We start from the raw sequence: 144,179 nt of genomic DNA, 5'->3' as shown, positions 1-144,179 counted from the left end.
CAACTCCCTACACTGTTGAGCCTGATATCCCAGCAAAACATTGTATTATTTGGTCTTAATTTCCAGACCTGATTCTAGCTCAGCTATGCATTTTTTAAAAAGTATTTATTTAGATATACACCCACTTGACTTAAAGCATCATGAGGCCAAGGACTTTGTCTGTTTTGTTCACTGCCATACCCCAAAGTCTGGATAAGTATCTGGCACAGAGTAGGAGCTCAGTAAATATTTGTCAAAAGAATGAATGAATGAATGAATGAACCTCACCCTCCCATATGTGCGTATGTATGGGGGGGAGGGCATTTCCACACATGTATAGTGGGACACTTTTCAGGTTGTCTAGTCAGCACTAAGGGGACCTACTACCTGTAAAAATGGGGGTGCATTCTACCACATGATCCACTGGATGACATCCAGTAAAACCCTGATCCTATTAGTCCCCCATCCAATTACCCAAACCCAGCTTCCATCCTTTCCCCTTAGTCTCTAGTTTCTAGCCCACTTCCTAGTGATAGCCCCTCCTCCAGCTCTACAACTAACATTCCACCTCCACTTGAAACCTGGCTCTCAAACCCTTCATCCCCAATCTACTGCCCAGCCACAAATCCTGCCCCCTGCTCCCAAACAGAATATGCTACCAAGCACCCACTTAATCTAAGCCTCATGAGGCCAGAGACTTGATTTTGTTCACTGCTACACCCCAAAGCCCAGAGGAGTACCTGGTACTGAGGAGGAGCTTAGTAAATGTGTGTTGAATAAAATAATGAATGAATGAATGAATTTAACCACTACTCACACTGAAATACCATATTGTATGACTACACAGCATGCAATTAAAAGCTATTGCTTTAAAGTAAAACAATAATAGCAGAAATATGCCGGCTAAAGTCTGGCTGTACAATTTTTAAGTGGCTTCTAAAAGTTTTTCAACATGTAATAATGTTTCAAGCTCCCATGCCACTGTTTCCAATATAAAATAAAGTACAGACAAAAACTAAGAAAACTAAAATCTTCTGATATAAAGAAGAATAAAAATAGCAGAGAAAGACTCTGCTGTAAAATTTAAACATGGCTTTAAAAAAATCACGTTGAAATCCCCTGGCCACAGTTTCCAATTAAAAACAAACTATTAAATAATTAAATAAAGTCTAAAAGTAGACAAAAGGTTTCTTTATAGAAATCTTCCACTACATTTCTGGACCTGAAGTAAGAAAAAAAAAATAGAGGGCCTTTTTAGAAACTTAATTTTTTCAAAAGTCCTCTAGCCTCAGTTTCTAAACAAAAAAACCAAAGTTTTCAAATAAAATAAACCACAAAAGTATCTGCCCAAAGCCCCAAGGCAAAACTTTGCTAAATGCTTTTAAAAAAATCTACCAAGCTCAGTTTTCAATTAAAACAAACAATAAGAAGAACATGCAGGGGGCGGTCCCGTGGCATAGCGGTTACGTGCGCGCTAAGCTGCTGGCGGCCCGGGGTTCGGATCCCGGGCGCGCACCAACACACCGCTTGTCGGGCCACACTGTGGTGGCGTCCCACATAAAGTGGAGGAAGATGGGCACCGATGTTAGCCCAGGGCCCGTCTTCCTCAGCAAAAAGAGGAGGATTGGCGTGGATGTTAGCTCAGGGCTGATCTTCCTCACAAAAAACAAGAACATACAAATACACAAACTAATTTTTTCCTTCAAGAGGCTTCGCCTACATTTTCTGAAACCTTCCTTCTAAAAGTTTTTAAAGAGACATTTTTTCAAATGAAAAAAATCCTTTTAAAAAATAAAAACTTACCTTCTACTTCGTTGGAACCCCAATTACAAAGAGCTAAAATTGGATGCACTAAATACGTTTCCCTCTCCTCTGAAATACAGGATCATGTAAGTATTTGGCAGGTCCTACGGTCCTGTCAGAGCTGAGACCTAAAATGGATCCGTGTGCGCATGCTCCTGAGATCTACCTTCCTGGGGGAGATTTTCCAAAGGAAGCTCTCTAGGTGGCAGAGAGTTCCACCCACCCCTCACGTATTGCTTCATTTCATAATCCCTGAAGAACGGAAAGCATCTTGAGAGTGGCAACTGGGATTTGAAGAAAATATTAGAATTTTCAGAATGTCTTCATCATGTTATGTTGTTCAGGCCCCTTCAAAATCATCTTGTGTTTGACTGAAAAATAAGTATAAAAAACATACCCTGTTTAGAACTAATTCTCTGAATACTGTACTGTGGTTTTGAGAACATTCTCATTGGGAGCTGGCTAGGTAAAAATGTTGGGTAACTTTTCATGCGTTTTACTGGAATAGTTTTAAAGTGTCTTTTTACTTGGGGGGGGTGGGGAGGCAAAAATATCTTAGCGGACCTTATAGTAATAAAACAGCAAACACCTAAATAGCTGTAGGATAATAAATACGCTGCTCCTGGAGACTCCATTCTGAAAGCAGCTGCCACCTTGGACCCAACACTCCCCTCTCCCAGGGGTCTCTAGGGTTCTGCAGGGAGCTGCCCTCTCCTGCTGCCCTTATCAGTCATGCATCTCTGACTCCTAGGAAGTCTTCTCTGAAGTCTGACCACCTTCCTTCGTGCTTCAGTTGGGGCTGACTGTGGTCTCTTCTGCCCCAGCTAGAATGGCAGGGGTAATCTGAGCCTTGTTCACATCTTTACCCTCGCTGACCCTTGACCTCTCTCCTCTCCCCTTTCCTTTGTTTTGGGATTCAGGAAACTCCTTGTCAGAGACAGTTTATTTTTTATCAAAAGGACAAAAATTTAAAAAAAAGTCTTGGTATTCTATAATCTTCTCCAGCTAGAAATCCTCCAACAGAAAAGGATTTGAGAAACCCATTCCTGGCTCCCAAAACACACTTATCAGAGGGAGAAAAAAAGATATTTTGATATACTGTGAGTTCAATGTTGTGGAGAAATTAAATTTTCAGAAGACCAGGCATGTGCCTGAGTTTTGTGAGCCTTTCTCAATTCCCTGGAGGCATTCCCTGGAATCCTCTGATGAAATTCCAGAGAGGCTGGGCTACGGAATGGCTAATGGGTTGTTCATCTCAGTAACCCAGTGGTCTCTTGTCCTCAGCTCCCTAGGGCATCTCTTTTAATACCTGAACAGAAACAGGAGATGAATGAAGTCTTGGGTCTTTGTCAGGTAGTAAGTTGGAACCCAGAGGCCTAAATAAAGGGAGAACTTTTTGATCAAAAGACTCCTCCCCTACTGAAAGTAAGGACTAGAAATAAATCCACGCCAGCAGCAGGAGGCAACAAGGAGGCAGGTCTGTCTTGTTCCTTCTGCCACTGGACCAGGACCAGGCATTCCAAGACAACGTGTCCTCCCCTATTCCACGATTAATTGCCTTCTCTTGCCTCTCATGCAGTAAACCAAAACCAAAATACAATATTTTTTATCTGCTATTACTGTTCCATATTCCTCCAATATGTATCTCTGATTATAATCAGAATGACTTCCTTATAGCCAACTAAGCAGACTATTCTTCCTAGACTAGAAAATCTCTGAGATCATGTCACCCAGAGAAGGCCCTAAAACATTTTCCATGTCTGGTGCTTTAAGTTGTGCTTATAGGAAACAAGGGAGAACACTGCCAGATGGCCAAACCACACAGCAGGTCCAAACCAGAGAGGTCCAAGACATCGATGAGGTGCCACTGGCAAAAGGAAATATGTGCAAAAGGTGCCCTGTGCAAGAAGGGAAGATCTGGGCATGCCCCAAATGCCCCCACCCCCAGCGATGATGTGGACCCCTCCCCCTTCACATCCCATAAGAATCCTGCTCACCTTCCCTTCAGGAGGAAGGTATTTTAGAGCGTGAGCTCTGCCTCCTCCATTCGTTGATCAATGAATAAAGTTTCTGCTCCCCTATTCCGAACCCGGTCTAGTTCTATTGGCGTGAGCGGCTCCAGGCAATATGTTCTTTTGAGGCGATCTATATACATTGTCCTGTTTAATTTTTGCAGTAATTTTGCAAGGTAAGTATTATCAACTCATTTTAGAGACAAGAACATTTAAATTCAAAGAACACAGTGCTCAAAGCTAGAAAGCAGCGGAGCGGGATTTAAATTTGGATCCGTCCAGCTTTGAGGCGCTTGATTTTTTTCTACTATGCACTATTGCCTCATATATTCTATGCAGAATATAAAAGCCTTCCCACATCCTCAACCAGTGGTGTACTGGAGCCAGCTTGTAGGAGCCAATTATGAGCATCTCTTCCCAACTCCACATTCAGTAACTTGAAATGAGCCATAGTGGAAGTATTTACACCACAAAAATTAGCAAATACTACAAATCAATGCTTTTGAGAGAGCTGATTGTTAAACAGTTACCAGCACACCACTGTTTTCAAACTATAGTGATCTCTCTTCTTTCTTAGTTCCTGGCTTGTACATCTTAGAATTAATTTTATGGTTTTTAAGATTTTGTATCAATAAATCTTATCCACATAGACCATCTAGCAAAAGAGTTAGCACACACTTAATCTCTTAGGTCCAAGATGCTGTAAAACAGAATTGGATTTCAAGACTGAGAATAAGATGCATCATAAAGAGCTAAATCTACCAGCAGGGGGAGCCTAATTTCCAAACATGCGCTCAATGCCTTCTCTTTTGCAATACATCAGTGATCCAAATGAAAAATATAGAACCTGGCTTGGATAAAATGTGTCAGAAACTCAACCATACATTTGAAATAAATAGAGATAAAGACTCTTCAAATAAAGTTATATGGGCAGAACAAATCTGCATTATCCATGCTGTTGGAAATAAAGGAGAACACTGTACAAAAGAATGTGGTAGGAACACCAAATAAAGAACTCAGAATTTCAAAAGGTCATGACAGTTTTTCCAAAAAGAAAATTGGAAGTGCTATGCATTTTGAATTCTCTTATCTAGGCCTTCTAGAATATATAAACTATGCAATTTTTAGAAAGCTTGTTAAAATATTCAAGGTTCTTAAAATCCCCCCCCCCAAAACTATATAAATGTAATGCAACTACAATCTAAATCTCAAAGGAATTTTTAAAAACTTCACAAGATTATTCTTATTTTTTTTTGCAAGATTTGCCCTGAGCTAGCATCTGTTGTCAATCTTCCTCTTTTTTTTTTTTTTTAACCTCCCCCAAGCCTCAGTGCATGGTTGTATATCCTAGCTGTAAGTCATTGTATTCCTTCTATGTGAGCCACTGCCACAGCATGGTAACTGACAGATGGGTGGTGTGGTTCTGTGACCAGTAAATGAACCTGGGCTGCTGAAGCAGAGAACACCAAACTGTAACCACTAGGCCATCAGGGCTGGCTCATACAAGATTATTCTAAATTCTACCTGAAGGAATAAAACAGCAGAAAGTCATTTAAAATACTGAAAAATGAGAATAACTTTTACAAAAGGGAAATTGAAATCTCAAATTTGCATCGTACTATATCACACAATAATTAACAGTGAGACACATTAAAACATACAGATCGGGGCCGGCCCCGTGGCTTAGCGGTTAAGTGCGCGCACTCCGCTGCTGGCGGCCCGGGTTCAGATCCCGGGCGCGCACCGACGCACCGCTTCTCTGGTCATGCTGAGGCCGCGTCCCACATACAGCAACTAGAAGGATGTGCAGCTATGACATACAACTATCTACTGGGGCTTTGGGGGGAAAATAAATACATAAATAAAATCTTTAAAACATACAGATCAAGAGAACATGATTGTACAGACCTAAGTATTTGGGATTTGATTCAAGTAGCATATCAAATTGGTGGGAAAATTGTGAATTATTCAATAAGTAGTGCTGGGATACTTATTTGGGGACAAAGAGTTATGTACTTCTTGCCATGTTCTAAAATTAAGTACAGATAGACTAAAGATTTAAACACAGTATTATATATATGCAAGGTATTAAATGCAATATAGTAAATGAAATATATATATCCTCCAGTGTTGTATTCTATGCATAGATACGTACATTTCTTGACATAAACAAATGCACATTTTAAGCAAAGGGACCATGTGTGATCAGATTCATTTGTGATCAGCTCTCCAAGTGAATAAATAAAACCCTGCAAAACCACTGTGTGAGTCAAGACCTTCTCTCTCATTCTCCATCCATTGTCTCTATTTCTCCCTGGAGGGTGGTCTCTTCATTTACTACAGATGGGCTTTCTCCAGTTGTGGATAAATGGCTGCCCACAGTCCTGAGCATAGTGATCTAAGAGGAAACAGAACTTCTCTCCTCCAGCCTCAGTAGATGAAATCTCAGGAATTTCTTTCCTTTATTTTATAATTGTGAAAAAAAATTTGAACATTCACAGAAGTAGAGAAAATAGTGTAACAACCCTCAGTGTGCCAATCATCCTGCTTCAACATGGATGATTTTGCTTCATTTACTCATATGCCCTTAAATTATCCTGATTATTTTGATTCAAATATCAGATTTCAAATCATTTCATCCACAAATATTTCTGTATGTACATCTAAAGGATAAAGACAACAGTTCATCACACCTAAAACATTCATTGTAGTTCCCTAATACCATTCAATATTCAGTCAGCATTTGAATTTTCCCAATTATATTATAAATGTTTTGTTACTATTTATTTGAACCCAGACTCAAACAAATTCAAGGATATATTCTCATCAGCTTGGTATTGGTTTTGTGTTCGTACCTCTACTAGTCACAGTGACAAGTGGACATGACACACTAGGATTGGACAAGTGTGGGTCATGTACCCATACACACAGTCAGGTGGAGAAGATTTTTGTTACAGGACAGGTAGGGAGCTGGACAGAGACAAAAAGTAGGCAGTATAAGCAATACAACCAAAACTAGATCGTTGTATAGTGTTTCATTTCCCAACGGACCTCATCAGCCTGCCACTATAACATTGACTTGCACTTCTGGTTTAGTCTCAAATTGACTGATTCGTAGAAATGAGCCACCCTCAAGAATCCCTTCAGCCCTTTCTGAGAGATTTCAGGGGTTCTTCTCCTGTGTGTTCCAGAATGAGCTTCTCTGGCTCTTGTCCGCCTCATCTCAACCCCTTGCTGCTCCCTCTGATGTGGTGCCCTCATGGTATTGTGGCTCTTTAGGGAGCAGTCCTGCGTGGATGACTGCTACTTTTACCCTAACGCCCACACTGGGGACGGGATGCTGCTCTCTGATACATGACCAGGCCCTCCAGTTGCTAGGAGAAGTGGTGTCTCATCTTGGGTCTACTGCTTACTAGTTATAGGTCAGTGTTTCCCCGAAGAATGCCTTACAGCCAACCCACCGAGGGTCTTTAATTAATCCCTACTTATCCCTCAAGTGCTGACATGCATTGAGCTTTCTCTATGTGGGTCTTCTCTCACAGTAATCTCAAGTCCCAGCAGTCTCTTTAGTCTGCCCCGTCTTACCATACGTTTGTCTTTCTCTATGTCTGCTTTCACAAGTGTCTACTCGATGCAGTCTCAACTCCAGATTTGTTTCATTTATGGAATATTTCCTTTAATATTAATATGTGCAATGATTCACCAATTACAGATGAAGTGTTTCCTGAAAATCTGCAGAAGCTAGCAAGCGTAAAACACTGAATTATTTCAGATGGATTGAAAAAGATGCTCAATAGCAAATTTTAGCTTCAGCTATTTAAGAATAGCATAAAGCAGGATCCGATCAGAAGTTCTTGCAAACATGAAATTCCACTTTGATTTTGATCCAGCTGCCTCTGGTAGCTGGTTTATAAAAGTTTGTAAATTTCTTTTACAGGCTAAGCTCCTAACACATTTATCTCTGAAATGAACCTAGTGAGATTTACCACATTCTCGGTATTAGTTTCAATTTAACAGTTTCAGACCAGCTCATCAGCTCTGATTCTCCACAGAGGTATTCTGCATTCTGCATCTTAGTTACTTGGTACAATTGTTCAGCCCAGCTTTGCTGTGAAGGGATAGATTTGTCTCTCGGGCTTCATAACAGATGGCAGGTCAGGTGAGAAGGCAGATTCATTGTTTCATTTGTGAAAAAATTATCAAGAAAATGTGATGTATCTTATGAAAGAACTGAAGGCATGCATTGATAAGGTAAATATATTGTTTATTTTCACTGTTAGTAAGTTTTGGGTGCTGTAGAGGAAGGGCCTGTGGGCTCTAGAGTCAGACACTGGCTCAAAATCCTGCACCACTTCAAGTTGTGTGTTGATGGGAATTAATGTATTCACCTTGCATATAAAATCGGGATCATGATTACCACCTCTGGGGACTGGTTGTTCTATTGAGTTAAGGCATGTCAATTGCATAAAACAGTGCCTGGAATCTAGAAGATGCTCAACAATACGAATTCCCTCCTGTGATCTCCATGGATTCATTAAATCTGCGTTGCCCGAAGTGTCCTCGCTCAACACCAGGATTTCAATAGTTACTACACAAAGAAAGAATTCTGGGATTAAACGTATTTGAGCAAAACTGGGTTTTACAAAGAATAAATGGGTTATAGATTTTCTTTGTGTTTTTGTTTCCTTTTTTAACTGCAGGGTATCTGGGAGACTTTTATGTGGATCTCTAGGGCAGCAGTTCCCAGTCTTATTTGAGTATGGAGTCCTTTTATTATGGAACACTAGCAATCTGCCAGGCACATTTAGGGCAATATTGAGTTACACTCCATCAGAGAAATAAATCCCTCATCCATGACTGCTTTTCTTGTACCCATCCCACAATTATGACGAGACAGATTCGCATATATATATATATTTTTTTGTGTGTGTGTGTGTGTGTGTGTGTGTGTGTGTGAGGAATATCAGCCCTGAGCTAACATCCATGCTAATCCTCCTCTTTTTGCTGAGGAAGACTGGCTCTGAGCTAACATCTATTGCCAATCCTCCTCCTTTTTTTCCCCCGAAAGCCCCAGTAGATAGTTGTATGTCATAGTTGCACATCCTTCTAGTTGCTGTATGTGGGACGCGGCCTCAGCGCGGCCGGAGAAGCGGTGCGTCAGTGCGCGCCTGGGATCCGAACCCAGGCTGCCAGTAGCGGAGCGCGCGCTTAACTGCTAAGCCACGGGGCCAGCCCTGATTCGCACATATTTTTTAAATGAGCTTTTCATTTTTTTCTTATTAATGTTAATATACTTGAAGGAAAAAGACAATGGCTTGCTATAAACAATAGATATGTTTCTCCTATTAAAACAATCAGATCCCAGATTTGGTATATGATAAGTATATGATATACTTACGTATTTTCACAGAGTTCTAGAAATTTAAAAATTGGCATAAGCCCCAAATGCTATTCAGTCTCATCCCTGCCAGGACAGGGCTCCTTTCATTAAAATGTTTTCTGACTCTTTTAGGCTAATAAATTTGTATAGCCAGGACTCAGAAATAGGGTTTGCTTTCATCACCAAATCTGCAAGTGGAAGGAGGCTTTTTCTTTTCTCTAACTTGGAAGATATGAGGACTCGGTAAGACTCTACTACTTGGGGAAGGTTCTCCCTACTTTCACCCTCTTCCAAGTGAGCAGGAGAGAAGAAACATCAGCCTCAATGAAGGAAGGAGGGGTCCAGGAGATGGGGGAGCCCGGCTGCCTTCATGAGCCTGCAACCCGTGCAGTTGTGTGGAAGGGCCATGGTCAGCTTTAATTCTCAGCTGTTGTTGTCTCGAAATTCTTCATAATTTTCAACAAATGGTGCCATATTTTTACTTTGCTCTGAGCCCCTTGAATTATGTAGCCTCTTGTGGGGGAGAAACTTTGAAGAGATGTGACCCTTTCAGTGTTTGACCCGGTGTGTGTCGGCTGACTCGAGCACTGACTGAGGTCGTATTCAGCCAGAGCTCTTGACCCAAATGCCACAGACACAAAAAAATTTCATGGTGCTAAACTGTGTGGCAGCCAAAGAACAAATTGAAGTGATAAATACATATTTTGTGGGTGAGCCTCTCTGAACTAATAAAATATTTGAGTCATTATCCCTCCTCTGAAACTCTGAGTAACTTACAGAACCTGAACGAACAGCCTGGGGGTTATTATGCTCTAAATACAAACCCACAATTTGCTCAGCCATCAATTTCCCTTAAGAAGGGTTGCCATGGTGAGGTCTGTCACAACTGCCAATCACTTGTACACACCATTCATTTCAAGAGTAAGTAGTTGAATTCTACCCTAAAAGGAAATACAAAAGAAAATCATTTTAGCCATCTTGGATGGACCATCCATTGGGATGAAAATGTTCAAAGCATCTTAAGGTCAAAGTCATTATTCCACCACTTTTGACTCATTAAGAATATTTTTGGGCACCGTATATGCGTGATTTAAAGCCTTCTAGGTGCTGTTGTTACAGAGGAAAATTGCAGGACATGAAATATTCATGGAATTTGATTTTTTAAAACTTTGAGTTTTATTTTTGAGTTTTAAATTTGAGTTTAGAGCATGGACCCAAGAGAAAACTATGTGTTTCCCAGTCAGTTTCATAAGAGGAGTAAATAAAAGGGAAGAGCTTTCCTACTGGGCTAAGGTGAAGGACCCTATGGTGGAGATCGAAGCGTTGCCTGTGGGGAAGTAAGAAGCAAATCAAGAGAATGTCTTGTCACAGTAGTCAAAATAGGAGCACATGACAGACAGAGAGGTCAGTGGTCACAAATGTGTCACCCCCAGGAACGTCTGGCAGGGCACCTAGAGAACAGGAGGCTCATTCTGGCCTCTCTGCTTAATTTTTCCATTCTGCCTGAGAAGCAACTTCTCTTAATCAATCCTTCTGGGTCTTGATGTCTCCTGTGATCAAAGACTTTTTTTTAAATTGATGACTTTTCAATAATTGTTAATAGATACTTTGTAAATTCCTTCGTATCTTTAGCTTTGGGGAGAAAATTTCTTAAAGAAGCATTTAGCAGGAAAAGCCAAACGGCCATAATGTTAAGTGATTTCATTACAAAACCCTAGAATAAAAAACACTGCTAAGCTGTTAGTGGATTTTTTTTTCTTTTTAGATATTTTATTTATTCTGATAGCCAAAAATTTACTTTCCATCCACAGTTGTTCATATTTTGACTCCTAAAAATGTCATATATAAGATTACTTTATCTTCAAGTATATTTTTTCAATTTAATCTAATTTAATTTCCTATTCTTGTTTAAAGACATGTTCCATTTGTAGACGTTTATCTTTGAAAACTGCTGTTGACAATCTCTTCCAGATGGGGGTCTTTAATTTGGTTAGCATGCTGGCTTTTCCAGAGGGTTCTATGAAATGAGCCTGCACATCTTTGCCTCTTTTCATATTTTAACCTCTATTCAGCAGCTGATGTTCTGAAGGGACAACAATAGACCTTTCCTGGTTTGGTTGAACTGGGAGGTTTTCATGTGTGGCTGGCAGCCATTCCCAAGTGCTATTTTGACTTTGGCTAACCGCCCAAGTTATAAAGTATTTTGCAGGCTTCTCTTTGCGTGGGCATCCTCCTCCTGTTTAATTACACAGCAGAGAGGAGACAGGAGAGCAGCTCTGGAGAGCAGTGTACAGATGCTGAGAGCTAATGAGTCATTTCTACAACACCATCTTTTCTTCACTCAACATTGTTCTTCAACATGTGATCCCAAGCTGGATTTGATTCCTGTTTTGCTTTTGTTCTTTAACAGAACTGCAAAGGCTTGTCTTTTTCTCTTTTCAGTTGTCTACCTTTCTCAAATGATCTTTTTCAAGTTATACAATCTATGCAGTCATCACTTACTGAAATTATATAAAATGATTGTGTCCTGAATAAAGAACTCAATTCCTATTAGAGCGTCATCATCAGGCCGTCAGATTCTGAGTCTCACTTAAATACTTCTCGAGGATTTGTGAGTCAGAAGTCCCAAGAGATAATTCAGTAGAATCCCCGTATATATGTTTGATTAGAAACATATATGTTTGGCTGCACAGATTCCTCAGCTGCTTTACTATTCCTGGAAAGACAGTTCTATGATAGGAAAATATCTCTCAGAAAATTATGTGTATCAATTACCTTTCAGAGCCATTGGTAAAACCAACTGGAATTGGAGACACTGTCTTTCATGTTCATTTAAAACCGTTTTGGAAACTCACCTCAATTCATTTTTAATTTATGGACCACCATGGAGTTCTTTACCACCCTTGTTAGAACATGGACACTTTTTTGTGTGTGTGTGTGAGGAAGATCATCCCTGAGCTAACATCCATGCTAATCCTCCTCTTTTTGCTGAAGACCAGCTCTGAGCTAACATCTATTGCCACTTCTCCTCCTTTTTTTCCCCAAAGCCCCAGTAGACAGTTTTATGTCATAGTTGCACATTCTTCCAGTAGCTGCACGTGAGACGTGGCCTCAGCATGGCCGGAGAAGTGGTGCATCGGTGCGTGCCCGGGATCCGAACCCAGGCCACCAGCAGCGGAGCACACGCACTCAACCGCTAAGCCACGGGGCAGACCCAGAACATGGAAACTTTAGCTTATTTCTTTAAGTGTGTGTTTTACATACACACTAATGGAATTTAAATAGGCATTTCCTTTTGGAGGATTCATGAGAACTTAAAAGGCAGTTCCATTTAAATTGTGCCCCTTTTGTTCTCAAGTGTGAGAGTACTGGGCTGTGTGGTTACCTGCCCTCATGTGGATGGAAAGAAAGTCTCCCCATGGGAGGCAGTGTTGATGTGAGAGACCATGGGCTTTGGGAGTCAGACAGGCCTTGAACCCTGGCTCTCTCCTGGCTGTGTGACCTTGAGCAGATTGTGTAACCTCTCTAAGAATGTTTCCTCTTGGTCACATTCCTCATATTGAGTGTGAGAACTGGCGAAGTGACTATCTATAAAATTCTGAGCACAGAGTCGGGAGCAGAGGGGCCCTGTGGTCCCAGCCATACTGCATATTAGACATGGTAGAGCTTTTAAAAACAAAACATGCCCAGGCTCTAGGCTCAGAGAATCTAAAACAGTAAGTTTGAGGGATGAACTGGGTCTGAGTAGCTTTTAAAAAATTCCCTTGGTGATTCTGATATATAATTAGGGCTCATGTATTCAGAAGCATTATCATTAGGTCCATACACATTTAGGATTGTTATGTCTTTTTGTTGAGTTGACCCTTTAAGGTTATAAAATATCCTTTTGTAATCCTGGAAATAGTCTTTGTCCTATAGTCTACTTTGTTTGCTATTAATATAGCCATTTCAGCTTTCTTTCTTTTTTTTTTAAGATTGGCCCTGAGCTAACATCTGTTGCCAATCTTCCTCCTTTTTTCCTTTTTTCTCCCCAAAGCCCCAGTAGACAGTTGTATGTCATAGTTGTACATCCTTCTAGTTGCTCTATGTGGTACGCTGCCTCAGCATGGCTTGAGGTCCACGTTCAGGATCCGAACTGGTGAACCCCGGGACGCCGAAGCAGAGCACACGAACTTAACTGCTACACCACCAGGCCGGCCCCCGACTCTAGCTTTCGTATGATTAGTATTCACATGATATCTCTTTTGCCAGGTGGTTACTTATAACCTATCTGAGTCCTTATATATAAAGTGAGTTTCCTGTGGACAGCATAGAGTTGGTTCTGCTTTTATCAACCAGTCTGGCAATCTATGCCTTTTAACTTGGAAATGTCCATTTTACATTTAATGTAATTATCATATTTTCATGGTTTGATACTACCAACAACAATATTTTGTTTTCTATTGGCTCCATCTGTTCTTTGTCTCTTTTTTCCTCTTTCTCTAACTTCTTTTGGATTAAGTGCTTTTAGTATTCAATTTTATTTCCTCTATTACCTTATTTAGTTACACTAAATATATACTCTTTATATTATTTTTAGAGGCTGCTCTAGGATTCATAATATGCATCTTTGACTCATCGTAGTCCATTTTCAAATAATATTCTATCACTTCATACATAATGTAAGAATCTTACAAGAGTATAATTCCATTTTCTTTCTCTTATCTTTATATAATTTTTGTCATACATTTTTTTCTATATCTATTATAAACCACATTGTTATTATTTTACTTTAAACAATTACCTTTTTAAATAATTTTTCTTTTATCCTTTAAATTTTATGTTTTTAAAATGAAAAAAAGTCTTTCATATTAACCCACATATTTAAATTTTTGGCACTCTTAATTCCTTTAAGTTGATTTAAGTTCTTTTCTGTTATGATTTTCCTTCACTACATTGCTTGTAGTGCAGCTCTGCTGGTGATCAGTTCTCTTGCTTTCTGTGTGCTTGTCTGGAAAATATCTTTACTTTGTCTTCATTATTCAAAGATTTTTCACTGAATGTAGAATTTGAGATTGAGAGGTTTTTTGTCTTTTCAGCATTAAAAATGTCATTCTGTTGCCTTCTGATTTTCATCATCAGAGAGAAGTCAGTGATAATTCTAATCTTTGTTATCCTGTGTATACAATTTGTCTCCCCACCCCCTCTGGTGGATTTTAAGAGTCTCTTTTACTGGTTTTCAGAAATTTGATTATGGTGTATCTTGGTGAGATTTTCTTTCTGTTTATCTGGCTTGGGGTTTTCTGAATATCTTGGATCTGGGGGTGATATTTTCCACCACATCTGTAAAATTTGGAGCCACTATTTCTTCCAAATTTGTCTGTACTTCTTCCTTTCTGGGACCCAAGTAGATGTATTTTAGGCTGCTTGATATTGTCCCAGTGGTCACTGATGCTCTGTTCATTTTTTTCAGCCTTTATTTGTCCTGTGCTTCATTTTCTATTGCACTGTCTTCAAGTTTGCTGATGTTTTCTTTTAATTTGTTGTTAAACTCACCCAAGGGATTGTTTGTTTCAAATACGTGTTTTTCAGCTCTACTAGTTCCATTGGTTCTTTTATGTAGTTTTCATTTATCTCCTTAGTATGTTTGTATTTTCCTTTAAATCCTTAAGCAGATTTATAATAGCTCTTTTAAAGTCCTTGTTTACTAATTCTGGATCTATTTCTATTAATTGATTTTTCTGTTGGATATCGATCATATTTTCCTGCTTCTTCAAATAGTTTATTGGATACTGGACATAACGAATTATTCCTTTGAAGAGTATTGAGTATTCTATGGTCAGGCAGATAATTTACTTGTGGATCAACTTCATCTTTTTGAGGCTTATATTTAAGCTTTGTTAGGGTGAATCTAGAATAATCTTAATTCAGGCCACGTTTAGCCTTTCTCCTAACATGTGGCCTTTCTGGGGTCTCTTTTGAATGCTCAGACACTCAACAAAGTATCTCCACTCTGGCTGGTTGGAACTCCAATGTCTCTCAGCCCTGTGCGGCTCTGGTATTGTTCAGCTTTTAACTCCCTTCTTGGTGCTCCTTCCCTGATGGTTGGTTTTAGCCCAGCTTTCTAGAGTTTCACCGTATGTATGTGCAGCTTCATATTCAGCTAAAGTCTCAAGGGGATCCATTTGCAAGTTCCTGGATCCCTTTCTCTGTGTAACTCCCTCTTTTCCAGGTCTCTGCCTGCAAATTCCAGATTCCTTGAACTCTGGTCTCTGTCTCTTCAGCTCGACAAGACAGCCATGCTCTACTTGGATGTTCCCTCCCTGCATCATAATCCCAGAAAGGCCTCCAGCCAGAAAGACGGGCAGTCGTTGTGATCACTTTGTCTCCCTTCCCTCAGCATCATAGTTCTGCACTGCCTATTGTCCAATGTCTGAAAACAGTTAGTTTATGTACTTTGACTAGATTTCTAGTTGTTTGCAGTACTAGCACTAGTTTGGTACCAGTTATTCCATCATGGTTGGAAGCAAAAGTCTTCAGTCAAGTCTCAGAACCATCTGCTTGCTGACCCTTGCATCCTCAGTGATTCACCCAATACCTGGAACATAATAGGCACCCAATAATAATATCTGTGGAATGAATGAACTCATTATGATTCATGCCAACCTAGGCTAACTTTGGAGTGGGCAGAACTTACAATGGGCAGTTTGAATTATCTGGACCACTTCCAAAGTGGCAAGTTGGAGAGAGGGTACTTAGTACAGTTGCGGTCACAATTATCAGTGATAATGACCACTGATACCCTTGTACAAAAATAATAGCAATAATCAAAATGGCTACCATTTATTTCAGACTTACATGTATCAGGCCTTGTGCTTGATACTTGATACATTTTATTTCATCAAATTCTCACAACAGCACATAATAATTCTCATTTTTAATGTGAAGAAACAATGGCTCAGATACGTTAAATAACTTGTCCAAGTTCACTCAACTAATAAGTAGGAGTTGAGTTTAAACCAGCCTTTCAGATTGCAGAGTTTATGCTCCAAAACATTATGATGTACTGTTTGTATCAAACTTCTGTTACACTGAAGAGAGATCCATAGGGAGACAGAGAGCATAACAAAGATAAGTGGCTGACTATGCCAGAAAATTTCATCTCCTGGTGAAGACAAGTGAATTGTGATTTTTTTCCTTGCCTCATGGATATTGGGGTAATGATCATAGAAGGAACTGGAGAAGATTAAAACTGTAAGGATGTGATGATGACAAACCTTACAGGGAGATAGAGGATATGATCCTTCATAACTAATTATAAATCCACCTGAAATTTGCTATTTCCTTATGTTGTCAGGATTGTTAATACATAAACATATCTGAGGATGCTAGGACCAACATTTAAAATGGATGAAAATGAACTGAACTAATAATCAAATAAAAGTACCATTTGATGTAGAGAAATTTCTTTATTGAACTTTTTTCAATGACCTGAATTTAATCAGATAAAATTCTTTTTGAACACAATTCTATTAAAGCTTTCGGAAATGGAAGAGTTATCAATTAATATGAAGTTTGTACATCATTCTAATGGTGGAACACAATGTCTTTAACTTAGTTATTTTTCACAGCCCTTTTAGGTACAACATTTTAATTATATCTTAAAAAATGATTGTAAGAAATTTATTTTGAAGGGAAAGACTCTAAGTAAATACCACTCTAATTCAGATTAATAGGGTAGTCAACTGAATTAGTGAAGATAGAAATAATAAATGCATTTTAATTTTACCATTTTCAATTACAAGAACTAATTAGGAAGTATTTTCCACCTTTATATTGTTTCACCATTAGACAATTTGTTTATGCACATTTTTGCTTTGCAGACTTTTTCTGTACTGTCAGCTTCATCAGGGGCCTCATGACTAGAACACAGCACTTCTTTTCCAAGATCTTAAACCAGATGACTCTTGGCCATGATTCATGAACCTCTGCAGTCTGTGTCCTAGACTTCCAGGAGCAGTCAACTACGAGACTCATGAGATCAAGAAAGGGCTTGGGGCTTGAGGTAGAGATCTGGAGACACTGGAGGCAGATGAAACTGGAGAAGTGGGTGAAATTTTCCAGGGAGAACCTAAAAAGAAGAAAAGAAAAGTTGGACATAAGCCTAGAAAATTTCAGAGTTTAAGGGGGAAAAGAATAATAGGAGTCCATAAATGAAATTAAGAAGAAATAGTCAGAAAGGCAGGAAAAGGTAGGGATCCCGGAAGTCAAGGTTGAAGAAAGCTTTAAAAAAATTTTTAAACCAAATTTGTATTTCTGCTGAGCTGGTGGTCATGACATTTCTGGATAAATACATTGTGAAGACAGGGTAATTTTTAAAGTTTTTACTTAGGGTGATAATTGTGATCCAGGAATATTGATTGATGTTTGCAATATGCCTAAAAGTTGTTTATTTTTGGATGCTATACAGAGTGAAAAAGCAATGGATGTTCTTATATTCCTGCCGGGTAATTTCTTTGAAAAGATGTGAAGGTTTTCTCAAAAGGTCAGCAGCCTATTCGTCTCGTAGTCAACAAAACAGACTACATTTATTAATATATTGTTGGTTCCTGCTAACATTTTGACAAAATCAGAAATAATATATTCCCCCATAAAATTCATATCTATCACTTCCTATCCTGCCCATTAAAAACCACAGTCGTACGTGTTGAGGAGGCTCTGCTATCTGTCAGCGGAAGATCACTTGCATTTGCTAGAGTTAAAATAAAAGAAAATTCAATTACTTGGTTCTCCTAGTGGTATGAGAAGGAAAACACCAGAGAATCAAGTCTTCTTTCCTCCTGCTCTGCTTTCTATCACTCATTCAACAAATATTTAAGAATGTCCCTTGGTGATAGTCACTGAGCTAGAGATTGGGAAATATAAATGGATAAATTGAGATAACTTTCAAGAAGAGACGGATGAAGAGGGAGCACCTCCATTTACTGAGGACCCCGTGTGTGCCAGGCACTCTGCTACACCCTGTATGTATCATACCATCAGGCAGATCCACGATTTTGCAGGTCTAAAATATACAATTTGGGAATCTCTAGCAAAAAAAAAAAAATACACAATTACAAAAACAAAATAAGGTACAGGGCCTGAAAAGAGGCCTGAACAAGATCACATCACTTTCTTACCAATAAACCTATAAAAAAACATCTCTTTCACATTTAGAATAAAATTCAAACTCTACCTTGGCCTTGAAGGTTCTATATCATTTGGTCCCTTGTAGAAGTCCTTTTTTGGAGCCCTACATTAAATAAAAGTAAAAGAGTGTATGTTTCCCTATTTGAAGTATCAACCAAACTGATGTTTGACTGACAGAGACAGGGAAGAAATCAGTAGATCAATTGTTTCCAAATTCAGGTTTCAAAAGACTATATGGAGTATTCTTTTACCACAGGGGATCCCTGGCCCAACACCAGTCACACTGAATCAGGGTCTTTGTGGGTGTGGCCCATGGATACGCATTTTAGCAAGGAGCCCCCCAAGAAAGTCTGATAAAGTTTAAGATCACTGCTCTAAATCTAGATAGGATTTAAATGTGAAGATCATTAACAGCAGAACTTTGGTTTATAATAATTACAAATGGAAAGATGAAACAGTAAACAGTTCTCAACCGTGGGTTGTTCATAAAAATGACTGGGCCCCGAGCCCCTTCCTACTTCTCTCCCAGATTCAGATGTAACTAATCTGGGTGGCCTCTGGATGTTAACGTGCTTCAGATAATGTACAGCATATTTCAAAGAGATATGGTAGGAAATAGGCCTACCATAAGACCAAGATCCTGAGTAATACCTAGAGCATTCTACTGCAGCATCCCACTTGCTCATACAAAATAGCAATTTGAACCAGCAGTGGTATCACTGACTAGGTGCCTTGAGAAACTCAAAGGTGAGTTTGGAAGCAATTAACTGTTTTTCCAAGTTGTTTCTTTTCCTTTTGTATGTTAAGGAGACAAAGCCACCAGCCATCCTGAAACTGACCAAGCAAGGCACTCAAGGGAGATGTACCCACCAGCTGTCCTGAAACTGACCAAGCCTCACCACAAGAGCTATGCCGATGACCTTTGCCTTATTTTTATGCAAAGATCTCTCCAGGAGGAGCTTAGGCCTCATGATGTGGAAGCATGTTCTCCAACTGAGCCTGTGCAAGCAAATACCCGCCTCTCCTTTTTTTGAATATTCATTCCCCAACCAAATAAACGTTCCTGCTTTCGTTTGTTCAGGGATGCCATGACTTTGGAAATGATCCCTCATGGCCTCCTATTTGCTGCAAATACACTTTACTTTGTAAGGCAACTTCCACTGGTGTAGAGTCTTATATAACTTACCAGGAGGCAAGCCCACTTGGTTCGGTAACAGTGGTATTTGTTTTAAAGCTATTATTCTAGAATCTCTCATTAATGAGGCTGGTAAATTTTTGGAGGGAACACATAATGGCCACTGGAAAGGGTTAGGCAAGGAAAATCCTTGCTAGAAAAAAGTAGTGGAAAAGAATTAAGATAGTATTTTGATTTAAGAGGGAGACCCCTGCGTTGTGCCAGCAATGAGACTTCTTTCATTTATTCTTGCTGCCTTTGCCACATTCACTCAAACACATATCACCAAAACCAACCTCCTCTGCAAGGGGACTATTTTTCTCTTGTTAAGAATGGCAAGTTCCACCTCCCCCAAGAAAGATGGCAAACTGGTCTTAAAAAACAATGAAAATATTAGAACAACATTATCAAATGTTAAAAGTAGAGAGTGTGATGAAGGCCACATGCCCTCCCTGGTCAGCACCAGCAACCATCCACCCAGGGAAAAGCCTTTTGCATTCACACGCCCCACTCCCTTCACCTTCAAACCAACATAAATATTGAAAAATACTAAAAATCACCTGACATTTCAGAAAAATCAGTATCATGAAAGAGCAGCACCAAACTGAGAAGAGCTGGCAATGGTGGAAACAAAACTAATAGAGGAAACAGAACAACGACAAACTCAGAGGCTTCCAAGAAAATGTTAACCGCAAGGCAAGAACATCCACTCTGATCAAGAAAAAGTTCAAAATAATGCAAAAGATTTTTAAAAGAAGGGAACTTTTTGAACTTTTAATTGAATAGATGGCTTTTGACTTCACCGACGTGCAAGTAAAGGTGTCTTTCCTTGTGTCTTCTATAACATCCGTAGACATCTTGTGAATCAGAAGGAATATCAGGAGTTGCACACCGAAATAAGAATAGGCCTGGTTAATGGTGAGCCTTATCTTTTCTACCCACACTGGGTACCTGAATCTTGACTGTAATTATCTGTTGAAGCATCAAGGTGTCTGTTGGTAACAATGTCAAGAGTACTGGAATTTTAATGTGAGGTCTTAAAAGACAACACCAGAAGCTAAGACAATAGAAATACAGTTGGTACAGACACATTTTGAAGAAAGTAATTGTAGCAAGACTATAAAGTTTTCACATTAGCCTATATGTCCTCACACAGGGAAGTGATCAGAGACCTTAGGTACTGTTTTTAATAGCTTACTATCCCAGAGCTAGGCTGTACTAGGCCATAAGAAGATCCATACTTTTTCCATACCCACTGGAGAAAGGCCTATCATAAGTGTAATTTTCTTGAACATGTCTCTTTTTTCCCTGTATTCCATCCCTGCATCTCTCAAGATAACACATACATATTTTCTCCCTCTTCCTCTCCCTTTCTCTCTCCTTCCCACTGATTGAGACTTAAAAGTTTTGAAAATTCTAAATTCTTTCCCATTTAATAAAAATGTCGTCCAAGTTTAAACCTACTGAGAAATAATCACGAATAGGAAGTGTGTCTGATACAATGTGAAAAACAAATAAGCATGACCCTTTGGGAAAGAATTAAAAATAAAAATAACTTGGCAGGATTGGCAAGTCTAGCACATTATGCTAGCAATAATGAAGAGTTCTTTTGTTGGATGAATAATACGTAATTTCTTCATCTCAGATTGTTCTCCCCATGTTTCTTCATTTTTCTTTTGTAAATAGACATAAATTAGTTATCAGAATTGTTCTGTTGAGTATGTTGTTCAACAATCAGATGTAAAGGTTCAGAAAAAGTCTAGCAAGAATAAACATAGTGGAGATCCAGTCCTCCCTGGAAACCAGAATGTCCTTGTGAACTGGACGTGAGGAAACTCACCCAGACTCCATTTCAGGTTCATCCTAATTATTGAACTAAACTCCTGGGGATATCTAATTATTTCGAAAATGGCATTATTAAGTTCCTTGCTATTTGAACTTCAGTCCTGCTCCAAGTAGAACGGAATGAGATGTACTTAAGAACAGGAAGGAATAGTCCAACACAGAATGGGTAACTGAAAACCCAACCTTCATTAGGATTTCAAAGCTAAACCAAAGATGACTGAATTCTCTATCTTTGCCACCCAAGTCAGGCTTCCAGAGCTTTCCTACAAATACAAGGCATCTCTCTGATCTGAGACCTTGCAATTGTCTGCCCTAAGCAGTCTCTTATGTCCTTTTTATTGGTGGGCGATCTATTGACATTGAGCCCAGGGGCAGACATGGGTTCTGCAGGACTGAGACTAAAAGAATCTTCCAGATTACTGGCTGCCACTTTGTTGTGTATTGGTTTACTATGATTTCAAATCCACTTGTTTATGACTTAAGTGAAGTTGTTTTTCCTACTTGTTTATGATTTAAGTGAACTTGTTTTGATCTACTTGTTTATGGCTTAAACAACGATGTTCTGATCCAAGAGTGAAGTTGTTTTATTCTGTGAGTGAAGTGAGCTGTGTCAAGATGTCTCTCTTTTACTTCTATGGTTGTTGATAAGCACTCAATAGCTCGGCTGATGATGGGCACTGCTGGGGGCTTATGGTAAGAACATGTGGAGAAGCAACTATGGTTAAGGGACATCTAACCTTTAAATACCAAGAGCTTGTGAGGACTTACCAAGAGCTTTCCATCTGGGCAAGGCAACATTTTGCTGACCTAAAAGCCCTCCAAAGATCTTGAGACACTTGCTCCTGCCATGGCCAAGGCAACTCTTTTGTCGAAAGTGCTGTTAAACTGGGCAGCAAGGTCTCAGGAAGAGAAGGGACATCTGATGGTCCCTGGAGTGACAACCTTCAGAGCAGCCTATCTTGCCCATCAACACCGTTGCTATCATTCCCTAGCAACAAGGGACTTCTATTTTGCACTGGCAGCTCTCTTGGCCAAGCCTCTTCTCCCGAGTACCTACTCATAAAAAGGTACGCCTCAAAATAAATTTAGACTTTATTCCTTTCATCTCCCCTTGCCTGGAACACTAGTATGATTACTCTCTCATTGGTTTGGAGTATATTATGTTATTTCTTTGTTGGCTTATTAAGAGACATTATTCTGTATGCTATTGGCTTGTGAAATTATTATAATTCCCACAGTGAACCTGTGTTAAATAAACTATTGGCAAAGACAGCTTCAGTCTCTGAGCGTAATTTTGCCCCCGAAACAAAACACCTCTCCACTGGTTGCACCAGTGATAAGATATCCACAAAAACATTTTTGGAAAACAGAATAACAGTGAAGAGAACAGTAAAAGAAAATAGAGGAAAAGTGAACCTGGAGAAATGAAGAATCTACTCATCTTTCACTAGTTGTTTTATGGCTCTAAAAAGCCTTCCTAAATCCCTCCCCATCCCACAGGGAAATGACCTTCTTCACCTGAGGCTCACTGCTTCTCATACCCGCTTCTATCAAAGCATACGTAACCCTCTGTTGCACTTATTATTCACGCAAAAACAAAAATTTTCATAAATGAAGCATCAAAAGAAATGAATGAACACAGGAAAAAACACTTAATGTTCTTGCACCGAGATTTTTTCCCAAAATAATCATGGCAAATTGGGAAAGGGCCACACTCAAAAAACACAGAGTCTTAGTATTGTGAATTATCTTAGTCTGGACATTGAAGGATGATCTCTCTGCCCAGTTTTTAAATATGGTTTCAACTATTTCAGTGATTTGTTCTCATTCTTGTAAGGCATATAAATTTAGTGTGTCTCTTTCTTTATTTCTAGTTGCGAATTTGCTGGAGAGAGAAATGTTTTGTATATAATTAGAATACATTCCCATTTATATAGAGAATCCATATAGAAAGACTACTCTGAATTTTTGAGTGTTACTTAATAAAGGCATGCTACTACCCATGACCTTGATGTTTATAAGCTTTTCAGAGACTCAACAATTAGAAATGGTAATTGTGTTTAAGTATGGCTAATTATTTGAAATCTGTTATCTATCTATAAAATTGGATGATAATATGATTAATTAGAATATGAAAATATGAGTATATTCCTTTGTTGGAAATAATGACTCTCCATGTATTTTAGATTTTAATAAATGAATGTGTAATTAACCATTAAAGACAAATTCAACAATAGTTCAGTCATTATAGACCATCTTTATGTTTGTGGACTGTCGCTTTAGAGCAAGTTTCAGAAGCCCTTTCAGTTGTGTTCTTCCCTTGGGACTTCTGTGTGCATCTGTGTGTGTGTGTGTATGTGTGCTTGTTTGTGTGTATGTTGGGATGATGATAAAAAATAGGTCAAGGAGAGAGACTGGTGTTCCAAACTGGGCATAGAAGGGGAGGAAGGATCAGAGTTTTGCTTCAATGCTTTCAAGTGAATTGGTTTTCTCATCTCACACTCTTTTTTCAGAACTTTTTCATGTCATTGAATCTTTGAAACACAGTGGAACATAAATATTTATTAAATGTATACTTATATACATTATATTTATTTACTATAAAATATTTCTCAGTAACTGTTCCTCTAAAGATAAAACTCCTTGCCCATTTGGTTTAAAAATGGAATCCTCCCTTGTTGATATTTTGATGTTGTTTTGGGGGGATCTATCTGTCTATCTAGAGGATTCTATAGCTCTCAAAGTGGGAATCTAAATGTGTATTCATGGGAGTTTGAGGGTTCTCGGAGAAATCTTAAAATTTTTTTCATTTCAGTAGAATTTTTCTCTTGAGGAGGCAAATATTTCTTTAAAAGGACACAGAAGGCACTAACTACAAGAGAAAAGATTGATCAATCTGAACTTCATTGAAGTCAAGAGCTTCTTTTCAACAAAAAAAGACACCATTAAAAGAGTGAACAGGCATGCTGAAGACTGGGAGAAGACATTCACAACGCATATATCTGTCAAAGGACTTACGTTTAGAACAGAAATCCTACAATTCAATGAGAAAAGGACAATTCAACTTGTAAAAAATGGGCAAAAGATTTAAATAGGGTTTTCACAAGAGGATATCCAAATGGCCAATAAGCATATAAAAAGCTTCTCAACATAGTCATCAGGGAAATGAAAATTAAAACCCTGGCTAACATTTAAAAGGTTGAAAATACCAAGCCTCTCATATCCTGCTGATACAGCTTTAAATTGTGGCAGTTTGAAAATTTGTTTAGCGGTGTCCGCTGAAGTTCCACATACATCTATCTTATGACTCAGTAATTCCACTCCTATTTACCCTAGAGTGTATATATCCACCAAAAGACATCTATAAGACTTACTCATAATAGTCTAAAACTAGAAATATGTCATCATATTTCATCATGCAGAAAGAGATAAATAAGTTTTGGTATATTCAAAAATAGAAGTAGAATATAGCAACATATCAATGAAAACTACATGTGACAGGGTTCCGTCTTCGAGACATAATGTTGAGCAAAAGCAGTCAGACCCAAAAAAGTATGTCCTGTACGAGCCCATTTATATAAAGTTCAAGAACAGGCAAAACTAATCTACAGTGATAGAATCAGAACAGCAGTCAGCTCTGCAGGGTTGGGTATTAGTTGGGAGAAGGCATGAGGTAGCCTTTGAAGGTTCTGGAAATGCCTTATATTTTAATCTGAATGGTAATTACATGAATATATACATATGTAAAAATCAATTGAATGATACACTTAAGATTTGTGCAGGTATGTATAACTCAATAAAAATACGTTTTTGGAAGGATAGAAAATAAAAACAGAGTAGGGCCCATCAAGTTTGAGAACCTGTCTTATTGCAAATACACTATATTTATGCATAAGAGAAGAAAAACATTAATATTTAGGAGAAAATTATTTCAAAAAAGAACTAGAAATGCATGATGCTAAATATATATTATCTTAAATAGAAAATCAGTTGGCATTATAAATATTCACTGTTAGAATATATTCAACATATTTAAATAACATTTCCAATTCTCTTATAATTATAAATGCAGTTAGTTTTATTTGCATAACTAGACTTTAGTAAGGAGCTCGATGCTGCCATGTCATTCTAAAATAAATTTAGATCTCTTCCCTGCATCATTTTCACTCCATTAATTAACATCTAATTTATAAGCATCTCAACAGTTGAAGCATTTTTGCAAATAGGACAAACTAAAATAAGTACGCACATATTTAAACATCTTGGCAATACAAATGGCTCTTCCCCGTTCTATTTAATAATTTCAAAATCTCTTCCCCTGTGAAGCCTTCCTGACCTGCTTAATCACAAGTAATCACTCCATCCTTCATGTTCCTGTGACATTTTGTTCTAACCCCTATCATAGCACCTGTCTCTTTATAAATAATATTTGCTAAACTGTGAGTTCTTTGAGGACACAGAACAAGCTTTATTAATCTTTTAACGTCTTTTGGCTTGCACAGTGTGGGAATTCAATAAATGTCTGTTGAATGACTGAATGCATTAATAGACAATTCTCTCTAGAAACTCTGCCTGAGAGTTTTGGGATGCATTTACCAACTTTGAAAATGAAGACTGTGCAACTCCACCATTGGGTCCCTGAATTCCACATCCTTGCTCACAACATTCCCTTCTGCCTGGAATGCCTCGATCCTACACATCCATCCCCACCAACCTTCTCTTGAATCAATTCTCTTCATTCTTCACAACTCAGCGCAGTTGAGAGCCTTGGATCACCCACTTCAGACTGGGTGAGGTGTCACCGGTACGTGCTTCCACGAAAGCAGGGGTGGATCTCCAACCTGGCTCTTATCACACTGAATAGTTTCCTGGTTTATATATCCATTTCCCCGTGTGCTCAGCCAGACCTCAAAACTGCAGTCCAGGTTTGAGGGCCAGCAGAAGTGCAAAGGATATTCAGAGTAAAGGTACAAGTGAGTAACGGATGCTGCTCCCTGGTGGCCCCCTCGTTTTCAGAGAGGTGCACCTGAAGCGATAGACAATGGTCCCTCAGGGCTAAGACACCCTTTGGGTTGGAGAGCTCAGAGCCACAGGCTCAGTCTCTCCTCTCTTATGAGGAAGGAGCCATGCCAGCACTCAACCGTCTACCTTGTACCAGAGAAGACACATTACTGCCACTGCTTCCTCAATCCCTGGCTTTTGTGGGGACCTGAGGGTGAGGTGCTCAGTTCACATTATCACTGGCCACCCACTTCCAGGGGACAACTGCAAGTCCAGCTTTCCTTAGCTCTTGGTCATTTTGCATAGGAGCTTCCCATCCATGTCCCCAAGAAAGAAGGACCCACTCTCTTTAGCCTTGAACCCTTCAGTTCTTCAATTTGATGCAGCCTAGATAACATCACTATGGCCACCCTTTTCCCTGTTGCACTAGCAAAGAACTCAAGCCCCTTTCCAAAGCCAGGGCTCTGTTCATGGCAGACCAGTTCCACCATCTGACCGTGACAGCACCTCCACTGTAATGGAGGCTTCTCAGTAGCCTACTAGCATGTCCTGGGTTACAGTGTAGTGAACAGTTCCCTCCAGTGCTGCCATGGCTGCTCGCCACAAGCCTAGATGTGGTGCTGGTCCTTGGAGAGGGGTGCTACCACTGCTGGGACTCCCCTCCCTAGGAACCTTCCCATGAAACGAATGGGGAGGGACCTCTGGGATTCCAGAGACTGGCTGTGAAAGCACAGCAGCTGGGACAATGTGCAGGAAGGGGCCAGAGTCACTGTCACCACCAGCACCTATTCTTAGGTCTTTGTTCCCGACGAGGCAGCTTGAACCATGTTCTCCTCCACCCAACTTTCTCCAAATTTATCTGTGTTTTAGTTCCATTTGGTGCTGGCCAACAGTGGACTTGGTTGTGACAATAGGTTTTCTACCTCAATCCCCTCCCAAAATGCCATGTGCATTCAGGGCAGGGCCCAGCTGCTCCGGGCCAGAATGCTGTGGGCTAGAAGCAGGCTCCCTGTTGGCCAGGAAAGCTGAACTTTATCCCATTTTTCTCATTCCCTGCTAAAGTTCAGGTTACTCTTGCCGACCCTACCGACTCCAAATGAACTGCACCAGGCAATAAACAGCTGGTCCCAGACCAAAGAGAGGAAAGATGATGATTAGGATTTAAGTTGCTTTCACTTTTGTTTTCCTTCAAATCAATGATGAGGTTATATAACAGATATAGATATGGGCAATCATGGGAGGGGCCTCACCTCCCACTGCCTCACTCAGTCCTCACAGAGGTGCCGCAAGAGGAGTCTTGGGTGGGAAAAGGAAATCATTGATCATAAACTTGGTAGGAAGTTCATGAACTTGCCTTTTAAATGTTAGCCTGGCACTCCAGGCTCTACCTACTACCACATAAGGCAATTCTGTGTCCTGTTCATCAGGCTTACAGAAGGCTTGGCCCTGGTCAGCCACATCCCTCTATCCTTTGAGCTCCTTGAAGGAAAGAAAGTGATGTCTCCTATCTCTATATTCCCAGTGACTGACACAGTACCAGGCCCAGAAGAGGCACCAAGAAAATGTTTGTTGATTAAATGAGTTGACTGATTTGCTTTCATTTCCACACCCGGGTGGATGAATATCTCCCGGAGAAGGTGAACAAAAACCAGAAAGGTTCGTCAGATGGTCATGGGGGGTTTCTCCTTCGCTCTAATATCCCTGGGGCTCAGTTATGTAGAAACGGGAGGCTGAGCTTTCTCATGGTTCCAGCTGGCCTTCAGAGAAGTGAGGAAGGAACCTTGTGTCCTGAGCTGGCTTTCCTCCCAGGGCGTGAGGAGCTTTGCAGCAGAGCCAATTGGCAGGAGAGGGACCAGGATGGAAAGACATGGGGGATGGGTTGCCGAAGCTGCATGCAGGTTATATGAAGAACTTAAAACTACATCAACCTTCATCTTTCTTTTCCCAGGAAGCTGAAATATCCTAAGTCCTGTAACCCACTGCTTGTCAAACATTTTATCCATAGTATTGTTGTGAAATGAAGTCTTCGCAGATTTACAGAAAAATAATAAGAATTATGTTGTGATTGTTTTCATAAAGCTAAATTTATTCCTTTTTGAAAGAATTACTCAATATAGGAATATGTATTTCCTAGGTTCTTGGAGGGGGAGCGGGAGGAGACTATTTTATGACATTATGATGAGAACAGGTAACTTTTTTTTTAACGTCTTCAGTTAATGAAAGTTGGCAAGCTCATACCAGTTTCCCACTTGTCTTTTTGTCATCTCAATTTTACTGGTCTGTGATATCTGCAATTTTGGAAACCACTGATATAATCTTTCTTGTAAATTTTATTTTGAATCCCTCACTTGTATTTGAAGAACTTCTGCAAAATTTCTACACCTTTTTCATCACTGGTTTCAAGAGCAGAGCAGCATATAAAACTGGATCTGGCAAGTGCTGAGTATATTTTACATATATTTCAAGTCCACGCTTCACCTCTTAGCTCCAGACCTGTATATCCAACTATCTTCTTGATGTCCTCATGAGCATCTCAAAATTACCATGTCCCAAACTGAACTCATGATTCCCAATGCCCCATCTCTTTCATGTATCTGCAAATGACAGTATTATCCATCCAGTCGCACAAGCCAGAAACCTTGGACTCTCCGTCATTCTGTACATCCAGCCCATTGCCAAAATATATCTTGAATCCAATCTGTCCGGTGAAGCCAGATGACCTTTTAAAAATGTAAATCAGATCATGTCCCTTATCCTTACTCTCTGAATAAAACATATAAATGATCCACCCTGAGTATCCATATTTCCCCTCTGCATTAGTCAGGGTTCCCCAGAGAAACAGAATCAATAGGAAGTGTATATATATATATCTATCAAAAGAGATTTATTTCAAGGAGTTGGCTCATTATGGAGGCTGGCGATTCCAAAATCTGCAGGGTGGAGTCTGAAGACTCAGGAAAGAGCCAATTTAAGTTCAACTCTGAAGGCTATCTGCTGCAGAATTCATTCTTGCATGGGAGAGGTCAGTCAAGTTGACTGACCTATGTCTTCCCTTCTGGAAAAGATCAGTGTGCCTAGGAACTAAATTGAGAGATGCTGAAAGAATCCACACATACCCTCTAACTCAGAGGGTGGGAGTAAGAGGCAAGGGCAGGCCTAGGGGAATGTTAGGAGATAAACCACTTGGTAGCACTCTTTGTTCTGTGAGTCAACACTTTTGATCAATGGTGCTGCCATATGAACAGTGGAGATGACCCAAATGTAGCCTAAAACTGGCATGGAAGGGGTTTGTCCCTGGCACTAGAAGACCTACCAGGTAGGAAGGGAGGCACTAAGGAAAGCCATGTAGGAATAATTGCAGCTTAATATTGGCATAAGTGGCCACATAAAATATGTAGAAGAAATGGTACAGAACATAAGCTCACTGCTGAGATTGTTCACAGTACTTCCCACTACCTCTCTCTAGGTTGCTGGATCTCCAAACTTGAAATATCTATTGTTGGTAAATATAAATTTTTTTTGTCCTTTCAGTTAGACCAGAAGAATTGGAACAGATTGAAGAGAGGAAAAGAATGATACATTAGATCCCGGGGATACAATCTATGAATAATAAGAAATCCAAAGAGATAACAGAAGGTCAAAGCAGAAACAATTATAAACTTTCTTAAGCTAAATAAATGCCTAAATTAACATATTTCAAAGGATACTAAATACCGATTACTGGGTACAATTCATGAAGACAGAGCCATGGGTGGAAATAGCATGGTGGATTTTAAGTTCAGTAATAAAATTTAAAATGCTACAAATGTTCAGGAAGAAAAAAGAAAGATTACAAATAAAGTAAAAAGTTAGATTGGCTTCACGTCTTCTGTATTAGCAGTAAATACAACAAAGCAATAGAGTTCTGAGGGGAAAACTTATAATACAAAAATGATAAATCAACCTCATGAGAGAAGGCAGTATAAGACACAGGGTCAGGGGCCGGCCCCGTGGCTTAGCGGTTAAGTGTGCATGCTCCACTGCTGGCGGCCCGGGTTCGGATCCTGGGCGCACACCAAGGCACTGCTTCTCTGGCCATGCTGAGGCCGCGTCCCACATACAGCAACTAGAAGGAAGTGCAGCTATGACATACAACTATCTACTGGGGCTTTGGGGGAAAAAATAAATAAAATTAAAAAAAAAAAGACACAGGATCAGGACTAGGATGAGGCATATTTTGCCTCCTGGGAACCTTGCTCTTAAGGAGGTGCTCCCTTCCAGGGGCCTGCAAGTGTAGGGACAGCACCAGAGAGTGAGCCCTCCTTAAATTTTGTGCCCTGGGTGCCTGGTTTACCTTACCCTAGTCCTAACATTCTCTGACACATATGGACGCAAGAAAGCTTACCATCTACATGCAGTTCTTTAAAAAACTATTTAGAGACATACCTGAACAGACTGAGAGAAAAATCAGAGAAAAAGTTAAATAATGGGGGAATTGTAGCAAATAATATGGCCTTAAACATTGAAGCCCGTTAAATATGGAGGTTAAGCTAATGGAAATATCATAAATAGTTCTTGGAAAAGACATACGATGTTTAAAAAAAAATAGAGAGAGGTTAGTGGCTATCAACACGCTTAAGTTTATTAATTAGATATCTATTAAACAATCTAAATATGAATCCTTGTGGTGAATATATTTTAAGGCAGACTAGCAACGCGATGTCTCTCTTTATTGACCTAATCCTGGATTGTCTCCTCTGTGTGATCCCATTGCATGGAGGAGAAATGCATTGCTAAGAGTTGAAATGATAATAAATTCTTTAGTTTTTATCAAGAACTAAAGAGGTTGCCAAATGCAGAGCCTCTATCTTTTTGTTTCTATTATAATAAGTGAAGATGAGCAATTCAATCTAGTCTTTTCATTCTGCCCATCTCTGCCTTTTAATTAGAATATTTACTCCATTTACATTTAATGTAATTAACGATAAGGTAGGATTTACATCTGCCATTTTGATATTTCTTTTCTGTACATCTTATGTCTTTTTGGTCCTCTATTCCTCCATTACCACCTTTTGTGTTAAATAGATATTTTCTCATGTACCATTATAATTCCCTTGTAATTTCTATATTTTTAGCTATTTTCTTACTGGTTGCTCTGGAGATTACAATTAACATCTTAGTTTATAACAATCTAGTTTGGATTAGTACCAACTTTCAATAGCATACAAAATTTTGCTCCTACATAGCTTCACTGCCTCCCTCTTCTTTTGTGCTATTCTGGTCATACAAATTACACTTTTATACATCTTGTAACCATCAATACATATTTATAGTTATTGCTTTATGCAGTTGAATTTTAAATCATATAGGAGAAAAGAAGAGTTACAAACAAAAAATATACACTGTATTTTGTATTTACCCATGTATTTAATTTTACCAGTGCCCTCTATTTCTTCATGTGGATTCGCGTTACTGTCAAGTGACTTTTAATTTCAGCCTGAAAGACTTCCTTTAGTATTTCTTGTAGGGTAACCCAGTTTTTGTTTATCTGGGAATGTCTTAATTTCTTCTTCATTTTTGAAAAATAGTTTTTTTGGATATAAAATACTTGGTTGACAATATTTTCTTTTAGTGCTTTGAATATGGTATCACACTGCCTCTGGCCTTCATGGTTTCTGATGAGAAATTAGAATTACTCTCATTAAGGATCACTTGTACATATAGGTTGCTTTTCTTGTGCTGTCTTCAAGATTCTCTCTTTGTCTTTGTCTTCCAATAGTTTGATTACAATGTGTTTAGGTGTAAATCTCCTTGAGTTTATCTTACGTCTCAACATTCAGCCACACAGTTGACAAATCTGCTTTAACATTTACTTCTTATTTGTGCAGAGCCTCAAGGTCAGCCACAGGTGAGATCTCAGGCCTTTTTTGAGCAAGTGCACTTCCCTAAATATGCACAGGCATTTTAGATTCCCAGGAATATGTTGGGACTTTTCAAAGCCCCTGTGGACATCTCATTCCCCAGCTTTTACTTTTAAACTTTTTGGTTAGCCTGTTATTTGTCTCAACTGTTATCCACTACCTCAGGCAGCCATGAAGTTAAACAATTATCTCTAATTGCTTTCAACAAAAACCCCAGGAACAAAGGCTTTTGCATTGGATAAGCTCTTTATTCCAGGTCAAATAAAGAAGCCTTGCAAGTGGGGCCTTCCACAGAACCTCATGACAGATTAAATAATGAAACAATTCTCTGGGAATGAGGCTTTGAATCTGGCCCAACCTTGTTCTGCTGCCTCTCATGGCTTCCAGGCTGCTGGTTTTCAGTGTGATTGAAGGCCATTGGTTTTCAAGGCTGCTGCAAAGCTGAAAAAGAGGAAATGGCAATAAAGTATGTTAAACTGCCACAAAGCTCACTGTTTTTACCAAGATTCAGACATTTTTCTTGAATAAAAGCTATCTGGATTGGTGCAAATCTTTGTCTAATTTCCAGAGCTTCTCCCAAGCTCCCAGAGCAGGTTAGTGAGTGTCAATGTTAGAAGCCAGGTCTCTGATTCTCAGTCACATCTCTTCTCCAAGCTCTGTATCGCAGTGCAAATTCATTATTTATGTAAGATTATTTGAGGTGGGATGAATGATATCATAAGAGATTCTATAGCCCCTTTTCAAAAATTACTTGCTTTCTTTAATAATATGCTTTCCAAAATTCTGCAACTGACCTCACTTGACATTTCCTACTCATTTCAATATTCTAAGGTTGGAACATGGTTTTGCTACTTCATAACACTTTTGAATTCATAATGTAGCACTGTCTACCCTTACTTCACTGAGCTGGATAAAAACCAGTCCTGATGCCTGTTGGAAAGCTATAAGCAATGTCTATGATTGAGATCCCTGACATTCCACTCTTTCCTATAAAAAAATATTTTTTTGAAGTTTGTAATTAAAAAATTTCTAAGAAATCACCAGAAAAAAATGTTTCAGTACATTTCATTGCTTTCTATGCAGAAATCTTTCTTGCAAATAATCGACATAAAGAGAAGTAAATATACCTAAGTGTATCCGCATGACTAGGTCAACTAATATGATGATTAACTGAATTAAATCAGTAACAATTTATTCAGCAACTAGTATGTACTTGACAGTACAGAGAAAAAGAAATGAAAGGTTGTGTTAGAAAGACAAATAAATGCAAATCCTGCTACTAGCTGGTTATAAACCTTGGGAATGTCTGTCTTTTGGTCCTTAGCTTCTTCATAGTCACCTTCTATGATGTAAAGACTCAACCCCTGCCCTAAATGATATTAACAATAATTAGCAGTAAGAACAAACAAAGGAAAACTCACTTGCTCTTCTGTCTGAAATAATCATCGCAAAGACCCTGCCAGTGTCCATGAGCTCAGAGAAGCCCCTGCTATCTACAGGAGAGAAAGAGTGAATGGAGGCCGTGCCTGGGAGCTGTTCCAGGCCACTGGCTCCTGTGGATCCTGTAGCCCTCTGTGCTGCATGTCGAAAGCTTCTCTGAGCTAAGTGGTTGGGTTGGGAAGTCGGAGCAAAGGGGTTTGGGGGGGCAGCTCAGTTCTCAGGGGTGCAGTAGGCTCTGGGGACAGAAGTAACAAGGAGGCTACTTGTTCCCAACCAGTAGGCAAGAGAAAGTTGTTTTCTGCCTTTCTTCCTCTCTAGCGAACCTGACAGTGGGATCCATCTGCGACCCGTGAGTCAGAAAATCAGGCTCATTATTTCCGCTCTATAAACACTCCTTCTGAATCCTGGTTATTTTAGTCATGCTTTTGTACCGTCAAACGTAAAATGTCTAAAGGGAACTAAACACATACTAATTCTAAATGCTAAGTGGACGCACTTGATGTATAAAAAGGAGCATATTTCCAGGCTGCAGGGCATAATGAGCAGTTCAACACCAACGGTGGAGGATCGGTGATAAAAAAAACCAAATGTGTAAACTAAATTAGCATCATTAGCAAACTTGCCGTATCCTAGGGAGTACTGATATTAGACTACAAACAAGAATAAAATCACAACCTAACCTCCAACCAATGAACAAACAAAACAAAAAAAAACAAGAAAGGATCCAAAAATAATTTTAATTTATTTTTTAGAGCTAATGCACTATAGTTTAATAACATAGTTACAACATGAAGCTATTTGAAAAATAAGATCTCTGCCCATAAAAACTTATTTCTAATACTATGGTTAGAGTTGCAATGGCTAGAAATGCAACAAATCTTAGAGAAAGTAAAGACAAAGGTGTCAACTGCAGGTTAATATACTTTTCTTTTTCTCCTTAAAATTACCATCTGCAGCCTCTTGGTGTTACGAATGCTGAATTCTTTCTCCAGTTGATGGTGTCCTAGGCAGGCCTTACTCAGAGTACCTGATACATAGATCTGATCACGTACAGTTCATTCCTTCATTCCTTATGTTTTAAGGAGAGCCCACTATACACAAGGTGCTGGGGGACCAGAGTCCACTGCCTGGCTTCTGGATCTAGCTCTTCCATAAATCATAATTCTGAACTAGTTACTTCAACTTTCTGAGCTTGAAATCCTTCATTTGTAAAATTAACTGTAAAATTACAGAGTGATATTAGAGCATCTCTAGGTAGTCTTCACACTCTAAAATTACTTAATTTCATCTCACACACAGGTAATACCAACATTCTCTATAATAAGTTGGACACTAGAGAGACTCCATGAACTCTCTCTGGCCGCAAGACAGCTACCAAGTATAATTAGTTGTGCACATGAGACTCAAGTACCGACACTGGATAATAAAAATTATTTTGTTAAGATACAGAAACACAATTATCTACCAAAGTGATAATAATAGCTGTGGCCATAAAGCTTGTGGTACTTTTCATTAACATTAAAACATATAATATGGTGGGTCTGGCCCAGTGGCATAGTGGTTAGGTTTGCCTGCACCTCTTCAGTGGCCCGACCCAGGGTTCGTGGGTTTGGATCCCAGGCACAGACCTACACACCACTCATCAAGCCACTCTGTGGTGGCATCCCAAATGCAAAATAGAGGAAGATTGGCACAGATGTTAGCTCAGGGACAATCTTCCTCAAGCAAAAAGAGGAAGGTTGGCAATAGATGTTGGTGCAGGGCCAACAGATGTTAGGTCAGGGCCAATCTTCCACACCAAAAATAATAATAATAATAATATGGTAGCATTATAGAAATATCAGCAAATTTTGTCTCTAACAAAATATAATGGCCAATGACAGCTGTCAACTTACTCCAAATTAATTTTTCATGATCCTTAGGTTAATGATTAATTTTACTGCTCATTATAAGTATATTACTCTGCTCATTATATAGTAAAAATTCATCAAACTGATTTATGAATAGATCATAAAAATTAATATCTGTGAACTTGTTACTTATCAGGTTCATCAATAGCATGTGTTTGAGAAATTACTTCTGACTGTGTGAAAGTCATTCTCACTTTACCTTAATCTTCTTTAAGATAATAATAAATATTACTTTAATAAATTATGCATTAAAATAATATTTTGCCTTGCAGTGGCTAACTTCCTATTCAGAGAAATTTATCATAGGTATGACAATACTCCATCTAGGAATAATCCCTGGGGAGATCTGCCCATTGAAAGGTTCATGTTCCTTCCAGGAGTAACAGGCCCTTCAGCAAGCTGGATTTCATTTTGCCCTCCAGACAGAAATCTCAACTTGTTTCAAAACAAAAGGACAACACCTGAGGTTTAAGCATATTGAACATATATCTATACTTCTTTATTTTCACATGCACAATAACTTCTGCTGCAGGGATACAAAAGGGTATCCCAGATTCCATCCTGTGACTGTGACTTGTAACTCTTCTTTTCATTAATCACATCCTGCCAATTATTTGCCTAAGACCAAAGGACAAAGAGCTCATCTACACCACCTATGTTTTTAATAAATAAGAAAAAATGTTTATCTGATGCTTACTATGTACCAGATACTTCCTAATTCCTTGCCAGCTGAACTTTTGCTGTCTGAACGTTTGTTATAATATCACACAAAAAGGCCTACCAAATCAAAACAGAAATCTTGCTAAAATGAATTCAGGTGTGCATGTCAGTGAAAACATTGAAATTATGTGCTAGACTTATATGTGCACACACACACGCACAGATATGTGCCTGTTTGAGTGTATACATATACATCTATATCCTAGCTTTGTCTGCTGAGAAAGCCTAGAGTGAATGATACCTTGGTGTCAATAAGTACACTTAGCACCCAGATCATGGTTTCTTAAGAGTGTTGTCTGACTCTCTTTCCTTAAACACCAATGTAAGGCCCTGAAATTTATGACCCTCCTCAGCTTTGCTCCACAGGTAGATCACTAGTAGATGAAAAACTAGAAGCTAAGAAAGGCAACCACGCCAAAGAGCTAGTAAATAGCTGAGCTGAGATTTGAATGCAGCTCTGACTCCAACACCCACTCTCCTAACTACTAAGCCTTGATAACCTTTGACCAGTGCAGCCTCCATCTTGCTTCGGATCAGCTTGGATGAGTTCATGCTGCTAGACTGTTCATTATTTGCTTCACAAGCAGTGATGCCTCCCAATATCTGTGGGCAATCTCATTATGCAAATGATTTAAAAGAATGAAAGGAAGCTGATAGAGCAAAAGCTTGGATTTCAAAGCTGTTTCTATGAGATCTGGCATTTTATTCAACTTTTAAGAGCATGAGGTTTTTGGATAAAATATGAATCACAAGAAAGAAATCATGTACTTAAAAGCAGGCTCTTTTCAGAAATCCAACAAAGTGAGTAGGACTCGAAATCTCCTTTGCTTCTTTTTGAAGCACATCCTAATGCTCACCTAAATCTGAACCCTAACTCCCCTGCTAAATCCTCTTGTGAATTTCATGTGAGCAAGAAATAGACCTCTAGTAAGCCACCGAGATTTGGGGGGTTATGTTTTGTGGCGTTATCCTTCCGTAATTAATACAGAAATTGGAACATTGAAATGGAGCACAGCTTTAACAAAAACCTGAAAGTCTGACTTAGCGTTCAGGGAGTGGGTGGTAAAGATGCTGAGAACAGAGGCTGGCAACCTGGAGATCCATGTTGAGCAGGGGCAAAACATTTCAACGGTTGCCTAGGATAACCTGGAAGGTAGTCTACCAGCTGTCAACTGAAGCAAAGAGGCTGGAAAACAGAATGTTAGCAGGGAGGGTTGGTTGTTACAGGCTGTGATGGCTTCATAGTAGAAGAAAAAAAAGGGGGGGCTCAAGCAAGAATTGGCCAGTTTACAAGCACAAGTGAAAGAGAATAGTCTAGAAATTTTTAAGGCCTTGAAAAGTTGGAAAAGCTGACTGCTTCTAGACCTCAAACAGTGAAAAGTAAAACTGAGAAAGATTTTGAGTGACAAAGGCTCAGTAATGCCCCAACCCAACTGGACTTCAGATTAGTAAAAATAAACTTCTCTTCTGGTAGGCCACTAAGATTCACAAGTTTTCTGCTTTCAGCAATTAATGTAGCCTTAACTGGTACACATTCATTCTCATATTTAATCATTGGAACACCCATTCTTCCTGATGAGGAGCTGTGTATACACACACACACACACACAATTAGTAAACAGGCTCTGTAAGAACTGTATCTTAGCTGAATAAAATCATTTAGACTTTAATAGTATTCCTGGTACTGTGAGCCTTTGTATTAATGACACTCAGTATTTAGTACTAAGATTTCTGTGATCTTTGATTTTAATATCCAACGTCTTCTATTTTCTCAGATGCTAAACCTGCTTGCTTTCTCGTCGATAAATTCAAAAGTTTAGCTGCTTAGCAATGTCACATATTCTGTTTTACTTTAGGGAGTGAGAGAAGAGAGATTTAGGTTGAAAAAAATAAGAATAAGAATCTTCCTATCGCCATCTTTTTAAGCCTTTTAAACTAGATTGGGTAGGCCAGAGGCAAATATATCATAAAAGAAAATGATAAAAGGTACAGAAATGACAACCACCATTTTTCATTTTAATTTTAGTGATCTTGGGGCTCTGGTGTTGTTGGTGAGTTAATATTTTAAGGTAAAAGACTCCTATCACACTCATATTACTCTTTAAATGAATAACAGAAAGGGATTTCCCCCATTCTAAATATTGTGGCTTTTAAATAGTATAAAATGAGAAGAAATTTGGCAAATATATGGTTAATGTGATCACTATAAATAGTCAAACCGATAAAAAATAAACTTTGAAACCTAGATTATTCCAAACAATTTTTTAGGTAAAGACCACATCTTTATATTATACTAGATAGACGATAACTAATTCAGAGGCATGAATACAAAAAGAAAAAATATTTTTAATAATTTCTGAAATAAAACTGATCTTCATTAGGAAGGCTGCATTAGTGGAACAATGTCCATTTTTCTGAAGAGCAAATTCTTGCTAATATCATGTTGTAAATTTTCAGGGGTTATACTTACCTTTGAAGATGAGTTTATTTGGATAGCTATATAGAAGTGATTTACTCTGTCTGGTCTCAATTTATTAGTGTTAGAAACAGCAGGAGAGTATGTCATACCTGAGGCCTGGAGAAATGTGCCTTCACGATACTTCCAGAACCTGAGCACTCTCACCACACTGCTGCTTCTTCCCTGGTCTGAGCCACCTCATCGCTCCCCTGCATTATCGCAATAGCTTCTCAGTTGGTCACCAGGATTTTGTCCTTGCCTTCTCCATGCTACACAGCTGCCAGAGTGATCTTTCAAAAATAGAAGTCAGATCAAGTCCCTCCTCTGCTCAAACTCCTCCAATGGCTCCCAATTTCTCTTGGAGAAAAAGCCAGAGTTCTTACCATGGCCCCAAGGCACTCCCTTGCCTCTCAGGTCTTTTCTCCTTCTGCTCTCTGCACTTGCTGCTGACTTTGCTGGGAACATTCTCCCCCAGGTGTTCAGATGGCTCACTCTCGCCTTGGAGTCTTGGCGCTGGCGTCACCTCTATGGTGCCTTCCTGGACCACTGCATTTAAAATGCAACACAAACTCTCCCCTCCCTCGCCCACCTCCCCCCACTGCCAACCCCTTCCAACGTGTTCTTTTTTCTCTTCTTCCGTAGCATGTTTCAGCTTCCAATACACTCCACAGACTTAATTATTATTGTTCATTGTCTCTGCACCCCCCGCCACTAAAACGTAAGCTCCGTGAGAGCAGGGATTATTTATTTTTTCACTAATGTATTCCCAGTTCCTTAAAGTGCCTGGCCCATGGTAGGCACTCAAATTTATTTGATGAAGGAGTGAATAGCTTGTTATTAATAAACCATTGCAATTTTAAAACTAAAATAATGATTTATCCAGAGTGCCTTATTTATAGAAGGCCCTGGTATATTTTTCTTTTTCTTTCCTTTGTCAGAATGGGAATATCTTTATTATTGCAAATAATTTTCCTGGTATCCTCATTTCTTAAACATCCATCATTGGTGTTTTCTAAACTCAAGGTCAGCAGATATTGGTGTTTTCATATATTTGAGTTAACGCAAATATTCACAGATATCACATTGATAATTTAACCTTTGAATTGATTTTACTGTATCTTCAATTTCTTTCATTGTGTGGTGGGTACGATGTTTACAACAAGATGTTCCTTACGACTTGCAAAGTTGTTTCTGCCATCCTGGTATTATTTTTTAAATAAATGTTCTCATGATAGCACAAAAGGATGCTACAAATAACATTTTTGTTGTTGATGCTGTTGTTTTTGTTTTAGTCTCTTTTTCCCTCTAGTCACTGGTTCTTATGAGATTTTATTTTAGGACTAAAGGCCATTAAAGTATGTAATAATATCCTAGCACTTGGTTTTGCAAGAGGATTTGCTATTTATTTGCATATATTCTTCAGAAGCCAGATTTTATGTCATATTCATGCTTACTGTCACTTAGCTAAGAAACAAAATCATATAACAATTTCTTCTGCAAAACAGTGTTAGGAAATGCAAGGAAGTTATGTTCAATATGGCGTGAAAACACATTTGGCTTCTGTGGGAGGTTTTTGTGGGTTGCAATCTGTCGTAAGAAAGAGCAGATTGGCTGTGGTTTTCTAACTACCTGTAAATATTCCTTAGTGCTAGTCACTCTGTAAATAATCAGAAAAGATTCACCCAAGTGCATTTTAGCCAATAGATTTCCGTTCCTGGTTGTGATTGGCATTGACTCTTTTTCTGAAGGATAAGCGTTTACTGGGCTCACACTGATACTAGGGGAAGTGGTTCCAGAACTAGAAAATTTCCATTTCCGTGGGCTCTAAATTTTAAAGGGCTCCATGCCAGAGTTGAGACTGTGGAAATTAGTAAAAGAAACCTCAACTAAATTGGAGTCAAGAAGGCCTGTAGGGGGAGCTCTCATGCCTATCATACATTGTCAATTACACAAACAAGAAGAGAGGGGCACTTGCATCTTGGACAGGAAGTAAAACCACTTTACTACTGAAGGAAGATTTCTGCCCCCATCCGGTAACAGCCCAACCAATGAGAAGCCATTGTCGCCCTGAACTGTTACTTTCCCCCAATGGACTTTCATTTAGAACAGCCTTTCCCTACTCCCCCTTTTTTTCTATAAAGGCAGTTCCCCTTCTTTCTGTGTTGGATTTGCCTATGGTTTGCCATAGCACACACATCCTGAGTTGCAATTCTTTTGGCTATCCCCAAATAAACTCGTTTTGAGGCTTTTCAAGTTAACAAGAGAAGAAAGCTGCCAGTGATGGCTGGCTGTCTGCATATGCAGTGCAGTTTGCACCAGCTTACCCATCAGGTTGCTAAGAGCCTGGTTGAGACACTTCCTCTGGTGTTCTTTGTGAATCTTTATATTCTAGATTGCATTGACCATAGGTTGTCTTTGATGTTTATTTTAGTCTGATATAACTAGCATAAAATGGCTACATTTGGGGAGGGGAGGTTTTCTATTTTCTCTGAGCATAGAAATGTACTGGGTGGAGAAAAGAGCTTTGGACTAAGAACCAGAAGAACCTGGACTGATGGGTTGACTTGGTCAACATGACCCTTGAAGCTGAGGGTCTGAACCTTGTTTCAGGTGATGTTTCCATTGATCCACAAAATCTAACACTTATCAACCTTTCTCTTTGCCCTCCAGGAGTGGATTAAGCTGGAGACCCTGACTTGGAGCGACCTGTCTCAATGCTTTCTCCATCACCAAGAGGATCCAGTATCACATCTTTCACTTACTGCCCAGAAGTGGGCATGATAACATCTAGTCCCTGCGGGAGGAAGCTTCAGAAGGACTTCAAAATGCACTAAATGCTCTTCTACATAACTCTAAATAGGGTATTATGTTGTAAGCTCATTTGAGTTATGATTCCCAATTCCATTTAAAGATAGTACCCTATTGGCTCAGCATCAACGCAGTATTTCAGTCTATCTATGGTCACCTTATAACCAGTGATTAGGGGGTCACTGCCTTTTATGGACTGAATGTTTATGTACCCCCAAAATTCATATGTTGAAATCCTAACCCCCAATGGGATGGTATTTGGAGGTGGGGCCTTTGGGAGGTAATTAGTGTTAGATTTGCTCATGAAGGCCCCTCATGATGGGATTAATGCCCTTATAAGAAGAAGGGGAGACATAGGACCTCTCTCTACGATCTCCGCACGTGAGGATACAATGAGAAGATGGCTGTCTGCAAACCAGGAAGTGGGTTCTCACCAGACACTGGATCGGCTGGCACTTGATCTTGGACTTCTTAGCCTCCAGAACTATGAGAAATAAATGTCTGTTGTTTAAGCCACCTGTGATAATTTGTTTGTTACAACAGTCCAAGATGACTAACCCCCCGCACTTGCTCAGTTTAAGCAAGGCTTCCACCTTCTACCCAGATTTGACAATACCTCCCCTCTAGATTGGTCTCTCCTTGGTTCTCTGACTGATGTCCCAAGTTTTTACTTTGAACTTGTTCCTAGCATCCTGAGTCTATTTCAAAAACTGATATTTTCTATTTTCTACTAGTCCTCCCTGATAGCAGTTGCCCATCTTCTGGTACTTCTTTGGATTTCCTCATTATCAGATATTGCCCAATCTACTCACCCACCCCTGGGAGTACCCCTACCTCTGGGTCCCTGCCATAACTGGTCTTATCTACATCACTATTAATTAAGCACCAGTTATATGAAATAACTGATAAGCTCAGCTATTCGAATATTTGGCATTAACCATGCCTAATGTTAGCCTTAGATGGATGACCCTTGCACTGCCTAGAATTGGGATTTTATCTAAAATACTTATCTCCCATAAGTCATGATATAAAACACATAGTGCTTTGCATTTTAGTATTTCATGTATTCATATGTTGTATGCCATTTTGAAGATTAAAATTCTCCAAAGTTAAACAATTTATCATGACTGCTGTAATATATCATTAGACTTTCCTAATTACATTAATATAAGGCCCTATTTTAGGAACATAACCTAAGAGTGACTATTTTTAGTGAGCCATTACAGAAAGCTCTGTGTTGTGATTTCTGAAAAAGATTGAGCAAATTCCAATGCTATGAAACAGTTCAGAGTCAGTTTGTTGTTCCATTAACTAAGATAGATCAAAAGGACTATGGTTTTCTACACCCCCGTAAACCAGTACTCCCAAAATCGCTCACATACTGGCGCGCATAGAAAATGATAAAATCATATGGCCAGGTGGAGAAAGTGGAGGAGCCTGCTCACAGCCTGAGAGGAACGACCCCAGGGCCTCTGGCCATCTGAAGTCTCCGCTCATCTTCCTACCCCTTTCCTAAAGCAGGATATGCTCATGGTCTCAGTATTTGTTTTTCATAGGGGTAGATGTGCTGGAAATGAATGGGATATTAGGATATCTCTTGGACTGTATCTTGACTATAGCCAAGCTCCACTCTAAATTGCTTGTTCTATAGAGAAATTAATAGTGGTTGTGTCATTTAAATTCACACGAAGCAAATAAAATATACAACACTGTGATGGTTAATTTTGTGTGTCAACTTGGCAAGAGTATGGTGCCCAGCTGTTTGGTCAAACACTAGTATAGATGTTACTGTAAAGGTATTTTTTAGATGTGATTAACATTTACAACCAGGTTTTTGTTGTTGTTGTTGTTGTTGAGGAAGATTGGCTCTGAGCTAACATCTGTTGCCAATCTTCCTCTTCTTGCTTCAGGAAGATTGTCACTGAGCTAGTGTCTACGCCAATCTTCCTCTATTTTTTTTTTTTTTTGTATGTGGGATGCCACCACAGCATGGCTTGATGAGTGGTGTGTAGGTCCACGCCCAGGAACCGAACCTGCAAACCCTAGGCTGCCAAAGCAGAGTGCACGATCTTAACCACCAGGCAAGCAGATTACCCTCTGAAAGGTGAGTGAGCCTCATCCAATACATTGAAGGCCTTAAGAGCTAAGACTGAGGTTTCCTGGAGAAGAAGGAATTCTGCCTCCAGACTGCAACATAGAAATTCTGCCTGAGTTTCCAGTCTTCAGACTCAAGACCGCAAGTCGACTCTTACCTGAATTTCCAGCCTGCTGGCTGGCCATACAAACGTGAGACTTGTCAGGCCCTCAATTACGTGAGCCAATTCCTTAAAATTGGAATTTAAAACTAATAGGGAGAGAGAGAGATCCTATTGGTTCTGTTCCTCTGGAGAGCCCTAATACAAGCACTTCAGCGTCACCTCCCTACACTGATCTTGGGCACTGCTCTTGGCTATTAAAATAAGGCCACTGCTACCTCACCAATCTCCCCCTGAGGCCACTATATCAGAAGTAAGGACTTAGCCCTCACAGGTTTATTTGCTTTCGACTCATTCGGAGATACCAGGGCTTAAATATTACTGTTCCCTGATTCACTCTGCTTAGCAAGACAAGGTTTAACAATACCAGAACCACAGAACATTGGGGTCATCAGGTCTCAGTGACAGCACAAAATAATGGTACATTTTAAGCCAAAGTATATTCAATAGCTAAATGTATTCAATGTAATGTTAATTTCTTAAAGAAAATAAATTACAACAGCGTTCAGCAGGAAGTAGCTGATGGCTGTTCTCTTTTCATTATCTCCCAAGATGAGATAATAACAAACAGAATTTTTTAAATATCCTGTACACAGCCTGAATCAAATGAATTGGAAATGGCCAGAGTTTTACTTAATCTTATGCCAAGGAGACAGAAGATGTATAAGGCAGACATGTAGCAAAAAGAGCAAGGATCTGTTAGGTGTGGGGTGCAGTGACTCAACCAGCCTCTTCAGGGGGAATGAAACTTCATAAGAGACCAAGAGAAAAATAGGGTTCTTAGAGTTCTTACAAAATTTAATAAAGAAGCTTTTTGTCTGAGATGCTCAGCGTTGTTAGTAGTCAAGAGAAATATAAACTAGAAAAACAACGAAACCATTATCACCTAACAGATTTATAAAAAGTAAAACATTTAATCCAGCTGATCAGGATGTGGTAAAACTTCACACACTGCTGATATCAGTTTAAATTGCTAAAATATTTTGGAAAAGAAATCCATCACTATTGATTATATTTATCCACACTTAAAATGCACTCATTGACCCAACAATACCACAGGGAAATAAAAGCACTGGAGCATGAGGATTTATGTACCAGGATATTTATTAAAGCATGTGTGTAATTATTGAAAAAAAGAAACTGAAAGCCAGCCCTGATGCCCTAGTGGTTAAAGTTTGGCGTGCTCGCTTTGGCGGCATGGGTTCAGTTCCCAGGCGTGGAACCATACTACTCATCTGTCAGTTGCCATGCTGTGGCGGTGGCTCACATAGAAGAACTAAAAGGACTTACAACTAGGATATACAACCATGTACTGGGGCTTTGGGGAGGAGAAAAAAAAAGAGACAGGAAGATTGGCAACAGATGTTAGCTTAGGGTGAATCTTTCCCAGCAAAAAAAGAAAAGAAACTGAAAATAACCTACCTGTCTATAAATAGATTAGAATAGCTATCCTATAAAATATAAAGCATCTGTTGAAAGTAGTGAGTTGTACCTACATGTATTAGTGTGGAGGGCTGATCATGAAATCTAGTCAAGTGAAAACACAGTAGCAGAGAGAGGTATAGAGTGTGAATCTATGTTTATTTTAAAAATCCTACATTTGAGTCAACATGTTTGCTTGCATATGTTTGCATAGGTGTGGAAGAATCCACACCAAGGAGCCAACTTTACCTCTGATGAGACGGACTTGCATAAGGGGTTGGGGGAGGGTATGGGTGAGATTGTTACTATTTCATGTTTATGCTTCTGTATGTTTAACTTGGTATTGTTTATATTTTTAAATTTTCTGTATATTATGATATTTTGACGTCTTAAAAAACCTTTCTGGCTGGGGAAAGACTGCTCCTCCATGGGCTAGCCAATCTCTAGAGACAGCCAAGGGCTAGCCTCAGCTTGCCTTTAATTTGCAAACTGACCCGTGCAGAGCCATGCCTCCTCTATCTGGCCAGCACACCGCAGGAGGCCATATTCCTCTGCCTCAGTCGCCCCAGGGCCAGGTACCAGGCATCTAGGGACCACCCTTACAGCTTAGAGCCCACAGGAATTATTCAAACTAGCGAATCCTAAACTGTTTCCCCTGCCCTGCCTTGCCCTTCCTGGGGAAACCCCAATACGGGCTCTGGCCTTGGTTTTATCTTTGCTCCCGCTGTCTGTCTCCTGACTACCCTGAGGCTTCTCCATGTGGACCTGCATGGCGTGCTGTGCTTCCTGCTTCTAGGACCTGTGAGAAAGGTTGACACAAAATAACCAATGCACATTCTTCAGGTAAGAGAAATAAGGTAAGTTTACTTGAGCCAGAGTGAGGATTCTAACTCGGGAAGGCCTTAGATAGCGTTTGGAGAAGCTTGGCTTTCAGTACAGTCATATCTTTTTAGAAGAAAGAACATACTTTAAACACACCCAGGATACATTTTCATCCAAAGTTTCAAAGGTATTTTGTTGCAAATTAGCAGGTCAACATGACCCTGATGTCAGGAAAGGGACTAATCTGGGCGTTACTGTGGGAGATCAAGATTTGGCCACCCTGAAATCTATCTCTTTACCTTGGTTGTTTTCTCTAGGGACATTTGACCTCCCCCACTAACTGCCTAAAGAATTTGACATGGTAGCTCCTTCCTGGAACAGATCTATCATGATGGCTGTAAAGATAACGTAGGGTAAATGTTACAATAGAAAAGGCACCAACAAGCCCCTCTTATCAGAAGTTCTGTCTCTGGCCACATTCTCTGGATGACCCTGCGAAGAGTTGCCAGACAATCATTTACATTTATAAGGGAAATCTCCATTTGTAAAGGTATCTCCCTCTCTGTTTGGAGAAGAGAGGGGGATGAGCTCATTTCTAGTGACTTGTCAATGTGGAAGGTGAAGCCTTGGGGCTGCATAATAAAACCTTACTCTTGTTTACTGTGCTTTAGTGGTAATCTCCTGTAACTGACTCCCCCCAACCCCCAAAATCCTCCTTTGTCATTGGCTGAACATAGTATTTAAGACGAGAATTTCTGCTATTGTGTGGAGAAACGCAGTGTCCTTCCTTTCTCCCATGTATACATGTTATTAAACTTGGTATTATTTTCTCCTGCTAACCTGTCTTGTTGATTATTTGGCCAGCCAGAAGAACCTTAAGGGAAAGGGCAGAGGGAGATTCTCTCTCTTCCCCCGACATTACCAATGGGGTGTAGGAGGGGAAGTATGCATTCTTAAGAGAGTGCATTCTTTACTTTAATGTTTAAAGCAGATGTACAATGTATGTTTGATAGGCTTAAGTCAGGTTTTTAGTTCAAGCCGAATCAGTTTCGAACCCAAATAGTTAGCCCCATATACCTCAATATGTGAGAATCTCTTGTCAGGATAACAAACTTTGTTTCCCTGAGCCTCTCCTCTGTCCCCTCTTGGGGCTGCACCTGACTGACCATCACACAAAAGAACACAGAACAGACCTGTTAAACAACCATGTAAAATTTCTGTCATTTAAAAACATCTAATATTTAAATAAAATAAACTCAAAAGTAAAAATCTAGTATATAGATTTAATACACAATTAAAAAGGCAGGTAAGGGCCTCGTTCTACGTAAAGAATGAATCTTCGAGTCCTATGTTGTTATGACAAAGGACTAAGTGGGTGGACACCACCACACGGCCTGATGGATTCTCATCCCTCCAGTCTCCCCTCTGTTACAGAGCTATGGCACAGCTCCATCCTGCCTTTTTCCCGACACCCCCACCCCCGCTCCAAATCCCACTGACCTATATTCTGCTGGGAACGGTGAAAAATTACTAGCTAGGGATGTTCAAACTTCATTAGCCCAGTTCACCTCCCTGGGTCTCAGTCTTCTCAACTAAAATGGCAGCTAGATGAGACAACTTCTGTCTTTGTAGCTCTAATACTCTAGGTCTCTGCCTCTCTCACCCCTCCTGGAAGTTTCTTTGGCTCTGGTCCCTGGAATTCCTATCCAGGTCCCCTCTGTTCCTCTTTGGTTTGCCTGATGAATAGTCAATAGTAAAGTTCAGCATCTCCACCTTTTATTCCAAGGCAGTTTTACCAGCTATTGTGCAACTACATTGAAAGCACTATCATTGTTGAGTTCCACAGTTTCCAGGAAACTTCCTTCTCATTCTTTCTAAGCTGTGCTCCCTGATGGACTGTTTCTGAAATAGGTTTCTATGAGGGCTCTATGTTTCAGCTGAGAATTTCTGATCCAGTGAGGACACATGTCCTTCCCAGCTCAGATTACTGGTTTAAACCAGCCCCCCAGATTCTTTCTGAAGACTCATGAAATTACCAATATCATCACTGGTTTGCATAGTCCTCCACTTGGGTCCTTTATGAAGCTCTGAATAATACTAATCCCTGCATTGGCCCTCCATAAACCATTTATTTTTTTTCCCCTGAAGTGGGTGTGTTCACAAAGAACTTCCCATTTCAGAAATAAGAAGACGAAAGTTGGTGAACCTCTAGGGGTAAATAAGAGACCCTCCCGTCACCACTCCTTAAGGAGGAGAAAGGCTAAGTTTGGTCATGTCTAAGGAAATTTTATTGTGCTGGTGGGAGAAGCTTTCACTGGACAGAGTGAACGGGGCACTTGCATGTGGGTGCAGACTTTCAGACTCACCCTCCCCCAGAGCTGCAGTAGTGGGCACGGCTCTCTCTGTCTGTGCACCCCTCTCCAAACCCCCAGCACCTAGCACAGAAGCTGCTGAGAAGAACCTGAGGTAAACACATGACTATCCTCGCTGTTCTATCTCGTCTTGTCAGTGAACGGACTTGCTTCCTGTTGGAACAGTAAGATATGACATTTGGGTTTGGGCTTGGGGTGAAGGAGGTAGGCAAAGGTAGCCTTTTGACATATTTTGGTTCTAAGCAAAAGAAAAAAGGAAATGCCTCAGGTCTAGCCTTTTTCTCTAGAGTGCTACATTGGGGTAAAAATAAAATGTTCCTTTGCTTTGCTTTGTCCATGTGAATATATCGTCCTCATGAAGGGTGAGGAGTGGTGGCTGCTTGAGGGCCAGGCACAGATATTTGGTCATCTATCTATTTACGGATTATCATCCCCTTTTAACATTCTCTAGAATAGTTTTCTAATAGTTACTTATTACAAGCAAAGGGTTTCTGAGTCTATTTTTTAGTAATAACAAAACGTAATAAAAAATAAGGCTTTAATATGTAGCAAGTTTCAATTGTCTTGCTAAGTGCAATTATAGAATATATGGCCTTTAAAAAAAAAACCTTTTATCAACCCACTGTGTTTTTCATAAAGAAAGATAGATCTATAAACAAAAGCCAAATTGAATCCTGGTAGTAATTTTGGATGAAAATTTTTAATGTTACCTTCTTTATGCATTCTGAAATGTAGAGAAAGAAGCAAAACAAAATGAATAACATTAGAGCTGAAACTAAAGATTTATTAGATCCATTTATATCCTTCTGCACAGACGGAGAAAGTCTAGAAAGGAAGATCGCTGTTCCTGACTAGCCACCAGTGACATTTTTACATTTGGGGCATTTTTGAGATTCCATGATGAGAATCAAACCCCTTGGTATGTCAAAGAGGAAGTGTGACTGAAGAGGATGAAACCGCTCCGTGGACCCCTCCTGGGGCGGGTAGTACATATCACCTCATTCCCAATTCCAGGGCAGGACTGTGAAAGGCACGAATCTGACTTGATGATCCTCATATTCTCTATCCCTCTGCCCTCCACCCCTTGCTCCTCCCAGTCTTGTTCCGTCTTCTGTTCCAGCTAACTGTCAAAATGGGTGGCAATTTCCTACCACGTGTAATTCACATGCAGGGATATATGCATTTTAATAGGGGCATTCCAAAATCGAAAGACATTTAACTTTTATGACCAAAGTGATAAACACTGACATTCCAGGCATCAGATAGAGGGAGGCCAGTGGGAGAAGGATCTGTTGACAAAGCACACCAACCCTCTGCGCAGGAGGAGGGACGGAGAAGGATCATAAAATGGGAGCTGCTAAGGAAGCATCCTGAAGGTCTCTCTCAAAGGTGCCCTCCCTACCTAACTGCATCCCTTCCATTAAGCTCTTGATACAAGACTATTTCACTAGAAGTATGGGCGGCTGGTGGAGATATGTAATTTTAGCCTCTCATTCTTTACTTTCAGTATGATTCAGCCTATTTGTCTCGAGCTTTTGGCTTCATGTTAGGAAGCAGATGTTTACCCTCCTGTTCCTTGGGCTAGTAATCTCTATAATTAAGAGTTCTGAAAGAATACTGGAAGGGGTACAACCTAGTTCTTGGATAAAATTAAATATGTGTGTGGGAAATTGATTTCCTTCTGATTACTTTAATTATAAGCTTGAACGTCTATAGCATTTAAATTTTAACGACAAAGCTTCACTTTAAAAAAATTGCAGATTCTTGAATGACTTCTTTCAAATTCATCTTTTATTTTCAGTTACATATTTGCAGCTGGTAAATTTTTATGAAATTTTCTAGTTTTAAATGTTTAACAGACTAAGCTAGGCGATGGCTCCGCTCTGCCACATGACCACCAAACCCTGAAACTTCAGTGGCTTTAATATAACAGCTTCACAGAAAGTGAAGTAGATCAGTCATCTCTCCTCTGTTTTGAAATGTCGCCGTCTGGTTCATGGGTCTCCAAGGTCACGGTGGCAGAGGAAGAGAGGGCGAAAGGAGTGGATAGGGTGTTTTATGGACCAGGACTTACAATGAGTTGCTTCACTTTTCCCCAGATTCTAATAGGCAGACCTTCAGCCCAATGTTGCAGCAGGGAAGCTGCAACATGTAGAAGGGTAGATGGATATTTGTTAATCCAAAGGATTAATGCAAAGGAGGAGCAGAGGACGGAGGTCAAAGAGGGGAGGGATAGCTGTTAAGTGCTATCAGTTTCTACATTGGATAGAAGTGTTTAAAATAACTCCACAAAGTAGAAACACAGAGCAGGTAGAGGACTATTTTAATAGTGTGTGTTTTCTGTTTGTTTAACAGTCATGCGCCTCATAACGACGTTTCGGTCAACGACAGACAGCCTAATCAAAGGTGATCCTATAAGATGAGTACCATATAGCCTAGGTGTGTAGTAGGCTGTACCATCTATGTTTGTGTAAGTACACTCTATGATGTTCACAGCGACGAAATCACCTAACAATTCTCAGAGGGTATCCCCATCCTTAAGCAACGCAGGAGTGTATATTGGAATCCACTAAGGATACCCAGGGTTCTGATTCTTCGTTAGAACACATGAAACACTCATAATTGGGTGGCTATCTGTCGAGCAGGTAGTGAGGACGGGTTCAGTTTAGAATGAAGTGACAGTTATGAGTGGTCCCTATGAAGGGAGAGACCAAGGAAAAATAGGCAGCAGGGTTGGGGAATGAAAAAGAGAATAATATTCAAGGTATTTCTGGAAGGGACAGTAGTAGCTAGATTTTCAGTTTCAGAAACTTTCCTTCACGCATTGAACCTTCTTTCATTCTCATTCCCTAGGATTGCCTCGTATTCCTTTTTCCATTTCTATACTTTCCGTACTCCTTCTAGTTGGTCACAGTAAAAAAAAAATGAAAATTTAATCCAAGAAGAAAAAAAGGTAGAAGATTAGAGACAGGCTAATGTTGCCCCAATTTTTATAAAGGAAACACTAATACATCCAGAGACCTCAAAAAATTAAGCCTGAGGTCCATTTCTGTCACTAAGGATTTCCAGAAGAATAAAATGTAGTCCCTTCCCTCAAATAGCTCACAGTCGGGCAGGAGGAGGTGAACTGTGACTATCGTATAACATGACCTGGGACATAAGCGATCTATATACAAAGTACAATGGGAGTTTAGAGAACAAGCAAGCATATCTGCCTGGGGGTGCAGGGGACTAGTCACAGAAGGGGTATGCGAGTGTCTCAAAAAATGAGACACATTGTAAGTGAGCGTAAGTGAGGCCATCTTATTACAGTAAATGGCCCCAGCCCCTCCTCTGTGTGACTACTCACTGCTCTGCACGTACTCCAAAAAATTCACATACTCTCCTGATTTATAGCCTCCGCTTACATATGTACTACCCAATAGCTTGATAAATTAAAAACTTTGTTCTATGAGTTTCTCTCTAGGAACAGGCTGACCACAGGCGGGAAACACACCTACAAGGTATCCATCACAGCTGACAGAAGAATGGAACAATGTGATTCCTGGAGCCCGTCACACCTGGAGACCATCATCCCTGGACCCCCTCCTTATGGCCCATTTTCCCTATATAACTGCCTCAAGATTCTGTAATCTTTGAGACATTAGTCACCTGTCTTCTGATTTGCTGGCTAATCTAATTAAACTTTGTTTCTCCATCTCTAACTCGTTGTGATTAATTGGCTCAGATTGTGGCGAGCAGAGTGAGCCCATTGCTAGGTATCAACATGCAAAGTCAAAGAAGCCTGAACCAACATGACTTGGCCCACAAGAGTGAGCCAAGTTGGATGTGGGAAAATGACAGGGGACACTGCTGGAAATATAGGCTGGGATCAGAGTGTGCAAGTCCCCAAAAGCCAAATGAAGATATTTGAACGTTGTCCGGCAAATGATAGCAAGGAATCACAGGTTTTAAAGTAAGAAAGTAGAATGATTATATGAGAAGCTTCCCAACCTGGTGTTTGTAGAACAAAGTTCCTCACCAATGTCTGTGGTCAACATGGTTCAGGAAACACATCATAATGTAGCTCCTTCTTAGAGACTCACAAGAATAGTAATGAGCATGATATACACTTGAGAATTCCTGAAATAAAGAAACTTGTGAACTTTGTTTAGCTCAGTATTTCCAAAATATAATTAAATATGTGTATTAGTTTTCTATTGCTGTGTAACAAATTACCACAAGCTTAGCAACTTAAAACAAAACCCATTTATTAACTCACAGTTCTGTAGGTCAGAAGTGCAGCACAGCATGACTGGGTTCTCTACTCAGGTTATTACAGGGTTAAAATCAAGGTGTTGCCCACACTAAGTTCTCATCTGGAGGCTCTGGGGGGAAATCCACCACCAAGCTCATTCCTATTGTTGGCAGAATTCATTTCTTTGCTGTTGCAGAACCGATGTCCGCATTTCCTTGCTGGCTGTCAACCGAGGGTTGGTCTCAGCCCCTAGAGGTTCCTTTCAGATTCCTTCCGCATGCCCCCTCCCCTCACCGACAGTTTATAGTATGAGATTTACTTTCTTCTAGGCTAGCAAGAGTATATCTTTTTGTCTTCCCTTCTCTGACCAGGGGGCTCATGTGATTAGGTCAGGCCCACCAGGATAATCTGCCTATCTTAAGGTCAACTGATTTGGGACTTTAATTACATCTGCAAAATCTCTTCACAGTGGTAAATAAATTAGTGTTTGATTGAATAACCAGGAGCCAGGAATCTTGAGGACCCATCTTAGAATTCTGCCTACCACAATAAACAACTTGTTTTACCATGTTTGGTAAAAACTTGTTTTTACCCAGTTTGGTAAAAACTGGATTGATGTTGTAGACAGAACAATCTGTAGAGAGCCCTGAAAATCAGAGGTATGGAAATGTGGCGATCGGTTAAGAGGCTATTGTGGTTATCAAAACAAGATAAAATGAGCACCTAAATGAAAGTATTTGGAGATAGAATCAATATAACTTGATGAGCAAATAGGTAAACTGGACATTGAAACCTTTCAGGTCTTTAGCCCAAAATATTGTCAGTTGTGATGGTATCAAGCATAGTAAAAATTCAGAACAAGAAACGGGATTGACAAGGAAGAGGTAATGAGTTTGGTTTTTAATATGTTGAGTTTGAGGTCTGCGGTATAGAAGAGAAGAGAAAAGTTTGAAACTTTGCAGAAATATAAGGGCTGATGATATATATTTGGAAGTCATCACAATGGGTAAGATTTCCTGAGTCGGGGGATAGAAGGAGAATGCAATAGGACTGGGGATGAAGTGAACAAACGAGTTCATTAAAATACAAGCCATGTTAAGTTACACTCATAAAATCATTTACTTATTAGAGGAGAAGAAGGCTACAGTCAAATTCGTCTTAATATTAACAAAGTATTCTGTAGACTATCCCATGAGATCTTTGCAGATAGACCAAAGGCACGTAGGGCTTTGAGAGCCACATAAAGATCTGTTTTCAAGCAGTGATGATTCATGATTCTTTGTCAAAGGAATCGGTGGAAAGAGCACTGGTCTTGGAGTCAGGGGATGATCTGTGCTCTTACACTAAAAGTCAGTTCACGAAGATTAAACAACATGCACACACGTTTCCTGAATAAATGAAAAGCTAGTTGTATGTCCTTGAACTATTCAACCCACTTTCCAGGTCTCTGTATCTCATCAATATCAATGCTGCATTAGACATTCTGAAAAATCCTTTTATCTCCAAAATTCTAGGGATTACAAACTACAGAGGGTGAAGTGCCCTCTTGCAAAGCACCACTCAGTTCTTCCCTCTCTTCTGCCATTTAACATTTTTATCTGTGATTTGGATAAGTACATTTTTAGCAATTATGTAGTTGAAACAAATCTGAGAGACACAGCTAAGTGACAGATGGCCAAAATCAATATTAAATTGTCGGCAGGAATCTGGAAACAAAAACACAAATAATTAGCCAATACTTTGGCTAAATAAAGATTGTTGTTGGAGCTTAGAATATACTTCTCAATAAATAGAATATCAAAGATGGTAATATGGTTTTCAGACGAAGCCCTAAAGTCCTATTTGGTCAATTCCTGAGCTGTGGGTTACCCCAGCTCATGCTCTATGGGGCTCCCCTGAGGTGCTGAGTGGGAACATTGCCTCTTCCCTGAGCACAAGCAGTGTTCTCCACCTGCCGCTGCTCTCCACCCTATGGTTTCCATGCTCCAGAATCACTTACTATCTCATTTCTCTACAAGTCCTGCCCCTCAAACCAAAATTTTCTTCTACAAATGATCTACAAGTGATCTCAACTAGGTGCTGTTCTTTATTATTTTTAAAATTTTTAAATGATCATATTAACACAATAGAGTTTCACCTTTCACACTAGGGGTGGGAGGTGGGTTCTAAAGTCAACATGTAAAGATCAAATATCCTTTGGTTAAAATTCTGTAGGAAGATACCACACTGAAGACCAACGTATGGTTATTTTGTTAGTCCAGCACAGCTATTCCTCCATCATCGGAAGATGGAGGAATTAACTGTTTCTTCAGTTAAGCATCGGATACAGTGGTGGGCTTGCATTCAGGGGCCATATTGTCCCAAAAAATAGACTTCTGAAAACACTCGACTCACACTGAACACAGACAGAGGCTCGTTCTGTAGGCCACTTGGTTTTCAATTTCTATCTCATCCTCACTCTTAAGCAGATTTTAATTGAGCAAAATGTGACTGAAAAAGTTTAATCAATATCTATCTATCTATCTATCTATCTATCTATCTATCTATCTATCTATCATCTCTCCATCTCAAATACACCCCTAATGAGATTGCACTGTTCAGGCAAGCGATTAGAGAAAGACAGCAGATCGAGGAACCTAACCTTCTGCTTCTAATTAAATATATATATATATATTTTAATGTGCCAGAAAACAAGATAGTATGCTCTCAATTGAACATAAATTATGAAAAATCCCTGAAAACAAGGGATGGGATTTTTGACTGAAGGATCACAGTCTGAAACACAAGTAACAGAGCATTGCAGTGGAGGGTAGATTTAAATGTACCTCAAGGTGGTCAGTTGGAGAGCTGGAGGGACGCTTGGGGTAAATATCAAGGTAATGGTTGGAGAACAACAAACAAAGCTTCCACGCCAGTCAGCCCCTTCCTGTCTCCCACTTGCACCAAGCAGTGGAGTGCAGGATCATCTGTTCTTTTTTTTGTGAAGAAGATCAGCCCTGAGCTAACATCCGTGCTGATCCTCCTCTTTCTTTTTTGCTGAGGAAGACTGGCTCTGAGCTAACATCTATTGCCAATCCTCCTCCTTTTCCACCCCCCCGCCAAAGCCCCAGCAGATAGTTGCATGTCACAGTTGCACATCCTTCCAGTTGCTGCACATGGGACGCGGCCCCAGCATGGCTGGAGAATCAGTGCGTCGGTGCGCGCCTGGGACCCCAACCCCAGCCGCCAGTAGCAGAGCGCGTGCACTCAACTGCTAAGCCACAGGGTCGGCCCAGGATCCTCTATTCTTGAGTCCAGAAATCCAGCTACTGCATTCAGGACCCAGCAGTACATCCCATCCCTCCTTGACAATCCCTGTGGACAGGCTATGGTTTTTTTAAAAAATACAAAACTCACTAACTAGGAAAAAAAATCAATAAACATCAAACATAAAATATATACCAAATTTAACTTTTTTTGCCCCCAAATTTGGCAATTTTTAAAAATGAGTAATATCATACGTGGATGAGAATGTGGAGAAATAAATTCTTTCTTACAGTATTGATAGGGGTAAAATTATTACAGACATTTTTTTTTGTGGGCCATTTAGCAGGATTTAAAAAAATTTTAAAGATGCATATTCTTTTACTGCAGAAATTCCACTTCTTGACATCTATTAAAGAGAAATTCTCACACATGTGCACAAAGAGAAATTCTTACATCTGTACGCAAAGAACAATGTATACAAAATCTCATTGCAGCATTATTTGGAATAGCCAAAAAAGAAAAAAAGGAAAGAAATGAAGAAAAAAAGAAAGAATGTAAATGTCCATCAACAGGGCAATGGTTAGCTAAATTATGGTACATTGTTACTATGTGTATTAGTTTGCTCAGGCTGCCATAACTAAGTACCACAGACTGGGTTGCTTAAATAACAAAAATTTATTTTCTCATTGTTCTGGAGGCTGGAAGTCCAAGATCAAAGTGTCAGCAGGGTTAATTTCTTCTGAAGCCTCTCTCCTTGGCTTGTAGATGGCTGTCTTCTCCATATGTCTTTCTCTTGTGTCCATCTGTGTTCTAATCTTTTTTTTAAGGACACCAGTCCTATTGGATTAGGACCCACCCTAGTGACCTCCTTTAATTACCTCTATAAAGGCCCTATCTCCAAATACAGTAACATTCTGAGGTACTGAGGGTTAGAACTTCAACATACGAATTTTCGGGGACACAATTCAGCTCATAGCACTACAGAACACTATGCAACAGTTAAAAAGAAAGACGCTAACTGATGACTGGATAAGGAAGATGTGGTATATATATACAGTGCAATACTACTCAGCCATAAAAAGACAAAATCATCCCATTTGCAACAACATGGGTAGACCTGGAGGGTGTTATGTTAAGCAAAATAAGCCAGACAGAAAAAGACAAACACTGCATGATTTTACTCATACGTGGAAGATAAACTAACACATGGACAGAGAGAACAGTTTGGTGGTTACCAGGGGGAAAGGGGTCGGGAAGTGGGCACATGGGGTGAAGGGACATATTTGTACGGTGACTGACAATAATGTACAACTAAAGTTTCACAATGTTATAAACTATTATGACATCAATAAAAAAAGAAGAAAAAGACGCTAATGTGTACATAGTTCTCTAAGATAAAAGTTAAATTTAAAATGCAAATTGATCCCATTTACTATTAAAACAATATTTGTTAATGAGATTTTAGAATCTGCTTCTGGAGTGGAAGCCGAAATAGGAGAGATGATCAAGGAGAACTTGGTTTTATATGTGCTATTTTAATTTTTATGAGGAGAATATATTCCTGAATTATTTGTGAATCCTTCTCTAAAAAATTCCAAAACCAAATCAAGACAAAATAATACATGCTCACTGTAAAATTTAAATCAGAAATATAGACAGTAGAGAAGGTACGTCCTCCCCTCTGCCTTCATCCAATGCACAGTTTGGAGCGGACTCTCACAGACTGCTCTCTGTGTTTATACAGACATAGACACACATAGAGAGGGTCAGGTCACCCCAGAATTTATCATCCAAACTGGGATAATTTCAAAAGTGGGAGGGGGAACTAATAATAATTACACTTGGACAAAGGGCACAAACCAAGACTATTCTGGCAAACCTGGAAGGAAGATCACCCTGCATATATACATGTGCCTTTTTTCCTATGTAAATGAAATCCTGTTATCTATAATGTACTGGAACTATTTTTTTCATCAGCTTCACAACTTGGAATCCTTTCTCATCAGAACAGGTAGGTCTTCCTTCCCTCACCCTTTCCAATGACTGCATAATATTTCATGGTGTAGATGTACTGCAACTTATTTAAACTATTATTGACAAGAGTGACATTTTAAACTAGGTCTTTTGTTTTCATTAAAATGATACCTGAACGTGGTAGAAGAAAAGAAATCAAACCATTTAGAAACTTCTAAAACGGAAAGTTAGAATCTCCTCACCTAGTTCCATTCCTCTGAAGTAGCCACCTTTACTAGCTTCTATTTCATGATGCTTCTGGTGATTAATTTCATAACTTAACATAATTTCATAACTTGATTTCTTGGACTAAATTTTTAGTATCTACATGAAAGATGAGAAATATAATGCATTTATACTACTTTCCACAACCTCTCTCTGCCTCCAATGCCTCATTATATTGAGAAATTAAAAGGATTAGAGTAAGACCCACTGATGTATGAATGAGTATAGACTCCCATAGCTATTTGCATCCCTGTGCAAACTGATTTCAAATTGATGGGAAGATGAAAAAAATCAAATAGAAATTTTGGATAGGAGGATCCCCAATAAGGGGCTCTCCTGCCTGGGGCCACTCCTCATCCCTCCTCATATGGACAGCCTTTCCCTTCTTCCTCCAAACTCATCCCCCTCAAACACAAGGCCATCTTCTCTGAGATGATCCTTCTAGCCTGGATGGGCTGGTCATTTATGTGAAAGTTTTCATTTATCAGCTGGGGACTCTCTTTACCAAGGTATATCTGCTTATCCATTTGCAGAGAGTATGGGAAAAGTGAAGGAAAGACTCCCCCAATGTCCTCCACTATCTCTTTCATTGTTACTGTTTCTGCACACCTGTAGGCAGCCAATCTGCTTTCACTGAGTCTCTTTTACTGAAGTTAAAGCCTGAAAACATTACTGATATTCCCTCATTCCTCAGAGGTGGGTCCTGCCTAGTACAAAACTTCCCTATCAGAGAAGAAGGATGACTCAGGCCCTAGGCTTGTCACTGTAATTAGGTTTAGAAATGAATGATTACATTAAAGGGATTACAAATCTTCTCAATTACCTTAATTTAATCTCTTCTATTAACTTAATAGAAATGTTGGCCAGTGGAATCAACCAGGAATACTATGTCATTTGCTAATGAAGAAAATTGCATCAAAATAACAAGAAGGTTATGATCCCACTGAAGGTACACAACTCCCATCACAGCTTAGTAATACAGTCTCATTTGTTCCTTTCTACAGATTTAGCGAGGAAAGAGGAAAGGAAGGAAAGGAAGGAGGGAGGGAGGGAGGAAGGAAGGACAGAAGGAAGGACAGAAGGAAGGAAGGAAGGAAGGAAGGAAGGAAGGAAGGAAGGAAGGAAGGAAGGAGAAACTCAACTCAATGAAGAGAATTTCCTAACCATCATAACTATTGATTTATGTAGCTGAATTTACACCTTGCTTAATCCATCCCTTTAATGAAAGTGGACTGCAGTGTAATATCCTAGAAGTTTTAGTTTTATGTCCTTTGACTATCCTGATTCTATGGCCTACACATGGATGTATCCTGGTGGGCCTGTTTGTACATGTGGAGTTTGATTGATGGCCTAAGGAGCATGTTGACTGGGCTGAGAGTTTCTTTACTAAGAAAATGCCAACCGACTATGTCCCTTGGTCCAAAACCTGTGGACCCTGAACTCAGAGAGGAGCATTTTAAATTTGCAAAGGTGATGTTTAGGAACTGGGGTATGTAGCCCTGAACGTGGGACCATTTTTTGAATTATTGAGGCAGTCTCAGAGGAAACTCTATTGTCCTGTGAGAAAACAGAAGCTTTTGGAGGAGGGGTGGTCTGAGTATTTTTACATAAAGAGATTCAGTTTGCTTCCTGAGATGTTAAGACCTAAATGTAAGAATCTTATTCCAAGCTTGTAAACAACTTTAGGGGACTCAAATTTTGGATCTCATAAGTATTCAGTTTCTTCTTTGTGCTTAAATATCTGTTGAGTTCTTTCTGCCATGTGTAAGGCACTATGCTGTGCATCCTGGGGGCTAGAAAAATGAATAAGGCAGAGGCTTTCCTCTTCAAGGAGAATGTAGGAGACAAATCTGAAGTGCAAGGAAGGGAACAATATTCGGGATGATTGGTGGTGGGCAGAGATGTGCAGAGTGATGGCAATAGTGATTAATAAGTCAAAAGTTCCAGAATGGAACTCTAATAGGTAGGTGCAGCTTTTAAATATTATCTCAGCATTTGACTGTTAATGGAGTGTTTTCCCAGATCTGGGGGCTACAGAGAAGATTGAATAGAGAGGTTAATTTTAAAATCCATTCCAGTGTCTGGGTTACATGTACTGAGTCCTACCAAGTACTGTGAATATCTTGAATCAACAGTTACCTTCCATCTCTCTTGGCAAGTAAGTGCTTCAAACGTCATAAACTAAAAGCTTGTGATAAGGACTTAAAAGAAGGATCTGACCCTATGGCTGAATCCCTCGACAAACTGTTTCCACTTCAAGGTCTTCACAGATAGATGAGACAAATGCATTTTAATATGTCCTTGCTGGAAATCATCTGACAAAAGCATCTCTGTGAAATTCCTGGAAACTAAGACTAATAGACTTAAAGATTTTACTGCTGTTAGAAGGCTCTCAGAACATTGAATTTAAGCCAGAACATTAAGTTTAAGCTTTTCAGTCTTTTAGCTACTGAGTAGGAACCGATTGATAAGGACAGTGAGATGGAAATGAAAATATACCAAAAGAGCCTTTTAAATTGTCTTTACTATAATTTGATCCATCAGCATATTCCCTGATGCTTGGCTCCCAGGGCAACCAATATAAGTCATCAGAACGCACTTGTGGGTCCTTATTAACCGTGCTGAGAGGGCAAAGAACACCAGGATGAGTAAGACTGCTTATTTGGGAAAGCTTTCCAGTGGCAAATTAGATATTTTCCATGATTGCTCTTTTTTTTTTTTTTGGTGAGAAAGATTGTTGCTGAGCTAACATCTGTGCCAATCTTCCTCTATTTTTGTATGTGGGATGCTGCCACAGCATGGCTTGATGAGTGGTGTGTAGGTCCACACCCGGGATCCAAACCCGCAAATTCCAAGCCACCAAAGCGGAGTGCGTGAACTTAACCACTATGTCTCCAGGCTGGCCCCTCCGTGATTTTTCTTAAAACATAAAAAGAGAAAACCATAAACCACAACAATTGAGATCTGGAAGTTGGGAAAAATAAGAACTGATTTTTACTGATCACGTCCTATGTGTCAGGCACAAAGCTAGACACATCACATTTTCTATCTCATTTAATCCTTCAAACACCCATAAAGGTAGATAGTTTTACTAACTTATTATATGATGTGAGCTAAATGTCTTTGTCCTTTAAAACCTCTCAAGTGTTACTTAGAGAGCATAAATTCTGGTTACCTAAGGGTCCAATGTCTGCTGATCTTGAGATGGGGTGGAAGTATAGTATATATTGGAGATGTTAGAGCAAAACTACTCTGCTTAAGAAAAGCAGAGAAAAATAGAAAGGATAAAAAGAGTAGAAGAAAAGAAGAGAAAGAAGAGGCTGTGTGAGAGACCATCCAAGGATGAAGGGAAGGAAACCAAGAGGCTGGCCATGGAGGACAGATATCAGGAGGGAAAAGAAATGTTTATAGGATTTTAAAAATAGTAATTTACTTGCTAAATATTAGCACTGTAAACCATTTCCACCACCCCCACCCCCCAAAAAACACGTATTTTCATAAAGTAGACGTTGGATTTGCTTTGTGGATAAATGTTAAGTCTTGCTTCAAAGAGGGCATGGACTGGGAACAGAGGTGGCCAAGGCCAGAGGAGTGGGGCACAGCAACTTTTGAACTTCATAGCATTGGGGCAGTTGAGACTCCAAGAGTTTTAGTGACTTCCTCAAGACATCCTAGCTAGGAAATGCAGCCAGGATTTGACACCAGATCTGTATGATCACAGAATCCATTTCTCTTTTGTCAATACCAGTAGTTTACTAATGCAGTTCTTGGACCAGCAGCAGCTGCAGCAGCAGCATCGTGTGGGAACTGGTTAGAAATATAAATTCTCAGCCCGCATCTCAGACCTACTGAGTCAAAACTTAAGATAGGACCCAGAAATCTGTAGTTTAATAAGCCCTCCAGGTGACTCTAATTCATGCTCAAGTTTGAGAACCACTGTTCTATAGTATAGACTCTATACCACACTGTCTCCCCCAGGGATTTAGGAACCATCAAGGTCAACCCCTTCATCATACAAACAGAAAGCTAAGATTCAGAAAAGTGAATTGACTTTTCCAAGGTCAAATAGCTAGTTTTTAAAACACAGCTGAGAGGCCAGCCCTGTAGCCTGGTGGTGAAGTTTCATGCATTCTGCTTCAGCGGCCCGGGTTCAGTTCCTGGGCACAGACCTACACCACTCGTCAGCAACCATGCTGTGGCAGCAACTCACGTACAAAATAGAGGAAGATTGGCAACAGATATCAGCTCAGAGCAAATCTTCCTCAAGAAAAAAAAAGAAAAAACATAGCTGAAACTAGTATTTATATTTTTAAAAGTTTTACTCCAGCTAAATTTCCACATTCTTGTCAAGGTCTCCAAAAACTCAATATTGACAAGTCCAATAGGAACTTCTCAATTCCATCTAACCAAACCTCTTAGCAGTGTTTTAGTATATGTGCTGCCGAAGCGAGCACATCTCTTAGCAGTGTTTTAAAGAATTGATCATTCTTCCCTTCTTGAATCATTTTGATCTCTTGGCTTTGATGAAACCACACTCTCCTGGTTTTCTTTTGAGAAAGAGAAAAGCAGCCCCTGACCTCTGGGAGCCAGCCTGATGCTACCTGTCATGCTCGGGGTTGCTAGGAGCTGGTCCTGCACTCACTGCTGGGCCCTGGTGTTCTCCAGTTGAATGTAAACAATTTCACAGAACATCAACCTCAGACAAGGCCACTCTGTGACCACTAGGCACCAAAACAAAAAAAAACAAGACTGTTTCATAATGCTGTCTTAACACAGTCCTACACAAGAACATTGTCCAGACCTACAAAATTACAAATGTCCCTCTATCCTGGCTAACCTAAGGGATTGCTGCTGCTTTATCGATCACAGCTTTACCTTCACTCTTGTCGTCCCTTCTTCTCCATAGATTTATTCAGAAATCCAATGCTAGAATTGTCCTCTCCTCCTCACAGCATCCAATCCAGACCAACGCCCTGCCTCATTGTCCCCAAAATCACCTAACACAAGCCTAAATTTTATAACAGAGTCATTCTAACACACTTTTATTGAGACACCCGTGGTTCCCCATGGTGTGTGTTCTCCCTTGTTGCAACGAGTAATAAACTCAACTTTGTTCAATTACAGGTGTGTTCTTGGCATCTTTGGCTGGAGAGCTCAACACCGCCTACCTCACTGCTGCTTTTCTCTGTCTCTTTTGCTGAATCATCTTGCTCTTCCAAATGTCTAGAGCTTAGTTTTGCTACATCCTCCCCTCCCCTCCCCTTCCCTCCCTTCCCTTCCTTTCCCTTTCCTTCCCTTCTCTTCTCCCTACACTTCTATGGGCAATCTTATCCATAGCATTTTTATACTGGTGACTCCCAAACATATATATTCCACCTTTGATCTTTCCCATGAACTTTGTTCTCTTGTATTCACATGCCTATATTATATATCCACGTGAATATCTCATAGGCATCTCATACTTGCTAATAATTAAACTCCAGATCTTTTCCTTCAAGCTTAACCCACCTTGAAAGTTTGCCGTCTTAGAAAATTGTACCACCATTACTTCAGTTGCTGAGGTCAAAAAGCCTTGGAATCATCCTTGACAATTCTCAATCTCTCGCACTCAACATCCAATCCATCAAAATCCTGTGGGATCTACCTTTAAAATATATCCTGAATCCAAACACTTCTCACCACCCCCACCTCCCACATCCCACCATCATCTCTCTTGCAAGGTTCTGCAGTAGCCTCCTAATTATTCTCCCAGTCTCCACCTTGGCTCTCTCTATTGGGGCAGAGACCAGAATCTAATCTTGCTAGTTTAGCAGAAAGAAATTTACCAGAAGCCATTTCAATGGCTTCTAGAATCAGTGGAAAGGCTGAAGAAACAAATGCCAGTTTGAGCTCCCAATAAAAAATTGGATGATCCACACTGTAGAACCAAGCCACCAAGAGAGCTACTGCCATTTCTATAACCACTCAACTAGTAAGCTGACATCCAAAACTATACTGCTTTGCCACAAACAGGAAGCCGTCATGATCAGGAGAAGCTACTTCTCCTGGTGATGATACTTGGCTGCAGAAAATAGAAGAACCAGCCGACTCCTGGCCTTGACCTCACTAAATCTCATGTGAGTGCATCCGATTGGTGGAACCTACATCAATCCAGAACCCTAGCTAAATAGGAATCTGGGGGATATGGTGTTTAGCTTTCTGGCGTCTGCAGGATGGGGAGGCACTACAGAAAGAAGTTGGAATGGATATTGAGCACCAAACCCCATGACCCAATACACTTCACTATTTCACCACTCAGCAGCTGGAGTAATTCTATTAAACATAAACCTTGTCATGCCACTGTCTTGCTTGCTCAACACTCTCACAAATGGTGTGCCTTCATGCTTGGAACAAGATTCCATGTCCTTACGAGACTTGATCTGGCAGCAGGCTTTCCTTCCACTCTCTTCCTTGCTCTTCTGCTGTGGCCACTCTGGCCTTCTTATAGTTCTTCAGACATGCTGGAATATGCCTGTTCCTAGACCACTTGCCATTCACTCTGCCCAGAAATGTTTTCTCTCAGATACTCACATTGCTTGCTGCTCTACCTCACTCAGATCTCTGGCCAAAGACCAAGATGGCCTTTGATGACCAGTCTATTGGAATAGCACTGCCCCTCACCCTCGATCCACACCTCTCCCAGCTCATCCCTACCCACTTGATCACACCTCTGTCATTTTCTATGTCTGTACCCTGCTTTATTTTTCCTCATAGATCCTATACTATTTGGGACTATTTATCAGTTTAAATGTTTATAATCTCTCTCACTTCATTAAAATGCAAACTTCACAACTTTGTTTTGCTATACTTGGGACCAAGAACAACAGTGTTTGGCACACGGCAGGTATTCAATATATATTTGTCAAAGAAATCGATTGTTCAGTCCATGAAAATAATCTCCAAAGTGTGAACTAAGAAATGTAAGTATCAGTAATGAAGTCAATGTAGCTCATGTCGACAATTCTTTACCCTCAGTTCTAAACTCCAAAAACTCTATTAACTCAAAGTTTGATTTCTTTTTAATAACTCATCTACTTTTTCATGGAACACCATTTTCACTTGGAAGAACAAATGACAAAAAACTACCATTATTCTGACTTGAATATTTGGTAAACATTTTTTTCAAAGTGGAATGAAGCGGACCTGTAGCTTCAAATAAAACAACTGACATTCTTTGCTGTTAATGATAAAATTTAAGCTTTTAAGTGAATATTGAAACTTTGGAGAATTTATATTCACCATAGTGAGCTCGTCAGCTTTCCAATATTGGACAAGTTTTCTGATGAAATCAGTGGTGATATTAATGAATGGAATTTTAAAATTTTGTATAATGAAATGTGTTAATATCTGGAAGATCAGCATAACTCAGTAAATCAATATTTGTCAAATGACCAATGCATCAAGTTACAAAATGCATGACGAAAAGATCTATCTAAAGTGCAAGACAGACCAATGTATTTTAACAAAAATTTCATTGATAAGATTTCAGATTCCACATTTTCACTAACCTCAGTGAAATGACTACTTATCAGGTTGTGGTATAGTATCAAAAAAAATATCCACACTTATCTGAAAAGGCTATTAATGCATTTCTGTGTGAGGCCGAATTTTTTTTCATATACTTCAATCAAAACAGCATATCACAACAGATTGAATGCAGAAGCAGATATAAGAATCCAATTATCTTTTAGTAAGCCAAACATTGAAGAGATTTGCAAAAATGAAAAATAATGCCACCCTTCTCACTATTTTTTTTATTTTGGACAATACAGTTATTTTTCATAATAAATATGTTATATATATAAAAACATACTGAGTTGTATGGTTATTTTTGATGAATTAATAAATATTTGTAAATTTTATCAGTTTTAATTTCTAACATGGTAAATATTGATAGATATATTCCATATAAACAAAAGCTCTCTGTAGTCCTCTAATTTTTAAGAGTATAAAGCATTCTAGCGACCAAAAAGCTTGAAAACTGCTATTTTAAAGCATTTTATCAAATTAATATATAAATTTAATGCAGATGAAATCATAATAATAATGGGATATTTTTATGCAACTCAACAAATTAAATCTAAAGTTCACTTGGAAAAGAAAATGTGCGTGAATAACCAAGGAAATTTTGAAAAAGTAGATCAATGAAAAGAGACATCCTTACTTATATTAAAGCACAATATGAAACTATAGCAATTATAACTGTATGGTATTGAGTACAGAAGTAGATAAATAGATCAATGGAATAGAAAAGTGCAGAAATTGACCCTTAAAATGTAATTATGGACAGACCTGGGTGAAAAACATAATGTTAGATCCTACTTTGGTTAAAGTTCTTAGTTGTAGACAATAAAACCCACTCATATTGGCTTGAGATAAAAGGAATTTAAAGGCAATGTGGAGCTCACAAAATTGTTGCAGTGAATAAGTGAAGAAAGAGATTCCAGGCTGAATTTCCAAAAATGACTGCCAAAACCACACCGCAGAATTAAGCAGCCAGGGGAACTGACACCTGTATGACAAGAGGAAGCTGCAGAATTAGAAAGCTGCTTCCACAGCTGTTGTTTCAGAACCACATCCCTCTGCCGTCTCTGGAAGCTGCCAAAACAGGAATCCATCTGCCTAATTAGAAGCAGCCACCACTGTTGCTGATTCCAGAACTTGCCAAGATCCAAGACTGCCAAATGAATACCCCATCCCCTTCCTTTCTCTCTGAATAACTCAGTTTAAATACAAGTCTCTTGTAAGTACCTCCTATTGGTAGAACCAGACTCACAACCAAAATCCTAGTTGTATGGAAATCCGGAAGGAGGGTGGAATGGTCATTGAGTGAGGCATTCCATTGTGTTGACTATGATCCTTATCTCTCACCACCACAAGAACAAATTACAAAGGTATTGCAAGAAAATATAGGCAAGTATTTTTACAATCACGGGAAGGAGAAAAATTTCAAAGTACAAACCCCAGAAGCCACTGTACGAAAGATTAATAGGTTTGACTACCTAAAATGTTAAAGCTTTTATATGCCAAAAGATACACAAACAAAATTAAAAAGACCTGTAACTGACTGAGAGATAATATTTGCAACATTTATAGCAAAGAATTATCTAGAATTTATAAAAGTCTCTTACAAATCAGTAAGAAAAAAATATCCAGCCCAATAAAATCAGAGAAAGTGAAATGAATAGGCAACGCACAAAAGAACTATAAACGGCAAAAGTTGTTCCACCTCCCTAGTAATTAGGAAAATTCATATTGAAAGAACAATGAGATTTTTTATCTAGAAAATTGGCAAAGAAAATTACAAAGATTTTTAATATCCAGAATTGACAAGGGAGCACTCTCATAGACTGTAGTGGGGACAATAATTAGGTGGAGTTTTTGTGGAAGGTCACTGAGGAACATCCATCAAATTTTTAAATGTACTATAAATATGTCTTATTGCAGATATTCCACTTTTCTCTTTCTAATCTGAAGGAATACTCCTATATGTGCATAAACAGACATATGCAATAATTTTCATTATAGCAGTTCACAATAATAAATTCAGAAATAATGTAAATCTCTATCAACAGAGAAATGATTAAATGAAATATAGTAAATCTACATGATGGATGTCACAGCAGCAGTTAAAAAGAATGAAGCAAATCTATATGTATGGATTTAAAAGAGTTTTCAGGACATAATTGTTGGTTAAATAAAACAAGCTGTAGAATAATACATGCAGTATGACAACATTTATGTAAGAACTGCTCTCCATCAGACCCATCATATTTGTATAGGCAAATATGTGTTGACAATTGCACAGGAGTCTGGAGGGACAATATACACCCCTAACAGAGGTTACTTCTGGGCAGGAGAGTGAAGCTGGGGTGAGAAGGAGATTATCAAAAGGGCCTTTTGTTTCCTATACATCTTCATTATTGTTTAAATTTTTACCAAAATATACTTGTATATTAATTGTACAGTTAAAATGTAAAAGCTTATTTTACTGTTCTTAATATTTGTTAATAAATATATGTTTTTACATTTCAGGGCATCATTTGGGGCTGTTCAGCTCAATAACAATCACGACAGGCATTGTCAACATTTAGCTACGTTTTCTGAAATCAGATTGTGTTTATATTTTGGATAACGGCCATATTCTTTTTTTTTGTGAGGAAGATTTGCCCCGAGCTAACCTCTGTTGCCAATCCTCCTCTTTTTGCTGAGCAAGATTGGCCCTGAGCTCACATCTGTGCCCATCTTCCTCTATTTTATGTGGGACTCCTGCAACAGCATGGCTTGATAAGTGGTGCGTACATCCGTGCCCGGGATCCAAACCTGCAAATCCCGGGCCACCAAAGCGGAGAGTGAGAACCTAACCATTGCGCCACCGGGCCGGCCCCTAATGGCCATATTCTTAATAATTACTTCCATGTAATTTTTACCACCTTACTTACATGATACATATTTCTTTATTTTATAAATGGAAAATAAATTTTTTATATTTTCTTTTCTATTTATATACTAACTACTGAGGCTTCAGCAATAAAGTCAGCATCACTGATTGCCACCTCCCTAATTTCTCCCCAAATTATTATATCCCTATTTTTCCCATCTCCATACAAGCATGAATTCGTGGCCAATTATGTAAACCACAAGGGAAAAGGAATATATGACAGAGGACTCTAAAAACCCTGTCTTTCCTGAAATAATGCAGCAGTATTGATTTAGAGCAGTTGAATCATTGCCATCGCTTCTGTAAATACATCAACCAGACAAAAATAGCTTATGAGAACTGAACCTCTTCCTGCTCAAAAGTGCTATGATGTAGAGAATCATGGAAGACGAAATTGCAGTAAAAAGAAATTTAGGTCAAATATAATGATAAATTTCCCATCTGTGAAAGTTATTAAATATTTGAAGAATTATAAAACTCTGATGAACACATACTCTAAAAAAAAAATCGCACCTCTCTCCATCATCATCAAGAGCAGTTTAGTCATTCCATAAATATTTTTTGAGCGCCTCCCATGTGCCAAGTTCTGTGTCCATCACTGGGAAATATAAAGATGCATGAGACGTGACCTACACACAAAGAATTTATGAAACCTGTAGGACTGCATTTCATTAAATGCAGTCATGTACCCATTCATACATTCATTCATTTGTTGACAAGTATTATTGAGTACTAATAAATGCCAACCATTAGGCTAAGCACTAGGGATAAATCGTGGCCAATACTCAATTACGCAAATACAATAACGTAATAAAGTTCTGTGACAGTTTAGAGTGGAGCAAGATTCTTCCACCTGTGATATGAAACAAAGCTTCATACAAGGGACATTTGAGCGGAGTCATATGTAGTGTTTTAATGGAAGGAAGCAGGGAATTTCAGGTTGAAGCAACAGTAGGAGCAAAGGGAAGAGAAATGAAGATAGCAGAGGATATACTGGCACAGTGCCTAATGCCTAAATGAAACTCACTACAAGATAAACACAAAGTGATATTAGGTGCTATGGCAAACAACCCCCAAATCTCAATTGCTCACATCACAGTCAAATTTAGCATTCAGTATTCAGCGGGTGAAGATTCACGGACCCATGAATCTAGTAGTTCTGTCTTCCATACGAATTGTTTGTGTGTGTGTGTGTGTCTGTGAGAGAGAGAGAGAGAGAGAGAGAGAGAGAAAGAGATCATATCACAGAGGAGGTTGTAGGGAGTAAGGACCAGGTCTGGAAGGACATACATCACTTCTGCCCACGTTCTATTGTACAGAACTAAGTCACACGGACATGGTTCCACTGAAGCAAAGGAGACTGGGCTATGTAGTCTCCCCGCGTGCGAAGCAGGTAAGTGGACCTGCTTTGTTGATCACTTAGCATTATCTCTGCCACAGAGATAAGATTATCTTAATAATTATCTTAATTCATTTAAAGGACTATTATTTAACATTTAAGTATTTAGTATGTAAGTATTGATACTGCAAGCAAATATTGAGTAACTATTTTGCAAGATGATGTGCTAGATTCTGAAAATGCAAGGAATGATATAACTGAAGAAGTTTACAATTTAGGCAGGGATCAGGACTTACATATAATGAGAGAAATAAGACAGTGTAACATATGGTAAGTGCCAAAATACAGAGAAACACTTTATATGGCTTTATTTTATGATTCACATAATATTACTAATAAAAAAAAACAGATATACTCTGCTCTGGATTTTCTTGCATCATTTTAAGGTAGGCTTACAGTGTTCCCCAAGCACAGAGACAAATGTATAGCCGTTTTAAAACGCAGATGTGTGAAGAAGAAAATGGAAGACCTTGAACAGAGAGTAGTATTTGCTCTCTGAAGGAAGATGCAATTCATACAACAGTCATGGTGATTTATTCAATAAGGTTTCTGAAGGAATTTACTTGATCTCTTGACAATTAAAAAAATTTTTTGTGAGATTTTATTTGTGTCATTTACATTTCTCATGTAGAAGTGATATATCATAATCATTAGGAATACTGGCGTTTGAGTTAGACCCAAGTCATTTCAAGTCACAGCCCCATCATTTATTGGCTTTGGGCAATAACGTCCTTTAACCTCAGTTTCCTCATTAGTAAAAAGAAAGAGGGAGTGAAACCAGTGGCCAGATAGCCATTAATGATTATTCTTAAAAGCCATGTAGATAAACAATATATTATCAGACTACCACCAGGTTCCTTATAGATAGAATCTCTGGCACGTGGGTCACCATGGTAACAGGTGCTTAAGTTGTTTTTCAAGAACTGACAGTCAACTCCTTGTGCAGTTCAGGCCAGTTGAGACCACAGACCCACAAAGGGCCTGAGTGGATAACTGATAGGTGACGCTTTGACATCAAAGAGGTGAAAATTCCACCCTCAGATCACGCTTATGCCACCATTTTGTGAACATACATCCTATGAGGAGCCATGAAGCTTGACTATGCTTGCACAGAACATCAATTACCTCTCTTACCCTTTCCTCCAATCATCTATCCCCACACTTCAGACCACCTTGCCCCTTTATCACATAAATATACGTAATCCCCATTTTCTAGGAGACAGATTTGAGACTTGTTCTCCCATTTCCTCCCTTGGCTGCCTTGTAAATAAACCCTTTCCCTGCTGTCAAACTCATCATCTTGGTGATTGGCATACTGTGTAGCAGGCAAAATGAGCCTGGTTTGGTAACAGGAAGATAATAACAATAATAATAATAATGCTGCCTCAGGCTCTCCTGAGGACTGCATGAGTGAACGCATCATTGTACTTTGTCCTTCTCCTGGTGCATGATAAATATCTTTTAAATGAAATATGATGATGATAAAATCAGTGTTTTTGGAGATTACTTATCAACATGATATGTTGCACAAACATGAAATTTAAAGTAAAAATGGATATAATGTCATCTCAATTTTGATTTTAAAAATATTAGATTGACACAAACAGACAGACAGGAAGGAAATGCACCAAAATGTTAGCAGTGGTGTCTTCAAGTGGTACAATTATGATTTTTTTTTTCTTTTTCACACAATTCTGAATTTTCAGATGTTTTTAGAGTAAACATTTGTTTCTTTCATATGCACTCTATCATCTCAAAAATCCATTACATCTCTTAAACTTTACATGCACATGTATTGCTTTATTAACATGATATGATTCATTTATGTTATTTTCTCATAAAGATAAGAAGACTTCTCCAAGGAGACTCTTTGCTTTACTCTTGTGTTAGAATAATTGGACAGCAAAATTAAAAATTAATCTGCTGAGAAGCAAATTGGTTTTTTTGCTCCTAGACTTTTTCTCCCTCAGTCAATAGTAAAGAATTAAAACATCTTTTTTCTTTTTTTTAGGGGATGAGAGTTCTCAGGGAGCTGTTTATTTATTTATTTATTTTTGGTGAGGAAGATTGGCCCTAAGCTAACATCTATTGCCAATCTTCCTCTTTTTGCTTGAGGACCATTGTTGCTGAGCTAACATCTGGGCCCATCTTCCTCTGTTTTGTATATGGGATGTTGCCACAGCATGGCTTGATAAGTGGTATGTAGGTCTGCACCTGGAATCTGAACCTACGGACCCCGACTCTGTGAACCCCTGGCCGCTGAAGCAGAGCACATGAACTTAACCACTATGCCACTGGGCTGGCCCCTAAAATATCTTTTTGAATCCTTATTTTTCCCCTTCTTTCTCTAACATGTACCTGGATCCTGAGTCAATTCATGTTGAAATAATTCTAAATAATTTCTAATGTAAAATCTCACTACCACTTGAACATGACAGTCAGAGATATAGAACGCTCAAACTCCAAGCCATTTCAGACTTTCTTTAAAGCTGGAGCTAAAATATATTGAATTTATACATACACTGTAGTTTATGAATTTAGGTATGCACTGAAATTTTGAAAAAAAATGTTCATTTTTATTTTCATGTTAGATGGTTTTCTCTTTTGCATGAACATTTCTTGAGTCAAGTTAACGCCTGTGTAAAGAAAATTCTTTTAACATGTATTCAGTTTGGATGTAGGAAAATTGTACTTGACATTTCTCTTAAATTGTTCTCTTCAGGTTATACTGATCTGATTTCAGAGCAGATAGAAGTGAGCTCATGAGGGAAGGCTGCTTATATTATATTATGTTATACTTGCCTGTATGTGTCTGGAATAGTAAGTATAGAAAAGCTTTTGCCTTGGAGAATGAAAGAGCCACTGCCCAAAAAGATGGATGAGTTTTCTCCTGCAATAACAGTAAATGAACAGGCCAAGGACTTTCCCACCTGTCTGCCGCTTGGCAGTGACTTCAACCCCTGTGTCATTTCACCTGCAATATTTTCCTTACAAAGGCATTTTCTCTGTTTTGTTATTTTTGTTGGGTGATGGCTGATTATTTTTGCTTTTAGACCAAACAAAAACAAAACCAAAAAAACACTTATCTGGCCTTTTGTGGTTGTTTTGATTGCTCAGCTGGACTTTTTATGTCTTTAATCACCTTCCTACTGATTATCTTTATTTGCTTATTTTATGTCTTTTTCTTCTTTCCATGTTAAATGGGAAGAAAGAAGTACTAATTCCAGGTCAGCAGGTATGAGCACAGTCTTATGCCAACCCAAGGATGCTGTTCTCCCTGATCATCTGAGCTCAGGTTCTTCATGGTCTCCAAGGCATATTCCCTGCTCTGGTCTCAACTGAATTCCTCCAATAATGGGATGAACCTCATCTTTGCCACCCTTTTCCATGTTAGTTTATATCTTGGCTTGACTCCTACTGCCAAACATAACCAGTTTCTTTCCCATAATACAGAAGATGAAACCATCTGGAGAAGGGTGGAGAAAGAATTGCAGAGGCTCGGTTGTGAAAATACCAGCCTCATTCTTTGTCCAAACACCTGAAGAGACATTGTGTTCTTCCATTTCTCAACACCTCTGTCAACACCACATCAAAGAATCCCAGCTCTGGAAAAGACTTTGAGGTATCTCTGAGGCATGACCTCCTCTCTGATGTATGGATTCCCTCTGCAAACATCAGCAGTAAGTGAGCTGGCCTCTTCGTCTGCCTGTCCAGAGACAAAGAATTGTACATCTTGAAGGAGCTCTGCTTTCAGGCAGTTCAAACTTTAGATATCTCTTCCTCTTGTTGAGTCTAAATACTCTTTCCTGTAACTTGCTTTCGCTGGTCCAAGTCTGCCCTCTGGAGCCTCTCAGAATAAGTCTCCATCCTCTTCCATATGGCAAGTTCTTCCTAAATTCTTCACGTAAATTAAACAGAAGATACTACCAACTATTAACTCCACGTCCAATCCTTTGAAATCCAGCTAGGAAAATAGGACTCTCCTACTCAACCTTTAGATCATGAATGAAAGAGCTAAAGAAGTCACCAAATACTGTCTTTATTTTACAATTTTCTAGATCCAAGCAAAAATGCTTTGTGTTTTAAGAACTGGGAGGGACCTCAGCGATCATCTAACTCAACTCTTTCACTTTTCAGGTAAGTAATCTAAGATCCAGAGATCTTGGTTGAGATCAGGGTCAAAGAACTCTAGTTACCAATAGGATTGTAGTAGACTAGTATTGTCTCTCTTGTTTTCAGAAGATAATAACTGTACTTTGACCATTGCAAATAGTTTTCCAACAAAATTTCCTTATTGCACAGGTTTCTGAAACTATTTTACAGTAAGTTAACTTCTAGTTCGGTATATTAGTACCTAATCTTAAATACTAATTTATTCTAAATTTTTTCAGAAGTTGTACCCCCTAGAAATTCCAAAGATATCATCAGAGAAAACTAAAAACAACCACATCAAAATTCACCCTTCATTTTCCCCAGGATATCAAATCTCTAGGAACTAGCCACGTACACAAACACACTAACACACACATACAGAGTGAATCTACTTCCCTCATTTTTCCTGGACATGACTTTCGTATAAACTCAAGATTACCACTATTGGTAGGTAGAGGCAATCAAGATGCTTGGCCAGAGAGCTGACTTTTGACATTACCTAACAAACAGGATGTAAATACAAGTAATTTGGTTACAATACAAGATGGGGCACATATGGCTGTGTGTTTGACATAGCCATGAAAAGGTTTTTGGTAAGTGAATGCTGCAGCAATTGTGACTTATATATTTAAAACAATTGGAGTTATTTGAACTGCTGCCCTTGAGAATTTAAAATAATATTAAAGGTAAAGAACAAGAAGGCTTTCCATGTGTAGGTACTGCTTCTCACATACTCGATTGGTAACAGCAGGGATGCAGTATCAATAAAATCATCAGGAATGAGCTGTGGTTACAATTAGGGATCTGCTTTGCTCCAAAATTACATATTGTCTCTTCCTCTTTAAAAAATAGATTGAAAAATATAAAGATAAAAATTCCATCACCTAGAGTAAAGCACTATTAACCTTTTGGTATATTTGTCCAGTATTTTTCCCATACATATATGTAAACCTATAATATTTATAAAATAGTGATCACAATTCTTTTTCATTTAACATTATATTGTATTTCTAGGTCATTAAATTGTCTTCAGAATCATAGCTCTGTAATTTTTTTTTTTTTTTTTTTTTTGATGAGGAGGTCAGCCCTGTGCTAACATCCGCCAACCCTCCACTTTTTTTGCTGAGGAAGACTGGCCCTGGGCTAACATCTGTGCCCATCTTCCTCCACTTTACATGGGAGGCCGCCACAGCATGGCTTGGCAAGCGGTGCCTCGGTGCGCGCAGGGATCCGAACTGGCGAACCCGGGCTACCACAGCGGAGTGCACGCACTTAACCGCTTGCGCCACCGGGCCGGCCCCATTCTGTACTTTTCTACATGCTAGATATGCCGTTTTTTTATACAACACACTTTCTGTTGTTAGAATTTATTTTTTACAGTCTTTCCCTACCATGACAAATAAGGTCATCTTTCCCATCCCCTGTCCATTCCAAGCTAAAAGCAAACACCGCAAACAAAAGAATCAGATCTGAGATTCTCTGTCTGAGAGTGCTTCTTGAGGAAGAATTATGTAACAGCACTGTGAACAAAACAGAGATAAAATAAATCAGGAGACATGTCACTCACTGTTCCAGCAAAAAGCTGACTCCAAAAATTACAGGATCACAAATAGAAGAAGATGAAAGTGCAGCACGGCGGAAGCTAGGGAAAAAGGATGCAAGAGCAAGACCCAAACAGCTGCAGAGACGGAAAGGAAGCAGGAAAGTGACACTAAGGACGGCTGGAGGATGACACAGTTTCCCCTGGGGGCAAAAGAAACAATGTTGTTTTACATCTTCAGCAAACATGTTGAACTATAAGGAAGAGGGATAACGGGCTTGTGCTACTGAGAACAGCCAATTATTAGCATGTATAAGAACTTTTGCCATAAATAACGTTCTTGATAATGCTAGTAGGATAACAAGAAATTCCATGTTGTCACGCTGGCAACGAAAACAGGATGGATTTGGAGATAGATGAGCCATGGATTCGTGGTAATGGAAACAAAAGCAAACAGTGTAAGTGGCAGTGTGTTGAGATCAGCATTTGAGGCAATACCTGCTGTGTATTTGACTCAATACTGTGCAATGCAGAAAGTGTCGTGCACTTATATGTCAGAAGTAGATGCACTTGCTCCTTCAACAAAACCTGACTGAACACCTCCGTACTCGTGGCTCTGGACTGGACTTCGAGGACACAGAGATGAATCCTACACCTGTCTTTCCCCTAGGAGAGACAGGACACATGAGATCTCATGACATTCTGTAACTTTCCTTCCAGATACTTGTTTCAGTGTGGAATTGCACATTTTATTTGTGATATACATATGATCATTTGATTAATGTCTGTCATCTCACTAGACCACAAGTTTCATGAGGGTAGGTAATTTATCTGTCTTGCTCACCACTGGCACACAATAAATGTCCAATAAATTCTTGTTAACAATAAATAAAAAAATGCTTTTTATGAAAGTTAGTGAAAAGTTTTATGAGCGGTATATAGATAAAGACTGCCAAATTCTCAGGACAGATTAATTCCAGATAAAAGCTAAAAAGTTTTAAGGAAGAGATGGCTTTGAAAGTCAAGAGAGCAGATTAAACAATTATTATAATCATCCAGGTGAGATGATTATAGGTGAGGACATAAACAACTAAGGTAGAAACAATAAGAAGGGAGAAAGTAGATCAATAAAAGCATTACAAAGATAAAATTGGCACTGTTGCTGCCAACGGAAAATGAAGGGCAAGGAGAAGCAAAGAGTCTAAGGATGTGCCAGCCAACTGGGAGGAAAGGGATTCACAGAAGAATGCAAAGAGCTGCTGGATTAGGTCCATGGAAGGCACAGGACCTCAGAATGAAATGTACTGAGGTCATCTTGAAGGAGACATCAAGCAAGTCACTAGCAATGTGGATTGGGAGGTTTATGTGCAGACCAACTCATAGACACAGAGTTTTGAGACATCTACACAGAGATTCTGCTTGCAGTTATAAAGGTGGAGGAGGCTGTCCAGGGAAAAATTATGGAGACAGAAAAGCAGGGCACCAAGGACTGGTGCTTGAGAAATGTAGAGATTTGGCAGGGCTATTTTTTATGCAGTTCAGGAAGACAGAGAGAAGAGAGTTGTTTCTCTTCTAGGCCCATGAACACTATCAGATAAGAAACCCTCCTGTCCTCCATGCTGGGATATTCACTGTTTACCCCCAGGAGGCCCTCCAGGCTTCACGGGTCCGGTGAACACCGCTTCCTTGGATAAAGGCAGCAGCCCCAGACTCTCTGGCATCAAAGTGGCTGGAGAAGCAAAGGGTTTAGGACTTAAGTGATTGGTGCACTGGACCCCAGCCCATGGGTGCCCCCAAATGCCAAGGACAGCTCTTGGTTAGCGCTCCTGTTTCTAAGAGATGCTGATTTACATTATCAACAGCTGTGAGCTCTTTGATCCCCAGCCCAGTCTGACTGGTTTATTGTGGGGAATCCTTTGAAAGCAAGGAGGTCACAAAGCTTGAGCCTTGTCTATCCTTGATGTCAGACTGTTTATCTCCAGTGTCCCACAGTGATCACTCTGGGGAGACTGGAGCACCTCCCAATGTCCTCCTGTAACCTGTAGCTCACCTCACCTCCGTTTACCACTCCACCTATCGAGAGGTCCCATTGCCTTACGCACCCAAGATATTATTATGCTAAACTACTAGAAAAAAATCACTCAAAAATATGTAGTGACTTGGAAAGGAGGAGAAAAGTGGGTAAAAACAGAGCAATAATTTTTTAAGTCTCCAATATAATAATAATAGATAAGCACCCAAAGTGGTTAATAGCCAGCACTGAGACCAGGGCTTCGTCTGTAGTAGATGGTCAAAGTTGAAATGAATGAAATAGTTACAGAAGCATCGGGCAGGACATTTTGAAGCTTATGGCAATATATGCAAATTAATTAATTCAAATATATGCATTGAGCTTTAACTAAATGCCAAACTGGGACAGGCAATGAGGACAAAATAAATAAGATAATGGTCAAAAGCTCTAGGAAAATAACTTACGTGAATTTCTTACACAAATGTCACAATTTAAGAAGCTAGAAATGTTTACGGCTGCATGAGCTGGAGAAATCTCATGATTTTCCTCGGGCCCAGAGAGATAGGTTGGGGCCAGGCTGTGAGGAACACTGTGTCCTATTCCATAGGATTTGTGGTATTTAATAAGCAATGGAGAGCTGGTAATAGACTTCAAGCAGAGGGACATGAAATAATTTGATTTTGGCATTTATTGGTTATATTTTTCTTCCATATTTCCATTAATAAATGGTTAAAAATAATAGCTGCTAAATTCTGGATATAATTTTCATAATGGTTCAGAGGAAGAAAATGTTGTTTTTTTGTGGAAAAATATTTATTTTACTAAAAAAAGTCAGTTGGAAAATGTGATTTGATTTGTATAAATTTGTTTTCAGATATCTGTTCTGTTTTTATGAGGAGGAAAGAAGACCACAAACAGGATAGAGCCATGGACAGGCCAGTTATAGCTCTCCTTCCTGTCATGGCAGTGTGACAGGCACTCAATATGCTGTCGTACGGTTGTGCTCATTCAGGCTGTAAAGAAGAGAAACAGATTATCTCATCCACATTACTTTATTATGAAGCTACAGGACAAAGTAATGAAGAACAAGCAATACTCTCCACAGGCATAAGCAACTCGGAAGGTCCTGGAAGGTCAACAAGGAGGCACAGCAGCCCCAGCTAGTACAGGAGGGTGAGCTCCTCAGTGGTGAAGGCATCCATGGCTCTTTAGCAGGTGGCTCAGTTTAACTTTGTCTTTGCTTCTCCTGAGGCAGTGATAGACTGGTTGAGAACACAGGCCCTGGAGCACTTCCTGCCTGGGTTCAAATCCAGGTCTTCCCTCTAAGACACTTGGGAAAAGACCTGATTGGGTATTATCATCTCTACAAAATACAGCACATCCCCTCCGGCGTTGTTCTTCCAGCTGCTGCCTTGTAGGCCACGGGGCAAACCAGACAGCTCCTTCAGGTGGGCGCGAATCCTTCGCTGAGTTAGTCATGTGATGGAAAGTATGGTACCCGTTGTGTAAGGAAACACTGTCACCGCCTTTCTCAAAGAGGGCAGGGCAGGCACTCAGAAAACCACAGCCTGCGATCTGCTCCTCAAGAGGTGCATGCCAGACTCCAAGAGTTACCTAATAAAGAAACTGAGTTAACTAAGCAATATGATAATAATAACACAATATAATATATATGGACTATATACAGAATTCTATATATAGAATCTTATAGAATATAATATATTATATATCATATGTTATATATGTATATCATGTTATATATATCATGTTATATATGTAATATTGATATAGTAATATATTATATAATACTCTATTATATAGTATTATAGAATTCTACATTATAAATTATTATTATATTACAATGTATTATATAATACATATGATAGTATATATAATATATAAATACATTATATATAATAAGAATAATGGAACTTAGTTAACTAAGCCATATAAAATGAAGTTAAGTGCAAGTTTAGAAAAAAACAGAACACTTGTTCAATGTTCCACAGTGGTCTAATTTCTGTTGAGACCATCACCAACACACTTCATAAATCACTATAACAGAAAATCTACTGTTTCTACATAGACTCTAGTTACTAATAACAATCTGATGTGTGGCATCATTGGCAAACTTATATTGTTTCCTTTTATCTTTTTTTTTTTATATACAAAATTTCCATTGTAACAAGCCAGGTTAAGAAATGTCATAGGATTGGTTATATCTACCTGAGTAAAAATTCATTAATTTTTTTTTTAATGAAAAATGTCCGACATCACAAGTAAGGAGATAATAATACAATAAGCCCACGCACCCGCTCAGCATCAGCATCTGCAGTGCCTGACAGTGATGTTTTATCTATGCCTTCCTCTCATTTGCTGAGAGATAAAGTGAAATTCTCATGTACAAAAAGAACATAAATGTTAAAAGGTCCCTGTCCAAAGAGGGAGGGTTAGGCTTCTCTGGTGCACACATTTTCTTTACAGCACTTTTCTCTCCATTTCCTCAGCCATTACTCAAATTCTGCTGGTGACCATGGAGATGCCTCTTATGATGGCCTCAAATAGAACAATCTCTCTTTATTTTGCTCCCTGCCTCCAAACAGGGAGATGGTAACTCAAGTCCACATACCTCTAGGGATTCCACAGATCTGTGAATCTGAATTCAGCCAGTCTGTGAAATCCCAGAAAATGAATGCAGATATTTTTCCATTTGTTATTATATCGGGGACTTCCAAAGCTTCTATCAGATTCTCACAAAGGCCTATTACCTACAAAAGGTTAAGATCCTCTGCCGCTGCCATATCTTGAAAGTATGTATAGCAAACATACTTCTTCACTTCCATTCCCTAATCAATTCTCCATATCAAAATCCTGCACCTGTCACCACCTCCAAGATGCCTTCCCTCATCATCTCACCCCTAACTGATTTCCCTCATGTTTTCCTGCAGAATTTAAACCAGGCCACTTTATTTATCACATTCTGTTGAATTCCCCTTCACTCCACAAGTATTTATTAGCCACCTACCATGCGCCAGTCACTGTCCTATACTTATTTAGATGTGCTTTGTCTTCTACTGCACTGATAGAAGAAGGCAGAGAACATCACAGTATCCAACAAGCATGCTGCATCCAAGGACAGGTTATGGTTGTAGCTCCACTGAATGGAAATAAAAATGAGCATTTGGCATTCAGCTCAAGAAAAACATGGAAAATCAGGCTCACGATTTTTTTTCTCTTTTAAATGAAAAAAAGGAGACATTTACAGAAAAAGGAACTAATTTGAGTACCGCAGGCATGGTGTTCAAGATGCCCAAGCAAAGGTTCCCTCCCCTACCCCAATATACTGTGGCACTAGAGAACTATTCCAGAATCACGAACTATATATGCTGACCTCTGCTGACCCTCTTAGCAGCACCTTAAACACAGGGTCTCTGTGAGATGACAGTTGTGTCTCCACAAAAAACACGTCTGGAAATACATCTCAGCGTGCAGTTTCTCCCCATGGAGTCAGGAGCGTCAACCTCATGCACAAACGCAGCAGTTACTAAACATGCTAAATTTTCAATATTGGGCACGCGCATTTTTTAAAGAACATAGGCCCCCGATGATTACTTAATTGTTTAATAATAGAGGTTAAAGATTATCACACTAAAGACCTGGCAGCAAGCAGTTAACTCTATCGTTACAGAAGCAAGGAGGGCGGAGGGATCGGTGTCCAATTTTACGTAGAACCTTCTAACCTAAGTTCCAGTCCTCCTTCTGATAGATGCTACTTTGACGGGCTAGTTGTGCAAAACTCTTAACGGATTAAGCGCCCTCTTTTAGTGAAAAGATCTGGAGTCTAAGCAGTGGCACCTGGATTTAACCCCTTTGATATTCGGTTATCCCACATACAACGGGCACACTTCCGTTGAAGCGGGTGGTTGCAAGAATCAAATGAGAAAAACGCGCCGAAGCGTCAGGTTGTTCACTCCAGGTCCCGCGTTGCAGCTCTCTGGGCGGGCCAGGTGTACTCGCCTGGGCGTCGTCTCCCACGGCGGGAGGGACAGACGAGAAGAGCGCGGGGAGGAGGCAAGGAGGGCACTCTCATCCCCCGGCCGGGCGGGCGCGCCAGAGCCTCACCTCCCGGGCACGTTCGGGCGGGCGTGTCCAGGGGACTGGGCAGGGAGGCCACGCTCCCCCAGCTCCGCTCCGCGCCGCTCCCAGGCCGTCCGCCCTCCCGGCCCGGAGGCGCCGCGGGCCTCGGTCCCCGGCCTGCCTGAGCCGGAGCGCCGCCTCCGCAGAGGTGAGGGCGGGTCGGGGAGGCGGGGATGCGATCCGGGCAAGGAACCGCGCTCCCCGGTCGCGGGCGGTCATCCCCCTGCTGTCGCGGCGGCCGCCCAAAAGCCCCCGAGCCTCGGGCGCGGCGCTTCCCCTGCGGGGCGCGTCCGGAGAAGGGCGCGCAAAGCCAGGACGCGGGCCGCGGCGGGAGGAGGAGCCTGCGGAGGGGCCAGCCCCCAGCCCTGCCCGCCGAGCCGCGGCCCCGGGGACCTCGCTGTAACTTCTCTGTGGAAGCCCCAACGCGCGCCCGGCGCGCACGCGCGCTCCCACTCGGGCCCGCGCGCCCCTGGCGCCCCGCTCCTCTGCGAGCCCGCGCGCCCTCAGTCTATTTTTTCCTATTGCATTTTATCCTCACACTCTAAAATAGGTCAGGGGGTAGAAGTTACACCTGGTGCAGCCCCCGGCTCTGATGCAAAAGCAGCTTTTCCTCCCCGGCTTCGGGAGAGCATTGCAACTACTCGGATCGGTAGGGCTTCCAGCCCCCATACTGTGCAGGAAGCGCTGGCGACCGTGGCGCTGACAATGGTCTGCAGAGGGGAGCGGCAGGAAGGCTCTTTTCCACCCTAGTTCGGCCGGCTCTGCGCCTGCCCTCCCTCCGGGGACAGGAAGAAGGGGGCGCGACAGGTCGCCGCGCGCGCGCTCGGGCGCCCGCTCCCGGGGTCTGGCTGCCTAGGTGAGTTCCTGTTCTTCCTCTGTCATTCCAGTCGCCGAGGGTGACCTGTTTACCTTGAAAACTTAGACGTGATCAAAACAGGCGAGCTTGGCATGCAGTAAGGGATTGCGGAATGTCCTTCAGATATTAGACCGGATAAATCAGAACTCAGAGCTGCAGGGGACATGTCAAGTGTCTTAAAGGTGAAAATGAATTTGTATTTTCATGGAGCGCACGTGTATCTTTCCCTTTAGAAGCTATCACTTGGGAATTGATTTTTAACTAGCAGGAGGCAGTGAACTAAGATAACTTGAAGCCAGAAAGTTTGTCAGAATATTTTTTAGTAGATCTGAAAGTGTATTGAAATATTCAAAGCTGACGACAAAAATACAGTTTAAGAAAGAATATCAAAATGGGATGGTAGGTTTGTATAATATTTGCTATATGTTTGCTTTTTGGTATTACCTGGGTTCTTTGTAAAAATGTTGTAAGCAGACAATGCTTATGTAGAAGGAGCTTAAGGCTGTAAATATCTATGTGCAAAGCTTTATATCGGTTGGTGCATGAATTTAATAAATGTATATGGAACATTTCGTGCCTGCAAAGAGCTGGAATATATCTATATCGCTTTAAGGTTAAGGTTATTAGCAATATCATAGGTAACGATTGGCATTTAACCCCCACGTTTCAGCTGCTAAAAGTACTATTATTCATGTGACTTATTAGCATGTCGACTCTGACGTTACTGGCTAAGAAATGGTTAATTTGTCTTGAAGTTTAGTGAAGGGAGAATTGTAGGTTTTTCTGTCCTTGATGCGTGGCTGAAAATGCGGTGTAAAAGACTCTCTAGTGTTGGTGAGGGATGCTTTAGAGAAGCTCAGAGGGGAGGGTCATTTGAGAAGAAGGAAGCGACTCCCTGATGGCCTTTGATTGCACAGAACTTCTTTTAAAGGAGACCTTGACGAGCTGGAAAGTATCTCTTCACTAAGGAAACTGCCCCAGAGAACTTTGTTAATGCATTTGGTCAGATGTGAGAAGGGAGCTCTCTACAGACTCTTCTCTTAATTCAAAAGAGACTCTTCTCTTAATTCAAATCCTATTTCTAGAAAGATTCAATTACTGTAATGATGTTCTTTGGAAATAATTTGTCCTTTTGTGTGTTTGTCTTAATATAGCTAAAGCACCAAGGTAGTTCAAAGGTTTTCATAAAATTTTACTTATCGGAGGGATGTGAAATTGAAAATGCTATGTCTGCATGGTTAACTCTGCCTTAAAATGGAGGGGCAGGAGGGCTTTCCCAGTAAATCTTACATCTCTGTTTATGTGGATCTTCTAAAACCAGATTAAGAGGACTGTAAAGAAGGCATTAATGCTCAGAGTATTGCTGACAGGTGGATATGTGAATACTTACATGCATGTCACCTGTAAATAATTCATATGCACCATTAGAAAACTGGTGTCCAAAATTTGAAATGCATTATGATGAGGGCTCTATCATTGCTTTGAAGAAGGCACAAAGGACCAAACAAGCTTGGCAATATACAGGATCTTAATGTTGAGAAAACAATGCAACCAAATCCTTGTGTTTACTGCACGTTGATGTTCTGATTTGTATTTTAAATAGCAGTGGGGTCAAGCTCTCATTGTAATTTAGCCCTTGGTATAATGCATTGTTGAGATTAGGCGGTCAGCACCAGTCTGTGCAACCTTATGTTTTTACTGGTAGATAACTTAGGAAGTGTTCTGAGAAGAATGGCATGAAAGTATTAAGATACTAGGGATTTATTGAAGGACAGACTGAAGGAATTAAATATCGAGCCTGATCCTGGCATAGTTTGGTCTCTGGTAGGACTGAAAGTAGAGTGGTGCTAAATGGCCAGTTGATGTCCTTCAGCTTTGTGCTTCTCTTCTCTTGACGTCCTAAGAGTACATAGCGTGGACCTTTAGCTAAGAGGTATCCAAAAGGAGTTGACGTCATTGACTTTGGGTACTTACTTTCCATCCAGAGAAACTTCTAACCACCCAAGAGAAGGAATTTAGAGTTTGAACTCCATCGCTGGAGTGACTCCCAGCTCTGAGCCATTTCCTCCTCCGTGAAATGGGGATAATGATACTTCCTAAGGTGGTGGTGAGGAGCAAATGGAATAATTGGTGTAAAATGGCGGTGCACTGTCAGCACATTGTGAGCAGTCTTACAAGAAGGTGAAGATTGTTGACATAAATATCATCTCCTGGGGGCTGCAGAGGGGTTGCAGCATAATTGAGGGTAGAATGGAATATTTGGGTAAATGAGTCAATTCCCTGTCCTGGTATACTTAGTATACTCTTATAGTATATACTATAGTGTAGACTAGACTCAGTAATCAGTGTCCTTTGAGAGGCTCACAATGTCAAACTTGGATCTCCTCTACCTTAGATAGGCCTTTGGCTTACCCAGGTTAAAGAAGTTACCTGTGGTTGTTGTTGGAGATAATGATGAGATAGTGGGGGAGGGAAGAGATGGCCACTTGAAATTCTAAAATCAAATTTAAACATTTAATTAACTAGTTTCTGTTAATGCCATTAGAAGTATGACCCTCAAGGGGCCGGCCGGGTGGCATAGTGGTTGAGTTCAGGTGCTCTGCTTCAGCAGCCGGGGGTTGGCAGGCTCGGATCCCAGGCACGGACCTACCCACCGCTTGTCAAGCCATGCTGTGGCAGGCGTCCCACATATAAAGTAGAGGAAGATGGGTGCCGATGTTAGCTCAGGGCCAATCTTCCTCAGCAAAAAGAGGAGGATTGGCAACAGGTGTTACCTCAGGGCTAGTCTTCCTCACACACACAAGAAAGTATGACCCTCATAAAATGATAATAATTCCTGGTTTCCCCTGGACAGTTAGAAATGTAGAGAACATCAGTCATTATTTAGAAATGTAGTATTTGGACTTCGGGGATGAAGCAGCACTAACGTTCATTCAGGTTTTCAATTGTTCGACATTTCCAAGGCACCTAAGGCACCACGCCAAGCCTTCAGGATGCAACAGCAAGAAAAACAGACCTGACCCCTCATGGAACGCAGGTCTGTGGGGAATACACTGGTAAACCTGTAAATTATAACTGTGCTAAGTGCTGTGCAGGAAAAATGTCAAGGTCGGAAAGGGGGAATTTGACCTGTGAGGGAAAGAAGTCAGGAATGCTTGTTTAAGGAAGTGATATTGGGGTTGTGAAGGAAAGTCCTTGGGGAAGGAAGAGCTTTTAATGCCCAGTGAACAGCCCTGCAGGGTCTCTGCACACGTGCACTGTGGGGGAGGATGTTGGAGAGAATAGGTATCCTTGAAGAAGGGGGAGATGTGTGAATGAGGCTGGAACACTAGGCCTGGGCTATGAGACACATTTTTTTTCTTTTATGTTAAGGATTACAGTCTCAGTAGAACTCTTAATTGTTTTATGTAAACATCTAACCTTAGGAGTTTTTTCAGACTATGCTATTGAATTATAAAAAGGATATTTACAATCATTTTTTTAGCTAATCAAAACCTAAACCAATATTTACCGTAATTGACTAGTTTGTCAACTCTTTGCATTATTAATTATCTGACTGAAAACATTTGGATTAATTTTCTTTTTTTAATTGAAAAGATTTTTGTTTAAAATACATATTTTGTATATTTCCAGCTAGCAAGAATAAAATATGTATTTTAATTATATAATAATATAAATAAAATATATAACATATTTATATAATATAAGTAAAATATGTATTTTAAACAAAAATATGTGTATTTATCCAGTTTGAAGCTATGTATCTATTCAAGAGCTGTAGGGACTGATTCACTTGTACTTCTCCTGTGGGAAGGCTTCCTGAGTCTGTGTTTGAGAATACAGACTCTGCGAAGCTGTGACGTAGGCCTGCAGGGCTGCAGCAGGAATCCCTTGGTGGATTGCTTTCCCCCACCATCCTGGCAAGGTCATGCGTCAAGGTCACGTGAGAATTTGGCATATGAGCCTCTTCACCATATGCATGGTTTCATTCTTTGTGTTTTTTCCTATTCCCTTCTGTCTTCTCTTTCCTTCCTCTTTCCCCTCTTTGTCATTTTTTCTTTAATGTTTTTTCTCTTTCTCTCCAGAGGTCCCCATGATTATTTCTCAGCCTTTATGATTATGCTTTGGCCTCAACCTCGGGCCCTAAAGAATGTTGGCCCTGAGGGGGTAGCTCTGGATGGTATGGCCTGTGACCTTCTTCCTGTTTCTTAACGCATAACTGTATATGTCAGATGGGCACAACCTTTTCCTTTTTGTGGTTCTCTCGACATTGCCTGCTGTCTTGTGCACTGAATGCTCCCATCTCTCCCTTCTCTTTTTTTTTTTAATGTCAGGTTGCAGATAACAGAAACTATCCTAGCTACTTGAAGCAGAAAGGATTTAATATGGGAATTAGGTGCTCACAAGTAGGTTGCAAGGGAAGGCTGCAACTTAAAGGAGAGGAGAGGATCCAGGCTGAGCTTGGGGGATGATTCCAAGAGAGCACGGCTGAACCGGCCCCCAGGGTTGCTGCCATCATTGCCACAGCCTGGAACCTGGGAATCAGAGCCACCAAGGGAGCTGCTGGCATCCAGAGCACACTGTTTGAGCTGTGTTCCAGTGATCAGAGGAGCTGCTGCAAAGTGTCACTTCACCCAGGAAGCTAGTGACTGGACATGGCTACCAAAAACAAAAACAAGCTAGCAAACATCTTCCTTAGATGCCCTCCACTTCTCTTCTCATCCATCACATCTCACTGGCAGAACCTAATCTGTGCCCAGAGCCCTAGCTGCAAGGGACTCTGGGAAATGTAGTTTATAGCTTTCCAGCCTCAGAGATAGAGGAATGCACACTTGAAGGAGACTGGAATGAATGCTGAGTGACACTCCATCAGGTCTAACACTTATCAAAAACGTATTTCATCAGAGGCTTAGCTAGACTATTTCATTCAAAGCAGGTAGATGATATATTGTAAGAATCAAAAAAGATCTAGTTGCTAACCAATTTCCATTTTAAACAGATGGACGTGATAGTCATTACAGTTGAAATTGCTGGAAAAGGCATAAGCAAATAAATAACTAAAAATTACCAAGCGCGTGCCTCTGCACATGGCCCTATTTGAATGTGAAATAATATTCCTTTGTTTTGGTTTAGTAATCAAAGTAAAATATCAGGAAAATGGTTTTAAAAAGGTCTTCTCCACCCAAGTCCCAGATAGCCCACCGGTTTAGTGAACAGCAATACAAAGGAAAAATGTAGTGTCTGAGCAGAGAAATAATAGCTCCTGGCAGGCTGGTTCTTTCATTAGATGAATCATCGGTGTATCTGTGTTTCCACTGAATCTTTCTTTGCTCTGCGACTTTAATGGTGCTTTTTTAAGGCTTACAAAGATAGAAATGACCTGTTAATTGGAGATTAAAATAAGACTATGCTTGAATTCACTCTAATCACTTATTTTGTACCATGGTGCTTGTCACATTCCTTTTTTGCAAACTATTAAAATAGATATGATTGGATTTCTACTATTGCTAAGTAATAAATTATCATTTATTTGCACTCAGAAATTACATTAGCACATCTAGGAATTAGTCTTGATTATTGAATGAACTCATTTTATATTTGCCTCTGATATTTGGAGCTAGGAAATGAGAGAAGAGTAGCTGAGACAAATGGAGTTACTTAGTGAATTTGTCAGTCATATATTTTTTTTAATCGATTTTTTACGTCTCAAAAGAAGACTCCACTCAGATATCTTCTCTGGTAGGTGATGAAAGCATTTAACTGTAGAATTACAAATGTTGCTTGGGGTAAGCCACACTAAAATATGAGTATGTTCTTTTGAGTCCAGTGGTGACAGCAAGAGTCCAGCCACTCCACCCCAAGCCACCAGAAATAAACACATCAGGGGGCCGGCCTTGTGGCCTAGTGGTTAGGTTTGACACGCTCCACTTCGGCGGCCTGGGTTCGGTTCCTGGGTACGGACCTACACCACTTGTCCACAGCCATGCTATAACAGTGGCCCGCATACAAAATAGAGGAAGACTGGAACAGATGTTAGCTCAGGGCGAATCTTCCTCAAGCAAAAAGAGGAAGATTGGCAACAGATGTTAGCTCAGGGCAAATTTTCCTCAGCAAATAAATAAATAAATAAATAAATGACGCATCAAAATAAAAACAGTGCTCTTGCTCTCTGAATGCAGCTTTAAAACAAATCCACTGTCTTCCATACTGAGCCCCCACTTAAATCTCACTTATAGTGTATTCTCAGGAGGGAACTGTTTGAATCTAACGTTATATTATTATTTGATTAATTGTAAGGGAGAGTAAGTAGTATTCATCTTTCTCTGTTATAATAACACATTAATGACTTCTCTAATTCCAGCTTCTCCCTCCCCCCAATTTTTGTCTTTCCTTCATATTTGAGTAAACATTCAAGAGAAAAACCAGGATTTTTCTCCCTCTGGGTTACGAGGGGGATGAGTTCTTGTCTTCAGCTATATGGAGCTTTGTTGAAGATTAAGTTGTAGGACATGACTCCTTTCATGGATTGAAAATCAAAATGATCTTTTGATTTGCCAAGTGTATTATACATTAGAAGAATGTCCAAATCTGAAGTCACTCTCATTGATCATTGGTGGGCCAAACTGAAGCAGGGAGGTGGGGAGAGAGTGCATGGGTTTTTTTGTATATTTTTAAAACAAAATATGAGTATGAGGAGAACCAAGCAAGACTAGCATTTGAATATCATTGAATGATTTGTTTATTCACTGACTCAAGAGGTGGATATTAAGAACCTCTTTTGTACCGAGATTGGTGCTAGATGCTAAAGATATATGGCTCTGCCCTTGAGAGGCTGATGGTCTGAGGGAGACAGCAGTAAAGGTTTATGGTAATATGGGACTCTTATCATGAGGATGGAGAACAGTGGCTTTCCTAAAGAGAAAGTGATATATTCTCTCATGGTGAGGGGGAAGGTGGAGTTAATTGAAACGTAAACATATTTCTGACTTCAAAGACTATCTGCTGATATATATATATTTTTTAATTAATTAATTTATTTATTTATTTTTCTCCCCCAAAGTTCCAGTAGATAGTTGTATGTCATAGCTGCACGTCCTTCTAGTTGCTGTATGTGGGACGTGGCCTCAGCATGGCCAGAGAAGCGATGTGTCAGTGTGCGCCCGGGATCCGAACCCCGGGGCGCCAGCAGCGGAGCGCGCGCACTTAACCACTAAGCCATGGGGCGGCCCTGCTGATATATTTTTGTGTGTGTGACGAAGATCGGCCCTGAGCTAACATCCGCCAATCCTCCTCTTTTTGCTGAGGAAGACTGGCCCTGGGCTAACATCCATGCCCATCTTCCTCTACTTTATATGGGACGCTGCCACAGCATGGCTTGACAAGCGGTGCGTCCGTGCCGCCCTGGATCCCAGCCCTGGGCCACCGCAGCGGAGCATGCGCACTTAACCACTTGCGCCACCAGGCCGGCCCCTCTGCTGATATTTTTAACAATAACAAAACAACAAAAAGGCAGCCAGGAGAGGCAAGAAATGGCAACTGTCTAGGGCCATGTCTTTTATCTGCTCCCTTTAACCCACAGCAATTGAAGTAAGTGAGCTTGTCAAAAGTTAGAGGTTTTTAAGTGTTTAAAGAAATAATGAGTTTGTAAGAAAAGAGGATTACATTTGGTACTTTAGTCAACGCTCAGCAAGTAATCAGTAATCTTTAAAAAATGTTAAAGGTGGCAGCAAGGAAAAGTGACCTCAGTCCCATCAGAACTTCAGTCCCACAAGCACAAGAAATTGAATGCAATTCCAAGAATGGGCTTGGAAGCAGATTTCCCCCCAAAGCTTCTAGATGGGAGCTCAGCCTGGCCAATATCTTGGTTTCAGCCCTGTCGTATCCTGAGCAGAAAACTCAGCCATGTTGTGCCAAACTGCTGACCTACAGAATTGTGAGCTAATAAATGAGTGTTGTTTTAAGTCAAAAGAAAAAAAAAGATCAGAGCCCATAACATTCTACAGGACATCAAGTTTATAATTGTAGTAATTTGAGAAAATGCAGTCACATTCTGAATGTTGAGACATTTGCCAATGAAGATGGCAATGCAATGATTTATGCAATTATGAAATAGATCTAAGGTGACCATGTGACTTATTATTCAATCTGGGACACTTCTGAGAGTGAAGGAGGCATTATTAATGATTGCCCTGAGAAAAGAAGCGCAGCGCAAACAGGGGCTGCCCCAGCAAACCAGGATTTATGGTCACCCAAGATTAAAGTGCTAGTTGTGTAGCATTATTGCATTAACTGCAATATTGATTTTTTAAAAATTGTCATAAAATATACATAACATAAAACTTACCATTTAACCATTTTTAAGTGTATAGGTTACTGGCATTTAAGTGTACAGTTTCACATTGTTGTGCAACCATCTTCATCATTCATCTCCAGAACTTTTATCATCTTGCAAAGCTGAAACTATCCCTATGAAACAGGAACTCTCCATTCACCTTTCCCCCCAGCTCCTGGCAACCACCATTCTGCTTCCTGTCTCTATGAATTTGACTACTCTAGGTGCCTTTTATTAGTAGAATTTAGTATTTGTCCTTTGGTGATTGGCTGTTTCACTTAGCATAATGTCCTCAAGTTTCATCCATGTTGCAGCAATGTCAATTTCCTTTCTTTTTAAGGATGGATATTATTCCACTGTATATATATATATATATATATATATACCACATTTTGTCTACATTTTGTTTATGCATTCATTCATAGATGGAAACTTAAGTTGCTTCCACCTTCGCCTATTGCGAGTAATGCTGCTATGAACATGAGTGTGCAAATATCTCTGTGAGCTCTTGCTTTCAATTCTTTGGGGTATATACCTGGCAATATTGATTTTTTAAATGAAGAAATTAAAAATGGAGGGAAAAAAGAACATTCTTCTCTCTACAGGATCTTTCTGATCATACTCGTTTAGCACGCTACTCTGTCAGACTGGAGGCCAGCTGTGTCTCTGCAGAATTCATCAGCAAGAGCAGTTGCTGGAGATAATCTAAAGAAACTGCCTGCTGAAAAAAGCACCCAGGATCTCAAATTCCATCACCACCCAAGAAAGGAAGCTGGTTTTTCTGTCAAAAGTACCATGATGCATTGACCACAGATGTTTCTAAGTGAGAAGAGCTGGCATCTAGAACATCAGAATCAGAATCAAGTGAATGGCCTTCAGCAGCACAGAGAAGCAGGAGATCCAGAGCATGAGACTGATCAACAGAATGCTCCGTGTGACCAGGAACATCTTTGTAACACAAGGGACCACACAAACTTCCTGGAAACAGGCAACAGAACCAACAACCACCTGTTGATTTGGAAGCTGAGATGAAAGAAGACCGTCTACAGCAGAATGTGGACCTTCCAGGTACAGGGAAAAATATTCTTCTTTTGGCTGTGGTAGTACATATCAAAATAGCAATGTCAAGAACATTGGTGCATCTGATCTCAACTTAGATAGTCCCCTTATGGAAACAGAAGCATCAGAATATGACTCTTCATCTGAAATTTTAAGTTAATTGTATTTCCACTGGGGATTGATAGTCCCGGAAAGTAACGTTGACATGTCTGGAACAAATGAGGAATTGCCACATTTATGGATGGGAATTGCTCCCTCTCTTTAAGTCTCTGTGGCAGATGTCAACCCTCTGTAGAGTCAACCGAGGAAACTCATTCATCCAAAACAGCAGCCTTGAAGGAACTTGATAAACTTTTGGTCATTAGAGCTTCAGAAGATACATCTGCAGAAGTTATCTGCCAATCACCAATGGTAGCTGAGAGCCAAACAAGTATTAAAGAGCTTTAAGGAAAAATGGACCCAGAGTGAATATGTTATGGCTGCCCAGAATGAATGGTGTCCACAAGTCAGCTGTCATCAGACTCCACCTGTATTGATGAGGACTACTGAAGAATTAACAGGCATGTCCATACGAAAACCTGCACATGGATGTTTATAACAGCTTTATTTATAATTACCAAAGACTGGAAATAACCAAGATGTCCTTCAGTAGGTGAATGGATCGACAAACGGTGGCATATCCATACAGTGCAATATTATTCAGTGATGAAATATCTATCAAGCCACAAAAAGACATGGAGGATAAAGGCATATTGCTAAGTGAAAGCAACCAGTCTGAAAAGGCTAAATACTGTGTGATTCCAACTATATGACATTCTGGAAAAGGCAAAACTCTGGAGACAGTAAAAAGATAAGTGGTTGCCAGGGGGTTTTTTTGGGTAGGGGCGGGAGATGAGTAAGTACAGCACAGGGGATTTTTAGGGCAGTGAAACTTCTATGATACTGTAATGGTGGATATATGACATCACGCATTTCACAAAACCCGTAGAACTATACAATACAAAGAGTGGACCCTAATATAAACTATGGACATTTGTTAACAATAATGTATCAATATTAATTCATTAATTGTAACCCATGTTTCACACTGATACGTGATGTTAATTTAAAAATAGCATATAATATATATATTATTATATATGTAAATAAAAATTGATTATATTTTTAATTAACAGGCACTTCACCTAATGCTAAAATAGAAGATGTCAAAAATGTTAACTTCGGGGGGTGATGGCATGTCAGGTGGTAGGAAACAGAGCTCCAAGTCAAGGAAATTAATAAATGAGAGCAGTTCTGTCATTCTAATCCCAGCTGAAACATCTAATCAGCTACATTGCACCTTAGGTGCAGAAATTTCACCCAAGCTCTTAGCAGATGAGGCAGATGCACTCAGTCAGACTTCTGAGCAAACTACTTCCTTGCCATCCAGTTCCAAATTGGTTAAAGACTTGACTCGGGGCCCACAGAATCCATTGATAGGCCTGAAACCAGAGAAAATGCCAGTCCTGAAGCTGCAAGGCCATCCATCATTAAGTCCCTCCAACCTTCTACCATTAATTTTTCCTACTGCACTATTGAGTGGATTCTCCATGCAGGAAGCTCTCAAGGTTTTGCATCGAGTTGGCAGACTGCATACCTAGCTCTTCTTGTTTTGCTAGCAAAGAATGTTGTAGTTCCTACATGACCATGGAAAAATGTATTAGACCATATGCCATTCCCTTAAAAAAGCTATATAGACACACATGCATGCCCAGATGTATGCAGTACATGTAGAAACCTGCCAGCAGAGTGTAGAGCCAGATATTTTTAAAGATTCTTTCCCAGCCAAAGTAATTAATGATCTTTTGTCTGATAATTTGTCTATTTTACTTATTAAAATTTAGGCCTTTTGAAATGTGTTGGCAGTATGTGCATACAGAAGCTTTTTATTCTCATAAAGATGATATATTCTGGTATGAAATTGATGGTTTTATGTATAACATATCACTTTAGAATGATAGTGAATCTTTGAAAAGCAGAAGCTGCTAGGAAATCCCACCACTTGTGCAGCTAGAAGCAGATCAGCTTAACACTGTGGCTCTCTGTGCTGTGGTGAGGTATGTCTTGTTGACTCAATTGTCAGGTTATAAACTTTTAACCACATAGTTTGGTGTTTTGAATTATTTCCAGTACTCTTTGCATTATGACTCATCCATTAAAACAGGAAATTGAAGAATAATTGAATACTAAAAAAATGGAGGAAAAACTGTACATATATGTATATATATTTTTGGTGAGGAAGATTAGCCCTGAGCTAACATCCGTTGCCAATCCTCTTTTTGCTGAGGAAGATTGGCCCTGGGCTAACATCCGTGCCCATCTTCCTCTACTTTTTTATATGTGGGACGCCTGCCACAACATGGCTTGATAAGTGGTGTGTCAGTCTGCACCCGGGATCAGAACCTGCAAACCCCAGGCCACCAAAGTGGAGTGCACGAACTTAACCACTACACCACTGGGCCAGCCCCAAAACTATGTTATATTTTGACGTGGAAATTTTTATTATGTGTAAATCGCAATCTCTAAAGCACTTATACAGGTTATTGAATATTTTGTGCAATTACTTTAGATAAAGCTGTGACTGAGTAACTTCTGTTTTCCTGGATCTGTTTATTTAAACAAGAATGCAGTGTGGCGTGGTGGACCTCTGGGCTTATAGATTCTAGTCCTTAGTCCTTAAGAAACTAATTATATGGTTTTTTTTTTTTTACTGGTTGGCTCTCAGGTATTTATAAATGACACCAATGGCATTGGTTTTCACCTACTGTGACATAGAGCTTAAACCTCATTCCACACAGAGCTGATATTTTCCTTGGCCCCACCACCTTAGCATGATGCTGTTCCCTGTTTGCCCTTATACCCTGCAACCACCTCCTTTCGTGCCTTCCTCAGCATTAAGAATCCTTCACTTGATTAGCACGTTAGCTATTTGAACTTCTTGCTTGCTGGATGACCAGTGACTTCATTCTAGTCTGCGTGCTAATGATCAGTCCCAGAGGTGCCAGCAGCACGACTACTCTGTGGAATTCAACTGTAGTTTTTCCCAAGGGTGATGTTATAAAACCTAGTGATGGAAGCACGTGGCAGGAAAACCTGAGAGACGTGAGGTACAGTGGTGTTATAGAGCAGCCAGGTTGCAGTGGGTTGAGAGGAGAATGAAGGATGAGGGCGTAGGCAAGGCTTATGGGACCCTTTTGGAAAGGAAAGAAGAAAGGAGTTTAAAGCTTGAGGGCAGAAGTAGGGACTAGGAATGGCTTATTTGTGTGTGGTTTTCTGTTTCTATTTAAGGAAAGGGAACTCTGTCTTTCCTGGCTGAGGAGAGGAGGCCACTGGGAGAGAGACTGAAAATGGGAAAAGAGAAGATAGGCTAATGCCCCAGGAAAGATGAGATCAACAGAGGAGAGCTGCTAACCTTTGAAAGGAGTCTGATAATTCTGAAACAAAAGGGATGTACAAGATTTGGGGTAGAAGGAGGGAAATTGAGGAAATTTACATTTTCTTAGTGAAGTATTAGCAGACATAGCCTGATAAGGCACTATTTTGTCAATATCTGAGGCTTTCTGGGGAAATTGAGTTCAATTCCCAATGTGAACAATAAAAATTTAAGCTTTGGTTTTATATCCATTTGCCCATTTTTGACTCTAGTTTTCTCATGCATGAGCTGTGCAACTTCTCATTCTCTAACAGTTTAAGAGGCCATAAAACAAAGATCTGATGATGGAAGTAGACTATTAGCTTTTCTAAGGAAAAGCTACTTTAAATAACTCAGGTCATTATTGTCATATTTATTTTTAGTATTTAAAAACTATTTTTCAAAAATATTGTAATTCATCTTTTTTTTTTAACATTTCCCATGTCAACATCGTTGGAATTGGGATGCATCTTACAGTTAATGGCATATCATCGACTTGCTCGAAAAAATAATTGTGCATATTACAAAACAGATGGTGTCTTATTCAGCATTGGCTGCTGTAACAAAATACCATACACTGGTGGCTTAAACGATAGGAATTGACTTTCTCCCAGTTTGGGAAGCTAAAAGTCCCAGATCAAGGTGCCAGCCAATCTGGTTTCTGGTGAGAGCCCTCTTCCCGTCTTGCAGATGGCCGTCTTCTCGCTGGGTCCTCACATGACCTTTCCTCTGTGTCCAAAGAAAGAAAGCTCTCTGGTGTCTCTTCTTATAAGGACATTAATCCTATCTGATCAGGGCCCCACCCTTATAACTTCATTTAACCTTAATTACCTCATTGTATTACCTCCAAATACAGCCACACTGCGGGGTTAGGGCTTCAACATATGACTTTTGGGTGGACACAACCATTCAGTCCATGAAGATGGCATCCTAGATTCCATTAAGTATTGTATAGCCATTACCAAGAAATATTTACATCTTGCCTTAGGAACTTCAGATTAAACCTTTTGTCTGATTTATTTTTTAATTTTTAATTTAGAATCAGAACTCGGTATTCTATTTGTTTTTTTAAAATAGATTATGATGAAACCCTTTGAAGGTTAAAAAATAGTATTTATAGTTTTAAAATAGAAATAATAGACTGTGTTTCCTTATAGGCTTATCTCCGAAGAAACAAACACTGTCATAAAATTGAATATGAAAACTGAAAAAATTAAACTTTCCAAAACAGTCTGGTTTATTCTGGGCACAGACTTAATAACTCCTGCTGTTAGGAGAAGTACAATTTACTGCCATGGGAAAGCTTAAAATGTCAAACATATTCTTATAAAATACAATGCAAGCTGCCTGCAAATTAGACGATTCTTTCAACTGGCGTATTTCCTACGTCTGTGCACCTTTCATGATTGTGGCACTTCAAATTGAAAGCTTCTGTGCGTAATGTAAAAATTCAAGCCTTACCACCACACTGGTTTTCATAGGTATGAAGCAGGTGTGGGTTTCTGCAGACAATGGAGGGAATTATAAGATCTGAGCTACTAGGAGCTCAGTATAAATGAAGCTGAATTAGCTCTGAAGTGAACACACAGCAAGGAGATGGTGTCAGGGAGCTTTGATTAAAAAGCAAAATCAGAGGGCCAGTACCCAAGGACTTAGCAGGAAGTCACAGGTGCAGCCGGCCTTTTCCAGCATCCGGATCACAATTCATAACCAACAAGGCCCAAGAGCTGTCAGTACAGCTGTCACCGAACTGGTTTATCCAAAGCCGACCCGTCTGATGCCCTGAAAGTCTTTTTCTTCATATTTTAGGTCGGATTCTAACAGATTTAGTTGTCTGATTTCTTTTAAGCCCAAAGCCAGCTAAAAGCAGCAAATTAGAAGATAGAAGAGCTTCCTGGAGAGAGTGGAAAGTGCCAACAGCAGGGTAGGGCAGAAAAACGGCTAAAAAAGTACTGAAAACCTAGTGCTGCTAGTGTAGGTGCAGACTCTCTGTTGCCCTGGAGAGCATCGCTGCTCTATAATACTTTGTCATAATTAGCCCTATGTTATGGATAAAAAATGTTTATTTATAGGCTATTTAGAAAGACATAAAAAGTATGTGGTATATGTTAGAAAGATTTCCGTAAAAGTGATTAATATAAGTAATTCCTTAGTGCTGAAAGGATCAACCTCAGCTATTTCTAACGTCAAATGGTGTGACACGGGTCTTTATTAAAATTGGTCTACATGTTGAGTTCAGTACTTATTTATTTAGCACAGGACTTCTCAGACTATTACAGAGGATGGATGGCACACACTAATACCATCCACACTCCGAGAGCAGGAACAAGATGTGGCGGGGCTCAGAATGCTCTCTGGTTTCTAGGGATGCAATCAGGGAATTATCCCCTTGGGGATGGGCTGAGCCTGTTTGTTTAGAGTTGGGCCCAGTGGGGAGGTACATGGCAGAGGGCTAACGGCCTCATTTCCCCAGATCAGAGGAGTCAAAACTAGAGGTTACAATACTTTTATTAGCTTGTTTACATTTTACAGTGTCCCTTTCAATTTTTACTTTATGATATTATAATCCAAAGGCATTTTAGGATCAACGGTCATGCATCGTCAGTACAAACACCAATGGTCAATATTCCAGAGATATGGGAAGTATAGGTAATAAAATTCTAGGTAGCATAAAAATAAACTTTTTTACGGTACACAAAAAATTGGGTTGAGAAGCAGAAAGAAATGTTCTGCGGGTTTCATGTTCAAACACTGCTTAACTCTAGGGTCCTGGGTAAATCATTTCCTGTATTTGTCTTCTTTCTGAAATGATCATCTAAAGATACATACAGTACCCTGAAATCTTGGACCAGTTAAATCAAATACTAGTGTGGGGGGCAAAAGCATAAGTGAAAAGTCATCCAAGGTTTTAGGAACAAATGTGAACCACAATGGGACTAGACAGTGGTGGGGCTAAGACTCGATCTCAGGACCCGAGGGCTTCAAGGTCATGTTCTTAGCTGCTGCTCCACTCTCCCCCTTCCACATGAAGACTGAACCTCATCAGACCACAGGGAAGTCACACGAACGATGATTTGCTCACCCCAGAGGTTTTTCTTGTGATAGAGGTGACATTAAAATGACTTTTTCCTGTTAGCATTTGACCAACTCAAGCCCTCTCCATTTGGATTATTTTAATTTTTCTCCACTAATGCACTATACCTAAGTGTACCCTTTCTAATTAAAGTGGCTCTTTCACATTGGTAGTTTCTAGAGAAGGCAAAGCCTCCTGATTTTTCCATTTTTCTTGTTAAGTAAGTATGGAATCGATCACTCCCATAGTAGAAGTACAATCATTCCTCCACTTAGAATGCCGGAGAGTATTAAATATGTTTTCAGAACATTGTCTTTATACCATATAGTGATTGTCAGTATGAAAGTAGTAACTGGGACTAAGCTATTAACAAATTTTAAATTTGTTTCACAGTATTGTTGTAAGTTTAATTTTGCCAGTGTCATTGCACAGGCTGAAGGACCTTGTAATAACAGCTTCTAAAAAAAGACAATGATATAGACCAATTTCTATTTTAAATGAGATGCTGCCTAGATCACAAAAGACATGCATACTAAGGGATTATAGAGGTCTGCAGAAATATGTCACTTTCCTGGGATGGGGCCTGTTTGATGAGGATGAGGTCAGCAAGGGGAACAAAGTGGGCGGACCTTCCAGGTTTCTGATCCTTTAATCTAGAAAGCCGTGGGCTTGATCTTTGGAATTGCTGTAAAAGAAGAATTTTCTTTTCATAAACAAACATTGATCCTTCAGCAATTTCTGATTTATTTGTCATAAAGAGCTACCATAACTTCGAATTAATTACCAAAATCTCTTCATGTTCTCTAATCTGTGGTCTGAACTTTCATGGAATGCAATCAGGTTAAGAGACGTCCTAGTGATGTTCTGAGGTGTGAGCTGATGCCCATGTTGACTCGATGCTCAGCTTCGCCCTCTGGGAAGGACCAATTCTCAGGATGGTAAGGATGGGCAGCCCAGAAGGCTCGACCCCAGGCACTCACGGGGGGCACCAGAAGTGCACCTCCACCTCTCCCAGTAGGTATTTTCCAATTTAACAATGTCTGTTAATTACTAGAAGAGCTGAGCTAGGATGGATATGCAACATGCCATTTATTAACTACACTGGCCTGGCCTGACCAGCATCACAGAGAGAAGCACTTTCCTACTTACCCACTTACGTCAAACTACAGTCCCTCCCTTTCTTCATTACACCCAGACTTCCATCTTGGGCTCTGAGACAGTGCTGCCTACTTTTGTGCTCACGTAGGTCTGTAAGTCCACCTTCCTGTGTTGTGCTATTTACATATAAATAAATACACGCACACAGATATATATAGAGAGAATATGTATATATATTATATATATAAAAAGAATTATTTGAGATCCTAGGCTCCCTCATTGATACTGAGCATCTCCTCCCTCTAGCCCTGTCCTGGTGATAACTCCAATACTACTTGGTTTTCTTCCAGGTAAGGAAAGCTATATTTTCAAGTCAGTCCTGATGGCCTAGTGGTTCAAGTTCGGTACGCTTCGCTCTGGTGGCCCAGGTACAGTTCCCGGACTCAGAAGCACACCACACGTCTGTCAGTAGCCATGCTGTGGCTGTGGCTCACAGAGAAGAACTAGAAGGACTTACAGCTAGAATATACAACTAGGTACTGGGGCTTGGGGAGGAAAAACAAACAAAACAAGACCAGTCTGTTCTTTCACTGTCCTTGAACTTTTGGTTCTGAGATCTGTTTTTTATGTAAGACTGTTCTTCCTCTGTTCTTACTCTTTATTTCTAAAGTAGCACTTGACTGACTTCTATATTGTGCTGTGTTCTCCGTCACACGTAACAGTAAAGAGAGAAGGTCTATGGCAGTCGCACTCCACTGAGTAGTTGCCATTATTAAAGTTCGCTCTCAGGGCTCCTTCCCGAGAGCACGTGCTCCATCATTCAGATCTCGAGATGACGCCTCCTGAGCTGTCTTACACCTTTAGATGTCAGGCGAAGAGAAGAGTTGGCTGCGTCGACCTGGTCTTTTTTGAGCTTTGCAATGTATTCCAATGTGGTCGATGTTAATGCGGCTGTCGGTATTAATAACTATCCCGCAGATTAGGGTCTTAAAAATATCCAGCCACGTTTAAAAAGTATTAGCTACAGAAAATTATAATTTCAATTGGAAATGGAAATAGGACTTAGCACCAAAGCTTTTTATTAGACTGCTTACTGTCAGTCACTTCCCACTTTTCCAGGCTGTCTGTGCAGAGTAATGCATTTTGGGACTGTGATAAGAAGAAATTCAAGTCTAGCATAGGCTATCAATGCTTGAAAGTTATGTTGTGCTTTGGGATGTTAAAGTACAGTTCTATATGAAAATCATAGTCTGAGGAAGGGCACTTTCTTTATATCTAAGAGTAAGTAACAGATACTCAGAGAAGCTAAGTGACTTGCTCAAGGTCACTCTGCCAGTGACAGACCTGGGCCTAGGTGTTCTCCCAGTACAGTATTTTTTCCATCACACCAAAATGCTGGGTTCTACTTTTGACGTTTTATTTGTGAGGTTTAATTTATGGGTGTTTCAATTTCAAATTATGTATTTTATTGACTGAATGGAAGTAAAGAAAAAACACACTCTTGTGTGTCTTCTCTGCTTTTGGTATTCTACTACTTCACTGCTTCCCTCTGGTCACCAAACTTGTGGAGATTTTCCACAAATCAGGCAATTCTGTGGCACCAGCTGGGTGTCCTACAATTTAACTCAGTTCTGACACTATCTACCTGGAGATAGCATCAAGTCCCACAGGTTAAGGGTTCAGTCCCACAAGACTGCCCTCCCCCCTACTTCAGATGACAGTTGCAAGTCCAGGTTGTCACCTGTGCTTCTGACTGACTGGCTATAAATCAGGGGTTCCCACAATCCCCTCCTTAGATTACATGAATTTGCTAGAGCGGCTCACAGAACTCAGGAAAACATTTTACTTACTAAATTACCAGTTTAGTTGTAAACGATAGAACTCAGGAACAGCTAGATGGAAGAGATGCATAGAGCAAGGTCTGAACCTCTCCAGGGCCCCAAGCTTCTGTCTTCTTGGAGTTTGAGGTGTGCCACCCTCCTAACACGTGGGTGCATTCTTGTCATCCAACATGGATGCTCTGCAAACCCTGTCCTTTTGGGTTTTTCTGGAGGCGTGACTGGTAAAATCATTGGCCTTTGGTGTTTGAACTTAACCTCCAGCTCCTCTCCTCTCTCTGGAGGTCTGGGGGATGGGCCTGTAGGTCCAACCCTCTAATCACATGGTTGGTTTCCCTGGCAACCAGCCCCATCCTTAGGGGTTTTCCAAAGGTCACCGAATTAACATACACTCAGGTGTGGCTGAAAGGGGCTTGTTATTTATTAATTAAAAAAGACACCCATTTTACCTTTATGCTCTGGAGCTATTTCAGGAACTGGGAAAAAAACTAAATATTATAGCAAAAGCAGCCCCTGTGGCTCTTATGTAGGAAATTACAAGGCTTTTAGGAGCTATATGTCAGGAACAGTGGACAAAGACCAAATATATATTTCTTATTATAAATTGCAACATCACACTGAATGACTAGCTCATGGATAACATGCCCTAATGTACAAGAAAAATACGGAGAAACCCTCACTGACAAAAATTATTAAACATGAAAATGGAAAAATCAGAAAATGGATATTGCTAAGAATTTCATACAGAGTTTTACATAGTTCAGCTACTTATTTTCCCCCTGGATATATTTGCATGTGGTTTTAACTTTTATATATTATAAGCATATTTTCATGACCAAAATTATTTTGTTTTGTGTTTTATGTTTAAGTTAAATATTTCCTATTCATTTATCCAACAAAGATGATCAGGCACCTGCTGTGTGCCAAGCTGTGTTCAAAGTACTGGGTGTATACATCAGTGAACCAAAAACACCTGATTTCATGGTATTAACAAGCTGGTTGGGGGAAGACAGGCAATAAATAACTATAGCAAGATGTTGACATTGTGGGGGAAGAGGGAGAATCCCCCTCTGCCCCTTCCCTTAAGGTTCTTATGGCTGGCCAAATAATTAACAAGACAGGTTAGCAGGAGAAAATAATACCAAGTTTCATAACATGCATACATGGGAGAAAGCAGGGACACTGTTTCTCAACACAATAGCAGAAATTCTCGTCTTAAATACCATGTTCAGCCAATGACAAAGGAGGATGTTGGGGGTGGGAGGAGTCAGTTACAGGAGATTACCACTAAAGCACAGTAAACAAGAGTAAGGTTATTATGCAGATTTAAGGTCTCACCTTCCACATTGATAAGTTTCTAGAAATGAGGTCATCCCCCCTCTTCCCAATACAGAGAGGGAGATAACCTTTACAAATGGAGATTTCCCTTATAAATGTAAATGTTTGTCTGGCAACTCCTCGCAGGGCCATCCAGAGAATGTGGCCAGAGACAGAACCTCCGATAAGATGGGCTTGTTGGTGCCTTTTCTATTGTAACGTCTATTTTACATTATATTACAGCCATCAGGTAGACGATCTGTTCCAGGAAGGAATTACTATGTCAAATTCTTTAGGCAGTTAGTGGGGGAGGTCAAATGTCCATCAGAGAAAACAATCAAGGTAAAGAGATATATTTCAGGGTGGCCAAATCTTGATCTCCCACAACATGAAATTCTTTCTTGTTTTTATTTTTTGCACAGTAGTGCAAAAATACAGTAGTATTAGCATCTGGTCAGGAACACGGAAATCACGCTAGTTATGTTCACAGGGAGAATTTAATATAAAGAGTTGCTTAAACAGATATTAGAGGGCTGAAAATGCAAAGAGGGGTCAAATGACGCAGGACAGCAAGGCAACTGCAGGAAGCAGCTGCCACCTGTGCTGGGGGAACAAAGAGAAGAGGACTTAACAGAACCTAGAAGCTGGGAGGAGGGTCCTGGAGCTGGGACCCAGATTTTGGGAACTGGGGGCCCCATGGAGTTAGAAACAAGACCTCTGAGAAGGGGGCTGTGGCCAGCTAGCACTGATACCTCGAGAGCTCAGACAAGGGACCCTGAGGAGCTGGGACACAGATCTCTTGGCAGGGGGGCTGCTTGGCTGGTGTGGCTATCTCGTAGGAGTGTGCAAAGGTCTGGTTCTGGGAGAGTGGAAAAAACCTGGGAGCTAACCGACTGCTACTGGAAGCAAACGCTGCTGCCGGGTGAAGGGCTGTTGCCAGGTAACTCGGTCAGTAACAGGAAGCAACCAGAAAGGGGCTGGTCCCTTCTCCCTCCTCTGGCCTTCCAGGCTCCCTTTGGTGTGCTCTGTTTGCAGAGCCACTCGGCGAAGAAGTGTTGTTTGTAGAGCCACCGCCCCCACAACACAAAGCAGTGTGGAGAAGAGTGTGGAGGGACCATAACTTAACAACAGGCACAGTCCCAAAGATGTCAGCTGGCAGTTACTCTTGTTCTGAAACCACTGGCTAGAATACCCAAGCAGGACTTGCAGAAGAAGTGGCTGAAATCTGTTTTGTTTTTTTTTTAAATTGCATTAAAATATATATATAACATAAAATTTACAATTTTAACCATTTTTAAGTGTGCAATTCAGTGGCATTAAGTACGTTCACATTGCTGTCCAACCAATCTCCAGAATTATTGTGATCTTCCCAAGCTGAAACTTCGTACCCATTCAACAATAACTCCCCATTCCCTCCACCTCCAGCCCCTGGCAACCACCATTCTACTCTCTCTCTCTATGAATTTGACAACTCTAGGAACCTCATAGAAGTGGATCATACAATATTTGTCCTTTTGTGTCTGGCTTATTTCACTCAGCATATTGTCTTCAAGGTTTATCCATGTTGTAGCATGTGTCAGAATTTCCTCCCTTTTTAAGGCTGAATAATATGAAACTTGGTTCTGTGACCCATAGCCCAACACCCATGTTGAAGGACTTGGACACCAGGGAAGTGATGTATTTAGATTTTGGATGTCCCCTTTCCCTGCCAACACACACATGGCATCTTGGGAGAAGAGAAGGAGCTGTTTCTCCCATCCTTGAGTCAAGTGGCTTCAAGGGGACCACATAGAAAGCTTGATCTGGGCCACCTGCAGTTTAGAAGGCACAGTGGTCTGGGGCCAAGCATATGCCTGAGAAATCTAAAGGCTTGTAGAAGCAACCTATGGCAGCAGAGTAGGAGATATTGTTTGGGAAGTGGCACTTTCACCAAGGGCTGATCAAAGGTGAGTGTTTTCCTTGGACCAGATGTGGACCACACAAGATACATGGCGTTGGCCTAGATGCTGCATACGATCTCATCTGGAGGAGTGAAGACATGGTGGGTGAAAAATGCTGGAGGCCTAGAGCAGGGTGACCAGCTGCTGAGAGAACTGTCATAAGAAGTGAGCAGGACAGCGGACCACCCATGTCAGGAAACTACAGGTGAGAGATATGCAGCAATGAGGGTCTACACGAAACCAATAAATGCATTCCATGGGGCCATAAAAACACTCCATAAATAAAGAAACAGCCTTCAGTTCCCACCACGCTGAGATCACTGGCATCAGCTCCCACCAGTACGAGTCAAAAAGGACTTTTCTAGATCCCTGACGTCTCCTCGCCAGCCGCCATTCCAGCCAGAGCTGGAATAAGGGAGGGAGCTCCAAGAGAAGAAACCACCATGCTCCACCTGTCCCACCTTGGGCTTCCCCATGGCCGCAGGCCCAAGCTAGAGATGAGAAGTTTCTAATTGGAATGAAATTTGCAGCTGGATTTTGTGCCAGACAGGGAATATTAGTTTCAGAAGTAAGAGTGTCTGTGAATAAAGTGATTTGGAGAACATTTTAGTATCAGAAAGTTACTGAAAAATCTGTGGCCCTGCCCAAGTTTGATTTAAGGGCAGTGGAAGAATGACTGCCACGGAATAGGTTTCCAGAGACGTAAAGTCACCTACAAATCCAGCTTGTTTGACACAGCAGTTTTGCAAGTAAAGATTTCAAGTGGTGACAAAGGCTTCGGGGCAAAACAAAGCAGAGTGTTGAAATCTGCAGTGCTGCCCGCTCTGCAAAGTAATGATTTGGGGTTGGTGGAAGTTGAAACCATGGACGCCACTGCATTATTAGTAAAACAAAAGCATTTTACGTCTTTCTTGCATAAGAGAGGATGTGAACCAGAACAACAGTCATAAAGCCTTTTTTGTTTGTTTTGAAAGTAGCTCTGTGACTGCTCTGTGACTACTCTTTGCTGAGTACAGCATTGTGGTCCTGGGGCCGACAGGTGTTGATGATCAGCAGTACAGAGGAAAGTTGTGGAATCAGGAAAGTCAACAAGTAGAGACAGCACTTTTGTAGAACTTTACCATAAGAGGAAGCAGGGACATTAGGGCTTAAACTGGATGGTGATTTGTGATCGTGCTGGGGAGAGTTTTCTTTTTTTAAAGTTAAGAGATATTGAAGCACATTTTTATACTAATGGGAAAGATCCATTTGTGAGGGGAAACTTGATGATTGAGAAGAGAGGGGGTAGAGTTGCAGGAGGGAAGCTGTTGAGCTGTGAAAAGAGCAGAGGATTCAGCGTAGAGGTGGTGAGTTTGCTTTATAGAGGAGTACGGACAGTTCATCTCTTGTCCCTCTTCCAGGAGGAAGGAGTATATGGCAACAAATGCAAATAGGCTAGTAGATTTACTGGTATGAGCCCGTGGGAATCAGAATATTCCACTTCCCTGAACAATACACTTGCTAGACATATCAAATATCTTGTTGAAAGTATGTAGACCCCAGGATAAAATGTAGAACTTATTTGGGACTATATCAAACTTAAGAACTTCTGTGCATCAAAGGACACAATCAACAGAGGGAAAAGGCAACCTACGGAATGGAAGAAAATATTTGCAAATGACACATCTGATAAGAAGTTAATATCTAGAATATAAAAAGAACTCCTACAACTCAAGAAAAAAAAATAATTACCTGATTTTAAAAATGGGCAAAGAGCTTGAATAGACATTTCTCCAAAGATGATATAAAAATGGCCAACAAGCATATGTAAAGATGCTCAACATCACTAGTCATTAGAGAAACGCAAATCAAAACCACAATGAGATACCACCTCATACCCATTTGGATGGATGCTACCAAAAAATAATCCCAGAAAAATAACATGTTGGGGAGGATGTGGAAAAATTGGAAGACTCGTATACTGTTGGTGGGAATGTAAAATGGTGCAGCCTCTGTGGAAAACAGTATGGAAGTTCCTCAATAACTTAAAAATAGAACTACCATGGGGCCGGCCCGGTGGCCCAGGCGGTTGAGTGTGCACGGTCCGCGGCCCGGGGTTCGCCAGTTCAGATCCTGGGCACGCACTGACGCACCGCTTGTCAGGCCATGATGTGGCGGCGTCCCATATAAGGTGGAGGAAGATGGGCATGGATGTTAGCCCAGGGCCAGTCTTCCTCAGCAAAAAAAAAGAGGAGGATTGGCAGATGTTAGCACAGGGCTGATCTCGTCACAAAAAAATAAAAATAAAACTACCATATGATCCAGCAATCCCACTTCTGGGTATATATCCAAAAGAATGGAAAGCAAGATCTCGAAGAGAAATTTGCACACCCATGTGCATACCAGCATTATTCACAATAGCCAAAAGGTGGAAGCAACCCAAATGTCCATCGATAGATGAATGGATAAATGTTGTGGTATATACATACAATGAAATATTATTCAGCCTTAAAAAAGAAGGAAATCCTATCACATGCTACAACATGGACGAACCTTGAGGACATAATGCTAAGTGAAATAAGCCAGTCAACAAGACAAATATTGTATGATTTCACTTATATGAGGTATCTAAAGTAGTCAAACTCTTAGAAAGAATGGTGGTTGCCAGGGACCAGGGGGAGGAGGAAATGAGTAGTTAGTGTTTACTGGGCATATGCAATTTCAGTTTTGCAAGATGTAAAAGTTCTGGAGATCTGCTGCACAACAATGTGAATATACTTAACGCTACTGAACTGTATACTTAAAAATGGTCAAGATGGTAAATTTTATGTTATATGTTTTTTTACCACAACTAAAAATTTAAAAAAGTTTTTTAAATTTTATTTATTTTTTCCCCCAAAGCCCCAGTAGATAGTTGTATGTCATAGTTGCACAGCCTTCTAGTTGCTGTATGTGGGACGTGGCCTCAGCATGGCCGGAGAAGCGATGCATTGGTGCGCGCCCGGAATCCGAACCCGGGCCGCCAGCAGCGGAGCGCGCGCACTTAACCGCTAAGCCACGGGGCCGGCCCTAAAAAAGTTTTTTAAATTTATTACATCATTTGCCTCTTTCTTCTAAAAGTCATGAACTGAAAAGAAAAAAAAAAAGCTTTCTAACTGATGCTTCATTTATTCACTTGATAATTATCTACCACCACCATATTTGCCAGATACAGTGAGAGGCATTATGGATAAAGAGATGAGTCAGGTGTGGTCATTATTCATAAAGAGCTGAAAGTCAAGTTGGGGGAAATAAACAAGCATAAAGAAATAAATACAATAATGTATTTTCAGTTCTGTGTGATCCATGATTTCTGATTGTAAGCAACAGAAACTGACTCTGGTGATCTGTAGGCTGACTAGGAATTTATTGAAAGGATATGGAAAGCATAGAAAGCCAGAGAACCAAATCTGGAATATAAGTGTGCCCCATGTCAGCTCCAAAATGCCAAGACCTTGAGGTACAACAGTCAGTCTAGCCAGGACCCACTGCCACCAATGAAGAGTCCTGCTGCCCCACTAGGCATCACTGCCATAGTTCTCCCCTGGGTGTGAAATCCAGTAGTCACTACATGGCATGAAGCATGCCATCTTGCCATACCTTAGCTGATCTTTGACCCAGCAATGTATGGCATCTCGATTCTGGTTAGGCCACCACTGAGTCCAGAATTTGATGTGCCACTTGAGCAAGCTCCTAGAACCCCCTGCATTTGCTCAGGTTGACACAGTGAATCCAGAACCTCTGGTAAGTGCACCCATATTGCTAAACTCCACACAGTCTAAAATTATATTTCTCTCTCTTTGGCAAGCTCTCTCAGAATCCATACATGTGGACATTTACCCCAGATCTTTGCCTTCTGAATTCAACTGTCTATAATTCTTCTGGTGTGTAAGCCTTCTGGTTTGACTTTGTAATTGTCTCCCTGGGCCATGCAGGAAAGTGACTAGGTACAGATCTGGGGACAGTGAGAGGTGGAGGGAAAGTGGTGGTGTGGAGTGGGCTGAATTGTGTCCCTCTTACAATGAACCCCCTCTGGTGGGGGAATCATAGGGCCTAAAAGAAAGTAATGATTGTCCCTTATAAGGCAAGGGAGGAGGCGCTACATCCATCAATTCTCAGTTCTATTCTCAAGGCCTCCTTTTAGCAGGAATCACCCAGCCAGGACACGGCTGCCCTTGCCAGGGGCGGCTGCCACTGCTGGACACCCTCACAGTTCCTTTGCTTTTAAATGACTTGCTTTGGATTCAGAGTCCAGGATGAGAGTTCCTAATTGACTGAATTTTGGTCATATGACCAGGCTGTCTCTACTAGTTTCCTAGGGCTGCTTTAACAAATTACCATAAACGTGGTGGCTTAAAACAACAGATACTTATTTTCTCACAGTTCTGGAGGCCAGATGTCCTAAATCAAGTAGTCAGTAGGGCCATGCTCCCATTGGAGGCTTTAGGGGAGGATCCTTCCTTGCCTTTCCTGGCTTCGGGTGCCTCCAGGCATTCTTTGGCTTGTGGCAGGCTAACTCCAATCTCTGCCTCTGTCTTCAGAGGCCTTCTCTTTGTCTGTGCCTCTTCTGTCTCTTATAAGAACACTCGTCATTGGATTTAGGGCCCACCTGGGTAATCCAGGATGATCTCATCGTGAGATCTTTAACTGCAAAAGGCTTTTTCCAAATAAGGTCACATTCCTAGGTTCCAGAGGTTAGGATCCAGATATATCTTCTGGGGAGCCACCATTCAACCCACTATACCATCTGTTATATACTGGATTGTGTTCCCTCCAAAATTCATATGTTGAAGTCTTAACCTTCAGTACTTCAGACTGTGACTGTATTTGGAGGTAAAATCTTCAAAGAGATAGTAAAGTTAAAATGAGGTCATTAGGGTGGGCCCTAATCCAATATGACAGGTGCCCTTATTAGAGGAGGAAATTTGGACACAGACACTTAGAAGGAAGACAATGTGAAGAGGGAGGGAGAAGACGGCCATCTAAAAGTGAAAGAAAAAGAGACCTGGAACAGACGCTTCCTCACAGCCCTCAGAGGGAACCAACCCTGCTGACCCTTTGATCCAGACTTCTAGCCTCCATAACTGTGAGAAAATAGATTTCTGCTGTATTAGCCACCCAGCGTGTGGGACCTTGTTACGGCAGCCCTAGGAAACTAATGTACCATCCCACCAGGAGACAGGGGACAAGAAAATTCCCCTGCTCCAGTGTCTATGATGAGAGGCAAGACCTTGCATCTCACTCCTACTCCACTCTATGGGGTCTTCCCTAATAAACAGTACAGCTGGATGTAGGCAGCCCAAATAAACCAGACAATGGCCACCACTGTGCTAGTGCTGAAGAGTATCTATGTCATACAGGGGAGGCACCAGGGTGAATCCTACCTGGGGGACAGGAAAGGCTTCACAGAGAATATGGCCCAAGCTGAACCTGCAAAGATATGTTCTAGTGTCTGTCAGGTAGTCTAGAGGAGACCCAGGCAGAGGGAACAGGGGAGCAAAAAGGATGAAGACATCAAATGTCTAATGAATTCAGAGAATCTCAAGTCATGGCTCTAGATAAGGAGCTTCTGCCTGATGTACATCAGCTAAGTCACAAAGCTGACTCCTTTCTCCTTTATCACAGTAAGAGTTTCTCAAAGAAAGAAGCAATGATTGATTTACGTTCTGGTGCAAAGCCCTTATCCCATTGTAACAAGGGGTTTGTTGCCTGGCTGCTTTGAGTTGCACTGGTAGGGCGTAGGGCGTGGAGGGGGGGTGGGACATCATAGGGGAAAATGCTGGAGGGTGGGCTGGGGTCAGATCATGGAGGGCTTTATGTGACATGCTCAGGTATTTGGACTTTCTCTTTAAGTCTGAAGAGGGGGAGTGACATCACCATCATGATGCTGTAGAGGGCGAATTTCAGGGCACAGGGCTGTGGAAGCAGGGAGACTGGTGGGTTTGGAAACCATTAGGTTAATCTGGTTCCTAAAACTCACTTCTTTATTCCAGTGTTGGTTTGTGATGATATTTTCATCCATCTGTAGTGGAATGAGAAAATTAAATAAAGTTTAGCCACTTTTTTTCATAAAGCTAAATTTTATTCAATTTTAAAGGACTTATTTAGTTGGAAATTATGGCCTCCCAACTTTTGTGGGGGTAAAGTGTCTATTCATCCATGCAATTAGGGTGACAGTAAATAATAGGCTTTAAAAATATATGTATCTCCTAGCCTTCAAGTAAAGAATCAGCTGGTCCCTCTGGTTCTCCCAATGTCCCTCTGAGATTTTTTAGGTCTGTGAAATCCACAAGAGTGGGAACTCCTGGACAACTAGGTGAGGGCCTTACTCAGGCTGGGGCAATGGGGAAGGAGATGGGGAGACACATAAGAGGAATGAGACAGAGGTGGAATTAGATACTTGACAGTCCAGATGTTACTATACTTCATATGCCCATGGACTCTCTTCCTGAACCTCAAATATACAATCAGATTTTTTTTTTTCAGTAATAACTCCATGAATGCCTTTTTTGGGTCAATTGTATTATAAACATATTTTATGAAACACACTAATACATAATTCGTCCTCACATTTCTCCCCTTAATTCCATTCTTAGAAAGTCATCACATGATTTATAGTTGTATAGTTGAGTACAGTGGTCCTTGTGTACAAGCTCCTTGTTCTTTTGGGGGGGAGGAAGATCAGCCCTGAGCTAACCTCCATGCTAATCCTCCTCTTTTTGCTGAGGAAGACCGGCTTTGAGCTAACATCTATTGCCGATCCTCCTCCTTTTTTTTTGCCCCAAAACCCCAGTATATAGTTGTGTGTCATAGTTGCACATCCTTCTGTTTGCTGTATGTGGGACGTGGCCTCAGCGTGGCCGGAGAAGCGGTGGCTCGGTGCGCGCCTGGGATCCGAACCCGGGCCAGCAGTAGCGGAGTGTGCGTACTTAACCGCTAAGCCACGGGGCCAGCCCTCTACAAGCTCCTTCTTGAACAACTATTTGACAGCAAAACGACTATGGGATTCCTCGTCACCCGACCTGCCGAAACCTTCTTTCCTAAGAGAAAAGAGGATGGGTAATGTTCTGCTTCTCCTCTGGTGTTGTCTTTTGTTGTATTAGAACAATCTTTTTCCAAGCTGCCATGCTAGGGATCCTATTACCTTTATCTTAACACAGACTGAAAGCTGGTTTTGTTAAACTGACACCAGCAGCCAATGCCTGGGGTGTTATATTTTCATTTTTCTTAAATCTCATCTTTGATTTTCTTGTTCTTTTCTGGCATTCTCTAATCTACAAAATCAAAGCAAATCGCAATAGAGTTACAATGAATATGGCCTAGTCATTGCCTGTGGAGGAGAAACATTTGATAACAGATCTCATCATCAATATTGTGCTGCGAGTTCTTGTTTCCTGCTTTTTATTTCTCCTCCTATAACCACCCTGCCCCTCACATGCACGCGTGCTCACACATTCTCCACTCAGATGTTATCACCTTCATTTCCTTTATTTAGATTTTGGAGATAATATCTACTCCTAAATGAAATTTTCAAGAAAAACACAGTGTTCTTTGGGAATGATTAACTCTGCTCATTTTGTCCACTTTCTTTTAACATCTACTTACTCCGGGGTAACCTGTTGGTCCTTCTTGGGATTACAGAGAGGGTCATCTCCCAGCACTACATATTTTGTTGTTTTGAAGCCCTGAGTTTGTTCTCTTCATAGGATTTCAATCAGAAATGCCAGTTGTTCTTTTCCTACCGTTTCTACTATAATCTCTCTGGTGTATGATTAAGGAGTTCTGTGTGGAGTGGGGAATATTAATGAGAACAGCACACTGCTTCACTTGCCTCTTTAGAGGGAGTAATAAAGTGTCACTCCAAATTATAAAAGCTAATATTGCTTGCTATCTATGCTTTTTTATTGTCAAAGGTTCAGATATAGCCAGTGTAAAACCAATGAATCACTGAAGCAGTAATTAGTAAAAAATTATTGTGCACACACCAAAAAAAAACAGCTTGCAAACCAGGGGCACTCAAACCAAAAGATGGGATGAGGCTCAGGGCTATATTATTATAAAGCAGCTTATATAGTGAGAAGGCATTGACTCTATTCTCCACAGTGATTCATTATAATATTAGAATCTTCAGTGGTTACCTCATATAAACCCCAGGAAACAGCTGAAGTTTTGCTTATGATTTCTAGAGGCACAAACAAGAAATGACGCAGGTCGTTATTCTTGCAAAATAAGCTAAATTAAACTTTGTTTATATGACTAAACTAGTTCTGTCTTCTCAGAGAACTTTCAAGGCTGGTCTCCATTTGTTTTTGATTTTAACATTATCAAGAAATCATATGTTTACTACCTACTGTTGTCATTCGGCTATTATTCTGTGTTACTCTTGTATTAGCCTATAGCTTCTTGAGAGTGGGGACTGCCCATCTTTTGCTCTTCTCGTAGCTGCCAAAGCAACTGTTGCCTGGTAGATGCTCAGTCAGTATTTCCTGAATTAGACTTAATTATGGTAGAGCTCTATTGGCAGCACATGGCTAACCTCTCCTCTAGCACGAACATGTATGGGGGTTAAATATGGGTGATCCTCCACTCTCCAACCTCATTCTTTTCCTTACTCTGCACAATCGCTTTTGATTTTATCCATTCCCACGGTCCTAACTGCCAAGTCCTAAGACAATCATGATTTTTAACTCATCTCTAGTCCTGGGCTTCATATCCATCTTACTTTGTTGTCCTTCAGATACTGCAGAAACAATATATCCAAGCCCGAACCCTCCCTCTGATGGTGAGCCGTGGCACCATCTGAAGGGCCCTCTTTTTATTCTTCTGTTCCTTTCTTCACATATTTATACAGCAGGCATTTGGTGAGCACTGTGTCAACTACAATACCAAGCAAACACCCAGAGATCATAAGATACATTGTCTCTCTCTGGAAAATGCTGCAATCGATTACAGAAAGTAAGGAATATATACAAACAGCCCATGTCATTATAAAATATCACGTGTTACTGATCACTGAGGCATTTCAAAGTCAGTTACGCACATCTAGTCCTTCTTATATCCTATTTCCTGCAGATGCATAAATCTTAAGTAACTTGCTTTGATATAGTCACATGCATTCCACAAGGGTTTATCAGAGTTTCTATAGTCCAAAGTTTCCTTTTATTTGCCTTCCATTCTCTCTTCCACTGTATTTTAAGATGGCGGTGGTACATCTTACTATATCAGCCTTATTATTATCACTGCTTCCATCCTCTTAGTGTGTTCTTTGCCTTACCTCTTCATCAGTCATCAGGTCCTATTAGTTTGATCCTTCCTCCTTAATATCTCTTGTATTTGCCCTTACATCCTTAATCATGCTTTGTCTAAAGTATTTAACCAGGTTCTTTCTCTGTCTTCACTGTGAACCTGGCCAGGCAATACTAGTCTACACTATTGCCAGAGGCGATTTTTAAAACCTAGATCAAATTTTGTCATTTTTCCTGTTGAAATAATTCAGTGGTTCCCCATTACGTTCAGGATAAAATCCCAACTCCTTAGAATGCTAAAGTAGGCCCTGTGTGGTCTGACTCCTACCTTTTCTTCCAGGCTGTTACAGCACCCACCTGTCCTCCCTTGCTCCCTCCCTCTCCACCAACTGTGTAATTAAGAGTGTGAACTCTGGGATCTAACTTTCTGGGTTCAAATCCTGGCCCTGGCACTTACTAGCTATGTAACTTTGGAAAGTCACTTATGTTCTCTGAGCCTCAGTTTTATCTGTCAGAGTAAAATGGGGGACACAGTAGTTCTTTTTCATATAGTTATTGGGTAGATTCAATGAGTTAATATATGTTAAATGCTTATAACGGCCTGGACAAGAGTAAATAATTAATATATGTTTGTGTGTGTGTCTTGCTATTGTTGTTGTTATTAATTTACAGTCATGAGTCGCTTAACAACGGAGATATGTTCTGAGAAATGCATCGTTAGGAGATACCAGCGTTGTGAGAACATCATAGAGTGTACTCACACAAACCTACTACACACGTAGGCTATATGGTACTAATCTTATAGGACCACCCTTGTATATGTGGTCTGTTGTCAACCACAATGTCACTGCTTGGTGCATGACTACTTGAAGAGATTGTATCAAAGTCAAAAAGATTGTAGTCAGTCTTTTTTTTTTTCTTTTTAGCATTTGCTGTTTCCTATGCCTGGAATCACCCACTCCTCCTTTACCTGACTTACCCCTATTGTCTTCCGAGCTCCAGCTTGGATGTCAGCTTCTCAAGAGAGCCTTCACTGCCCCTCCCTACTCCAGGCTGGATGAGGTTACTCTCCTGTGTGCTCCCACAGCACCTGTGCACACCTGGATCATAATATTCATCACCCAGATGTGGGCCCTTGGCATTTGTGGTTTTGAATACCTGTGAATGACCTAAAGGTCCAAGACGTTTAGTAATTTATAATAGGGTTAATATATACCACACACACACACACACACACATGATTAATATTAGGATTAAATAAGGCACAGCATAAGTTTGGAGATTCAGAAGCTCTCAGGATGTATCCATCCCAAAAGTGCAGCTTCCACCATATTTGAATTTTCTATTTCTTTCTACGTTTCCCTTATTAAATTCTGGGTTCCTGAATGTGGGGACTGTTTTATCTCTATCCCTAGTGCCTTACATGTACAAGAGGCTTAATTAATATTTGTTGAATGAATGAATGTGTATTTTTAATTTAATACAGAAATTATTTGTTCCCCAAGACTGACTTTGCCTCTGAGCCATAATTTGAAGTGCCGACCCCCTTCCCAGGAAAATACATACACATGGCTAACCTCAAAATTTCAGGTTTGAGTTACAAACCTTTGCCCTAGAAGATGGTTTCCCGTTCATTCCAGGAGAAAAGAAGAAATGCATGTTTTTTTAAAACTAAATACTCCAGAGCTATTTGGCCGATATAGTAAAAGGACTCATTTGAATTCAACTTTTTTATAGATAGATACTAGACGTATTTTGTCTTTGCCCAGCAACTTCTTGGAGAAGATAATATGATTCATACATTTTCGACAGAGGTAAATTTGGATCATAATTTAGAAAACTTAAGGAAAGCCAATTATATGAACCGGTGTTTAGGGGTATGATTTTGGCATATAGAAAAGCTTTCCCACTCTGCCCCCACTGAAGTAGCTCACATATGCCTTCTGCACTATCCAAAATTCTTTTCCTTAGCTCCTATTACTGACTAAGGCACTGAAGACTTGGTCTTCAGTAGCGTATCTAAGTGGGTTAATTCATTTAGGCACAAATGCCTGAAGGACAGGTGCACAGATGTTCAAGTTGGCTGGTGACAGTGCAGCGCCTAGGTCAGGGCAAGGAAGGGCAAGTCCAAGTGGAGAGCATTTAGTTTTGGGACTGGCACGGGGACTCAGTAAACAAACATCATCTCCTTTATGATTAAGGCAGGCTCTACAATTGCATGAGGAAAGATGAGATCCTTTGACTAAAGGCTCTTTCAGGACCCTTCTTAAATGTTCTTCCTAAAAAGTCAACTTTGTGGCTCTCAGTGGTGCAGATCCTATACCTGCCTATGATTGAGAGACTGGGGTTAAAATGTATATGCATATTCTGAAGACCAGAGAGAAGCTTTCCAAAGCACACCTAGATCAGTGATTCTTAAATAGGGACCAAGGTTGGGGTGGGGTGGGGAGCAGAGAGAAGTCGGGGGAAGCCACATGCATCCCACCCCACCATCCTGAGAACCACTGTGTGTAGTAAGAGGTACAGAGTGTGGCAGCGAGGTGTCCACACAAAGGATATGAAGACTAGGGAGACTGGTCGAGAACTGTGGTCTAGATTAAGGTCCCCTTGCCTCATTTACAGATAAGGAACCAAAGGCCCAAGATGTTACAGGACTGGCTTTTCCTACCACACCAGGCACCTCTCCAGACCTCATTTTATAACCCAAGACCTCCATGTTACAAAGTGCTTTTTGGCATACAAAGTCTGTTGGTTTTTTAGCAACTAAGAGTCTTTTGATGGGTTTAGACCCACACTATTATGAAAAAATAAAAATAAATAAATGTGAGCAATGAAGAATAACTAGGAACACTTGTCAAAGTGACGTGGAAGTAGCTGACAACATGAACAAACATTGAGCAGTTAAATTGTACTGCAATGATTTAATACAATTTAGTAATATTGTCTTAAATACTTAGTATACATTTAATTAAGCCATTGGATTCACAGTTGACTCTCAGTGCTTGTAATTCCTCCGGGAACAAGCCGAAATCATTCAATTTAATTAGGGGAGAAAGTACTGTATATTTTACAGAAAGCTTAAGAATTAATTCAGAAACTGCTCTTACAGTTCTGGCATACTCCACATATTACCAGTTCTTTCAAATCCCTTCTTCTCTGGGTAATTTATGCGTAGGTCAAGAGGTCAACCTAGCTGGTTCAATATCTTTATTGTGCAAAATGACACTTACTATTCGTTTTTTTCCTAGTAAGGCCTGTATTCCCTTCACCAACTCACACAAAGTGGTTCAGCATGTGAAAGACCTCGCTGTTTGATCTCAGTCCTGCGTCTTTGCACTTACATTACACATTGAGAGTCGTGAGAAGAAGCTGTCACTCTCGGGGGGTGAAAACAGCCGTGATTCACAAAGACAAGAAGTAATTTTCCTGTGCTCACAAGATGACTCAGGTTAGTACCTTTCAGCTATTAGTGCAAATTGAAATAATTTGAGGTTTGGGGGCACTGTGCATATTCAGTAAACCTAATTAGCCCCAATTCCTATAATTTTAAATTTATGACAATGCAATATAAAGTAAGTTGGAGTTTATTTTTGCACCAGGTGGAAAAAAGAGTTTGAAAATAGTTGTGCAGGGTAAGTTAAAATTACAAGACTATATTTAGTACATTTTAGAGAGCAAAATGCTTCTCTAGGACTTAAAGAGCAATTGTTAAATGACAGTTTTTATCATATAAGTTTGCAGTATAATTTGTACTTGAAAATAGTACGTAGATGTTAAGTTTGAAGTATCACGTATTAAAAGGTAAAAAAAAATCTATGTATTTTATAAGTAAGTATAATAAAGTCTTTGAACTGTCCTGAGCAACTTGTATTCTCACTCTAGAATTACAGTTTGAGTATGTATTAGATATTTAAAGCAGAGTTTCATGCTTTCCTTTTTAATACTCTGTCTTCTGAAGTATTTATAATAGGAGAATAATTTACAATATTTATATCTGATTTTAGTTATAAAAATGTGACTATTGCATGCTTCAGGTATATCCCTAAAACAGGCCTCCGCTAGGGCAGGAAATTGTGAAATACAAAACACAACTGGAAAAGCTTGGTCTCAGCCCTGCTTTCCTCTGAGAGCCTAATGGCCCCAACAGGGTATTTACAATTTATGACCCAAGACTCGAGGACCAGTTTGTCTGGAGTAAAGTATTGTTGTCTTGCAGAGAGAGCTGAGGAAACAGCTCATTGATTCATTGGTTCTACAGTTAATTATGGAGTGACTGCTCTGTGTTCAGTGCTATCCTAAGCACTATGATATATATAAAGGTAGGTCAAATTTCAGTTCCTGCCTTCCAGGAGCTTCTAATCTAGTTGGGAACTTATATAGAGTAGAGAGTTCAAGACGGTATCAGGAGAAATGCCCTAAGAGTGATAGAGATAATAAATACGCAGTATACAGTAATACTGGGAGAGATTATTCTTATCTAGAGCTGACCATGATGTCTTTGTGGAAGAGGAAGAAGCTAGACTTTGAGGGCCAGGGAAGATTTTGGAAGGGGAAGGTGATAGTAGATCATTTCAGATGAAAGCGAACAGGCTGCTGGCTTCAGCAAAGACCTGAATGAGGAGCCATATACAAGGCCCACTCGGGGAAGAGTGAGTAGAGTCCTTCGGGTGAAGCCAAGAATTCCAGTTACGGTAGTTACAGGATCTAAGACTGGAAAGGTAGACTGGGAGCAGGTCATGGAGGGGTTGATTGCCAGATTGAGGAGTGCAAGCTTTATCCTGTAGAGAGTAGAGGTCCCTTGAAGGGTTTTCAACAGGGAGGAGATATTATCAAATGGACATTATAGGAAAATTATCCAGCATTGGCATGAAGTAGAGATTCTTAACTGCTTTTCTTGGGTTCACGGAGAGAAAATTACAAGTTAAGCCATCGAGCCAGAAATGACACATACACTATAAGGTCTCCACAGTCGCCTTTTCCTATAGGAGTGTAGAGTGAATATTAATGGAGATGGAGTGTTGCAAACTCCCAGCATTATGGATATATTTGAGGTGGCAGATATGGGGAGTGGGAGCAAAGCCAAGGACACAGAGAGACCAGCTAGAAAGTTACAGTAACAGTTCAGATACTATGTTGTGGCAGTACAAAAAGAAAGATGGAGAGGTGACAAAGATGGCAGCACTATTACAACAACTCTGATCTTCTCTTAGGCTAGCATTGGTTCCAATATGACACTGCCATTCCAGTATGTTCTATCGCCAGAGGGCTCCTACAAGAGTCCTTATTTGAGAAGACTGAAGCCCACAGGCAAAAGTTGCTTCTTGGCTCGCAATATTAAATTAAGATTAAAATGTGGGATACAGAACTGTATTCAGTTTTCTCCCAGTTTTGTGATAATATATCTAGAGGAAAGAGAAAAATATTAATATTTATAAAGAAAAAAGGACAAACTCACATAGTAACAAGTCATCTTCTAATAGAATATGATTGATAGTTTTTACTTTTTCATTACCTAGATATTCAACATTTCTTATGATGAGCTGTTTCTTTTTCGGCTTAAAACACCCATGCTGTCTGTCCATCAAGAACAGTCACTCAGGGACTAGACTGATGCCTCCATGACTCCAGAGACACTTGGTGAGCCACACACTGGCTCGGAAAGCTTCTGCCCAGAATAATCCACATCTTTTCTGATCACATTTCATGGTCACATTGCTTTGCCTGAATCAAGTTGGGCAAAGAAGTGTCATCTTAATCACACACCCAGAATGGGAAAACCAAACATTCATGGCTTCTGAATGACAATTCTGTTTCTAGAAGCAGGAATTGCTGATGTGCTTCTGTTTGTTCCTCTCTACAGGGGAAACATACCACCCACTGACGTCCCCTGTTAGTTTCCTATCAATTTCTCTCCTCTCTTCCATTCTCCAAGGAATAAAGGTTGGATATAAAACAAAACAAAAAGCAAGACACTTAGTGTAAGAAGTACTGCTGAATTAGAAAGGACTATTATGGTGATAAGGTCAAAACCCAGCAAGCTTAAGTGAAAAGGGAAATTTATTGACTCTCTCAGTTGGGGAGGATAAGGAATGGCCCACAGAACTGCAAGAACCAGCCTCAGGAACTTGAACCAGGACTCTATCCTTTGGTTCTTTTTCCCTCTCCATTTGTCTCTCATCTCTGTTTGCTTTGCTTGACTTCGTTGTCTTCTACCTGAAAACAGTTCTTTTCCATGTGGTAGGAAAAATTGGCCACTGGCAGTCTGACCTTTACGTCTTTCTAACTCTGTGATGCCAGAGGCAAGGCTACCACTTCCTTAGCTCCACATTGAGGTATCTCAAGGAAGCGCTCTGACTGACTTACCTTAAATCTCCTGGCCACCACTGAACCAATGATTGTGTTCAGAGATATGGGATACCATGATCGGCCAGGCCTGCCTCCCATGCCCATCCAGGGAGGGCAAGACACAAATTATCAGAAGAAGGTGGATGGTGAACTCAGTTGGACAACTAAAAACAATAGCTATTCTAGTCTACTTAGATATTCCTAGAATGATCTTTTAAAATTCTAAATCCAATCATGTCCCCCCACCCACCCACCAACTTAAAACCACTTTCCATTGCACTTAAAATAAAATCCAAATTATTTCTTCTAATTTTTGGTGCATTACTTTACATGACTTCTCCTTTCTTTTCAAATTATTTTCCCTTCTCTCATGACTCACAACAGGGCATTAGTTCCAAGGGCCTAGAATTAGACAGCACACAGATTAGGAAGCCTGGCTAAACCAAACCCTACCTCCCTCACTTCACCTTGAACCCTGTGCTCTTATTTTAGTACTTATCTTACTAGCTTAATCACATTACTGAATTCACAAGGAATATGCTTACATATATAAAATTCATATGGAAAATACTGCAGGAAATTTAAATCCACAGAGTGTCAAAAATGTGGTATTGGATAGCCGTGACTCTACAGATCAATTTCACGGTCAGCTCTTTATACCACAGTATATAATCGTAACTGTAAAATACAATAAAAACAAAATGGATTTATATTGTTCACACACTTTAAAATAGCTCTTTGAAGTGACGTGTTTATGGTAGAGGCCAGGCAATCTGGGAGAGGACTTAGGGAAAGGTCTCCTAGGAGTGCTGTTCAGATTCTACAAATTCTGAGCTTGCAGAATTTGGAGCCAGATTGAAGGGAATCAAGTGTATGTTGATTGCCACTTAACATTTGCAAGGGCAATAAAGTAAAATTTATTTGCTCTAGGGTTCTTGAAATTGTATTGCCTGATTGAGTCCTTGAGGGGAAAAAATTTAAACAGACTTAAGTCTACTGAGATTTTGATTAAAAAGAAAAGCACGAAGTGTTTGGGTTTTTCTCATGTGTAGGCAGTTATAGCCAGCCATATGTTTACTTTGTAAATTCTAGTTGAGGGTGCAATGTAAGCTGTTTCAATTTGGGTGGAAGTTTGTCAGACCTCACAAATGAGCTTTGTACTCTGTGAAGAGTTTGCCAGATTCTTCTGGGGGGACTGTGGGCAGGTGCATAGTAATTAAGGATAACCTACTGCTAATTTAAATCCTGAAAAGCTCTTCCTGGCTTTGTATGGAATGATAGAATTAGAATATCATCGTTTGGTGATAATTATAGTAATAACTGTTTTGACCAAGAGTCATCAGTGGATTGGGTGCTAAAATTGGTGGGTGAGAGTATGAGAAACATGATATTTCCAAGGTCTCAAAGTATCTCTCATCAAGATAGTTCTTAAATACAAAGCGAGGGGAGGAGGCACTTTATGGTGGAGTAACTAACCAGACGCCATCTTACCCAGTGCTTCCTACTTCCCAGGGTGGGAGTAGCCAGGGAGAAGGAACACGGAGGCTGTCCAGGGACAGTACCTTCTCTCGCACGCTCCCACCGCAAGCTTGTGGGTATAGGATCCCCTCTCTTCCTACACTCCCCATGATTACTTTCTCTTCTACCAAAGCCAATGCCACCCTCTGTGCTCAGAGTTAGATTCCATTCTGGTTATGTTTGTTTGTTCATTTATTGAGGGTCTGCTGTGTGCTAACTACTGGGGATTCAGCATTAAATAAGACAAGCCCTTGTTCTCTAGAATCTTCCAGCCAGCACTAGAGAAAAATATCTAATACATGATTACAGCCCTTTGTGATCCGTAGAGGGATGCATGGGATGCAACAGGAATACATGAGGCAAGACTGAACTAGCTGATATGCACCAGTAGGGCCAAATGGGTTCTTAAATGATTGAAAATACTTTCATATTGATTGGTAAAAGGCCACAATTAGAGCCCCTGGCCACTTCCCTGGGATACTCCTCACTCACATGCCACGAGAGAATAATGAAAAGATTAAGCCTGAAGCAGCAGAGGCCTCTAAGACCTGCTCTTGTACTTTTCCCACTCCTTTTTGACTGTCCTTATCCTGCATGGAAAGTCAGAGAAGGCTTTCTGGAAGAAGTGATGTCTGTGCCAAGAATAGATAGAAGGTAGCCAGGTAAAGCAAGCATCTCTCCGTGCCCTTGGATGAGAGAGAATGTGTCATGTCTGAGAAACCACGGATCATTGAGTATTACAGGCTCAGCTGAAGCTGGGGAAAGATGCTGAGAAACGGCTTCAAGAGGTAAATTAAGGCCAGATCACAAAGAGCCTTGTATGCTCTCCTAAGACACCTGAACTTGATGGGACAAGCTATAAAATGCCTTTGAAGAAGACTAAGATAGGAATCAACGAAATGTGATTTATGTTTTAGAAAAATAGTTGTGGCATAAGTGAAGGAAAAGAGACTAAAGGGCCAAAAAAATCTGTTTACAGGCTGTTGAAGTAATTCAGGCAAGGAATGAGCACCTTTTCTAAAACAGAATCAGTAGGGATGTAGAGAAATGGTTGGAATCCAAAGACATTAGAAAGTTAGAATCAATAAGGGTTTGTGATTGGATTGGAGTGGTGAGCTATGTTATAAAATTTTAAAATCGATTTAGCATCAGAACGATTTTATCCAAAGTGAACCATTGGTAAGACTTTTGTATATGCTTCCAAAATTAAGAATTGATCTTGCACACAAACTTACAATGACTAGCTCATTCCCAAACTATTATTCTCTGAAGATTTGCAGGTAAAAACTATGCATTTGCTAGTCTTTTGACAACTACGGTGAGATTACAGTGCAGGTTTTGTTCTTTGCAGCTTATAAGAAAGTGTGAAAACAGCACAACTCCTGGCAGTTGTATTTCCCAATTTTAGGAAATCTGCCTCCTCCTTTCGCCGTCTCCAGTGCATACTCTGACCCGCATTTCTCAGGGTGGCCCTGTTTTCCCAGGATGGATCATGAAGCCGCCCGGCTGGAGAAGCAGCACGTGCACGATGTATATGAGAGCACCGCCCCTTACTTCAGTGACCTGCAGAGCAAAGCCTGGCCTCGAGTCCGCCAGTTCCTCCAGGAGCAGAAGCCAGGCAGCCTCATCGCTGACATAGGTAACCCAGGGTTGTGCCACATGGTCTGACGTATATTCCATAGGGCCTTTCTTTTTCTGATTCATTTTTCATTCCTGTTCTAACCAGAAGCCTGAAATTGTGTCCTTGGCATGCCAGTACCTAGACTATTCACTTTAGAGCAGAAATTCATACAATCAAGTCAGAAAGTAGAAGACTTCCTCAAGTCTACATGTAGACAGCGGTGATCTTTTCAGAGCCTTTGTGTACATCCTCCCACAAAATTGACCTGACATTGATTGAATAAATCAGGAGTGAAATGACTGCTTGTAAAATTGACCTTTTTAAATTTAGACACATTCACATTTGTAAATACAGTGTTTTGGTTGCTCTCATGCCTACCACAGAAGAGCCAGAATTGGGGATTACAGAAGAGGTCTTATAACCTCTTATTAATCTCATGGATCCTTTTCCTTAACTATTCTGTAGGTGTTTTATTATTAGAACATACATTTAATTAGATCATATCTTCATAATTACTGATTTGCCTGGAGGACTTTGGTCAGAATCTTTCTGAATCTAGAAGTGGTAAACCACAGCCCAGTAGATCTAAGACTAAGGTTTAAGACATAGCAGGATTCCCACTTGAGGCATGCCCACCTAAAACTGCTGTCTAGCAACTGCATGCAGACTGTGCCCCATAAGAGCCATAAGTCCGTAGCTACAAATTCCGTCTAATTTGACATGCACTCTAAACACTGGGAAGAGAAACAGACATGTGCCTAGGGCTTTTGGCTTGTTGGTGCAAGCCAACAAGATGGCTCGAGCAGTGTGGAATTTGGGGAAGGGGTGCAGTCATGTAGAAATGGAGAGTCTTTGAAAAATGTCTCTATCATGTCAATTTTTTAAAAATGTTTTCAGAAGATTCAGTGAATTTGGAACTCTTACTACCCATAATGTAAGCAAAGTACCAGGATCTTAAAATCAATTGGGAGGAAAAGGAACTATTCAATAAATGGCTTTGGGACAACAGTATATATATTTGCTACTTTCTTATACCTTACACCAAAAATTCCAAATGAAGCAGAGATTTAAGTATAAGAAAATGAAGTCATCAAAGGACTAGATGACAACTAGATTATTTTAAAAAAGATTCTCAGAGGCAAAAGACCTCCCTATGTATGACACCAAAAAAAGTCAGAAATCATAAAAGAAAATACAGTTGATTGTCATTATTCACAGCGCTTATGTTCTATAAAGTTGCCATGAACACTGAATTAGTGAATACTGAGTTATTGCCCCAGGGGAAAAAGAGGATTAGGTCCCTGTGAGCCTCTGGCCACAACATTTTTGTCAACTGATTAATACCTAACCTTGTTTCCTGTGTGTTTCTGTTTAAAGACACCTTATTTACTTTATATTGTTGATTCATTAACGTTGAACTCATGGGCACCACACTATAACTCATGCCTGAACAATGTTTATTCAACATATATTTTGACCACAAGGCCCATCACAACCTTCTTAATCTTAGGAACCCTAGACAGCACTTCAGCACTGTGCCTGGGGGCCATTTTAAACAGCGAAATCACCAACAAAAATGCAAAAATCATAGCATTAAATAGACCACATAAAGGACACTTGTTGACAGCATGAGAGCTGACTCAAGAAGGTGGGGAACAGGTGCCGTGGGCGACTCAGATTCTTCGCTGCTCTACGAGAGCGCATGTTGAGTGCGCACGTCAGTGAATGTCTATGCAAGTGCAGCAGTATTGACTCTGGGGTTACATATAGATTTTAGCAGCTAGGTGAACATGCGAATACGGAATCCATGAGTAATGAGGATCGACTGTATTGATATCTTTGACCACATAAAATTTAAAAAGTTTGACAAGGCAAAAATCTAGACAAATATATAAACGAAGTCAAAAAAACAAAAATTAAGTAAAAATATCGTAACATATCTGATAGAAAAATAGATAATTTTCTCAATCTACAGAGCCTTCTTCAAAGTCAGTATGAAAAAGACTAACAATCCAAAAGAAAAATAGTGAAATGATATGAACAAGTAGTTCAAAAAGGGAGGGGATACAAATTGCTTAAAAATTTTTTTGATAGTGGGGCCGGCCCCGTGGCTTAGTGCTTAAGTGCATGAGCTCCGCTACTGGCTGCCCGGGTTCAGATCCCGGGCCCGCACCGATGCACGGCTTCTCCGGCCATGCTGAGGCTGCGTCCCACATACAGCAACTAGGAGGATGTACAACTATGACATAGAACTATCTACTGTGGCTTTGCGGGGAAAAAAGGAGGAGGATTGGCAATAGATGTTAGCTCAGAGCCGGTCTTCCTCAGCAAAAAGAAGAGGATTAGCATGGATGTTAGCTCAGGACTGATCTTTCTCACAAAAAAAACCAAAAATTTTTTTTGATAATATACTTAAATAGTTCAGTAACAAAGTTATGAAAGGATGCACAGTGAAAAATATCATCCCATCCCAGTCCCCCAGGACCAACTAACCCACACCAGAGGCAACCAATGCTCTTAGCTGCTTGTATAATCTTCTTGAGATATTTCATGTTAATATAAGCATATTTGTGCTTATGGGTGTGAGTATGGGTGGATTTCCCTTTTTCGATTCCACAAATGATAGTATGTTATACAAACAATTATACACCTAGCTTTTGTTTCTTTTAATATATTGTGGAGATCATTCCATGTCTGTATTTACAGAGCTGCCTAGGATTAAAAGCTGCATAGCATTTGATGCTATTAGCACCATATTAAAAGATATATGTTTGTTATATTTTGCTCCTACAAATTATAATACCAATAATATTCTTTAAATACCTCTGTGTGAATCAATAATTATATCTGTAGTAAATATTTTTTTACCCACTTGTATCTTTTGAATTTTGTACTGTTTACTTTTTTTACTATTCAAAAAATGAATAGTAATATTTTGATTACACAATGAAAGATGTGTTTATGATATGTTAAAATAAAATTGAAATTAAAGAAGAAATAGATGAAAAAGAAAGAAAGAACCCCAAAGGGATTAGTAGAAGTAGAGAAGGTAGGATAATATGACTATCTCCAAAAGAAAAAATTTTTTCTAAGTTTTCCACTTAGCTAAAATTATCAACTGTTTATATTGGCAAATGACTGGTTATTAGATTAGCAATTTATAATTAATTAGTAATAAAACTTTTCATAGGTAATAAACATCCAGAGGTAATCAGGTTCCAGTTGCACATACAGGAATTCTCTAGGCTGGTTCGCTATTTTAGTGGTGCAACTTTTAGTTGACTAAAATTTGACTACACCTCACCCCATTTCCCAATCAAGCCAATTGGCTGAGGTGTGTTGATAATGGCTCCTGATGGAAACTAAGTCTTCAGGGCAGGTATCAGGAATTAAGTGAGCAGGAACCAGAGCCTAAATGAAAAGAACTCCAGTGATTCAAAGACAGCAGAAATGCAAAGTACTCTGAGGAAATACTGGACCTGTGCAATTATGGCAATACTATTACCTGAAATGGGCTAGTAACTTAAGGCCATTAGATGGTGGATGGATGGTATTTTGTGGTTTGAGATCTTCACTTAGATTAGTTTAGAAAGCAAGAGAAACACCAGAGCTAGAGTCTTTTTGAGCAAGGTCACCTTTTTACGTGACATCAGAGCCAACTGTCCTGATAGTGTTGAAATTTTTGTGTACATAATAAAAATTAACTTTTCAATAATTCAAATTCCCTTTGCCTCTTAATTCTCAGTGGATTTATTCCCAATCACTGTGGTCATATTTAATTTGCTAAGTCATTCTCCAATTACCATTCCTTCATTGAGTCAGTAAAAATTTAGAGCTCCTACTGTGTGGAAGGTACTATGCCTGCAGAATAAAACATATTCCCTCATCTCTGGCCTCCAGAAATGTACATCAAATAGGAAATAAATAGGCTATATTCTTCTTTTTCCCATAGGAAAAGAGAATTCTCTTTTAGATAAGGTTTTAGCAAAAAGCTCTTATTTTAAAAAATGTAGTTATTTCTGCAAACTTTAAAGGGAAGATTTAATTTAGTTACTTAGATTCATTTAGTTACTTCCAGCAAATACTTGCCCACTATGGGCCAAAACATTTTTTTTTAATTCAGGCAATTATCTGTTTTCTTCTTTAGTTATAATGTGGTGCAGAATACAAAACAGAGGGGAATGTAAGCATGCAGACGCTTCCTGTTATCTCTCTTCAGTACTAGGAAAGGTTCTCATTTAACGAGATTTTGTAAAGGAGCGTGATTGATGACTGTTGTGTTCTGGAGCTTGCCACAGTATCAGAAATGTTCTCATTTACTTCTTGCACATTTAAGATAATGGGTGATTAGGTTTGGCAATATTCTTGATTTTCTTATTAGGATAAAATCTTCCCCTCTCTAGCATCTCAGTGTATGCACTTAAAAAATGGATAATTCCATCATATTTGGGGGGTCCCCTTAAAAATGAATGCCATTAGGAAATATGGGCTAAATCAAGGGTGCCAGGGGCACTGGAAACATTTCAGGAGATGCTGACATTTGAAAAGATCTCAGTTTCCTCATTACCAGATGCTCTCTGAACACTTCCCTGTAGCTCTAATGGTCTATGAACCTGTTTTCATTAGTATCTTTGAAGTAATTTTCCCTTGCAATTCTCTAAATGTATCCCCTGAGCCAATAAAAGAAAAAGCAAACAAATTTTCAAGATTATTTTTCTTAAAATATGGCCATCATCTTTGAAATATTCATGATTTCAATTTTAAAATACTTTGTGAATTATATTTTCCCCATGATTGCCCTTAAATATTGGATACTTTTTCTCATAAGCATTCTTAGGAACAGTGGCTATGACATCTAAAATCTAAGACCCCAGACATTTACATTGGAATAATAACACTGGAAACCTTATTTTTTTATTGACATGCTCTCCACTGTCTCAGCTGGCATCAATGAACCTTAATTATGCTTTTAGTGTCTCATATAATTTTGAATAGCACCCATTAAGGAGGAATTATTAGAGAGTGTTGTTATGTGTTTCAGAGGCAGCAAACTACTCATCTTTGAATAGGGGTAGATATTTTTTGTGTGTGTGAGGAAGATCAGCCCTGAGCTAACATCCGCCAATCCTCCTCTTTTTGCTGAGGAAGACTGGCCCTGGGCTAACATCCATGCCCATCTTCCTCCACTTTATATAGGACGCCACCACAGCATGGCTTGCCAAGTGGTTCGTCGGTGCGCATCCGGGATCCGAACCGGCGAACCCCGGGCCGCCGCATCGGAGCGCGCGCACCCAACCGCTTGCGCCACCGGGCCGGCCCCAGGGTAGATATTTTTCCACGTAGAAAAATCCAGAGCTAATGCCATTAGGTATGAATATCAGCTCTAATGATATCTTTAAATATTTCTGGAAAAGGAATTAGATGGCATGTCTGTGCTAGAATATAATACTAGGTACTAGGTCATAGCAGGCTTTGTCTGAAGATGGTTATTCATTCACATTACCACCTTCTTCTTCGTAATATCAGTGAGATTTGATGGATCCATATCTTTAGGTTGTGTAAATCTTGAATTATTTGGGTCTCTGCCACCAGAAAGTAAGTCAAAAATGGTCTATTTAAGAAAAAAAATAGTTCTGTGTCAGAGTTGTATACTGAGTCAATAGAAACCATTTAAAACTAGCACTGACAATAGATTGGATAAAAAGATGTTGAAATCCTTTTTTCATTCAAATTCAAATTAGAACTTTTGGAAAAGCATGTTTTATTGTACAAATTATTTTATTTATATCCACTGAAAAGTTGTTGGCAGGAGTTTGTTTTACATAGCTAGCAAGTGGTAAGACTGTTTGGAGAGAGAACACAAGAATAAAAGCCCATAGCCTATAGACCTGTAGATGATGAAATATGTATGTGAAGGTCACTTTTGTAAGGAGACTGGACACTGTCCCTGGGATACTAGGGAACCAGCATTCCCTGTCACGGGCCACCTAACTTTTTGGTTGTGCCAGCGTCCTAAGCCCTACGGACATTACCTCATTAAAGATTCAATGAATATTATTTCTTTTTCCTCATTCCCTTTCCCTCTTCTATTCTAAATGAAAACATGTACGAGTTCTCTGAAGGCTTTTCTTTTGCTTTAGTGAATACCCTCATGCTATGTTGTAGTCTGTCTGGCTAGTTAATATAAAGTCATTTCTATTCCTTGTTATGAGACAAACTGACAATTTTCCACTTTCCCTTAAGGATAGCATGTAACACAGGTTTTTCTCTTATAGGTTGTGGGACTGGGAAGTATCTTAAAGTGAACAGCCAGGTACACACCCTGGGCTGTGACTACTGTGGGCCATTGGTAGAGATTGCCCGGAGTAGAGGATGTGAAGTCATGGTATGTGACAACCTTAATCTCCCCTTTAGGGATCAGGGCTTCGATGCCATCATCTCCATAGGAGGTAAGGCAGCCCGGTCACACGTTCACTCTTCGCCATGAGAATTATGTTACGTGGCTGTGGCCACTCTCACAACCCAATATCCATTCTCTGTAGAAAGGTCTATGTAATTCATTTTACCTAATTTTTAAAAATATTTCAACTGATTGAATTATTTGACTAATCTCAAATGTACTTATGAGGGGACATATGATGGTTTTAACTAGTTAAACCTTCAAACTGTTATTGTGTTCTTTTTGATGACTCATCTCAGTTTCTTTTACTTATGAGTAAGAAAGTATTAGAGGAATTTTACTTATTGAAAACAATACTTCACGATATTGAAATGAAGCCAGATTCTTCTGATGTGAATAATCTTTAGAAGTCATATTACCTTTTTAGGCCACAAGTGTGCCCTTTATTAGCAGAATATTTAATTCATTGAATGTCACCTGGAAGGATGTGTCATTTAATCTGCCACTCACTGGTACACAAGTCACTGGGGAAGATGGTCCCACCTGGTCCCAGATTGCATTGTTTTTATAATGCCACTCTGCTCTCTTACTGCCAGAGACTGTTCCTAAGTCTAGAGAATATGTTCCTCATATTCTCCCAACAAGTGTGCCCATAAAATACACATGCCCCAAATGAAAAGAAACGGCAAAAATTCATGCCTGAAATATACACAGGTAAGGCTCATTTTACTCAATACATGTGTTTCTGAAACCTAGTATGTTAGTCATATTTAAATATGCCAGGGAAACTTGCTATTTAAGGGAATGTTATGGCAAATTCTTTTGCAAAGCAAAAAATCTTTTGCAAAGCACATTATATGCCCCAATACACTTTTTAAAAAATGAATCTATTTGAATATAACAAGCTTTATCAAAGCAAAGTGAACCTATATAAAACTGACTGACCAGATAAAACCTGACTGCTAGACAAAAATACAGAATAAGAATGTTTGCTCTCTCTTGAAATAGATGAGAAATCGATTTATTCAACATTACATGGGGACAGTATCTTTGCACAGTGAGGGGATGGGCCTGGATGCCATAACCTTGGAACTAGTTAGGACTGGCAGGAGATGGTCGCCATGGAAACCTGCTCTATGACAGCCCTACTTCTTTGCAGTTGAAACTTTAAGTCCATTTTGGTTGTAAACATTGAGAGGAAGGATTCTTGTTGAACCAAGCAACACCATAGAATGCGTTGAATCTTTAGTGGAAAGAAAGTTTTGGGTTTGCTTATTCCACCAAAAGAACTAGAAATCGGAGAGAGGTCAGAGAAGGGTATTCTTTGCTCTTCCTGTGTTTATCTTACTTTTCGGGTCTGCAAGGCTACCTCAGGCAGGCTGTGCCAGTGAGACACTGTTGCGGGCATGAGGATACTGACAAGCTTTCCTACCTTTAGGAAATGCTTCACGTGTCCACGGTTAAGTCCTTCTCTGCTTTCAGTTTAAGTCTCAGGCCTTGCCTGCAGAGGAAATGGAGCACACTTGGTTGCCATCTTCTCATTAAAAATGCTTCTTTAGGGGCTGGCCCGGTGGCGCAAGTGGTTCCGTGTGCACGTCTCCGCTGCGGCGGCCCAGGGTTCTCGGGTTCGGATCCCGGGCGCGCACCGACGCACTGCTTGGCGAGCCATGCTGTGGGGGCATCCCATATAAAGTGGAGAAAGATGGGCACGGATGTTAGCCCAGGGCCGGTCTTCCTTGGCAAAAAAGAGGAGGATTGGCAGATGTCAGCACAGGGCTGATCTTCCTCGCAAAAAAAAAAAAAGCTTCTTTAAGTGGAAACACAACATATGTTTTTATGAACTGTAACTATAAATTAATGTGATGTCCTTTTCCAGTTATGTTTCATGTTTAAAACTATATTATGAGAAATTTCAATAGACTGTCTCTCCTATGTCCATGTATGTTTACTTCCCTATTTAGAATTCTGTATGTTGGCACTTCTTGCTGATCATGAAGAAATACATATTTTTTACGTTTTCGTGTCTCAATAATAATGTGAATATATATTCTTTACGTTTTACTGACACATTGGAAAAAGAAGCACTCTTTCTACTTACTTTTACAATAGTCTGACAAAAAGTCTGTGAAAATTTGGCAGTATATTAAAATAGCGTCAATCAAGTATTTCCTTTATGTCAGTGTCCTCAACTTGGGCTTCTGTTGCACCACCCCCTCAGGTGACATTTGTCACTGGAGACATTTTTGGTTGTCACAACTGGGTGTGGGTATGTGTGTCCTACTGTCATCTAGTGGGTGGGCCCCCCACAATGAAGAATTATCTAGCTTAATATGTCGATAGTGCCGAGGCTGAAAAACCCTCTTTATGCTAAACCCATGGATTCTGAATGCTAATAGTTAGAGAGACGAGACATGCTCACTTGAAAAGTTAAATAACAATGCATCATAAAATATCAAGATATAACAGGACTTGAAAGATGATCTTGCCTAACTTCCCATCTGATTCTGGAATCCAGAAATTGAATTCAATCTACCTATTTTCTGGGCTCTCAGCAGGAACACATTGCTATAGGATACATATATTGAGTACTATTTTTGCCTTTAAGTTGTGATTATGGTTTTTAAAGAAAAGAGGATTCTTTTATCCTTTAAAAATTCAACATAGTTTCCTGAAATTGACAATTCATATGAATATATCTTTATATCTCATTTGGGTTACATTTATAATGTTTCTTAATAGAACATGTATGTATATGCATGTATAATACATTTTATATGTAATGAAGAAATCTTCATTTATAAACTTTTTCAAAAACATTTGGCCTAAAGGTTACTTAGTATTACCTGTTAAATATAAATATAAAACAAACATAATATAAAAGATTCAGATATTTCCTGGGTAAAATTATGGTATTAAAATGAATTATCACATAACAAATGTTTAAGAAATGAAAAAATATAGACTTTTCTTCCTTAAAAGAAAACTTCTTTTGAAGCCCAGAATCCTGAAATGTTGAAGACCTATGAGTCTGCTAAAAAGAGATTATTGTATTAAAATAGTCCTGTTTTAATGGTGGTTTTTTTTTTTCTTTTATAGCCCCCCAAAACAAATGCAGTCGACTCTCATTATTCATAGTAATCGTGTCCTATAAAGTCACCGTGAACACTGATTTATCCAGTACTGAACCATTGCTCTCAGGGGAAAAACAGGATTAGGTTCCTGTGAGCCTCTGGTCATAACATTTTTGTCATCTGATCAATACACACCCTTGTTTTATGTTTGTTTCCATTTAAAGACACCTTATTTAATTTTGAACTCATGCCAACAGCACTATAATTCATGCCCAAACGAAGCTTACCTAACACGTGTATTTTCTCTGTAAGACACTTTACAGCCTTCTTATGCTTGGGAACCCTAGATAGCACTTCAGCCCTATGCTTGGGGGCCAATTGAAATAGTGAAATCACCAACAAAAATGCAAAAAATGTGGCACTAGACCATGAAAAGGACACTTGTTGACAGTAGGAGAGCTGAAACAAGAAGTGGCCTTGGGTGACCCCAGCTGGGAACATGCACTTTGGGAGGCTCAGGTTTTGTACCACTCTGTGCATGTCAACAAATGACCACAAAAATGCTGAGAGTACTGATTTTGGGGTTTACAAATAAATTTTAGCGAGTAGGCAAATTTGCAAATACAGAATCCAAAGATAGCAAGGATCGACCATGTTTAGAAAATACACACACAGAAATTCTAGGGTGAATTAGGTGCAAGTTGTGGGAGGTATTAACAGCCATGAGTAGTCACAGATACAAACATTAACATTGTCCTAAGCCTTACTCAGTCCTGACCCTATGCCCCCTTTTAGCTCAATAACCAAGACACTACTTCTGGCAGCGTATGCTTTCAACTTGACCATTATAAAGAGCTCTTTCTTTGGGGACGGTTGCGGGGAACAGTCTGACGCCTAATGAAGTAAAGTGATTGGTCAGAGATCACAAGGCCAGTTACTGATCCAGGACAAAATACAGTGGTGTCCTGTTCTTCAAACCCATTTTAACCTCACACCTCTAGCTTCTTACACTGCTGCATGGTAGAGTAAGAGACACCAGGGTTTGTGTGCTGCTGATAAGAATGAAAACCTGATTGGAAACAATACAGAGTGTGCCTGCTGAATGATCTTCCTTTGATAGCTTTATCTATATGTAATAATCTCCTTTTAGACATTTACTGTCTCTCTGGGGCAGGTAAACTACAGAGATTTATTTGCTTAAAACCACCACTAACAGCTGGATTATGGTGAGGGTTACAGGAACTGTAACCCTCTGTCTCTCCCCTCACTACCCATATCCGAGCAGTAATCTAGATGTCCCCTGGGACTAACTTCCTACCTGAGACACTTGGTAGGCCTGAGGGTGGAAAAATAATCTGATAATTTTCTCTTGCAACAGTACTGTGATTAAACTCCCCTAGGAGCTAACAGACTAGCACTTTCTACATCTGGTTTCATAAAACTATGCCTAATAACACACTTAAGACCAGATAAAGGCAGTGCTGCTTGATTCTCACTTTACCTTTGCAGGGGTTGGAAGTAAGATGATGACCTCTAAATTGATTTTTTAAAAAAATATACACCACTATTTTATATTATACTAATATTTTAAAAAATTCTGAGCAATCATTTGGACTTGTGCTTGGCTGGGTTATCTTTCCATTATCTTAACATAAAAATAATCTTTAACATTCTTCTCCACTTGTATTTGCTAAAGCAAATAGTATGTTTGTATTTACACTGATTAGAGGTGTTAATCTTTCAGTGCTTTAGAAGTTCCAATCATTCATTAAAACAATGAATTATTTCATAGAATTCTATTAGGGAACATTTACCCAACTAAGTGCTCCCTTGCAAATTTTATTAATTTACACTGCTCATCTTTCTGATTAATAAAATTCGCAGGATTTTGGAACTGGAAGAGACCTTACAGATTATTTATTCTAGGCATCTTATTGCGGATAAAGAAACGTAAAATCTATAGAAATTAGGTAATTGCCCAAGATCAGTTGTCCAATAAGTATGGGAGCCGAAGCTAAAAATTATGTCTCTCCTAACGCCAGGTCTGGTGCTGTTTCTACCATCTGCCCTACCCTGTAGGAAATAAGGTAAAAAACATAAGGTAAAAACAAAAAAAAAATGTCAAAATGGCATCATTGTTATATGGAAAATACTAGTGTATAAATATGTAGGTTTATGTATGTGTATACACATTGAGATCTAGTTTCTTCTTTTCCAGTCATACATCATTTTTCTACAAAACAAAGAAGGATCAGAGCAATAAAAGAAATGGCCAGGGTGTTAGTTCCTGGAGGCCAGCTGATGATTTATGTCTGGGCTATGGAACAAAAGAACAGGCGCTTTGAGAAGCAAGATGTGCTTGTGCCATGGAACAGGGCTTTATGCTCCCAGCTCTGCTCAGCATCCAGCCAGCCTGGGAGAAAGAAGCAGTGCGGACATCCAGAAAGAAGCCATCCCTACCAGCCTCCTTGCTCTGTGTGTAGCTGTTCTGGTTGTTTTAAAGAGCGATGTGCTTCAAGACGGTCCCACAGCATGGACTATGAACCAGTGATGGCTGGAACCTGTTGTGCAAATATTTCCGAGGAAGGAGAGGAAGAAAATGGATTCTATAACACATTAGGAAAATCTTTTCGTTCCTGGTTTTCCTCCAGATCTTTGGATGAATCAACTCTGAGGAAGCAAATTGAAAGAGTGAGGCCCTTGAAAAACACAGAAGGGTGGGCCAACAGCACTGTATCAGTCCAGCCTTCCAGACGCCCTAGTTTAGACTTAGATCACCAGGAGCCGTTTTCAACAAAAGAGCAAAATTTAGATGAGGACGTGTTTGTGGAAACTTCTCAGAAACATTTGGAGTGGCTGGGAGCACCAGCCACAATGAAACATCTAAATGGAGACCATCAAGGAGAAATGAGGAGAAATGGAGATGGGAATTTTCTGGGCAGCACTAATACGAAGGAGAATTGTGTGGACGCAGGTAACTTAGAAGAAGGCAGTCCTTCTGCTAGTAAAACATCGAGAAGGATTTCTGCAGTCGATTCTACAGATTCCAACCCAGATGACGTAATTTCTGTCGAAGAACAACAGCCCAACGTTTTGGATTCCAGAGCCTTGATGCGCTACTACCACGTGTTTCGAGCAGGCGAGCTCTACAGCCTGCTGACGGAGAATGTGTCAGAGCTCCGTGTTCTGAGCTCTGGGAATGACCATGGCAACTGGTGTGTCATTGCAGAGAAAAAGGAAAATTGTGATTGATTGGATCATTTTAGACAACTCCTCCAAAAGTGAACCACATTCTTGTCACTGGGTTTGGTATGGTTACCTGAATTTACATCCATTTTTATTATTTTTTAATCCATTTATGCTTTGGTCTGTAGAGACTATGAGTTGATCACCTTTTTAATCTTTGGGTAAGCACAGACCATGGCATCTAAAGCAATTGACAAAGGGTATTTGTGGTTAAATATTAATATAAGAGATCTGAAGAAGCAATATAAAATGAACTTCAATACGATTTGGATTGTTTTCCCCTGAAAGGTGAAAATTATTATAAGACTATCTGTAGATTGTTTTTCAGTATTATACATTGATTTAAAAAAATTCTGCTTTTTAAGTATTCCTTCTAAAAACAGCATTTTTATATATACAGTAAGGGAGTAATTTCTGCTTCTTGGGTTATAATTTAGATCTGTGTGCAAGATAACAGGTAAGCCTGTTCCGTTGCACAGATGTAAACTGAACTATATTATTATTTTGTTGTCAAGGCCTTGCTGCTACTTAAAATCTTCAGAAAAGTCAGAGACAGTGGAGAGAGACAAGGACTTCTCTAAATGATAAGCAGACTTGCTTCAAGATAAGTAAATAACAAGGTTTTCAATGTTGCTCAGAAGGTTTTTAGAGGCACTGTTAGCAAGTAGAGAGTGGAGTATGTGGGTTCTAGAAGTTATTGCAAATACCCAGGTAGAATTCTTCCAACCTTGTTAGAAGCAGCAATATCCAGTTACGATAAGACCAAGATTGACTAATGAGGAGTTTTCATCTAGAATGATGCTTTTCTTATGAATTGAAGGATATTTAGGAAATGAGAATCTGGCTGAAGTATTGTTTTATTTTGGTTCTGAGGACAAAGAGATTGTTAAGGTGCAAGATATTTGGCCTCGGTAAAGGATCTGTTGTTGGATTTTTAAAAATAATATCCAGGCATTTAGCTTATTGAAAGTGACCACATGTTATTAGTTATATTAGGGATTTACAGAATCAAGTTCTATTCATTAAAGGTTGAATTTCTGCCACTTGATAGACAAATGAATAAATTGGGTGTTATGTGGTCACCGCATCTTTTTACATTTAACCATGAGTCTGTTTGAATTCATGTCTTGGATCCTGAAACATAGACGTAATTAGGACAGGACTAGAGAGCTAAGAGAAGCAAAAATGAGCTGACCCAGGAACACGGCCTCAGAGAGTTCCTTAATGAGCAGAGAATGGACATTTGACAAAAGCCTTTTTACTTCATGGACCATTGTAATCTTGGAAGAAAATCCAATTCTTGTTTTATTTTCCACTAAAATAAGAAAAGGTTTCTTTTGTTTTGGGATTCTTTTTCCCTTCAGTGATTGTGCTCCAACTTAAAATGATGCTATTTTCAAAGAAACTTAAAGGATTATTTTTAATGTTTATCTGAAAATTACTGATGTTTTTAACTCTCTTTTGGCTTCAAAATAAGATTGCACATCACCTTTTTGGTTGATGAGGTTATCTGGTGGCAATGAGACTTATGTCTGTATTGCTGAGTGCAGAGTTCGCATTAGAGGGACAATGAACACAGACATAGCAGTGGAATAGAAATTAAAAATTAATTTAGTGTCTTCCATTTCTTAAATTAGGACATTAAACCGTGAGTATAAGTGGTTTTCTTAGTGGAAAGAAAAGATTGTCAGAGTCGGAGAAGTTCTTACAATTAAGGCTTGATGATGGCCTATTATGAGTGGATTTTTCCTCTCCTTGAAGCCTATTATCATGTGTATACCTAATCCCAGCCTTGCTCCTAGAAATCTATTTGAAGTCATCTCCCTGGCGGTGGCCGACCCCTTACATGGAACTCAGTTTAGACTGTGCCAGAAAAGCTTTGAGCTAACCTGTATGAGCACCCTCCGACATACATACACACAGACACACACACACATAGACACACACACACCTCACTTTGTCTAAAATGATTCTCTAGAATGGTTCTTGAGAGAGAAATATTTTCACATAATTTTGATAGAGCTATAAATAAAAAGCCACTAATAATAGCAATCTTTTGCTCTTCCTCTGCTGAGCACAAGAATTCTATGCATCCAGACGTTATTTTGTATGCAAATATTTAACTCCATGGTTGATAATCTTTCTGTGGTATATTCATGTGAAAATCACTCTTAAATCTAACTTTTGCTTTTGGCTATATATATAATATGTATTACATATTATATATATCCTATATAATGTATTAATATATATAAGCCATTGAAGAGCCAAAACTAATGTAAATATCTTGATCATTTAAAAATCTTATTCATCTTTAGGATTGTCCTCAAAAGGAAATACAAGTCATAAGTGAATTTAAATGTACGCAGGTTATCTGTGAGTGTTTGGTCTGCCTTTACTTGCTCTATTATAGATTTTATTGATCTATTGGGAGTAATCTAAAAACGTAGCCTCCATTATTAATACCGGATCAAACAGTGCTCTTCCTGTTCCTTCTCCTTTACTTGTTGGCATCACGGCAGAGCCCACTATCTGAAGTAGAGGGGGGCATGTGGGGGATTGTTGGAAGGTCTTTAAAATCCTTTGCTGGCTCATTGAAGCCTCACTGGCCTATTTGAGGAATTCCATATAAACAGTCAGATGATTTGGGGGAAAGTGCCTTAACATGGACAAAGGATGCAATCAAAATAACATTACACTGGGAACCATGTGAGTGGCCTGTTTAAATTATTATTCTTAAAATTGTCACTATAGTGATGAAATGACACCAGCATGTCACAGTAACTAGCAACCCATCTAACAGATATCTTGGAGTATCGTATTGGTTTGGTCCTCCCTTATCATCGCACGTCCCCATGCAGGATGGTGTATAATTCTTGTTTCTAGTTTACCTTTCTATGTCCTTCCAAATTCTAGACATCACAAATTCCTCTGTATTTTAACTGAGCATCAATTGAATGGGCAAAAGTGGGAGGTAATCCAGAGAGAAAATAATCCAAATATAAATCAGCTAGGAACACTAATGTAATTGTATATTAATGGCCACAAAAAGAATAAGCACTGGTGGATTTTTTTTTTAAAGTAAATTGGTTTGGAGGAGGACAGAGGGTCTGACCCAATAGTTGCTGAAATTGGTGGGGGAGAGTATTCCTTAAAAATGAGCCATGAGCACTCAGTCTGGAAGGGAGGGGGAAATGGGTCCAACCACTGGCCAAGCAGCTGCAGTCTAGGAAGAAAAAATTAGGGCAGGCTTCAGCTTTTCTCTCCTATTATGTAGGAAATTGGAAATAATAAGAGCAGCTAACTTTTCTTAATATCTAACATTTATTAGTTTATCTGTATTCCTCACCACAGCCCTCTGAGATAAGTATACTTATTTTTCCCATTTTGCAGATGAGGAAAACTGAGGCAGAAAGAAATTAATTAAATTGCCCAATGTCACATACATAGTAAGCATCAAACATGTAGAGAAGGGCAAAGCTGAGATTCAAACCCAGGCAGGCTGGTTCCCAGCCTGTGCTCTCAACCACAGCACCATATACACCCCACCCAGTAATGATGCTAGGCAGATTATAAGAGCCTTTCAAGGTAAATGTGATCATCCCCTTTACAAATGAACTTTAGCAAGGTTAAGCAAAGATCCCACAGTTAGACAATAATTGGATAGTAATCCCTTACGTATTTTTCTCCATCTTTTGTATTTTTTTTTTTTCATATGTAAGTCTGTTTCAATTTGATTTTAACTAAAAAATGGGCCTTGGTCACAAAATACTTTGTGATCACTTTTCTCCAACTCTTCAACTCTTTAAATATTGTATTACTGTTTTCCCATTTTACAGGTGAGAAAACTGAGGGCTATTCAGATACTTTATTCATTTCATTTGTTTACTCAACCCTGCTATGTGCCAGATACATATGATATGAGGTAATGAATATAAGGTGTGTTAAGTATACATGGAATATTAGGATTAACTGACCTGAAAGTGCCAAGCTGGAACATTTTTCATATTCTTGTGTATCTGCTACCAAGTTTTATTGTTTAGTTTGAGAAAAGCAATATACAAAACCCCTCTTAGAGACCCACAGGCGTATTAGCATATTTAAGGCCTCCCCTAAAGTAAACTTGGACTTCATTTAACTGAGCTGCCCCAGACATATTAACATCCTCTAGCACAAGCATTCTGTGTCACACATTTCAGAAAATAATATGTCCAAGAGAATATAATGCAAACTCCTTAGGAGAACATTCAGACCCTGCATAAATTCACTCGAAATTATTTTTCAGCCTCATCATCTGCAACTGCATCCAATTTTTTCTGTTCTGCAATCTGCTGCTTTAAACAATGCTTTCATTAGAAATTACATAATGACAAGTAATTATCACATCCCCTAGATATAAACTTGGATTTCAAATGCCACACTTGTAATCCTTTTCCAAAGAAAAATGCGTCCAACAGGCTTCATTCTGTCAATTCAAAGGGCATATGAGATAAGTGTTATCACACACCCATCCAACAGATGGAAAAGCCATGGGAGTGGAAGGGAAGTACGGAAGCGTCAGCAGACTCCAAATCAGAATGCTCCACTCCGCTCATTCCAATCTTAACTCAAAACTATGATTATTGGCTTGATATTATAGACTCCATATTTGCAACCTCAATTATCTACAAAACTGCAGTGGGAATATTTTAAAAGAACTCTCACCAACCAAGGATTGACATTATAATGCAAATAGCCTTCGGCGTGGCATGGAGAACACAAACACAGAAACCTAAGAGAGCTCATCAAAGAGAAAACACTAACTGTGAGTTGTCCTATTTCTGATTCCCCACGGGTCCCACAGTATGTGATGCCTTCGTAGGAATGGGCATCATTTCAGTTATAACACCCATTTGGTCCCCTCTAGATGAGGGTCTTCCCCAGTTGATTATGCACAAGTACCACTCTATCTGGGAGGAATCAGAGCTATAATATAATCTATATGACCAATCTGAGGGACCACGTGTGAGAGCTGGTTAACAGACTGGATCCCCCATTTGGCAAATAAATATATATTTTGTCTTTTCTTCAATTAGAGCAGGGAAAAATAACGTTTACCTCAACCCGATTAATTATTCATTAATCCACTTGAAACGATATCTTTTCTCCACATGGAACATTTCTTTTTCTCTGCATGTTACCTCCACAGAGAAAAGGTCATTAACCTGTAGGCAGTGTAACAGAATGTTGAATTCCCTGAAAAAGTTATTTATATGTATGCCCACCCAGCAGGGAATTTGGTTGAATGACAGGCATTTCTCTAATGAATGCATCACATGGCTTCCATTAGATTATCTACTAACGTATGTGGAGGGACTCCATTAGCAACGGTCTGCTCTTCTCTGTTTCTTTACACAGAACACTGGCGACACTTAAGGCTCACTAATGTGGACCCCACCGGAATTTCTGAGACACTTTGAATATGTATGTGAAAACTGTCCCATTTTCTTCAGATATTCTCTTAAATATATATGATGTAAATATATATATATTCCTAGACATCTGGTGTTTGCTGTCATTAGTGACCAAGAAAAAGTAGCCCTCTTCTGCACTTGTCAGAACATTAAATTAGCAATTACCATAGAAATGTATTTCATTGAATAGGTTTTTTTGTTTCAGGGAAATGGAAAGATAATTGTTCAATGTTGTTGTGCCTCTTCTGATGTTGACATGTGTATTTGTATCCAAAACGTCTTTTTGTCCACAATGTACAGTTACTTCAGCTTTTCCCAGAAGAAGCTAGCAATAGTTTTAAAAGCACAAATGTATGTAAAATATCTTGACTGTTGTAATAATGTGAAGATATTTTGTTTGCATTAACCAATGATGTGTAGGATCTTTTTATAATAAGCATTATTAAAAATGGTGTAATTTGTATGCTTATGAAATGTCTTAGTTTATTTAAGTTACGTATAAGTGTCCTTTTTAAAAATGTTACTCGGTGAACAAAATTTTGCATTTCATCTCCACTGTGAGTGGGACAGGAGATTGTTCTTATCCTTTATCAATTCAGCCAGCCAGCTCTCCTTATACTTCAATAGAACCAGGCAAATTCCTATTGGAATTCTTTTATCTTTGTCTAAAGGAAACTAAGCTAACCATTTAATAATAGACTGTCTTTAATGGGTTAATAAAGAAATATTGTTGACTTAAAAAAAGACATCTTTTAAGATGAATAAAGATGTATCAGACTATCTGAAAATGGGTGTGTGTGAAAATATGGTACTCATATTGAAAGGACATCAATTTTTATGTTCTTGGAATGCAAGCTCGTTGGTTTTCTGCTAACCTGCTCCATCTGCAGGTTTCAGCTCATTATCTGGGGGGTGGTGTGAAGGAAGGGGGAGCTGTGCCCAGACCTGCTGCAGCTCTAACGCCGCTCCGCAGGGATGCATTCTAGCAGCAGATGGTGCCCTGGCAAGGTGCAACCTTGACCACCTCGCACTCCCTTCCCTGCAATGGAAGAAGCAACAGCATCTCTGAGCATCGCCTTGCCCCTCACAGTAGCTGCTTGGGGGACAAAAATGAAAAGTACTGATAACAAATGAAATATACTCTGTGCCAATCTTTTGGCAAGAGTCAATGAACCCTCAGCCGTGCGCTGTGTACTCTTTGGCAGAAATCTCTTAGTTTAAAAACATAGCTAGTTCTTGTCTTTGGAAACCATCATTTCTTCCATCTTGGTGTTCATCTTCCATTTTTGAAATATCTAAGCATCAATTCAGCTTAAAAGCTGTATGCTTAACAGATTTTTAAGAAGTTTTTAGAGTTTTCTTGACGGTTGAAGTCAGAAGGAAACCGTCATCTTCAGTGTCTGCTTTTTACTGTACATGTCACTCCCCACCCAGTCCCCAGGGTCCGGGCACAGAAGACAGTCCCCACAAAGGCGTGCCCGGGCGCATCCTCAGTGGGCAGAAAACCATCTGAGGCTTGAGCTGCCAGAGATCTCAGCTGCCACTGACTCCAAGAAGGAGGGACTTGCCCAAGACAGAACCAGACCTCTGTTTCCCCACATCACATGGTTTGTGTTCCTTGTGGTAACTGCGGCCCTTTTAGCCATCCAGATCTTTGTCACACTGCAGCCCCCAGATGAGGTCCCATCTTCAGGGAAATCGCCCCAATCCCGCTGCTCCACGTTGATTTTCTCCTTCACCATCCTACAGCCTTTAGGATATTTTACAGCACTGCCTGCCATGCTCACCTTTAGCAATTAAAAACCTTCCTGTATCATCCACCGTTTTTTCCCTTCTGTCTCTCCAATTTAAAAGAAAAAGTGAGAGTTGACTAAAGCCTTTCCGGTTCCAGTCACTTTTCTACCTAGGATCTTTGTCCTCCATGTCACCTCCTGCCCCGACCTCCAGGAATAAACTCGCATTTGCCATTTTAAAGGGCCTACTGTCATGGGTATAAAGAGCTCTCCCATCCCCCACTGGCCCCCAGCCTGCCTTCCGCATTCTGGGAAGAATGAGTTCCAGCTCCGCTGATGGAATTCAGCTCCCGGGATCAGCTGGCTATCGAGGGCCGTGTCTCCACGTCATTGACTTCCTGCATTTTGAGTCTCCTCCCAAGATAACCTCTCCTCTTAGATCCTGTGGGTCTAAGTCTCCTTTCTCATCTTTCTCCGTGACTCCCAGGTGTGAAGAACAAGTGTTCATTTGTTTGTGAGATTTTGATTTGAGTAGCAGTGAAACTGATGATGTGTGCCTGGTCCTTGGAGTTCACTGATCAAGGGTAAAAATGAAAACTTTTTCCAGTGACCAATATTTAACCATCGGTTACTAGCTTCTTCTTTCTTTCGAAAAG

At 39.9% G+C, this 144,179-nt stretch overlaps 2 protein-coding genes, 1 long non-coding RNA gene and 1 pseudogene across 17 annotated transcripts; 3 read left to right on the top strand and 1 right to left on the bottom strand.

Moving 5' to 3' along the window:
• Nucleotides 1-45,772: 45,772 nt before the first annotated feature.
• On the top strand, nt 45,773-52,196 carry LOC131393986 (uncharacterized). Of its 2 annotated transcripts, none has more exons than XR_009216029.1 (3): nt 45,773-46,118; nt 50,825-50,939; nt 51,925-52,196. It is a non-coding gene; the product is annotated as an uncharacterized LOC131393986 (long non-coding RNA). The 2 variants fall into 2 exon arrangements; XR_009216030.1 differs by having other exon boundaries at nt 51,936-52,195.
• Nucleotides 52,197-78,805: 26,609 nt separating this feature from the next.
• On the bottom strand, nt 78,806-82,258 carry LOC131393985 (uncharacterized). The gene is made up of 2 exons (XM_058525126.1): nt 81,895-82,258; nt 78,806-79,386 (listed from the first exon to the last, which is right to left on the bottom strand). The coding sequence occupies exons 1-2, from the start codon at nt 82,126-82,128 to the stop codon at nt 78,955-78,957; spliced, it is 666 nt and encodes a 221-aa protein (XP_058381109.1). The 5' UTR covers nt 82,129-82,258; the 3' UTR covers nt 78,806-78,954.
• TRMT9B (tRNA methyltransferase 9B (putative)) lies at nt 81,910-142,916 on the top strand. Of its 14 annotated transcripts, none has more exons than XR_009216028.1 (8): nt 82,349-82,558; nt 82,797-82,947; nt 100,129-100,314; nt 117,385-117,584; nt 123,484-123,638; nt 129,896-130,069; nt 135,310-136,625; nt 140,177-142,916. XR_009216028.1 is itself a non-coding variant. In XM_058525119.1 (8 exons), exons 6-8 carry the CDS (start codon nt 123,485-123,487, stop codon nt 136,341-136,343), a joined length of 1,362 nt encoding a protein of 453 aa, XP_058381102.1. In that variant the 5' UTR covers nt 82,349-82,558; nt 82,797-82,947; nt 100,129-100,314; nt 117,385-117,584; nt 118,353-118,455; nt 123,484; the 3' UTR covers nt 136,344-137,767. The 14 variants fall into 14 exon arrangements, 13 of the variants coding, with proteins under 13 accessions (XP_058381097.1, XP_058381103.1, XP_058381102.1 ...); XM_058525119.1 differs by lacking the exon at nt 140,177-142,916 and adding an exon at nt 118,353-118,455 and having other exon boundaries at nt 135,310-137,767; XM_058525115.1 differs by lacking the exon at nt 140,177-142,916 and adding an exon at nt 94,149-94,252 and having other exon boundaries at nt 135,310-137,767.
• On the top strand, nt 89,653-94,130 carry LOC131393879 (regulatory solute carrier protein family 1 member 1-like; annotated as a pseudogene).
• Nucleotides 142,917-144,179: the final 1,263 nt, after the last annotated feature.

The sequence above is a fragment of the Diceros bicornis genome, chromosome 29 (assembly GCF_020826845.1).
Source record: "Diceros bicornis minor isolate mBicDic1 chromosome 29, mDicBic1.mat.cur, whole genome shotgun sequence".
NCBI classification, from domain to species: Eukaryota; Metazoa; Chordata; class Mammalia; order Perissodactyla; family Rhinocerotidae; genus Diceros; species Diceros bicornis.
The sequence above is the reverse complement of the archived record's forward strand: the minus strand, read 5'-3'. Positions and strand labels throughout refer to the sequence as shown.

What these genes read in the sequence shown, in the direction of transcription:
- TRMT9B (XM_058525114.1), top strand. Translation starts at nt 123,485, where the DNA reads ATGGATCATGAAGCCGCCCGGCTGGAGAAGCAGCACGTGCACGATGTA. An exon ending in CAGCCTCATCGCTGACATAG is followed by an intron (nt 123,639 to 129,895) that starts GTAACCCAGGGT and finishes TTTCTCTTATAG; the next exon opens with GTTGTGGGACTGGGAAGTAT. An exon ending in TGCCATCATCTCCATAGGAG is followed by an intron (nt 130,070 to 135,309) that starts GTAAGGCAGCCC and finishes CTTCTTTTCCAG; the next exon opens with TCATACATCATTTTTCTACA.
- LOC131393985 (XM_058525126.1), bottom strand. Translation starts at nt 82,128, where the DNA reads ATGACCGCCCGCGACCGGGGAGCGCGGTTCCTTGCCCGGATCGCATCC. An exon ending in CGCCCGAACGTGCCCGGGAG is followed by an intron (nt 79,387 to 81,894) that starts GTGAGGCTCTGG and finishes TTTCTTTATTAG; the next exon opens with GTAACTCTTGGAGTCTGGCA.